This window comes from Hirundo rustica, chromosome 2, assembly GCF_015227805.2.
Source record: "Hirundo rustica isolate bHirRus1 chromosome 2, bHirRus1.pri.v3, whole genome shotgun sequence".
In the NCBI taxonomy this organism is placed as follows: domain Eukaryota; kingdom Metazoa; phylum Chordata; class Aves; order Passeriformes; family Hirundinidae; genus Hirundo; species Hirundo rustica.
The window spans coordinates 113,383,867-113,508,301 of record NC_053451.1 but is presented as its reverse complement, the minus strand read 5'-3'; the positions used below and the strand labels follow the sequence as shown (position 1 = coordinate 113,508,301).

Genomic DNA, 124,435 nt, shown 5'->3' with positions numbered 1-124,435 from the left:
TTAAGGAGCTGATCTTTGGTTATTTTCTCCAGGGTGATTCCAGTGGTGGCCAACATCTCTGCAGAAAGAGAGAAAGACAAGGGAAGAGAAGGGGATAAACTGGGACTATCCCAAAAGCTGAAAGAGAAGTTGCAGTGAAGATTGCGGCACCGAAATCACCAGTGTGATTTCCTGCTGCATATTTAAAAATAGTCACCTTCCTTGCTTGTTTTCCGTATTTTTCAGTCTGGGTGTCAGGCTGTGGAATGACTGCCCTCGGGCTTAGCTGAATTAATGGTGAAAATTCCGGTCTAGTGGAACGTGTCCCCTGCCCATGGCAGGGGTTTGGAACTGGATGATCTTTAAGGCTCTTTCTAACCCAAACCACTGTAAGATTTTATGATTCTGCATCAAATATGTCCACAGTAATTTCTTTCTGATGTTCTCTATGGGCTGTTTCTCCCACATCACATGAAACTAAAGGGAGTTGACAGAGGAAAACATAAACCAGTTAATCTGGCCTTAGAAAAACATGAACAAACCAACTCCTTGTTGTATTTTACCAGTGTTGCTGCCAGATATTAAAAAAAAAAAAAAAAAAAAAAAAAAATCTGCTTTTACAGCCATTCTTTGCCAATAATAATGTCCAAAGACCTCTTAAAACCTTCTTTAATGTAACATATTATCAGCCATATGCTCCTGCCATATGGAATATGTAGGTGTGGGCCACCAAGGCAAATGAGAGAAGTGGAGATTACTCCTTAAATGTGTGAATTGTTTTTGTGCTCCTTAGTTTTCAAAGTGATCCTTCTCATTCCCAATGAAACTCTGGAAGACACAAGAACTGAGTGCTCCTCACTTTCTGCACAGTGAGGGAACTTTCAAGGAGGACACTTCCTGTGTCACCACCCAGCCAAGGAAGGACAACTCAAGGTCTGCTGGTCACTCAAACCTTCACTTGCAGGAGGCTGGAATGGTGGTTTAGATAACCACTGGGAATGGCATGAAGTGCAGCTCTGGGAAAATATAATAAACAGGGACATTTAAACATCCCAAGTGCTGCTACAAACCTGAGTCATAAAAAAGGAGAGTTGTAAAAACAACATTTAGAGGTCACCCTGCCCTTCTGTAGTCACACAGCTCACACTTGCCAGTGGAGGTACTCACACAGCACAGAGCAGCACAGAGAGCTCACAGCAATAACTAAATTTAAAAACAGATGGATGATACAATAAGGAAATAAATGCTTTTTGCCAACAACAGCACAGTATGTGGTCTCAGGTAGAAAAAGTTTATGCCATGTGAAGCATTTTAAAAAACATGAAAACATCCGTCTTATTCGTGTCATGGCTTTACAAACCAATTTCAATGGGCTTAATTTAAAAATTAAATCTATTGACACCAATTTTTTCAGTAACTATTCACAGCAGCCATAAAAACTGACTTCTACAATTTTTTGGGCAAAGTTGGTAGAAATTAAATAGTATATAATCTACCTCATATGTTTATATTGGGCTTATTACTAAAACCTTTTAGTTCCATATGCAATACACTAGATGTGTCTGTTTTCTTGTGCAGTTATTACAGGGGTTTTACTTTCAAAATACACTCTGAGAATGAATACATTAGTCCATTTACATGATTGGACTTCTAATATTTTTAAGTTTATGGCCAAGAAATTATGATGCTGGTGGAATAAATGCCCAATACGATGTAAAGCAGTAGCTAGGAAGTTTCTCCTGCTGTTGGCACAAAACAAGCGCCAAACAAAGTGAGGAATCTTGACTCAGGTTTTTTGATCTGTCAGCGATGTCAGGTGGAAAAAATTGCACTGCTTCAGCTTTCTCCCCCTAAACCAGGAATGATTCTTTTCCAGCACTGTGCAGGGATAGTGTTGGGGAGCTCCCCAAATTTATAAAAATGCTTTGGGCTACCTACATCCAAAGGGCTTTGCATGGCTTATCCCTGGGAAGATGCTACCACTGAGATTTCTGCATTAGTGTTTGCTGGGTTTAAAGCAATTAGGAAGTTTGCCTCCCTTTGCCTGTACCGTAAAGGGATTCCTGTAAAAGACTGGTTTGGGGCTGAAATTACAAGGTTGCTTTAGCCATGCAGGTGTTACTGAAATGGATTTCCTTGTGTTTAAATTCCTCCTACTTTGTAGGAGGGTACTGTGAAAAAAGGCAGCAGAATTCCTCTCTTTATTCCAGCAATAAAAGTGCATCTGGGCTGGGAGCACAAGAAGGATCCTGTGCTACCACTCTGGATTCCTTAAATGCAATTTTAAGGCTATTTGCATATTTGATTTCGCAACTTACATAACCTATTTACGTAACAGTTTACATTAACCCTATTTACATTACATCTTCAGTCACCTAGCAGTACCTGTTGGGCAGGGATGCCAATGGAGCAGGGCAGGGGAAGAGCAGCATCCTCCAGGGTCCTGAGGGAATTACTTGGAGGAGGGCTGGAGGCTGGGGGAGGCTGCTGCAGGTGGCTCTTGCGGTTGCTTCTGTCCTTTAGCGCTGAGCACAGCCCTGGCAGGGCTCCTCTGGGTCCTGGCAGCTCAGTTCTTGCTACTGCCCTTGCGCCACTCGTGCCCTGGCTCAGTCTCTCTTTCCCATCTCTGGCCGAGAAGCCCAGCGCAGCAGTTTTTGGCAGGCAAGAAAGACTGGCATCAGTAAATGTAATCGTTTGGAAAATGCTGTGAACTTCCTTCTCCTTCTCCCCTTTGTCTTCATTTGTTTGCTCCAGATCCTCATTCTGAAAATCTTGCTCTTAAGGAAAGAGGAACTCTGCTTGGCATGTGTTCTTATGCCATACCCTCAGTGTATCGTGTGTAGTGATACATTTCTGATCTTTCTTCTCAAAGAAATAGAATTAAAAAAGAAAAAAGAAGAAAAAAGTAATTATAAACTAGGTGTGGGGATATTTTTGTTTTGGTTGGAGGTGTTTTTTTTTTTTTTTTTTTTTTTTTTTTTTTTTTTTTTTTCTGTTTCAGCTTCCTTTTTTCACTCTTGTCAAATGTCTTTCCATACTCAAAAAGTATGACAACACCTTTTTACCTCCATGTAAAAGTGGAGAAGAATGCTATTCTTAGTATGTAATTAGTATAGGCTAAATCAGCATCCATACAGTGCCTGTTGATGAAAGAGCTGTGTGAGTGATGTGGGGAGGGGAAAGGGAGGAACAGGGGGAGAAGGAGAGGATTTAGATGTCTTATGTACCTTGTAACTGGAAGGCACCTGGGATGAGATATAAACCCAAAATCTGGCCATAGTTTAGAAAAGAAAGGCTAAGAGAAAATGTTCAAGGAAAAGAAAAATGCTGAAGGGAAAGGAGAAAAGAATGGAAAGGAGAGGAGGATATTGTTAGAGGAAGAAGACAGCCAAGTCACATTTGCACCTCCAAAAAAATCCATCTGCATTGGTTAAAGATGTGACCTTGTCTTTTTTTATGTGGCCATCAGTGCTATGATTAAGGAATTTTATAATTCCAGTCTAGATTGTTGCTACATACAGCACTATGTGGGAATGCATTTAGCACAGCTAGAGCAAATCATTTCAGGATGTGCTGTTTCGACATCCCTTTGCCTTGCGGTACCCTTTACAAAGAGGAAAGTTTGATCCTAAGATGCGCTGGCTCCTGGTTTGTTTTCAAGTGTGACACAAAACATGGATTTTAGCTTATAAATTAGATATGTTTTGAAGTTCTTGCTCGTGACAGACTGGTTTTGTTTCCTGGCAGCCCTCTGGACAGGGGCACTGCTGGCAAGGGAATTTGTCTCTAGTCTCTCTCTGATCCATCAGAGCCTTGTCTGGACACGTGCGAGGGGCTGTGTCCTCACACACAGCTGGCACCAAAATGTTGAGATTCTTTAACTGAACTGCCACCCCTAGGGGGATTTAAAAGATGTGTAGATGCGGCTCTGAGGGTCATGGTTTAATGGTGGCTTTGGCAGTGCTGAATTAAGTGTTGGACTTGATGATCTTTTCCAGCCTCAACTGTTCTGGGATTCTACATTTCCTAAGAAATGCTGGGCTGCTTACGTGGCTATTAGATTTTAGAAGCTGTAGAGTTCTTGAGATGAGGTCAGGCAGTCAAGACTCCTAGGGCCAAGAGAACTTCACAGATGTTGCCTTTTAAACCTTCTGATGGCAGAGGGGCCTCTCTAATTGTAAGAACAACCAGAATACAAACAAAGAACTCTTACAGACCAAGAGATTGCTCTCTTCAGTGTTTTTGGTTTTATTTCAGTTTTGTTTTCTTAATCAATAATCAAATTGTGCCTTGAAAAATACACAAAATCCGAGACAAACGTTTGGAGGGTGGGACACAAAAAGACAGTCAGAGTATGTAAAATCCTTGTGGTCAAATCTCTCTGTGCAGTTGGACCCCAGCTGTTCCACTAAGCTGCTCTGTACTCAGGGTGGGCAAATACACACAGCTGAGCTTCACTGCAGCACCAGCACAGGCCGTGTGTGGGATTTTGTTTCTCTTCCCCACCACGGGGAAAGGACCTTTAGTTAAGAAATTCAAGGGTAACTGTCTCCTTTAAGTTCATTTTATGCTTCTCTGAAAAATCAATCTTGTCTCTCCACTAAAAAAAAAAAAAAAAAAAAAAAAAAAAAAAAAAAAAAAAAAAAAAAAAAAAAAAAAAAGGTGCAACTGTTTCAAATCAAAGTGACTTTGTGTGCATCCTCCTCTTGAGTCATTCCCCCTGCCCGAGGGCTCAGGAGGGATTTGTTCAGTCCCTGCTGATCACCAGTTCTGTTCTCTGGATGCTTTTTGGTTGTGAAACAGGGTAGTTGCTGTTCTGGCCTGAAAAACACTCCTGCACTTCCTCGACATTTTTTGTATGCAGGGTCCTTTTGACCTAAGTTTTGCACAGGACCTCTCCTGCTACCTGGATTGAACGCTTCTAGAAATAAACCCATTTACTTTGCATAGGTATCAGTTACAGTGATTCTGATGAGTTTTTAGAAATTTTTTTTTGCCCTCCAAAGGTACTGTTTTTAAAGAAGCAACATTCTCACAGTAATGATTTCTCATTGCATAGTTCCAAATTAAGAATCCAACTTTGCCGTATTTCATGACCAAAAAACGATAATACTGAATTCTGCCTTCTAGAATTTTTTTCTTATTTCGCAATGGGTTTTGTAGTAGTACATCACTTCCTTCCTCTATGTGGATATTTTATGAACTTCTATCCCCTTTCTCAGTCAGCTTCACCCTTCTGCTGAAAAAATGCTACATTTCTTATGGAAAAAAAGGGTTCTTATTCGTAGCTCATGACGCTTAGGAGTGAAAATAGAAGCTGAAGTTCCACAGAACAGTTTCACAAGGTTTCCATCCTTACATTTCACAAAATGAGAGTGTCTTCCTACTTCCACTTTTTGTTTGACACAGAGGGTAGTTACCCCCACTCCTCCTTTCAGTTGTCTTGAAGGACAGCAGACGAGAGGCAAAAGATCTCACCGGGATCAACTATAATCTGATCCTGGACTTCTGTGAGCCTTTTATCCTTTTATTATTGAAGCAAGCCCACACAATCCAAACTAAAATATATCCCGGCAGCGCTAAAACCGGACTCTGAGAAACAAATGCAGAAGCAGACTTGCCACCTCAGAGTTTTGCTGCCCTTGGTTTTGTGGAACACCAGGACGTGAGACGTAAACGCCTGGTGCTTGGTCTGTTCTCAGCTCTTGGCGCCTCTTTCCCCGCAGGAAAGCAGGTGTCACACTGACCCCACGGACCCGTTCTGCCCAGAAGGATCCTCTGGCGAGGAGAACTTCCCAAAGGCAAGGCTGGCTTCCCCCGTTACAAGTGCCAAAGGCCCAGGGGCACCAGGAGGAGGAAAGAGAGGGGAAGCACAGCCAGACATGGCACATCCACGCGGCTTCCGGAGGAAATCTGAATCTGCTCTGAAAAATTAAAAAAGAGTCCACGTGTAAGTGATGGCTTGACAAAAGAGCGTGTTAGAAGTTTGCATGACACATTTTACATGAATGCACTGATGGAGGATTGTTCTTAAAACAATGGATTTTGGCTCATTTTCAAAATTCTCCTTTTGTGTGTCTGTACAGAGTCCAGACAAAACGGTCTCAAGGTAGAGGGACAAATCACTTTTTCTTTTTCACAGAAAAGGGGCAGAAACTCAGCAACAATGAACAACTTTTCTGGATGACTGAGAATCCTTGTTTAAAGTCCTGACAGAAAAGCAACAACCAGCCAGCTGTTTAGTGGGAACGGGGTTATCTTTGAGATGCCCTCCAACCCAAACTATTCAATGCTTTTAGGATGAAAATACATTTTTATTCTTCCTACTCAGCACATGAGGCAGATGTTTGGATTAAGAGTCCATAAATAATGGTAATAACTACTAAAAAATCTAGGTCACACACACTTGAGGTGGTAGCAGCACTGTGTGCCACTCTTGGTACGAAACCCACAATGTGGACACAGGGCACAAATTACCCTTGGCACAAGTGGTACCTTCAACCTGTGCTGGATGTAGTACACAAGCAAAAAAAAGATTTTCAACTCCTGACTTAAAAAGAAGAGAATTTTTTCCTGTAAGTGTTCCAAGTCCTTCTCTGTGAAGAACAGGCTTTATATTGGTTTTTATATACCTGAGGGCTGTTCCCATTGCTGTGATATCAGCTGTCAGTATCTCACTGTAGGTAACTTATCTCTAGACAGGGTGTTCCCTGGAAGGAGTTTGTGATATCAATGTGTCGACAGCAAGTAAACATCAGATAGTCCCCAGTAATGCTTTGAAATAAATGTAAGGTTACAAAAACAAGCCTCCTGGCCTTTTGTGTCTTCTTCCAGGCTCAGGCCCTTCCATTTTTCATTCAGAAAAAGTGTTAAACTAGTTTTATTGACCCAGAAGAAGTCTTGCAAGACAGAGTGAAAGCAAAATGCGGCTTTTTAAAGTAGTTGGGAAAAAACATCCAGGCAGCAAACAAACAGATATGTAGCCATAGTGAAACAGATGAAAATTGTTACTGTTTTACGTAAAAAATAGTATTTGTTGGTCTGCTTGACTGTGAAATGTGAGAACTGTTTCTGTATATAATGCCTTTGTTCTCAGCAGGTCGTTTTTTTAATTTTCCCAAGTCCCTTCTGAAATAACAGCTAATTTAAAACAGATTCCCTTTCTCTCTTTCTTAAGAAATTGCTGAAAATAAAAAAAAAAAAAAAAAGGAGGTGGAGCTGTGGCAGATGATTTTCTTTAAAATAAGTTGACAACAGGAAATATATATATCCTTTTTGCAAAAAATTGCACTTAAAAAGTTGGGCTTTTGTTCCTTCCTCACCCCCCAAGTCCCTCAAAATCCTGCAGTACAAGAACCATCAGGTATCAAAGGTGTGTGATTTCATTTGTACTCCTTTACAAAAAAGTGAAACAATCCCCTTTGTCACAATAATTTATTTGGTTTTTTTCCTCAATGAAAATGCCTTTTCATTATAAGAAATAGTTTATATTCAGGGGTAGTTGTCAGAAAGGTTTTGCCTGAGTCTAACATATTTACAACTATCTCATTTAAATACAACCCACTTACATTTGGTTTTGAGAATCTTCCACTGCTTCTGCTCTAGGAAGTTTGACCTTCAATAATTTCTGATTTCTCGTGGAAGGTAACAGCTGGAGATATTCTAATTCCTGTTCTATTTGCTTTTACAAAGTAATGTGAAAGCACATAATACCATCTTGGTTTTAACTTCATCTTTTTAAAAGACCTTTAGGCCAGCTAGACTAGCTATCTTAGGCCTGAAAATGGATATTTCCTATATCTTTTCCAGTTGTTTTTTCTCATCAGGCACAAGAACTGTTGCTTGTTTTCTTTTTTTTTTTATTTTTTTTTTCTTCTGTGTGATCATGAGATAAAAACACTGGAACATTTCTCTTTCTTAGTTTCTTTTTGAAACTTTTTCTATTTCTATTTATTGCAGCCTAATCTGTCTGTAACCATAGTGTGGCTGAACTTCTAATGTTAAATGTAATATAATAATTGCTATGTAAAGGATCATATTTTCCAGCCCCACTGAGTAAAACAAAAATTGCAGCTGTTGACCTTATGTCACAAAAATGTTATAGGTTTAATGCCAATTTAAGATTTTGTGGGAGTAATAAGGATCATTTGGCTTGCAAGGGGGATTTTTAGGGAAGGAACTTACTGACTGTGGTATCTGGAAGCTGGGCATCCCTTCCACATTGAATTCACTCCAGAAGTGTTTACAAATGACCTTAGTGTAATTACTTCTCTGTAATGAATAAACCTAGATAATAACACCTGCGCTGTGTTGCAATATTGCCTTTGGATGAAATCTGCCAAAATTTCCTGGAAGAGCTTATGTGGGGCCATTAATCATAGTTTTGTTGGGGTTTTTTTTAATATTTATTAACAGAATGACCCCCCAGATCTCTTGACCTTGTTGTTTAACTTTAGAACTACCTGAGAGGAAGTTGTAGTTAGCTGGGGGTTGTTCTTTTCTGCCATATCTCAAATGAAAGGATGAGAGGAAATGACCTTAAATGATGTCAGAGGACATTCAGATAAGATATTAGGGAAAAAAAAAAAAAAAAAAAAAATCCCTGAAAGGGTGGTTATAGGCATTGGAATAAGTTGCCCAGGGGAGTGGTGGAATCACTTTCTCTGGAAGTGCTCAAGAGACACCTGGACCTGGCACCTGGGGGCATGGTGTAGGGTTGATGACAGTGGTGCTGTGCTGATGGTGGGGCTGGATGAGCTTGCAGGTGTCTCTCAGGCTTGATGATCCCGCGGTTTATTCATTCCAAGGTAATTTACAAAGGCCTCCGCTCCCAGAATCAAGCGGCTCCTGCGTTAGGTGTTTTTTAGTGATTTTTACCATGCCCGTACTGGCGGGCGTCTGTATGGACTCGAGACTCCTGGCACTTCAGCATTCTTCTCTCTGCACTCTAGGTCTGTCTCAGGGGTGGAGATTTTTTTCCCCTGTCTGGGAGAGCTGTGTTTTGCCAGGCTCAGTGAGAGAGAACAAGCGCGTCAAGCTTATTGGGTTTTGTCTATTCAGCGCATTTTGCCAATCTTGCAAATACAAAAGAAAGCACAAGATAATCACTCAGACACTTAGCAAGTTAAGGAGTGTTGCCTTACCAGAAGGGGAAGGTGGCTCCTCAATCCTAGGTAGAGCTGGGAAAAAAACCCACAATAATCAAAGTTAATTGTTTGAGCCTAGAACTTTTTTTGGTTTTATGATAATTGATCTAAGGTTTAATGTCAATTTTATTTTTTCTACACTTTTCAAACAAAATGAAAGTTTAAGTGTGATCACAGAATTATACCAAAGACACCCTAATGCTCCCAAAATTTAGATGATGGAAACATTTTTATGCTGCATTTTCAAAACTTTTTTTTTTTCATTTTGAAATCTGCATAACATTTATCTTTGAAATATTTTTAAACAAACGTTATTTCACTTTACATTTTGAAAACATTTTTCTCTCAAGAATTATGTGTATTAAAATAAAATGTTTATGTTATTTGAAAACATTTTTTTTTTTTTCTATTTTAAGCAGAAATAAATCTATGTGGTTGAGCATAATGGAAGTTTCCAGCTGATTCATTCAAGCAAGACACCTTAGAAATGTATGATTTGTTTTGATGTGTATCCCTTATTTTTTTGATTTTCTTTTTTCAGTTGCTCAGCTGGTCAAACTCAATACCTCATCCTTCTGGTGGCTATGCTTGTAGGTAGTTCAAGCATGTTATCTCAGATGTTTGGCATTACTCAAACATGTGTTATGGTCTCACTCATTTTCCTAAGGAGGAAAAATAATAATTCTTGTTGCATCTGTCCGGCCACGCCACCAGATCTACATCTTCCAGCTGCAAGGGAAAAGGGAATTAGCAACGGGCTGTCATTCCTCTGGAAGGGTCTGGGACCTGGACTTTGGATCCAATTGCCAGAGATTAAACTTCTGCTTCACAGACCCACATGCAAACAGTGAAATTAACTCTCCTGTTCCTCTGGGGCAAAGTGGATCAAGGACAGTACAAACCCATAAATAACCAAATGCTTAAATTTGGGGATATTATTCCTTAATGTTTCCTCTAAGGGAGGATGAGGAGGCAGGTGCCTTGCCTTTAAGAATCCTGAGATGCTGAAGCTTAACAAAGAGGATTTCTCTTCTCTTTCTCACATATTCTTCCAAAAAAAACAAGGAACAGAATGAAACTGAGTGAAAAATTGCTTTAAAAATTGGAGTAATCCCTCTCAATGGCTGCATATGGCTTATCAACAAAAAATGATGCCCTCGACTCGCTCCTCTGTACTAAAAATAATCTTACCTGACACATGGAGTTTAACTGTAGATTTCTCTGTTTGCTGTCTCTCAGTCTGTCTGTAAATGCAGGAATATTCAGCATTGTCCCGTAACTGGACATTTGAGATCTTTAAGGAAAGGTTGCCATACTTCATTAGGTCCAGAAAAAGACTGGTTCTGCCACGGAATTTTTCATCCTGGTCCTCCAGTGAATCCTGCCCATTCTTAAAGAAGTGCACGAGCTCCTTGGTGCCAATCTGCCAGTAGAGCATTGACTTGGAAAGGTTCAGCTCTTCGGGAGGGGCCGTGGTGCAAGGCAAAACCACAGTTTCTCCAACAAATGCGTGGCACGTGGTGTCCAGCTGACCTGGAATAAAACCCAGAACGTTCCATCAGCTTGCGTCAGAGATAGGGGCAGCAGATTTCCTACAATTTGGCTTCACCGCATCATTATTGCTACTCTCCCTCCCAAGCCCTCCTGCTCCCAGCCAGCTGTGCGCTCAGAGCCCAGCCAGCTGTGCAGCAGGACAGATGTTGATAAGTGCAAGTTGCCTCCACTTTGTAATTGTGGCTTTTGCTTGGGCTGGGTTCTGCTTGTCCCCTTAGCTGGTGGTTTTTCTTCCAGCTTTTGGGGGGGTCTCAGTCTTTGGGATTAGGTGTCTGATTTCACTTTAATTAATAGGTGAGTTCACAAGAGGAGAAGGGGATGCAGGGAAAAGGGGGAAGGGTGGGCAGATGTGATTAAACAAGTTCTGGTGTTGTAGGAAGTCTGGCTGAAAAAAAAAAGGGAGAAGTGTGAAAACACTGCTAGACCAGGAGAAAAATCCTAGATGAGTTTGGTCTCCCACAACTCCCATTATCTGGCTGGCAGGTCATGATTCCCAACTTGTAAACAACGTGGTGGGGGCTCCCATCCCCCTTCAACTGCAAAATCTTGCAGAGGGTCTGAGGGAAAAGGGCTTTTTTCTGCAGGTCTGGCTTGGTGCACTGTCCTGCAGTTGCTGATCCCTGTCTGGAGGTCTCTCATACTCTTTGCTGTTAATCTCCTGTGGCCAGAAAGAAGATTCTAAAGTGTCATTCCCACTTTAGATAAATGTTTTTTCCAAAATCTTGGGGAGGCTTGGTGGGTGTCCCTGACTTCAGGCAGAGGTGTTATCAACCTTCCCAACTTCCCCAACCAATTCTAGCACGTGCAAGAGCCAGGATGAAGGTATCCTGCAGGTGGGCAAACAGGGGCACAGGCAAGGTGGGCAGCCAGCTGCACCCCACTTACACGCACTGTTCATTTAATAACTTTGGTGCCAGTTATTTCTATAAATCCTTCCAAGTTAGCTTGGAAGGATTTATAGAAACCTGCGAAAATGGGTGAGTCTGCCACTATCATGTAGGACAATTCCTGTCAGATTGTAGTGCTACACTTTCTAGGAGGAAACTGGGTTATGGAAGAAGGGTTTTATGTATTCATAAAGCATGAACAACTAGGTATTTCCAGCACAGAAAGTGGGCTTAAATTAGCACTCTGACCAAACCTGTTACATAAAATAATACTATAAATTAAAATGCAGATTAATTAATTTGGAAGAAAAGGTTATTCCCAGCACAGCAGAACAAAAGCAGGGTGAGTTCTGTGACTGCACCAAAAAGAAAAGCTGAAATTCACTGTGAAACAACCTAATCTGCTTCCATGGCCAAAGTTCTGTGAGGCATAAGGGGCAAGTAATCAGACTCAGTATTGAAATAAATGTTCTTGGTTGCAGTGAGGTCATTCCTGTGTTCCTGGCTTGCATCAGCTCCCCACATATGTCAGGCTAAAGACCAAAGAGAGTTCCACTTTCCCCTCTAAGCCAGGGACATCAGCCATGGCTCAGACACTTGTCACACGCTCAGGCCTCTGTTTCCTTATCAGCCTTCTTTGATGTCACACTGTGTTTATCCAGACATGAAAGCAGAAGGAAAAACAGGATCCAGACAGCTGAATCTCAGAGCCAAGTAAATGTCTTCGGTTATAACTCTGTCACCTCACAACTGCTTTGCTCTGGTTTTCAGAGTTTTCAGCTCAAAATCCCAGTCCAATTTGCCCAACAATGTCAATTTTTATCTGAAAAAAGCCACATATCCCAAGAGTTTTTTTCTGGTTAGTGGTGGAAGGAGAATCCCCTTGTGTGGAGAGCTGAGCCATTCAGTTATTATGCTTTGGCCATGACAAAGAATTCTTCACAAGGTGATTAGACTTGGGAACAGGCTGCCCAGGGAGGTGGAATCACCACCCCGGAGGTGTTCAAGGAAAGACTGGGGGTAGCACTCAGTGCCATGATCTGGTTGAAATGGTGGTGCTTGGTCATAGGTTGGACTTGATGATCTGGACTTGATGGACTTGATTATGATCTTAGAGGTCTTTTCCAACCTAATTGATTCTGTGGTTCTGAAATTTCCAGAATGCATCAGCTGCTGACCAGGTTTTTCTTCTCAAAGGGCACTTGAGTTATACCAAAGCCCAGCCTCCACTGTACTGTGCCCTCACTGCCCCAGAATGTCTCACCCTACGACCCCGGGCCCTGCAGTTAGTGACACGCCCAGGCAGGGCCATCAGCCGTCCCAAGGAGCCACCACCGGATGAAGGAGGGGATGGAGCAGCCTGAGCCCCTTCCCTGAGCTGTCTGGGCCTGGGGAAAGGCTGTGCTCAGCAGTGTCCCTGAGGCAAGGGCACGTGTGAGAGCAGATTGTGGTTCTGGCTGACCGTGGTCAGGAAACCACAGTGGGAGGATGAGTGTGCCTGAGGCTGCTGCAGGGGAAGAAAGGAGCCTCCAGAAGATGAGGGAGTGAGACTTTTCTGCTGGGAAATGTCCTGTCTGCAGGGTGCTATTAGGAGAGAGAGTGCTTGCAATGCGTGGTCTTGCACTTGGATGAAGAGCAGACCATAAGCAGAACTTGTAGCTCTGTTCAGAAAAGTGGACAGGAAGGATTTTCTTGATGAGCAAAAGAGGGAGAAAGGGTCTGGGTCCTATCTCCTGACTGTGGACAACTGCACATTTGATACTGGTTTTGGAAGTGATTTGCTCTTGATTCTTCTTCTGAAGATGGAGAACACCAGTATTTATTATTTATATCTGAGGTGAGCCATGCCCATTCCCTCTCCTCCATGACATGCTGCACAAACCTTGTAACACTTGTGAGGACTCTTAAAAACACCCACAAGGGTTCAGCCCACCCTGCCCTCGCCTCTTCCAGCTGGTAAAACCAGGGCAGAAGGAGGCCAAAAAGGAGGCACTGCTGAAGCTGGTTGGGATAAGAGCAGGTGACTGAAATCTGCTGTAATGAGTTATTTAATCAGCCCACAGCTGCATGAGGTCTTTTGTAGATGGGGAGAACAGACTTCTGGGGGCAAGTCAAGTACACGTCCTTAGAAGAGGAGTAAAGTTGTGTTGAAGGCTGGTGATGCTGGTAAGCTTCCCACTGAGGCTGCTGAAGCAGGAGGTGTGGAAGCAGGGAGCTTCCTGGCCAGAAAACTGAAAGCAGCCTTGTGGTGGCAGCTGCTGCTGAGGTATATAAATCAGGATTAACAGCACTCATCTTACCTACCAAGCAAGCTTTGCCCATGGAAGGGGCAGTTCTCCATCTTAGAGAAGGTGAATGTTGCCACACAGTTTTCACTTGCAATTGTGAGGCTTGAATGGAAAGCGAGATTAGTTTATTTTGTGAATTAAAAAAAAATAAGTGTTTTAAATATTGTTGAAATGCTTAAGCCTGTTAAGATGAAGCTGAATGTGACAATTTAACCAATCTGTAAGATTCCTGTAATGAGAACACACTCCTGCTTCAGCAATCAAAGTGTGGTGCAGGGAAGCTCATGAAAATTGGGCTTTTTTTGTTCCCCCCTTGTTTTCTAGGTGAAGTGTAGCATCCTTAACCACCACAGTCTGGCTAATGTGAGGCACCTGTGGGCAAACAGAGGCATCCTGACCACACACAGTGGTCTTACTACTGCTGACTTTAAACATCACTAAGGAAACTGCACCTTGTGTAAAGTTCTCTCAACAATATGTACTAGTTTATCTTTTTCAAAGGGAAGATGTAATCTAATTCATATAATGCCAGAAGGTCAATTCTGCTAGAACTAAGCAGATGCAAGGTGTTTGGGGGTTGTAAAGGATGAGATTCCAAGCCATCTTTAATATAATGAAAATGGTGGGGTACTTTTAAGGATGTGCCAGGATATACTTTATAGGTAAAGGTTTATGGGTCTGAAATGCCTCAGATTTGAAAACCACTTCTTTTGGGTACAGAGGTGTGTCTGAGGGTTACGACCTCTGCGTGCAAACCTTGGACTGTGATGAAATATATGCAAAGCAATGCATTAATTTGTTCTGTTTTGCTCCAAGATTCTTCTTGCAGCTTGTGTGCTCGCATGTAAATGCCTCTGCAAGCTCCTAGGTGTGCACTATGGTATATTTACCTCTGGGCAGAGAGGCAAGCAGAAAGCAGGCAACCATCCAGAGAGCAGTCTCCCTAATGAGAAGGAGAGAGAGGAGAGAAAGGTCAAATGCTTTATTAGAATGCTAGAGCAGAGATCAAAGACCTTTTTTCTGGTGTAATTTATGCTGTTTTCCCCAGCTCCCTCATCTGTGAAGATAATTTGGATATGAAGCTGGATGGGTTAGAAAACCTGGCTTGTTTTGCCAACTGGTCTTGGCGTGGGTTTTATCTTCTGCCTGTAGAACTGAGGTTTCTCAGTGTTCATGATGAGACAACAATGTATGTTTGCCAACACCAGACCTCTGCTTCCCTCTCGCCTTCTCATATGGACAATGTTAATTGCATCTATGTACTCATTGTTTGATCTTGAGATTATTTTCTGTTGGCAATTAAAAGAAAATACTTCTGGTCCCAAACTTCAGCTCCTTCACAACCCAAGGAAAAGCTTAGCTTACCATTTCATTTTTGTGCCTCCCAGCCCTTGGGAATTCCTTCCCTGTCAGGAGCTCCACCAGGCACTTCAGCTGCTACTTGTGTCTCTGCAAAAGAGTGAAAGGCTCTTAATTTTTGTTTTTAGAAGTGTTCCTTATAAGAGAGAACAGGTTACTTACTGGTGCTTCAGTCGCTGTTTTCTTTCAATTTGTGTATGTAAAACACGGTGTGTTATTATGTAATTTCTGGGTATACATCATTCACACTCTGTGTATGCAGATTCACTGTGTGTTTGCATTCTGCATACAGTCTTCAATACAAATGATTTATTTTTTGTGTGCAGGGCTGACTAGCTCTCAGCTCAGTGAAGGGATTCTTGTTCTGCAGCCAGCTGAGAGCAAAGAAAGGGGAGAAACCTGATGGGTGTTGTGTTTATCAGGATGTGTAGGCACCATTCCACAAACAGCCAAATGACGCCAAAGCTGCACATCTACCAACAAAATAATAAACCTGTATGGAAAATTAAAGGAATTTCTTTGAGGAGGCTTTTAAATCAGGTACTTTCTCAGGAAAGTCTGAAGAAATTCTTCCCCATGTCCAGCCTGAACCTCCCCAGGTGCCATTTGAGGCTGTGTCCTCTCATCATGTGGCCAGCTAAGAGGCCTTTTTAAAGGTGCAGTGGCAGCAGACAGGAGTGACCCACAAGTCAGAGCTCCTGAAGGTTGTATTGTTCTTCTGGAGGATGAGTGATGATCTGACAGTTTTGATTCTGCCTCCAGGAAAACATGGGGGTGGTGGTTGTTCCAGCACAGCTGGTTTGTTTGTGTCCCTGCCTTGGGCTGGCCCACTCCCATGGAGTCCCTGTGGAGCTTGTGGTTCTCAGAAATGCCTCTTCAGACGTTTTGGACTGGGGAGCGTCTGAGATCAGAAATGAGACCCTGAATTGCATGAGAATGTTGGGCTCTTGCCATCCACATGCTGATGCTATTTCCCTAATGAAGTTAAGCTTGTGCATAAAAAGAGAGCAATGCAGGTCTTTTCTAAGGAAGCAGAATTGAAACACAGGAATGCTTCAGACGGGTCTAGCTGGAGCATCTGACCCTTACTTTAGCTCAATCCTGTGCTGTTTAGTTGAAATAACATTTCTGTTCCTGTCTGTTCAGCTGAGCTGGTGTAAGATCTTTCATGCACCATGTGGATAAGCACTTAAATCAGTTTCTATTTAATATTTCATTCTTCTTATTCTCCATTTCTGGTTTAAATGAAACAGAATTTTGGAAACTAACACTTCGTCTTTTTTTGTTCATATTTAAAATTTGACCCATTTATTGTTCATTTAAATCAGCTGGAGGAATTATTTAGGACTTCTTTTTTTTTTTTCCCCAGAGGTTAAAATAATTAACTGAATAATGAATGAATAAATAACCACTTCCTGAAGAATTCAAATGCTAATTAAAAACTCTTTAACACACTAACCTACCTGAAATAACCAAGGCATTGGGTGCAATTAAAATATATTATTAAACTGTAAAATGTATGATTAAATTGTACAGCACAGATTGTAAATTTATTATGTCATTGACAATCTTTGTCATCCAGCCTCTGCAGCACACGTTCAAGGCCATTCATGGAGCACGTTAACCCGGCCTGCAATAAAATGAGATTAATCAAGGAGTGAAGTAACCAGATGCTCCAGGTTAGAGTAGCAGGGCTTCGTGTCCCAAAGCAAATGGATTCCAGTTGTCCCTTTCCAGTGCAGGGGGGATGGGGTGAGAAAGGGTCTAAATGCTGCTGTCGGAGGCTTAATGCTCTTAAAACTCTCCCTGTGGGGTGACCACAGAGCGTGACACTGATGTCAAAGTTGTTGTCAGCCAAGTGGGCAGGGCAAACTGAAGGGACTGATTTGCTTTTTCAGCTCTTCCACTTCATCTGGCACCCTCCAGCACTGGGCACTGGATGAGTGGCCACACAAGGTGGAGCAGATGCCAGCTGGAGGAGGCAGCACTAATTCTGAAAGGATTAGCCAAAATCACCCAGCAGCTGAAGGAAGGCCAGTGCCAAGGGTGGAAGATTCTCACTGTGCACATGGCAAAGCTCGGTAGCTTAGTCATTGGTACATTTTTCAAGTATGTTTGTTTACTCTCCTTCCTTCCCTACACGCCTTTGGCTTTTGAAATCAGATTTATGCAAAGTTACTTTTTACTGGTGCTTGTAGGAGGGTGGGGGAGGCACCTTTCTCCATGACACTGTGAATTTCTGAGTGTACCCTGAGCTGAAAAATGCCACCTTGCTATTCCTTACCCACATCAAAGCAATCTTCTGTCATTTCTTTGAATGCTCTCCTCTCATGTAACCACAGTAACAGTCCTTTTACCTTTAGGTAAAAGCCATTAGTTAATAGAAAGCTAATGAGTGAGTTTGCAAGTGGAAATTACAGTCTGGTTTCTTAGAGAAAGTTTTATGATGCAACAGCCTGTACCGAAACTGGGTGATTACTTCTGGTCTTATCTGAAAGCAGCCTATAAACAACATGGGGCGTTGTGCACAGGCCTGTCCTACAGTTCAACGAGACATCAGGACATCCCGGAGAGGGATACATGTGGCTTCCTCTTCAAGGGTTCTAGGCTTTGAAATTACCCTGTTTTGAAAGCAATCTTCTGGAAGTTTGTGGGTGGTGGCAGTGTTCCTGTAGCCACCCTTGTGGCTCAAGGCAGTGGGAAGGAGTGTCCTCTGCTTCCTTGGGGGACTGCCTGGGGCTTCAGGCTGCAAAATGTGCCACAGCTGAATTTGGGATTGGGATCCTTATCTTCAGGTGCCCTGCTGTGGGTGGCTGGCCTGGTTTTCACGGTTGTTTGTTTTAGCAAACTTTATACGGTTGTAATTCTCCGAATTTGCCCTTATCTACCGTGCACTGGGGCTCTGTGTGCTCTGACCAGGCTCCCTCCCCGTGCTCCAGTCACACCAGCCCAGCTGAGGAGGTGGTGGGTGGGGTGCTGCCTTTGGGCTTTCCTGTGTTTCCCCATGCTGCTGGAATTCCCCATCGCCTGTTTAAGGCTTGTTGTGGCCCACAGACAGGCTCTGGGGACTGAAAGATTATCCAAGGCATTTCTGAAAATCTGAAAAGGTTTTCCTTCTTGGGGATAATGAATGAATGAGTGATGGTGCACAGTTTGCTCCTGGTGGAAAGCTGTAGAATCAAAGAATCATTGAAGCTGGAAAAGACCTTTAAGACCATGAAGTCCAGCTGTCAGTCCAGGACCACCACTGTGTTCACCACTAAACCATGTCCTCAAGTGCCACCTCTATGTGTTTTCTGAATGCTTCCATGGATAGTGACTCCATCATTCCCCTGGGCAACCTGTTCCAGAGCTTTACAACCCTTAAATTTTTTCCTGATATCTAATCTAAACCTCCCCTTGTGCAACTTGAGGCCACTTCTGGTCCCGTCACTTATTGTCTGGGAGAAGAGGCTGACCCCCACGTGGCTACAGCTTCCTGCAAATAATTGTAGAGAGTGATAAGGTTTTCCCTGAGCCTTCTTTTCTTCAGGCTGAACATCCTCAGCTGCTCCTCACCAGACTTGTGCTCCAGAGCCTTTCCCACCTGTGTCGCCCCTTGTTTGCTCCGCTGTACCACGTACAGATATTGCAGCAGGATCTTAGAGCCTCCCTGGCTTTTAAACAAATAGCTGTGATTAGGAGGAATTTATGTCTGTGTAGGGAAATAAAATGCGTAAGGAAAAACAGGAGTTTCAGTTCGTAATGGATCAGTTTCCAGATTTCGAATGTAAGCACCTTCCCAAGGGTTTGAAAGAAAATAGCAAAACTCCAGAGGTGTCTGGCCAAAAATGGACGGCGTGTGACCTCACACACTTAGCAGACTGGAAGCCTCAGGAAACTAGACAGTGTTTTTCATTTCAGAACAGCTATTCTAAATAGCTCTCAGACTAAACTGAAGCAGTCTGTGGCTTTGTGAAATGGGAAGGGTTTGGTGGCTCAGGGGACTGATGCTAAAAGTGGCACGTTTCGTTTCGTGTTTCAGGGGGAAGGAAGCACGCTCTTGGTATGCAAGCGAACAGAATTCAACCCGGAGCAAATGATGCTACAGTCTTGTGGGTATTCGGTGGTTTCATGTAAAGTCTGGTCTGACTGATTTCTCAGATGGTCAAGATCCATGGCATCTGTATTTCCAGCTGTTATTGCTGATAAATGCTGTGTCTGTCATCTGCTCGATTCCCTTATGTGAAGGCAAATCCAAGAAGGAGGATTTTTGTACTCAGATTCCAGATGGAAGTTATGTCCCTGCTGCCTGTGGGGTTAGGCCATTTGGCACGACACCTCTCTGTAATTTTCAGTAGTGGGCCCTCACCCCATTCCCTTAAAACCTGCTTTATTCTCTGTATGAGATGAGTGCCACATTGAGCATTTAGCTTTCCAAGAGAATGCTGCCGCTCTACGGCAGGGCAGTGCCTTGCATTTGCTTTCTTCCTGTTGGAAAGGCTCTTGGCATGGGGAGGAAATTCTCCCCTCTAAATCCCTCGCAGATGTTCGCAGCCCCACCTATCCCTGTCTTGCACGTCCTAAACCCTCCTGGGATTGAGTTCTGCCATCTCAGGGAGCACAGCCTAAGCAGCAGGAGGTGCCTCTCCTCCTGTGCCTGACCTTGTGCTCATGGCTGAGACTTACTCCTTGTGACTCGTGGTGTGTGGTGGTCTGGTGCCCTTTGATGAAGCTTCTGGAATGAGACCAAAAGGCCATTGTTCCTTTTTGTAAAGTCCTTCTGACAGCTCCCACAAAAGTTCTTCTTTTTCTCAATTCCTTTTTGCTTTTCTGAGAGTTTCCACTGCTCTTTATCTCCTAGTTCCAACAATTTGGGGTTTTTTCCCCTCTTTTGGTGAATAAATTATTCTTCTCAAAAATAAAGATCTCTTCTTTCAAGAGATCAGTTATGTGAAAAAGGCATAGGTGTGTGAGGCTTTACCTTTTAGGAAACTGTAGCCTTAAAAAAAAGTAGCTCCCAAGTGACAGTGCAGAAAGAGACAAGGATTCATTCAGCGGAATATATATGTATTTTTTTTCTGATTTTGGAAGCAGTCCCTGCCCGAACATCTGCTTCTAGTACTCTCTGTATGATGGTTTATTTTACTGTTGTTTAGCCTACAGAGGTATTGTAGGCTAGAATGTTAACATGGAAATAAGAATTTAACTTTTTTTTCTTCACTGGAGGCTTTTTTCCATCTGGCATCTGCTCAAACTAACCCTTAAATCAGTGGTATTGCCTGACTCTGGAGGACTCAACAACCAAGCAGCTGAGATGATCTTAGATTAAGTTATGCCAAAAGTCCTGGAGGCATTTTTAATTTAACTGATATCAGTGAAAATATTTTGATTAATACAACATTGACCAATACCAATACTTCTAAAGTGGATGATCTGGAGAAAAAAAGCAAACCTTATGAGACAAGAGAAATGTTTTAAAGGTTTTATTCTAATTCTTATTAATTTTTTTCTCTCTTGTCATTTTGTTAATAATCCTGTCTTGATACCCTTTTAAATTTTAATTCTGATTTTCTCCTAATCCTATCTCACAGCAAAAAAAAGAAATAGTAAATAATTCTAGTAGACACTCAAACCACTACACATAATTCAAGAAACAAAAATAAACAAGCATAAAACCGCTACACAAATTAGTGTTTCCACCCTGTTTCAACCCGAAACCATCACAAGATGTGAAAATGAGACCTGGTTTTGAGGAGTTATGATCCAGTTTGGGTTACTAGCAGCATCGTGGAGAAGAGAGCTCAACAATTGTGCCATGATCTCTGAAATTATTACTTAGCCTTCTTACTAATTGTGATGTGTGTGTGGTTCTTGCTAGGTAAAAACTGAGGAGAAACTTACTGGAGTGGGAGAGAAGGTGGGTGAAATAAAAGTACCTCGCTACCCTTCCTCTGGCCCTCTGCACATGGATTATGTGTGAATTATGTAAAGTGGTAGGAACTCCTGAATACAGCTCCTCACACGACAGATACAGGCAAGAAGGACCAAAATGGATTGAAATGCAAAGTTCTTGCATAGCATGGGTGTGGTTGCAGGTAATTCTCCTTGCTCTTTGTCTCCCTCCCATTGTAGGTATTACTTGCCTTAAAGGGCTTTGTGCCACCTGGATTAGAGACTCCCTGTGTGAAATAATTCTGTCTCATTAAGGATGAGGATGGAAGCCTAACCCTGTTGGTAGTCTGTTACTTGCAGAAACCTCTCTACACCAAAATGTCTCCGCCTAATTTAAATTTCTGCAAATAGTTTGCAGCTCCATCATTCAATGGGCTGAGCTCCTCTGCTTGCACTGGAAATATTGTGATTATTTGAGCCCTTCCTCAAGGAAGGTCAAGGTAAAGGAGTCCCTGGTTACATGCAAGCTACACATGTACAAGGATGGTTCAGGCTTCTTGGAAAAGCAGGGTAAAGAGGGTATTGCAGCCTGAAAGGATGGAAAGGGCAGAGCAGAGCTAGTGGCTGCCAGAGAGGTGACACAGGATGCTCCCTCTCGCTGAGAAGAAAGAGCATCAGAGGAGCAGCAGCTGCCTCTTTCTTCCCAAATCCAGGCAGGCTCCAGCCCTCTGGTTCAGCCAGGCTCTGTGATTTAATGGGGAGTATGTTTTGGCTGCATTATTTGCTGTAGCCTGGAAATGCTGAAAGGAGGCATGTTGGCTGACCTCAGCTCTTTGTCCCACATCTGGGATGCCTGAACAGCCTCAATTACTGCCTACAGCTGCTAAGTGTCTAAAAGCTCATAAATGTGATTCCTTTTACCTTTGCTCTCTGTCCTGACTGTCCAGTGTCTTGACAGAGTGCAGCTGAAGCACTGTAAAAGTGAGGATGTAACTTGACAATAATTGAGTTACTGAACACTAAGTAAGAACCCAAGGCCAGGATGGATGGGGCTCAGAGCAGCCCAACCTAGTGGAAGATGTTCCTGCCCATGGAGAGGGATTGGGATGAGATGATCTTTAAGATCCATTAAAACCCAGACCATCCTGTGAACACTACTGAGCTGTTAAGATTGTAAAGCTCCAAAAGGATCAATTTTAAAAGTGTGGTATTTATCTTGTCCAGTCTGCAGTTACCTTTCACACTGAGCCAGGATTATAAAACCCCCTTGATAAATGTTGTCAGCCCAAGGAAGGAAAGAGGAAAACTCCCTCCCTTGGAAGTTTTGTATTCAGGTAGCAGATATAACCTAATCACAAGGGAGAGGAGAAAGGGAAATTCTGGGGGGGAATTTCTTAGGAAGCAGAAGGGAAACTATTTCAGGCTCAAGAAACTGCTTTGAGCTGACAGAATAGTCAATAAAAATGCCTTTATTATTTTTGTTTAATGATTTTCAAAGAGAAAGTGTAACACACTAATGCCAGAGAGTTTCTAATCTCCAAAATTACTTTCCAGCCCAATACTGTGAGAGCAGGGAAAATCCTGAGCTGCAGATGTTTGTTTTTGCAAGCAACAAGCTCCAGGATTACCAGTTTCTTTTCCTTACTGTGACTCTTCTCTTTCCTTAGCTATTTTTATTTGCATAATGTCTCAAAAAGGGCTTCTTTCTACAAAATGTGATTGTTAGTGATATACATAACAATCCCACCAAGGCTCAACAGTCAGTTTATTTTTTCCTCTATCAGACCTCTTAGGACAATATATCTCATCCCTTAATTGTAATGTCAGAATCAGTAGGATTTATATTTCCTGCCAGGTGAGAAGAGGAAGAAAGTTGGATCAAGTTCATAAAATGCTTTTGTTCTATAGGAGGGAGTTAAGTGTTCATCAAATTGATGAGCCTGACAGGTAAATGAGGCTAATTAGCAGCCTATGCTGTTGAAGCTGCTGCACTGGATGTGGAAATGCTGTGAATTGTGGGTCTGAAAACGGAAGTTCAGGGTGCCAGGGTGAGAGGAAAGAAACTGAGATTAATCAAGGTTGGTGTAACTTTGCTTGGCTCTTCCCTGGAGAATAGCGTTCACTTGGGACTGATCTGACAGGGTCCCTCGCTGAAAGTTTGTACACCTGGAAAACAAACCCTGACAACAGCTCCTCTGAGCAGGAGAAACCACCTGAGTCACATCCAGTGTTCTTCTACTCAGCTACAAAATACAGTTGTTTGAACATGTCTATAAGCATCTGTTCATCATAAAGTTTTTATAGAACCTTGAACAGACCCTGGGGCCAATCAATGATATTAATTAGTTCACTGATGTCAGAGCTACTGAACCAAAAGCAGCTGGTCTCTGCCTGAGCTGGTCTCTCGAGGAGCATTGCTCTCTTAAAGCAAAAGTGAAGGTGTCTGGGTTTTATTTGAGGGTTGTTTTCTCACAGTTCTTGTAAACAGGCCTGCAACCGCAGTTTTTGAGAACTTTTCGAGGAGAGAGGAGCTGTTTATAGAATAATTTCGCCCAAGTAATTCATAGCATGTACCCAGTACCACTGGTATGCTGGTGAACTGTCTCTGATATTTCTACGGTTTCTGGTGGCACCTTTTTTTATGCAAGTTAAAAACAGGTGAGTAAATAATTAAGAAGTGGAAAAGTTGTTCCCTTCTTGGGAACTTCCCAACTTGGCTTTTTTCCATGGATGCCCATTGTAAAGCACATGGAATACTTTGTACTAGTAAAAAAATTGGATCCTAGTGGTTCAAGGACTCTTGACAAGTTCAGTGACAAAAAGAAGACTGAGAGTTGCCAGATGTTGCAGGCTTAAACCTGACCCCCTCTTCCCCATGGAATTGCTTTCCCAACCCTTGCTTTTTGAAAATATTTATGAAGCTGAAGCCTACACAGTCTTTTAAACCTAGCTGCTCTGGTGTTGGAGCAGAAAGCTTCCAGTTGTACGGCTGTGTTACAACCACAGGAGTATTAATGTCCAATTAACTTCTGTTTGTCTGAGACAGATATGAGCAGGATCCCAAGCACAGGCCCTTAAAAATGCCTGTAAACACTTTGTGCTTCTTTTGCTAATCTGTAAATAATTATTCCAAGTGCAGAGCAGTCATACAGAGATATTTTGCCCACGTGCCGAAGGACTGTAGACTTCTGGCTTCATAGTTGAGGTGGGTGCATTTTTTTGTCTGAAGAAATATCTGTAACAGTCAATTTGTGTAACTAGGAGAAGGAAAAGTGGGGATCATAAGCACTTCCTGCAGGCCCCATGCTCTGGAATGTTTCTCAATGTTCTTAAAGCTTTCAGATCTTTTTAATGCGTGGTTCAGATTTAGTTCAGCCAAATGATTTTCTATCTGGAGCACCCATCTCTCAAGCATTGTGTAAGCACGATCAGATCTTGTCTCATTCTTGTCCCACCAGCAAAAGAGCAATTTCTGTTACTAGTGCAATAGCACTAATAACATTTTTAATCCCTGCCTGTAATCAGAGCCACACAGGGAGGTGCTGGCTGCTTTTCAAAGTAAAAGGATTGGGGTTTGGAAACAAAGCAAGGAACTCCTCCTTTCTTTTGAACCTCACTGAAAGACCACATGTGTTTGCTTCCTACTTATGGGTTTCTGCTCAGAACCATGGCATGAGAAAGAGGTGGCATCTTCCCTCTACCCTTTTCTGACAACAGTGCCCCATTCTTCCTTTGGCTATGAGCATGTAAATGAATTTTCGTGTTGTCTGCTCTCTCCTTTAGGTAAATGTGGGGACCTACTGCAAGTTGTTTCATTATTATCTGTGCATGTGTCTTGGTGGGGAAGGGCTGTGTGTTACTTTTGCTGTTTCTGTGGTTCAGTGCTTCAGCTTTCCTGTTGGAGACTGTAGGACTTGAGCAGGATTTTTTTTCTGAATGATCTTTTAAATGAGAGCTGTACTTAGTTGAAGTGTTGCCCTTCTAGAATTGGAAGGTGACCAACAGCTCTGGTTTCAGGAAGTCCAAACCCAGATTCTCCCATTCCTGCTCTCCCCTTTCCCCAGTGGACAGTAAAAGGTCTCTTCTCCCAGGAGAAAGCAAAGGAACACTGTAAGATGGAAGCCACAATTTCTTATGCTGTTGCATTTCTTATTGCAGTATCTTTCTGTGACTTCCCTTTCCTATTGCAAATCAGCTCTGGCAGACTTGCAGGCCCTCATCTGGGATAACTAGGACAGAGAATAGAAAATCCAGCCACAGCAGCATTACAGACGGTTTTAGAAACGATTAATTTAGAACTGAGAGATAGCAGCAGTTGACATGGAAATGTTTTGCATTGGAGGTTGCACTTCCTAATAGACTGGCTGTGTCAAGGGAAGGCAAAATGTTGTTCCATAACTGCTGTGAGAAATGTGCAAAAAAGGGCAAATGAATTCTGGCACGGGTTCTCTGATGTCTTCTGATGTTAATCCTTTTGTCCTCTAACACAAATTCCCTGGACTCAAGAGCTAACTTTACAGGACTTGTCTTAGTTTTGTCTTTTCTCTTGCCTTGAGAAGAGAATCTCTTTGGAGCTTTTTTTTTATTTTCTTATTTTTGCAAGATTTGTCAAAGGGCTACAAGGGATGTTGGGGGGAAGAGGGAGGAATTAAGCAGGTGTTTGGCTTGACCCCACAAACCTTGTTTTTCTTAAGAAACCATGCTGTGAACTGTTAATTGCATCTTTGTGCAATTGGCTGGTTCTGATCTTTGAGTTGTGATATCATGGGAAAAGTTAAGCCAGTCCTTGAACTTAATAACTAAAGATGACAACCCAACACGTAAATTTATTACAGCTTCCAAGAACTAGGAGGGGATATACGTCCTAAAAGTTACTGACTTTTTTAATAGTCTTTTGTTTGCTCTTCTGTGGTGAAATGGTTCAGTGAGAAGGGAGCTCTGGTAATGAACTGTCTCATCACTTCAGAGGATGCTTATTTTGGTTGTCGCCACATAACCCTTTCACCAGTGAGTGTGTGTTCAATACCAGAGAGCACAATATGTTTCATCTGAAAGTGGGACACAGCTCTAAAGTAGGCTGGAGAATGAATAGCTGAAAGCAGCCAGATGGTATCAGGCCAATAAATTCTGCCCAGATGTCTTGTGTTGCAATAGCATCCGGCGGTCACTTGGTAGTGGATGACAGGGTCATCCTGAGGGACAATAGGGTCATCCTGTGGGCTGTGCTGGAGGTCCTTTGCGTATGGCCCTGGGTCCAACAAAAGTACCTCAGCAATGAGTCACTTGATCAACTGTGTGAGTTTCTTTTATGAAGGAAACTTGCCGGCTGTACAGGCAGCTGCATCTACAGCAGGGGAGCAGCGCATGGGTCGCTGCTCTCTTGTCTTTTTTGTAGTCTAGAGTGCACCAAACTAGATCTTTCTCTGTGTCAGAGATGCCAAACAGTATTTCTTTTGGATGCTTGTGCTGTTTGGAGCATGTTGGTAAGCAATGACTTGAAAAGAAAGAGCAGCAGTTTGCGCAGAACCGCAAGGTTTCATACTGCGAAAGATCAGCCCGACCTCTTTGTGGTTCTACACTTTCAATGTAGGAAATCCCCCTGTGAAAGTTTTAGGTGAACTTAGTTTTGCAACCTATTTTCCCTGAAGTGGAAGCTGAGGGTGTGAAATTCACAGATCAGATAAGGCTTGACAATTCAGCAGAGCATTGCACTGACCCACAGTCAAGCCTTTAGAACTTGCCTTCCTCCAAATGACTGAGCCCTTTCCTTTCCAAAACAGCAACATTTACCTTCACTGGTGCTGTTGAGAGGTCTTGACAGTGCTCTGGCTGACATCTCCCTGCTCCCAACACTCATTCTTACTTCCCTTGAACTCGTGCTCTTTCTTTTCCATTGATTAACACCCTGTGAAATGTCTTCTGATGCCATCTCACACTAGATATTTTTTTTCCCTAGGATGATGCAGTACCTACTTCTGCAAGGGCAGGAACAGGCTGCAGCTCCACTGTTGTGATCTGGCATCTCTGGGTAGCTGCAGGAGCTGTTTTGGTCTCTGCAGTGCCACAGACACAAGGCTCCTCTGCACAGTAGTAGCAAGTGCCTGTGGCACATCTGCTTTGGCACCGTCTGAGCTCTTGGCTGGAGTTGTGCACAAGTGAAGAGGTTTTGCATCATTACCTAGATAACAACTGTTTGGAAATCCAGGAGAAAGCAGGTTGGAGCACTACAGAGATTGTCTGTGCCAGGGATTTTGGAAACACTGTTAAGTATGTATTGTATGGCAGCTACTTGCTGGTTGCGTGCATGATGTGCCTTGGAGTGTAAAAGGCAGGAAGACGCACTGGTTCCAGCCATGTCAAAAATCAAGGGGGTGTGTGAGTGGAAATCTCTAATATCACCTAAGAACTCTGAGTCCTTGGATATCTTCTCCTGAGCTATCAGAGGACTAGTGTCATTTATGAGGCCACCCATAACTGAGCAGATGGTTATGGCTATGTAGTGCCAGGGCCAGCCTTCTCAAATGTTTCCCTGTTCACATTTCCTAGAGTCATAGATATTGAGCATCCAAGCTGTGGTAACTTTTTAAACTGGTTACTCTCAAGCTCCTCTGATAGTCTCTGCTTCAGTGATCTGTTAAGGTGCAAATAGACCTAAATCAGAGACAGGATCTGAGCTTTCTCTCATATCACACACATTGAGAACTGTAAACACTAGTGAACAGCCCTGTCTGAGAGCAAGATATGTAAACTATCAGCTGAGGAACTGTGTTTCTATATATGACAGGTCATCATTTATCTCTGGGTTTCTCTAGTTACGAATGCATGCTGCACTTTTCTTAGAAAAGGCTACCTTGCTTTATTCTGTCCTTGCACAAAATGTTTAACGTCATAGGCCAAATACATTATTATTTATCCATGTGCAGGGTAGAGGCAGGACCATATCTGGCTGGGCTCTTTTGGCATCTCATGTTATGCTGTAGTGTTTGGATGGAAGGGATGTCCTTTTGTGCCTCAAAGTACTTTTCACTGTGTTTCCGCTACAGTCAAACTCTCCTAAAACACAATATTATTCAATGCACAACTGCTGCTGCTAAAGTAAACAACTGATTTTTCTGCTTTGCCATCAGATTCCAGAGAAGTAGACACTTCCAGGGAGATGTCTAACAAAGCCGTGTCCAGGAGGATTTTTGTCATTGCAATGTGCTACTTTTACTCTAGACAGCGTATGTAGCGACTGAGTGGATCTTCCAATGTCTGGGAAGAGATGTTTTCCCTGAGCCAGCCCTGTTCCCACAGCTGGACTGTCTGAATTCACAGCCTCTCTTGCCACCAGCCCTTCATGAAAACCCATCTTTTCAATGTGCCCAAAGCTGGAGTTCTGAGTATTTGTGGCAAGAGATGGCCAAACTTGGGCCTCCAAAAATTACTAAACTTGGAGTGAAAACTGCACATACACTTTGATTTGGCAAGGCAGGTTTCCTTCTCCAAACTGTCTTTGTTTATTGGTAAAAAGAGCTGATGCATTCAATGGGAACTTGAGCTGATTGATCCTTGATGGGAATGTGACAATCACAAACTTCTTACCCAAACTGCATCTCGTAACCTCCTCTGCGGCAGTGGGGAGGAGGGTTGGGTGGAACTTCTGCGCAGCCTACTGCATCCCTAGCTCTCCAAGGAAAAGGGATGTGGTGTCCTCAGACGGGAAAGTACCAAGTGCTAATTGATTAGGCACGGCATTGTGCGTAATTTACAGGCGGCTGCCAAACATCTTGAGGCCTCATGATAATGCAGGCAAACAAAGTATTGTGTTTGGATCTTTAGAGCACTGTGGAAAGGCATTAAACATTACAGCTGCCCTTTCTGCAGACACAAATGTCCATTTGTGAAAATATGTTGTGGAAAAGGTTTGGTTTTTTTTCCCCTCTCGCCTTGCTGACACGTTTGTGGAAAGTTAACTAGTAGTTATTTGGTGTGATTTTTGCCCTGTGCTTTAACTGACAGCTGTTAAAGTAGTAGTTTCTGGGTTCAACCCAAGGGAGGAATTATTTGTAGGAAGCACTCAAAGTATGTGAAGTTTACATGACCTAGTTTTGAAGCATCTCCTCAGAGCACTCACGGAAATCTTCTCTAGATGTTGACATGCTGATCTCATATTCGTAGTTCGAAGCCCTTACATTCCTGTCCTGCTACCACATGGGATTTGAAGAGCCTTGTTAACCTTGTGTCCTTCAATGCCCCAGATTGTGAGGAACTCAAAGCTGACCTCGGTGCTTCTGGGACTGTTTATTTAGAGGACTGAACTAAGAGTGTGGCATGTTGGTCTTTTATAATCACTCAAGATGCAAACCATCATTTGAGAGATTGAATTGGCAGCCAAGGACAGTGAACACCTCAGAGCAGCTCCAAAACAGAACACAGTTTTCAGAAATTGAAACAATCCTATTTCTATGCAGTTGTTCAGGGATGGCAAGATGTCTGGGCCTTGCAGCCCCCGTTCTGGAGCCACCCAAGATGAAATACCTGTCCTGGGCTAACCAGAGCAAGACATGGGCTGTCTCTGATCCACACTTTGCTGGTGGGAAGCAGTGGTGGTTTTGCCACAATTTGTGTTACCTCCCTGAGCTCTGCTTCATCCCCAAATCCCTGCATTATGGCCTTCAAATGCAAGGTGCATTGGAGTTGAAGTTTCCATTTACACCCGCTGGAGATAACCCTTGACATGAGGATTATTCTCTGTGGGAACTTGTTCATGCATCGCTCAACACGGAAGAGTAAGAGAAAACAGGAACCAAGCTAATAGAAGTGTATTTTAACCAAGGATATCCTAAGTTAGATCCTTCTCTCCCTCCTGAGGAGTGGGACACCTCTGTAGCTGGGCTGAGGCAGCTCTTTCCCTGACTCAGATCAACTCATGCAGGTCACTCTGCATCCAAACTGAGTTGTTCAGCTTCAGTGAAAGCACTATTTGGAAAACACCTGCAATAAAATGGCTTTGTTCCTTGACCACTGTGAAAATTGTAGCCACAGCGAGGTTCTCAGAAGGTGAAATTAAGTGTGTGGAGGAGTATCTCTGAGGACAGAAGTTTCCCATGAGGAAATTCAAAGATCCCCTAGACAGAGCTACCGTGCAGCCCTGCTGGCTCTTTAATTAGGCATTTTGCTTTTTGGGTTGAGACTCTGAAGATTTCATCCAGGTTCTCATGCAGCTCTATCCTGGTGTTATAAAAGGAATTTGTGCTCAGCAAGGCACTGCTGCTTTCCTTGGCATTAATAGATCCCAAGTGTGGGCCCAAGCAATGTTTATGGAATTAGGCTTCCCCAGGGTACACTTATTGGATGGATGACAACACTCTAGTACAAATCAACACACACTTTTCTGCTTCATTCCTCTGTGGTGAGTGAAGAAATGGGGGAGGATGTACTAAAATATGTCACAGCACAGGGACTTAGATGAGTCTTAGGGCTGAAATGAAATTCTGACCCCTGACTCTCTATGCTGATCTCTCTCTATGTATATCTCTCATAGCTATCTTGTAGAGTGGACCTTTCCAGCTAAACCTTTTAGCCCTAAAGCTTTTAATTTCATGCCCCTGCTCCCTTTCCCAGCAGAGGATTTAACAAGTACAAGAGATACAACAAAACATGGGAACGCCAGGGAGTCCCATCCTCACGTATTGTTGCAAACTTTCTTGTCAAGAAAAAATCCTTCCTCATCTTAAACAAAGAAATCGTTCTGTGAAAGAATATTGATTTTGTTATAGGAGACAGTAGAAGCTCTGCTAGATTCTACTTTATACACCTTATCACTGTGGGCCTTTAGATTCATACAGGATCATGCTACCATGGTTTAGTTGAGGTGTTAGGGCTGGGTTGGGCTCAATGACCTTGAAGGTCTCATCCAACCTGGTGATTCTGTGATTCTATTCAAAGACCTCTGAGAAGTATAAGCACAGTGCTACCTATAGTCCTGCCAGCTTCCAGGAGAGCTTAGCCTGCAGCCTGAGTCTTCAGAAGCATTGCCATGAGGTGATGAGTGTATGGGAGTGAATTAACCATGGCATGGCCCTTGCTGGATCTGTGGCAGAGCTGGAAAAGCGGTGACACTCCTGTCTCCATTTCTTCTCACCTTGTGGGGTTCTCAAATGCTTCTGGGCATCTATTTTTTTTTTTTTCTCTCCATCATTGCTATTGTTATTTAAAGAAAATCTCATCCTCTGGGTAATAAGCTGCATTTGGGTAAGAAAACCAGCCAAGTTTAAGTCGGTCTGCCTCAGGGAGGCAGTATATGGAGTTCTGTATGCTCATCCCTTTCCTGATGTCAAAATAAATCAGTCCTTCTTGGAGATACAATGGCAAGGATCTGTTTGGCTCTGGCTCTGATCTCTCTCTGTGGTGACAGCAATCATTGGCCCGACAAGACTATTGGTAAAGGAGCTGAAAGCAATTTTTCTTTTACAAAAAACTCTGGTTCAGAATTTAAGCACATGCCAATGTAGAGCATGGGGTTCTCAGATCTTAGAAGAGAAGCCAGAATTGGAGATTACACTTAAATGCACTTAGCTGAGAAATGTGTTTGGACTGTACAACTAATTAACTATATTCAAAAACTGATTGGAGGCAAAAATATCAAGCAAACAGCAGTCTCCTTCATCTCATTTAGCCTGCTCTTTTCAGCAGCCTTGCTAGGAAATTGTAAGTGAAATAAAATAATATAGAAAATGCCATGGTAACATATGCATGAGGTGGTGTGAGAGGAAAATACATGCAAAACTAAGTTGTAGAAATAATTTTAAAAATTAAAACCCCATAGATTATAACAAATCATGATTATCTAGATGAATAATTTGCCTGTTTTCTCCATCCTTCCCATTCTGTAATAAAGTTGTATTCTTCAGCTACTCTGAGCAAAAGGTGGATTACAACACTCACTGGTGGGAGTGAAACTCTGGGTGTTGGAGTGGTGCAATTAATAACCCCTTTCAACATGGAATTCATACACTGGGACTTCTCCAGCTCCTGTTAGCACAGGCACCTCTGCACCACGCCTTGCTCTGGGCTTAGGATTTGCCTCAAGGTGTTGAGGTGCTGTTTGAAAAAGACATGAGCAGATGCAAACTGAAATTGATGGATGGAACTCTCTGAGGCTCAGGCTGCTTTGAAAAACAAGACTGCAGGTACATTCACAATGCATACATCCCCCAAATGCCCCTGAAAGTTGTCAGTGTTCGATGAGATATGCTCAGTGAAGTATGCTCACGTTCAGTGCGTGTGTGTTTATATTTAATGGACTGCAGCAGAAAAGTACCTCATTGCTCTGAGGACAGTTTATACACGTTTTCCTCTCCCTCCCCTTATTCCTCTCACCTGTTGAACCAAAGCTCAGTCATGGACATGTCCTGGCAACTTTGGCGGCTGTTTAGGGATGCTCAGCTTCCAGAGGAGGCAGTTGCTCTATGGGCTCTTTGTCCTGAGAGGGAGGGAAGGCTGTAACAGTTCAGAGGAGGAAAGTGAGAAGGGTGTGAAAGACAAACCAGCTAAACTCTTTCAAAAGATTCTTAAGTACTCATCATCGAAGCATAGAATGAGTTGGAAGTGTCCCTGAAAGATCATCTTGTTCCAACCCCCTCAGCCAGAGGCAAGGACATCTTCTACTCAACCAGATTGCTCAGAGACACATCCAACCTGGCCTGGATGCTTCCAAGGATGGGACATCCACAACTTCTCTGGGCAACCCATTTTAGTGCCTCACCACTCTCACAGTAAAGATTTTTTTTCCTGATGTGTGACCTACATCTACCCTTTTTCAGTTTAAAATTGTTGTCCTTTGTCCTGTCACTACAGGCCCTGGTAAAAAGTCTCTTTCTTACCACCCCTGAAGTCCCCTCTGAGATCTCCCTGGAGCCTTCTCCAGGCTGAACAACCTCAACTCTCTCAGCCAGTGTTCAGAGGAAAGGTGTTGCAGCACTGACCATTTTTGTGGACTGCTTCTGGATCTCTTCCAACAGGTGTCTGGTTTATGTTAGCAGAAAACTGTAGATTCTATTTACCATGAGAGGGTGGGAAAATCCAAGAAGAGCTGACTGCACCTGTGTCTGTGGTGGTGGTGTTGATTTGCTTTATATTTTTTTTCCCCCAAGGATATAGATGTTTTTTCTTTCATAGAATGAAATATTCTTCTCCCACCCATTCTCACACACCTCCAAACATTGAGTGGCTTCTCTGGAGAAAAAAAGTGTCCAGAACTGGTGACAGTTCTACCAAAAGATCAGTCCCCTGAATATAGTATACACCCATGCAATCTTTTTTTAGGACTTTCCCAACTGGGGAAAGTGTATCAGAGACTTTTTTTGTAATGCTTATCTTGGTAAATATTCTAATAACCTGATCTGTATTACAAGAAGAGCCCTTGGAGATGAAAATTTCTTACTACATCCTCTCCCTTTCCAGAAATAGATAATTTCTCCAGAATGAAAAATCTGAGCTGGTTTATCTTTGCACTACTCACACTTGTACTACCAAGATTAAAGTCCAAGTAATGACAAGCTTTATGATTTAATGAGAACTGAAATCTCTAGCTGTGTCATTTCACTTCTTCCTCAGGATTCACTTTTAGTCAAATGGTGAAACACTTCTATTTAGCTTTCAAAAAGCGCAAAATTATCTGGCATGAGCAGGTTTTTGAGGGGTCTGGGCCAGGTTCACAGGGAGGAAGTGTGAGAAATTGGATTTTGTGCTATCTATTGCTCTGTACTTTACCCAGGTGTTTCTTTCCTACCTTCCTCTGTCCCTGCATTAATTTGGTGGGTACAGTCCCCTCTCAAGGAGGTGACAAACAATCAAGAAGAAAATTAGGTTTTAAGATGAAAAGTTGTCTTAAATGCCCTGTTGTAGGGACTGGCATGTACATCTCTTGCTGTGTAGCTTTTGTGGTTTGTTTTTTATTAATTAATCTAATATAAATCTGTCAAAACCAAGGCACCAATGTTGTTTGAAGCCTACTTGTGCAACAGAAGTTGGTTCTCATTATTTATTTTTTTTCCCAAAGTCTGCCACCACTTGTAACAGAAACCGCAGCGACTCAGGTTGGGAAAACCCTCCTGTGCAGCTGTTTGCCCTCTCTTTCTTGTCTTGCCACTCTTACACTTGACTTCTTCACTGCATGTAGCCTGGATCTCAGGTCCTGTGGCTGTGTGTGTGCTGCTCAGCACCCTGGGACCTCTTGCCTTCCTTTTCAACCGCATTACTCTCTGCCAGTTTGTGAACAGCCACCATTCAGAACCTGAGAAGCCCCCCTGAGCTCCCTTTTTGGTGTGGCTAGGATGCTGAATGTGCTAGAAAGGCAAGAACCTTTGCTCTTGCTCAGGCAACGCTTTGAGGCAGCAAGTGTGATTTGATTGTTTTCAGCCTAGTGTTCATCTCCTGGATTTCACTAAACCGAGACTCCCTGTTCAGTCCCTTCTGCCACTTTAATGGCCTAGGAAAAGCAAAAAGACAAGCTCAGAAACAAAGGCAAAGCGGTGCTCAGTGGGAAAATCAGTTGGAAATGCCTTTTGTTTTAGTAGTGGTGTCACTTTCCATTTTGCAGCCTAAGCATGACCCAGCTGGGAGCCAGCACAGGGGAGAGCACTTACACAGCTGGGAACCCCCTCAATCTGTGGCTTTTCCTCTCAAGCTGTCACCTTTTCCTGACAAACTGTCGCTTATGACAAAGGAAAAAAAAAACAAAAAACAAAAAACAAACCAAACCCTAAGGCAAATCCACACCGTTTCTTTTTCATTTTTTTTCTCCCACGGCTACATCATCTGAAGCGAGTGTAAAAGACCTCAGCCAAAACCCATAGCCCCAGTACTGCGATTTTAGCACTTTCTCGCTCAAAGCAGAAAAGCTGATCTCTTGCTTACCTTTATGAAATCTCCCCGTGCTCCGCTGAGATCCAACTGTGCTGCTGCAAGGAGCTTCTCTCGTGAATGAGGAAGTGCTGGAGAAGGCAGGATGTGAGCTGTGACTCAGAAATCAGCCTTCAGCCAAGCTGAGGAATAAATGGAATTATTGTCAGCTCCCACTTAGTGCATTCAGCCAATGTATGTATGTTGCTTCACCAACAGAAAAAAAGCTTAGGACCATCCACCTTTGAGCTCTTCCCAGAATTTAGCTATTTATGATAATGCAGCCTTTAGGTATTGCAGTTCTTTCTAGCAGGACCGCCTACCTCTTGTCCAATAATTAAACATTTCTTTGCACGGATGTACTGTTTCAGAATGTTCAGAGCAAGGATTTTGCCAGTGTTTCTGAGACAGGCCCTGTCTCTCAGCGTAAGCAGGCACTAAAGACTTTGCTTAGTTCTTTCTATTGAGAAAAGAAAATAATTAAAAGACTCTTAGCTTACAATTAGTTTTGACTGATGTTCATGTATTTGGCTTCCTCTACAGCTGAGCACGGAGGCTACCCCTTGCAGTTTGTAAGCGTGTCTTTCCAAACTCTACAGTGCCAAAAAAAAGCTATTTCATTTATCTGCTCTGCAGTAAAGCACTGCTTTTTCCCTGGTTCTCTGCTTTTGATGTGCAGGTACTGAGCAATATTTAACTCTTATGTTTTCAGCAGCCATGGCAGAAGCCTTTCTTTTTATCCTTGAGAGCTCTTGCATCTCACTGAGCTGTGGGCTCAGCTGTGTGGCTGGCATAGCCTGTTGCATTTCATAAAGAAATTTATGTTTTTCTTTCAATGGGCATTTGCTGCCAAGGGCATTTCTTCACTAGGGTGAGGTTTTTTGCACATAGTTGTATAATTACTCAATTTAGCAATTGTGGAAAAATATATTTGGTACATTCTGTTCAGCACTTATTTCTGGGTAGTCTCACTTGCATTGAATTGAATCTTTCTGACATCTCCCTTTGTTTACTTTACAGATGAATACACACATTTCTTAATGCACTGTTAGTGTTGGACCTTGCATTATATGAACATGCCATAAAAGGCATACACATTAATTTGAGTTATTATTTAAAAAGTATTAAATAATAATTACTCTTAAAAATAAATTACAGTAATATAACCACTGTTCTCATTCATCTCAGCTCCTCCTCTGTTTGGATTAAGTAGAGAGCTTGCTATTTAATCATGTTGGATGAATTTAAATATGAACATGTAACACGCAAAAAAAATTACTTAAACTTTAGAATAAGCCTGTTTGGGTTTTTTGGTTTGGTTGGTTGGTTGGTTGGTTTTTTGGGGGGGTTTTGTTTGTTTGTTTGTTTTTGGATATCAACCTAGAAGTTAACTAATTGAAAAAAAAGTCTAAAGAATCATCTTTCATTGTACTAGAAAACAAACAAAGCCACCCACAGGTGGCTACTTAATTGTTTTTAAAGTAAGACTTGATAAATCAGTCAGCTTCATGGTAGTATTTCAGCAATAGGTAATTTCTCACTCAAATAGGGCTGTAATAGAGTTACTCATTCTCTCCTGTGGCAATGATAATCTAGAGTATTTCCTGAGGCACTTTACTTTTGGAAAGCTTTGAATGTCCCGTGTAATTTATATTCAGATGGGTGGAAGACAGGGCAGAGGAAAAACTTCTGAGTTTGTAGAAGTTACTTTCTCTCTAGCACTGAAACATGAAAGTGGAAGGCTTCCAAGGGTAGAATGAAATACCAAAACCATCTATGTCTGCTCTTATGTCCAGAAAAAGTTCACATTGGTGGTTTTTTCCCCCTCATGCTCTTCTGAGAGCTGCTCTTCTGGAAGATCCTAATCCTACTCTGAGAGCTCCTCTCACAACAGAAGTACTGTCCAAGTTAACTCAGTTGCTGGAATCTGACTCAGAGGCGCCGTGTTCTGCTCTAGATAAAAGAAAATCACTCCATAACAAAGTTTAAGGATGTGACAGTGTTTCATTAATGATTGATAGGCTAATTCCTTCTTTACCTGCTTTGAACAAGCCTAAATGTAAACCATTAGCTGAAGTAACTCCCCTGTGTGTCCACTCATTTCAATAGCCTTTTCCACTCCATCCCTTTAAAATCTTGTCTTTAAATACAAGTTTTTCTTGTGTTTTGCTTTCCAAGAGCCATGGCTTAGTGATTAAGTAACACCTAGCAAAAAAAAAAAAAAAAAAACCACCACAAAAAAATTCTCTAGGATGGAAAGACTACTTGTGTTCCACCTCTGTCTTCCATTCTTTTCCCATGTTATTGCTGCCCTTCCATCTTGCAGGAAGAGGTAGCAGATATGGATCACTGATGCATTCTTTCAAAACCTCTCAGTGTACAAAAATCCAGGAGCCACAGACACCTGAGGTCATTTAGTGGTCTGGAATGAGGGCTGTGAGTCTGGCAGGCATGGCCGAACAGTTTTTACTCAGTTTGATTTTCAGTGATGACAAAGTGATGACAAAGGAGTCATACTCATCTGTGGTGGCTGCTCACCAGGATAAACCTTTCCAGTGTGTGGTTGAGGTTTGGTTTGGAGTTGGTTTTTGTTGGGGATGATTTTTTTCCCAGACTCATCAATGGCTCATGTGACAGAAGTGAGGTGCTGTGGTTGCTCAGAGTTCCACTGTGCTACGCTGAGTATAATCAAACTTGAAAGAAAATTAAGACCTGGCAGCAGTGCAATACTGGCTTATAATTATTTATCTTGACAGAAAGAGAAGACTGAAAGAAATATCTTTTCTTCCCACCCTTCCTGCTCTTTCAACATCGTCCTGTTAAACTTAGCATGGGTTGAGTAACCTGAAAGAAAGTGCTGTTATGGCTACACATTTTCAAAGCCCAGTCATAACTTTTCCAGAGTCCCAAGTGGTAGAGCTTGGAAGGAACCTCTGGAAGCGACCTGGTTCTGTTCCCCTGCTCACGCCAGGTCACCTACTTCATCTTCAGACAGAGCCTCCTGTGTGTGCCCATTTCTTCTGGTCCTGCCACTGGGCACTACTGAAGAGAGCCTGGCCCTGAACTCTTTGCACCCCCCCTGGAATTATTTCCGTACACTGATGAAATCCCACCTGAGCCTTCTCTGCCCCAGGCAGGACAGCCCCAGCTCTCTCAGCCTTTCCTCACAGAAGACATATTCCAGCCTCTTCATCATCCTTGTGGCCCTTCACCCTCTCTTCTTTAGATTAATACATTTATTTTATGGGGAGCCCAGAACTCCAGAAGTGGCCTCATTGGTGCTGAGGAGAGGGAAGGGATCACCTCTCTCAACCTGCAGGCAATATTTTGCCCAGTGCAGCTCAGGACACCTTTACCCTTCTTTGCCACAAGGATACAATGCTGACTTGTGTTCAACATGGATCCTTTTTCTTTCTCTTCTTGAAGACGGGGGTGATGTTTGTTCTCTGCTTCTCTGGCACTGCTCACAATTGTCATCATCCATCAAGGATTATCAAGAGTGGCCTTGAAATGATATCTGCCAGCTCCCTCAGCACTCATTGGTGCATCCCATCAAAACCTTGAATTTGATCAGATTCCAGATGGATTTTGGCTTCCTTAACGTGCTTTTTGCATGCTCAGACAGTCTCTCTGTTCCTTTCATGTTACCCACCCCTGCTCCACCCTCTGCATATTTTCTTTTGTGCCTGAGTATTGCCAGGATCTCCTTCTTCATCCATGTGTTCATCCCATGTAGGCCTCTTGGTTGGTTGGTTGGTTGGTTGGTTGGTTGGGGTTTTGTGTGTGCTTTTTGGGGTTTTGTGTGTGTTTTTTGGGGTTTTGTGGTTTTGGTGTGTTTGTTGTTGTTGTTTTGGTTTGTTTGTTTGTTTGTTTGTTTTTTGCTTCCTACACATTGCAATGAAACAAGCACAGAACAAAACTTTGTTGAGACAAGCTACCAAGCCAACACAAATCCTTAAGCTGACTACAGGCCACTGCCTGACTGCTGGTTTTCAGACCCTGGAGCTCCTCCACCTCAGTGTTTGGAGATGTTCACATGATCAGTACTTTTGTCATGCTGCTTTTAGGGTGTATAAATGTGCTTTCTCCCTTCCATTTGCTATATCCTGCATATTTGCTGAAAGGATTCCAACTGAAGCAAAATACAGCCTGATTTTCCACAGAATTCAACTCTCTCACTTTGTTATCAAACAGTTGCCCACATCTGCTAATTCAACCACTGTGAATCAGATGTTTTCCAACATCAGAGCCAGACTGTTTTCATCACCCATAATTAAATTGATTGAAGAATAAATGGTTTATATATTTTAATTTCCTGTATCTGGGATATAAACTTGCATTCAGCTAAGTACTGGTATAGACTGGTCAAGGGACTTGTGTATTTTTATTTGGTACTATGATTGCATGTTGTAACTTTGCAATATTCCTTTTTCTAATTGTATATTTCCCCTCTGCTTGTGTTTGTTATCTGACTGTCTTCTAAGCCTGCTGGCAGAGTACTCCAAAAAAGTGATTTTTTTTTTTTTTTTTTGCTGTTTTTCATCACATATTGATGATCGTACCAATATTTTATTGGTATTACTTGTATATTTTACTAGTATTACTAATAAATGTGGGTTTTTCTCTTTGTCCTGCTCCTAATTTGTTATCAGATGAACAAAATAATACAGACAGTCTTAACCAAACTGTCCTCATAAAGAAAATGCAAACTCCATTTGTCATCCTGCGCAGAAGACAGCAAGGTTTTTGGGTAAGGCAGAGCAGACCAGCAGTAGCTCTATCTTGCCATTCTCATCTTCTCTGCTTCCTACTGCTAAACCTTAATCCTTCCCCAGTTCAGGTGGAAACAAAAAGGGTGTTTACATGAAGCTGGTGAGCACCTGAAGCTTTATTTGTCATTTTTGGCAGCAGAGTGTGGCTTTCTAACCCGTGCAAAGATCCTGGTTGTGGCTGGTTTACCTTGTTCCCATGTATTTAGCTAATACCTTATGTGGTTAGGACTCTTATCCCAGGATGAAGATGCAGAGATATGAAGAAATAATGAGTTTTCATGCTGGCTTTTGAACCACTTGAGCAACAGTGGGAGAGCTTTCATGGTGCAGCCATAGTAGTAAAAATTGAAGCAGTATGTTCAATTGCAAAGGAAGAGGTGACAGCCAGCAACATTGCTGTCCAAGAGATGTGCTAAGTCCTGGCAATAGGAGAGGCTTGGCAAGAAATACGTATCTGTTACTGAGGCCTAATGACCTGAACATGTAAGGAATGGGAACAAAAATTCAGCTTGATTGTGAGAAAGGAATGAATGTGAAGCTGATTTTTTTGCTACTGCTTTTGTCAGTCTGATCCCTTCAATGATGAAGTTTTTGTTTCTCTCTGAAGTCAATTCTCCCTGCAATGGGTGGCTGCCTAAGGACTCGGGATATCAGGCACTCAGGAGGGAGGATTTGTACTTTTTCTGTAAAGGTGTTGATAGCTGTATTTGCCGCAAGGCTTCTGGATTTTCCTAGGAAATAACAGCAAGAACTGGGATGTGCTGGAAGTGTAATTTACTCCATGTATGGTTGCTTTCCTCCTGGCATAAACAAGACATAAAATGGACGAATTTATGGAGGGACCTGCTTTGCCTAGAAACAGACTCTTGCTAATACTGCTTCCAGGCATCTGTTCCTGTTCGTAGAGAACACCCACCTCTTGAAAGGTATTTAACATTCCAGCCAGCTTATTTGCACTTATGATAGCATTTGGGAATGTAACTGGATTCTTCTCTGGGCCTGTGAATTGTGTAAGCCAGGCACTGAGCAGAGGTACAGCCCCAGCAATGCCATCTGCAGTCCTCCAGTGATGCAACTGCTCAGGCTAAGGCTAATTATAGGAGAGGTTCTTTACTTAGGCATGGCAGGGTGTAGTGGTTTCACGTTCACTAAATTTTGGTCTTGGTACTTACTCTTTCTGTGGGAGAGAGACTAGGGGAAAAACAAAGCAGGCTTAACCTTAAAATAAACAAATAGTTTTATTAACATACACTAAAAGAATAGAAAAAAAGAAAGTTGGAAAAAGGACCTAAAACAGAATGAAACTTCAAAAACACTCTTCCCTCCCCTTACAAACTGTTCACTTTTTTACAAAACAACATGAAGAGACAAAACTTGTAATTTTCGGTCTGTTTCACTATCTGACAATAGTCTTTCATCAATTCATTAGGGGAAGTGTATCTTTTAGAGTCATGGATCCCACTGACAACCAAGAGTTTGTTCTTGACAAACAAGAACAGTTCTCTTGTGGGTTTTAAACTGTCACAAAAAACAACCACCCGGAGAAACCTGCCTTTGTGACCCTCCCAGGAGCAGTTTCCCAAGCTGCTTATGGGTCATGGGTCTTAGACTTTTGCACACTGGGGTGTCACCTTTTAAAGATGAATAACTCCAAAGGCAAAGAGTTCTTCACCTCAAGGTACAGAGATACCTTCTCACTTCTTCACTAGCGCAGGGGGCTTCTCATCTTTATCTCTGTTCAAGCATCTGAAAGGATATTACTTAGTTCATCACAAACACTTTTGCTCAAATCCACACATAAATTAAAACAATCATCTCCCCAAATGCATATTTTCCCCATGATTTAAAGGAATGACTTAAATATAGAGTTCATTTCCATGGCTCAAATAAGAATAGAACAACCAACTCTTCAACCCTCTGTCCTAATAGTCTTTTCACTCTTGCTACTGACTTCATGCTGTTTCTTCTTTATGTTCACTCTGTCCTTTCTTACTCTCTCGGAGATCAGGGCCCAGCAGAGATCTCTCCCTGCTCCAGGGAAGTGTGAAGAAAGTAGCTGTTACAAAACAGCAACCTCTCCCTCCCACCCCCGTTCACCCGGGAGCCGATGGAATCCGGCCAGGCCTCAGGCCAGCTCCCCTCAAAAGGGGGGAGCAGCAGGCCCAGCTCGATGTTACCTGTCTCTCCCTGGCCAAAGACAAGAAGAAAAAGGACCCAGCTACAGGAAATCAAGGGGTTTTATATGGTACTTCCCAAAGTCGCAGCTAACAATTTCAGTGGTCAGAACAGACGCCAGTATTCCAACTAACTCTCTGTTAAGTCGCTGTCTCCTCCAAAGCAATTCCCAGGTCCTGACCTGGAGAATTATTCTACATTCTTCTATAACTAAAAAATCAAACTGTACTAACCCATGACACAGGGATACCCTGAAATCCAAGAGCAAAAACACCCTACAACTTGGTTTATGCCTCACCAAGTGTGCTCTGTGCCATCCTGTGTGTTTTGCCAAGCCTAGTGACTTCATTTCTGAACACAACTGCAGATCAGTCACTCTTGCTGTATTTTGTAGAGAGAGGTTTTTTTGTCTCTGTAGGGTTATGTGTTAATGTAAATGTTAGCAGAAATTAAAGGGCCCATTCTGCAGTAGTTGTCTGCAGTCCCTGGCCTATCAGAAGTTGGTCTAATGGTGGGGGAATTGTTTAGTTCAGCAATGCCTGCTGTGCTGTGAGTGTCCAAAGGCCCTTAAGGCAACACCTTCCCTGTGTCTGTGACCCACAGGGACAGCAAGTTGGGCAGGGATGGGTGAAGTATATACCAGCAACTCTTCAGATCTTGGACCTCACTTTAGCTAAAAATCAATGTTGTAATGCACCCCCCATCCCCGAGTGGGCATTTCTGTATAAGGAAAAGGCTTTCAGCTTACCTTAAACATATAAAGAACCAAACTAGAAAGTTCTGTGTCTTTCGCTTTGTGATTTGCTCAATGCCAAGAGAAAAGCACCTGTTGGACCTTGTCACTATCCTTCAAAGTCTGTACCTGTCCTTATTGGCAATTTACCAGTGGAACCCACCTAGACTATTACATACTAAAAGGACTACACAAAAGGACCACAAAGCTTTTGGGGACTTCCTTAACCTTAAGTGTCAGAATGCTCTCTACACTGTGTTCAACCTGCATTTCTTTCTCTGTGTCTGTTTATGTTTATAATTTTCTTTGCTTATTAAAACTTTTTATTTTACAAAGTGTGTCCGGGGAAGTTGTCTCGCTACGTGATTTAAGCCCTTTCTCTGAACAGGGCTGGAGGTATTGGAAACCCCAATAAATCAATATTTATTTCTAAATTACATGAGAGAAAGCACAATTTTTCCTAATGTAAAAGTTCAGGCAAGCACTAATAACTGTGTGTGTATTTAAGTTGCTGGTATTCTGTCAACCTGTGGGGAGCAGCACCTCAAGAGGGCAAAAAATAGTCTGAGCTATCTTGGCAGTGAACAGGGACACAAGATTTGACATATTGGGGTGCAGGGGAGATAGGAATATCATTCTTCCTCAAAAAATCAACAGTCTGAATGAAAGTGGTGATGTTCCAGTTGTGTTTGCATCTGGTCTGTGACTGTTCTGCCACCCAGACAAGGACATCATGGGAGCCGTTGTGCTTTCTCGCATACTTCCTTGCGAAGTTTAACCAGCATTTGGCACGCTGCTGAATTGCACTTAATCTCTGTCCAAATACACTTCTTTTGTGTGTGTCTGCTTTGTTCTCACCTCTGCAACTGTGCTGATCACTTGCATGGAGCTTCCAACTAAGATAGGATATATCAGAGATATGTTATACAAATATTTATTGCCAGGCTGGGTGCTCTATCCCATCACGTGGGAGTGCAGAGGTTAAGATTAGAGCTTGCTTTGTGTAGTGAGAGATTAATAAAATTGCTGGGCTGTGGAGCCAGGTGTGAGTAGGAGGGGTTTAGGATCCGTTGGCAGCTTCACAGCCAGCTTCTTATCTGGCTTCTGCCTCCGTGCAAAAGTTCAATGGTTCCCTCCTTGCTGTTTGCAGCAGCATTGCCTGGAGACTAAATCAAACAATTCCTTTCCTTGCCTGCTCTTCAACCGCACCCCAAATCTTCTGAAAAAAATGCAGGCAGCGACACACCTCTTGTGCCTGGGATCCCTCATGGCTGTGGGGTGCTCAAGCCTGAACACCTGTGACTTGGGAACACTAAAACCAGTTTTAATGCAAAAAATGGTGTAGTATAAAATACTAGTGGAGGTATTTGACACATGGGTTATCTCCTACTGTTTCCCAAGACTCGAAGGTCTATTGATGCAATAAATGCAGCCGCAGAATCTGGTGGGTTCCTTTGGCCAAGTTTCCTGTTTCTGAGCAACCATTGCTTGACTTCTTTTAGAAATAATTTTTGACCCTGATTATGTTGTGATACGGTAGGAATTGCTCAAAAATTAAGCTATGACACATTATATGAAGATGGCCAGCAGTTGCCACATTGCCAGAAATGCTGATGAAAGGCACTGGCTCGCTCTGTGCATGCCTGATGATTTTGTGGTTAATCACTCCAGCTGGCCAGAGGATATGTTTGTCAATGGGAGCTCTTCTTTAAGGGCCACTTTAGCTAAAAATAAATTAAAACCCAATCATTTCCCCTCACAAACCTTCATATCCTGAGGACTGGCAAATTGTTACTGGGCTGGACCAGATTAAAAGATTTTTTTTCCCCTCTTTCTTTCTTGTTCCTTCTCTCATCTGGGTCAAACTGTCCCATACAAAACAGCGTGGGAAGGCAGCTGTCTGCCTTATGGTAGCCATGAAAAATGCAACTACAAATAATAAACAGATAATCAGAATTTAAGCAGAACAGTTGCCCAAAGTTTGGGAGAAATTATTTATTTATTTATGTGTTTAATTATGTATTCTTTTAAATTTTCCTTCACAAAGGCACCTACCCCTCAGCACTGGGGTGTGCCCAGGACTCCTAATGGGATCCCCACCTGAAGAGACCTGGCACCAAGGCTCAGCCTGTCAGGGATCCCTGGAGAATTCCCTGTCTCCAAAGCCTCAGCTTCTCCAGTCCTTCAGTTTCTGGGCATGCTTTCTGTGTCAGTTGGTGCCAGGAGTGCAGGAGACCTTCCTGAGATGGTGTCCTCCTGCTTCACCCTGTGTGGAATCAGGCAGTGAATTCTCCTGGAAAGTATGGTCATTATCTGGCCAGCCCTCCTGCCTTGTTCAGTAGGTCAGGAACCAATACAGGGCTGGATTTTTCTCATGGTTTTGATTAGAGAATTCAATAACGTGTCTTGATTAAGATAGCAGCCCTCTGTGCTGCAGATACAGCCAGATAGAAATATGAACATGCCCAGACTTAGGTCATGGGAGCAGGGAAAACCAAACTAAAGGCTTTGAAGCAGAGTTTAGTCACACTGATCTGAGCTGGTTAATAAGACTTCCAATAAGGTGAGAAAGATACTTCATGTTTGCCTACTGTTATAAAATAAGATACAGGTCAAGCATTTTGCATCTTTATTCCTTGACCTATTTTTAGTTACGGTAACTGCGATAACTGTAGTGGTGATGCATTTTAGAAGTTAGATAACATCATAATGTTAAGTCTGACTGATAGAAAGATGAATTGAGAGGTGTAGAGTTGCTGTGGAAAAGTCATTTTTTCGAGCAAATCTGATCTTATTTCGAAAATGCAGTCTCAGCCCTGTAAGAGGCTTGACGTGACAGCACAGATCTGGCAGAAGAAATGAAGAAGAAAACATTTGCAGTCACTCCCTGTCCACATTATGGCTGTGTTACTGTTGCTTCTTACTGACAGATTCTTAAAATATTTCCAGTTGGAATGAGAGAGATCATTTTCCTCCTTCAAAAATTTTTTAGAGGTGACTTTTTTTGTGCATTGTAATCCCATTCAAGCTTAGCAAACAGCTTCTGTTGACTTATGATGTCTACTGGAGTGAATGCTGCAAAAAAGTAGACTTTCCAGTCCAGCAAGTGGAAAAAGGTCTCTGCAAGCTGGGGATATGAGTGTAAGCACCAAGACAGCTACAGGCAGCTTTGTGTGACTCTGAGCATGACTCCGTGTCCAAGTTTGTCAATTAAACAATCGTCCTAAGCAGCACTCCTTGGAATTACAGAAAAAAGCAAATTAGTAATTTATTAGTAAATTGTTGGGACCTGTTTTGGGGAAGTTCAAAGGATCATCCATCCATTGCTACACAGCAGTTTTCTGTGTAGAAGAGAAGCTCTTTCCTAACAATATGCGAAAAAAAGAGTTTGTGATTAATAGTGATGTCACATGTAGCTACCAAGGCCTTGTGTTTGCCAGCAGGGAGGATGGTTCACATACAGTAATTATCCTAATTGGTGCTGATAACACAGGAAATGTTTGAAAACATTTTTCCAGTGTTGGGAGGTGATTGCACAAACTGACATGTTGTCACAGAGGTGTGTCCTGAAAGAGGAATGGCATGGAAGCTACTGCTCTGCAATTCCCTGGGATGCCAGATGCAGAGGAGATCACCTCAAAGAACATGTGGGGTGCCTTTTATAAACACAGAATGGGTGAGTTGGGAAGGGACCACGGTTGGTCACCCAGTCCAACCTCCCTGCTCACACAGAGCTCCCTGGAATGGGTTACTCAGGATTGTGTCCAGACAGCTTTTGAGCATCTCCAGGGAAGATCTCCAGTCTCCTTGAGCATCCTGTTCCAGTGGTCAGCCACCCTCAACAAACAGTTCTTCCTCATTTCAGATGGAACTTTGTGTCCACCACTTCCTGCCCGTTCCTCTTGTCCCATTTCTCAGCACCATGGAGCAGAGCCTGCTCCATGCTCTGACCTCTCCCTGCAGACAATGACAGATGTGGCTGAAGTCCTCTCTCAGCTGTCTCTTCTTGAGGCTGAACAGGCCCACCTCCCTCAGCGAACTGGAGGTGCTCCAGTTCCCCAGCCACCTTGGTACCCTTGTGTTGAGTCCTGTTTTGAGGAGGCTGAAATCTGATCACCCCCTTTTGATCTAAAAACCTAAGACTCCTCCCCTAGAATGAATACCTGATAAAACCCACCAGCCTGCCCCTGCTCGCCCTCTTAGTCTTCACCCCTCTTCGCTCTCACCCCCTCCCCGGACCAGGGTAGTGGGGAATAAATGGATTCTCGTGTTTACAACAAAGACTTGTCTTGTCTGTTTCCCTGGCAGTGGTTATAACCTCCCTGGACACGATCACTGTTGCCACACGACGCAACAGCCTTGTTCCAGACTTGCTCCAGGAGCTCCACAATAATCCTCAGGTGGGGACCAGATTACGGTGATCCCATCCCATCCCATCCCATGAAGGTGGTGAGGGCCCTAATGCCCATCACATATCAAGAGGAAAAGTCCCAAGAGCCTGACAGCTGTGGAGTTGGGGGTGTGTTCTCCCTGTGGAGTTAGGCTGTACTCAATTGTTCTTTAGAGCAGTTTCTCTTCCCCTGGAAAAGAGAGATGTTAGAGAAATTACACTTGGGGATAATGTGACCTTTCGTGCATGTTTGCTGCGAATATGAGAAAGATTCACTTTGCAAGTTGGGAAAGCAACAAATAAGTTTTCTTTGGCATAGCACAACAGCTACTGAGAACAGACTTTGGAGTCAGGGTAGCTGGAAAAAAGGAATGTTTTTTTGAGCAAAAGAGCTATTTCAGCTCTCGCAGGTAAAAAAGGATTTAAACAGCGAATTTGACAACAGGACAGATGGATTCAGATCACTTAGTAGCAACACATGTTTTCTCTTGGGGCTTTCCATTTGTGGTTTACCAGCCAGGCCACAACAAAAGTCTTTTGCTTTTCTGTGAAAGTGAGTCCATTTATTAGTCTTCCTCCAAAGCTGCATCAACTGTTGCTTTCCTGTGCACGTGTTTAAGCGAGCTGCTGTCTTTAACGAAGGCAAACAGAGGGATGCTGGTGCTCGTGTGCAAGGCTGGTCTGGGTTTCAGTTCTGGAAGCAAGAGTGTGTGCTGCAACTTTGCTCTGCTTGGGGTTGTAAAGCTGGGTAAAAAATGGATGAATCAGCCCAGGCTTAGTGCAGCTTTCAGGCTACTGCCTGGCTTTCGTGGAGTGTCTTGTGTTATTTGTTGTGTGAGCCAAAATGAAGCAAAGGTGGTCAGCTTTGTGTTGTGTTTGTCTTCCCTTATCTGAGGGCTTTGAAAGGGAGCACTGAAGGATGTGGCTAAAAGTAAAACTGCCACTTTGGGTGGGGGCAATGGCTTGGATTCACTTGTTTCTGTGTGTTGATAGATTTAGTCAAACATCCAGAAGAATGAATAGATTTTATTTAAAATATAAACATGGCATGTGAAGATAAAAACATTGCAAAATCGCAAAATTCTTTGAATGGTAACTGTCATCTAGGATTTACTGACTTCCAAGAATAGCTGGAACCCTAAGCTAAATGAAAGCACAGATTTTGAAAGAAAAAGGTTTTGTGCTTAGGTGTGTCCATGAAGTAGCCCAGAAGTAAGAAAATCCAACCAGTCTAAATTTGTTTTAATAACATACTGCAGTGTGGCTGCTAGGTCACATTTCCCATCTCTGAACTGTTACAGCTGCAGGATACAAAAGTGGAAAACTACTTGTAAGAAAGGCTTCTGTCAGGTACAGCAGCACCAGAGGCTGCACAAAACTTCATGTGACAGATAAGGAGGAAATATCTGCAGGACTTTTTCCTGAACCACGAGAAAATGTTTACCCTGAACATCTGCACATTTTTGAGGTGTCTGCAAGCTTTCCTCAAGCAAGTTCCCTTTAGGGTGCACTGAAGACTAGGTTTGGACTCAGAAAATATCTAATATCTGGATTCATGGACATGAAAGAGGCACAGCTACTCGGCTGGGAGGCACCCTCGGGATATTGCTTTGACAAAAGATAACTGCTACACTATTGCCAAATGGTCCTGGTTCCATGTGATGTGAGTACAACAGAATTTTCATTTGGCTGGGAATTGAAAGCTGATCTTGATATGAAAAATTGGTGTCTGAGCTCAGAGTTGATACTGGAGTGCCTCACACACACAGCAACAATAAACAAGGCTATGAGTTATTCACAAAAATGATGCAATTTTAGTTTGGCACTGGTGCGGGAGAGGTCAAGTGTTTCCAGAGCTCAGTTTAAAACAATAATTTCCATCCTCCCGTGACAAGATGAGGAAACTGTCCCATCTGGGCAAAAAAGCTAGTAAAAATCCCTCCTCCACAATTTCAGATCATCAGCAAAGTTTACTGTTTTGCAATTTTCTGCCAGGCAGTTTGGCTGACTTGGGGCTGAAACAGCAAAGATACATGCACTGGCACAAGGAAAACTGAGTTCTTGGCTCTCTGGACATTCATGGACAACACACTGATAGAATCTGCTCTTTCTCTTTTGTTTTGTTGGGTGCATGTAACGATGAGACATAAGCACAAGTTAAGCTTAAAACCCCCAGTTTAAAATCCTCCCTGGAAGCCACGGGAAAATGTTTAAATAAAGATTCAGTTGAATCAAACAGAGCTCAGCCACAGTTTTTGTTCCATCCTGAGAAGGGTAAGTCCAGGTAGCATGACATTAACATAGCAGAGAACACTATTTTTAATTGCTCAGATTTCCACAGCCTGTTGGTGGGTTTTTTTGTTGTTTTCTCACAGCTAGCTCCCGTTGAAAGTGGAAGTCCCCTTTTTTGTGGAATATTTGGTAAAAACCAAAATGTTGCTATCAAGGCTTAAAGAAGGCACCTTCCCTTATGATTCAATATTTGACCCCATTGGAGCCACTCCTGTTTTTGGAGGACTGGGTCAAATTCTGCCTGGTTCTGTACACAGTAGCAGCTGGTGAAAACAGTGAAAGGATTGTACTCTAGAGAGATAAACATGGAAAAGGTCACAAATCTCACTCTGCAGAGTCCTTCAGTTTTCTTTCTTTTAGCTGCCTTTCTTCACATGCAGTAGCCACCCTCAGGGTAAGGTGGCAACAAGAACAACCCATGCTCCTGAAACGCGGCTGCTTCTGCTCCTGACAGTCCTCAAGGATGGTGATGAGAGCCTGGGCAGTCACCAGCTTTCAGTGGTCTGTCACAGAGCAGCTGAGTCCCAGGCTTTCTGCTTCCCCCAGTGCCCAAATCACTGACAAGCACAGAATACTGTCCAAAGCGCTGAGCTGGAGTGGTGACACAACAGTTCTGTGGACACAGTCAGCTGCTGGAATGAAAATCCAGCAGATTTTCCTCTCTCTTGTGCTCTAGAAGATTTTAGTTTTATTTTTTTGGGCCATTTTTCTTGGCAGAAATCTGTCTCTTATATCACAAGGAATGCTGCCACTGAGGGAGTGCTGCTTCTCTTGACACATCTCCAGCTGCCCAAATTGTTGGCAGACCTTCCATTTAGGCAGGTGCTGTAAAAACAAAATAACTTCTTTTTATAAAAAAACTAGACATAAACCTTCCCCAGAAATAATCAAGCCTAGCATGGCTTTTCCTAAGTAACCAGTGGAAAGAGATGCAAAGCTATGGAAAAGACATATTCATGCTGTTGAGAGAGAACTGACTGGGGAGAAGTCCTGCCTGGATACTCAAGATACTGGGGGCTTTCTGTCCTCATGCCACAGTCCAGAAGTGCCTCTGTGTGCAAATAGAAAAAGTGGCCTTCCTTGTGAAGGTGTATCAGTGTCATCTTGGGTTTGTTTAAAACTGTTTCAGAGAAATAGATGTACAAATCCTCTCTGTGGCTAAGAGAAAACAGCTTCCCCAGGCTCCTTTCAGGGAAATGAAGGAATTCCTACAGATAATAGTTCAGAATTGCTCCAGCTCTGAATTTCTCCTCACCAGAGCATCCTGCCCCACTGACTGTAATAGATGTCTGGAGAGACTAATCCCACCAGGCTGGAGTTACTCTTCTTACAATTTGCCTTCCTCACAGTTTCCAAACTCTTTTCTGCTCTTTGTAACAGCAAAGCTAGTTTCAGTAATCTCATTTTGGTTTGCAGTATTCAGGAGTCTCACTGCCATGAAACAACCTGACCTCCTTCATAAGGTGCCAGAAGCAGAAGTACATTTACAGCAGTATTGAAAAGCAAAATGCTGTGGCAGAGCATACCCCTGGATGCACCTCCCCAGGGCCTTACCCCCCCCATCTACCACACACAACAGGATTGAAAATACCAAATAATGATTAAATTAGCCTAGAATTTCTCCTATAGCCCGTCTTTTGTACTAAGGTAGTACCAGCTTTATTTCTAAACAATTTCTTGCATATACTGGTTTTCTCTTTCGTTCAGAAAACACAAAGCAACAAACCTGGACTGGTGGAGACTTGATAGTCTGGACAAACTCTGCCTCACTGCTCAACAACCCTTAGACAATTTCTTCTGACATCTATCTTAAATCTCCTTTGTTTAAGTCTGTTGTGCCTTAAGTGCAGTTTCAGCTGGTTTAGCACAATAAATAACTTGTCCCATCCTCTGGAAAGACACTCTGAAGAGGGTTGTTATTGTGTCCTAAATCAGCCAGACCTCCTCCAGCCTAAACAGACACAACCAGTCTCTCACCAGAGATCACATTCCCTGGACCATTTCCATTCCTCAATTCCTTGGTATTGATCCAAGTTGTCCTTAAATTGGGATGTCCAAAATATGGCTCACAGAGGGGAGACAGCTTCTGCCATCAGAGAGCCATCAAAATTGCTGTCCCACCTCCTCCTCCACAAGTGCAGTGGAGAAAAGACAAGGAAAAGACAGCATCTGGAAGGTGCCTTTGCTTTGTTCCTAATGAACAAATCATCCTACAGCAGCCTTCAATACAAGATAAATATTTACTTTTATTTATGTCACAGAGGTTGGTTGTTTTTTTGGTTTTTTGGTTTTTTTTTACTAATGGGCTAAGTCCAGGAATCTCACCAAGAAGGGCTTTGTATAAGTAAGTCTGGGGAAGAAAAAGTTAACCTTAAATGAACTGTTTGTTTTATGATAATGCAGTTCCCAGGAACAAAAGGAGAGAATGTCTCCTTATTTTGAGGAGAAAATCCATCCTCCTCCACAGATTATGCTCTGCAGGAGGGAGTGCAATGCCTGTTGATGTTTAGCAAACACAAATGTTGGAGATCAGGCTGCAGTCTGGAAAATAACTGACCATTAACCCAGTTTCCATGACTGCCAAACAAGTTCCACAAAAAGTTTTTTTTTTAATTTAAGGGTTATTTTGCTTCTGCTTGTTACAATGAGATGGGTACATTCACAGCATCTGCTACAGCAAACTATGCTTTAACTATTACAGCTTTAGTGAAACCACTGTATTTTCTGCCTGTTCTGCAGGGACATACAGGCAACAGTTGTTAGCTTCAGTAGAAACTACCAAATGAGATATCAAATAGGCAGAAATTTCACCCTGTACTCTTGCAAGTCCTCTGTTCAATTTTTTTTTTCCAGATCTGCCTTCATTTTTTTCACACAATTTTCATTTTTCCCCTACTATAAATAACAAATGAATTTGTAAACCAGCTGACCTGCAATATTGCATTCTTGCTTATAAAAACCTGAACATGGTAAAGGTCTGAAGAGCACGTCTTTTTTAGGAAAGGAGGAATTTTTTAATATTGGGTGTATATAGGCTCAGGTTCACAGACATGATGTAAATGATGTCCCTGTATCCCAGTTAAAGACCACCTAGGATGCAGTGCCTAAAAAAATGCATCATCCAGCCAGTCTAATCTAAAGGCTTGTGCTGAACTTGAGTTCTGAAGCTATGAAGTTAAGTCACCCAAGACAAACAAAATAATATATTTTTATTACTTACAGTTGAGTCCTCCTTGGTCTTCTCTTAGTTGGACATCTGTTGAGACAAGTGCATAGGTTTCAGCATGTACGGAAGATAACCAGTCTTTAGAAAAATGAGATTAATATTAAACAACATGACCAAAAGTGAGGGTTCAGCGTGCTAAATATTTTGTAAAATGCGTTTCAATATTCTATTTGCTTAGAACCCAGAAAGGAGAGATTTCGGGATTGAAGTAATGGCCCTGCTCCCCATCTTGGCTCAGAGTCCTGCCTCACTCTTGGGTTGTTTCTGAAGGAAGGATGTGACTTGTGCAAGAGCTGCTGCAGATCCTGCACAAGATCACTACCCTGCTTTCCCCAATCTTTTCTGAGGCACCCAGGCTTGCTATCACTGAGGAAGAGGGCATGGACTGAAAACACGGACTGTCCTTGTCCATGAAAAGTGTGGTTGTCCCTGCTCTGTTCCTTAGATGTTAGCTCCTGCATAGCTGCAAAGGGGCTTAGAGCAAGTGCTCAGCTACATTGGCAGCCTCAGTCTGGTCCACAAGAGGTTTTTTAGAGCTTTTTTAGAGTCATGCATGTGGGCAAATCCAGCTGCACAAGGGTACATGTGACAATGAGACCAGCTACATTTCTGCTTGATCCCAGCAGGATACTGACCCTTAATCATCCAGCCAGAGACTCTAAAGATCTCAGGATTGAATTATGCTCTGATTTCTGCTTCAAACTGTGCTGAGCTAGCTACTGACCCCAGTCCTGTTTCATGCCATCTGTCCAGAAAGAGCCTGCAGGGATCACAGCTGACAAACCATGGCCAGATACAAATCTGAGTTGCTCTCACATCCAGAAATTTCTTCCTGTGAGGCTCAGATACGGGAAGAGAAAACCATGAAGAATAACATATCCTGGGGCACTACATTTCCTCCCCAGGGCACCCCGAGTTTTTGATAATGGCATGATTTCCTGCTGCCATGTGCAGGTAGCTTAGTCGTACTTTCTCTCTTCCTGTTGGATAACATTAAGTATTTTGGCAAGCGAGAAAGAATTCTTATAATTTGGTTGTGCAAATGAAGTGTCTCATTACCTCTATAGGACACTAGATTGGAGGACCTCCTTCTCCACAGCCAGCAGATTAAACCAGTTAGAACACCTATCACAAAGACAATGCCAACGATGCCAGCCGCTTGAGCACCTCGGCCTTTTTTTTCTAGTTGTTTGTCGCTTTCTGTGCCAGAACCACTGGTTTTCTTCTGCTGTGTGTCTAGAATAAAATAGAAAAGGATGTCATAAGGTGTAAATGTTCACATTTCATACCAGAAAAATATTTCACCATGTTTTACATGCATAAAAAAATTCTGAAGGGCTAAAGATTCATGCTATTCACATCACTGTGATTTTGGTGATTCCTTCTGAGCAAGGCACATCTCTAATTAATTATGTCTAAATACCAGTTTACTCGTCCCTGTCACCATAGTACATCCATCCTTCTTTCTTCCTTTTTCTTCTTTCCCTACAGATTTGAGAGACTGTATGTTTGGACTTGTATCTAGATGCAATTGAAAATAAATTTATACAGAATCTATAATGTAAATCTGATTCAGAAAAATGGGTTAAAAACCTGTTCCCCTGAAGTTAGCCAAGAATCTTCACTCTGCTGCAAACTGAAGGTTTCAAATCACATCTCTTACTCTTTCAAGCGCAATTGTGAAACTTAAAAACAACAAAAAAAACCCAACCAAAAAATAGTGAGATGAAGGTCTTTTCCCTCAGAAGACAACATGAAAATGCCATTAGGAAACTAATGATGAGGGTACTTAGTTTTCCTTTAATTTGGGATGATGGCATGGTGTATTATCACATAAACACTCTACAATGCAACCTCTGCTCATGTGTTCAATTTTTGTTCCTGGAAATAGTTTATATCATTTTCCCGCATTCATGGGATCAGTGTTTGGGGTGTTCAGGTAAATTAGCTGTGGGTAGCCAGCTACAGTTAGGGAAACATTCCAACCTCATTGCACCAGGGTGCAGAGACCTGTGAGAGAAAAGTGTGGCTGGAGGCAGGACCAGGAACAGCAATGAGATCAAACAGCCATGGCCAGATCAGCCTTCCCACTCCAGACAGATTCTCTACACAGCCTTTTGGGAATAATGAACTGCAGCACTGGTACTGTAACTATAACTTCTTAATACCTTTTTTTTTTTTAAAGAGCTTTCTGGTTTTATGAAGAGTTGAGTGACTAAATACATGCTTTTGCTATTAATCATCATATCAGCAATAAAAAGCACATTATACTTGTGCTGTTAGGTACACTGCTCTATGGAGCTCATATTGCCCTTTTGCTGCAGACCTTATTTAAGTCTTGCACTGGATTAAATTGAGTTTTGGAGACTGAAAACCGAACTTTGGAACTAGGCAGAATTAAAGAGCAAATGTGAGTGTTGCAAGGCCATTGGGTAAGGGGTCAGAAATCATGGATCTGCTGTATGGTGGCCCCTAAAAACCAAGCTGACTCCCCAAACTATCATGTTCATGAAGAAATTAAAGGTTAAGCTCAGCAACTGCCTCAGATGCAAGAGCTTCACAGTGCTGTTTTCCTTACACACTTGGTGGGTTATTCACTTCAGTGTGGAGAAATTAAACATCAAGTCCATGGCTACGCATAACTGGAGCTTGAAATAAAGCCTGAGATCTTCTCAGAACATTTTGGAAGCACTGAATTAACGCACAGCCCTCGTTAGTGTGCATCTGCAGACAGAGACATGCTGGTAGATATTCCTGCTACCTAGAAAACCTGAGGCAGCATGAAGGAACTTACAGTTGGCTGATAGATTTTCCTGCAGCATCTCGTTCTCTATGGAGCACTCTATTTGCATGTTAGAAGTGGCTTTCACCTTCAGTGTGCTAAAAACGCTGAAAGTGCCATCGCTGTGGAGTATGATCTCTGTTTTTGATGGAGACAGGCGACTGTTGTTCACTTTATTGATCCAGTAAACGTTGGGCTTTGGGTATCCATTGCCAGACCTGCAGTTGAAGGTCACCTCCTCTCCAGTGCTGTTTCTTATTGGTCCACTGAGTATTGGTTGGCTGTAACTCGCTGGAGAGCAAGAAGAAAAAGAATAAGTTGTTGACATTTTGAAACATATAGGAAAGGCAAAATTTTGAGATGGATTCTGAAGCCAAACTGCTGGATTTCACACCACCTTAATGGCTTGAAAGAGAAATGCCTGCAGGTTTGGCCTGTAAGCCAGAGAGCTAAGAGAATCCCTGGGGAAGGCAGAAAGCTAAAGCCAAACCTAAAGGCAGAAAGGACCAACTTAAGTTGCTGAGAGCCAGTCACATGCAAGAACCCTGATATCCATGAAAAACAAGAAGAAAAGTAACACCCACTGGGCAAACAGTTTTTTACATGCATTCTCCAAGGTTTACATACCCTCTCTGTAGCATTTAAATTAAGCAGACAGAATTTCAGCAAAAGGGCAGAAGTCTGTTTCAAAAATTAAAGGTGGGCTTGAATATAATATTGAAATAGCACAAATTTGAAAAGCAGAAATGGGAATTTGGGGAAAGTGACACAAGTTCTTACCTGCTAAACTGAGAACCACTTCTGCCTGGTGAATCACTCTGGGAAGTTCAGTTTTCTCCTGCACTACACATTTGTATGTATGCTCATCACTCTGGCTGACATTTAGCAATAGCAGAGAAAAATCACCATTTTCCAACCTATCCTGGAATAATTGAGTCCTGTTTTTAAAGTGAATACACTGACTTCTGTTATCATCTTGGCCAGAGATCAGTGCATGTACAACTAAACACTTTTCTTGATAGGAATCATCAGCTATTTGCCAATATACACGTAGATTTTTCAATTGCAAGTTTTTTTTGTTATAAATGCAACTTAGTATGGCGTTGTCTCCAAGTTTACTGATGATGTTCTTCTCCTCTAGTGCAATAACTACAAGATGAAAAGAGAGAGAGAGAAAAAAGGGAAAAAAGTGAATTATTTTCAAGTACATTTTACCACATATAGACTCCAATATTAGTTTTATAGCAGGTGGGTGAGTGTGCTCACTTCATAGTCATTCCTACACCCCAAATTTCCAGTGACTAATTCTCCCCATGTTCATTTGTCTGTGCATTGTCCAAAGGGCCATTTTCTCCGAGAGCCAACCAGTCTTAATCATTCCTAGCCCCATGGATACCCACATTTCACTTTGTGCACTGACTGCAGACACATATTCAAGTCCTAATGCTTTAATAATCACTTATTTCGGTATTTTTTTAAAAAAATTAGGAAAAATGCCAAACAACTCCACTTGAATCACAAGAAGTGGAAACATTGATGAGAAAGAGTGCTGCCGTTATTTCGAGACCCAAAAATTTAAGAAGGGGAGTAAAAGCAGCATTTCTCAAAGCCGGTGTGACAAAGCAACCACATTTTACTGCTACTATCAGTGACACCCTCTCAACAAATACACTCAGCTGGCAAAGCAGCACACCCAGATACCTCCAGTGACACGTTCATTAAACATTTACATCTTGAGGGTCGCTTGAGGTAAAGTCAGGACCGTATCTGGCTTTCAGAACACTTTTCCTGCCTTCCAGACATGAGGAAAGGTGGCCTTGCTCCATGTGAGCAAGGCAAAGGCACGAGGTGGCCAACAGCTGATGCAGAAGGCACAGGTCAGTGAATCCCACAGGGCTGGGCAGCTCTGTCCACAGCCTCCCTGCTGGATCCATCACCTCCAGACCAGCAGCCAAAAGCAGCTGGTGCAACTGCTTGGTGGCACCAGAGCTGTGTTGGTGTTGTGTCAGGCGAGAGGGGATCAGGCACGGGGCTGGATGAGAGAGATTACAGCTGGAGGGAGGGATTACGTGGGTGGATGATTGAGGGAAAGGAAGATGACAGGAGTGGAGGCTTGGAAACGCAGAAACAGCACGCGGTGAGGTGGGAGGGAGGTGTCGATGTTAAAGGGGGATCTGTGTTTGTGAGGATGGACAGGACTCAGAAATAGCTCATCTACACATCTGAGTTGGGCACCTTGGTCTAAAAATGCCACTGAGGCAGACACGGTGCTGCAGGGAGAAAGGCAGGATGTTTACTACCAGGCACTTCCACTTCAGGGACCTGAAGTAACAGGTTTGAACTGCAACGCAATTCCTTGGCTCAGATTTTGGGAAACCCGTTGGAACAGTAGGAAAAGTAATGCCCTGGCAAGATGGGTGCAGCTCCATCACTGGCCAGAAACAGGCCAGCCAGCATCTACTGAGACTGAATCTGGTACAGTTTGTCCTGATCTTGGGGCCAGGGAGTTTCCTTGGTGCTTTTGTGGAGCTCCTTCTCAGTGACTGAGCAAGAACAGAGGAGAGAACTCTAAAAACATTTCAATATCACCAAGTGGTGCAATTTAATTCTACTTTTGTTTTGCAAGGGATATTTTGGAACCTCAGTAAATTTACTACTGATAAGTAATAAGTAACTACTCCTTATTAGTAGTAAATTTGCTCCTAATATTATTATTTTAGTAATTAATAGTAAGAGTACTATTAGTAAATCACTAATTACTAAATGCCTTAAAAAAGAAATATTTTCCATAATACTAAATATCTTATTAATAATACATAAAATTAAAAATATTATTTTATATGAAAATATAAATTTATCATAATTATTTTATTAGTAATTTACTACTAATAAGTAGTAGTTACAAATTACTACTATTGGCTACTTGACACCGTGATGTATAATTCTACTCATGAGCATACAGGCATGTTAGATCAGCTTATCAGCTGCTTTTATTACTCCTCTTCCAAGGCCTTTTGTTGACAGAAGCACACAGGGAGGTCTCTGAAGCAAGCAAAGCAATCTGAGCAAGAGCCTCCATAAAGCCCTTTGCTGTTCTCTGCAATGACACTGATAGGAATTGATTGTGTCTTCTTTCCCTGATGCATGCCAGAGAAACATTTCACATTGAGGAATCCTTCACTATCTTGTAGAAAACACAGAAATGTTCCTATTGTACATTTGACAACTACTTTGTGCATTTGGCCAAACATATTAAAAGGAGCCCAGTTAAATTTTTACTGAGTTTTTCTGAACTTACCGACTTTCAGGATATGAAGGAGCAGTAACAGAAACCCGTACCTGAAACAAAAAGCAAACGAGTGTTACAGCTGACTTTGTATCTCTGTTGTTTAAATAAGCAATAAACCAAATTTTCATTGTTTTAATATAGTGCCACAAGTAGGTAAATTAGGTACTGCTCCCATGTAATGCCCCATTAAGTATTTGCATTTTTGACAGCTGCAAAACTTCTGTTTATACAACTCAGCAGCGGTTTGGTGGTCAAGGCCATGAATAGCAGCAAAATGCACTAATATTGGAATCAGGGCAGAGGGCATGAAGCTGGTGTTGGGCCTGGCTCCTCTTCTGAAAGAATCACTTGGCTTGCTGGACAAACAGGCTCTGGAGGTGGCGTGGGTCAGTGGGAAGGACCATGGCTGCACAGGTCAAAAAACAGGTTTTCGCTGAAACTCAAGGAGTTATGGTTTTGTCTGGTTAAAGGACAAAAACATCAGCTGACCATGCTGCCTACCAGGTTGTACACTCAGTAAAAATTTGTAAATGGGAAACCTGGTGATAGTGGAGAGCTGTGCAAAGGTTTTCGCTGGGAAGAATTTGGTGTGTTTGATTACTCGGGAGGGGCAAATCTGTGCAGGAGCTTCCCCAAAGGAAAGGTGCCATAGGAAACCAAATTTAACCCATCTACATAGTCCAAGTGATTTAACTCTCATCCCACAGGAAGGAGGATGTTTAAGGAAGACAAATAGACAGCACCTCCCTTTGAGTTAATTTAAAATATCCTTTCACCTCTGCACCTAGTTACACATTGTGCTCTCCTTCCTCCAGACTGCCATAGGAAGGGAAAGAAAGATGATGGAAAAGTTTTGGAATGAGAACTGTGTGGCTGCCCGCCTTGATAGTTTAAAGCAGAGGACATTCTTGACACAAAATCTACCTCTACTTGAAGCCCCATTTCCAGAGACTGAGATGGAGAAACTTTATGGGAGAACCAGTCTGAACTGTATTATTCTTTTGTACAAAGAAAACAATTTATTTTCTTTTCCTGTGTCCTTGGAAATGATTTGATGGATGAGGCTTGAAAAGTTTAAGTGGATGCCCAGTGTGGAAAACTTCTGCTCTATTACTTCAGTAAATCTGCAATCAGTCTCAAAGGAAGTCTCCCAAGGAAGCACACCTAAACATTCTGTTCTGTCTCTGACAGTGGCTTTTACACGAGGATTTGTATTTTATTCCTGTTTTATTTTTTACACTGTGCAGGAGTCATCACTTTTGTGCCAGGCCTGTAGACATCTGTCTTGGCAAGCTCAGCTCATGTAGTCCTCAATCTTTCTTAATCCCATGCCTGTGTTTATTATTCCCCACCCAAGTCAGAAGATATGGATATAGCAACTCATTTGAATAGAATAATAACAGTAACTGACTGATCTTTTTGGGAGTCTCTAGGGAATTTCCCATGGTAGGCATTTGCTAATGCCAACAGACATTTAGATATTCAGCCAGAACTGATTCTCATATGTGTGTATACAAAGAGGATCTTGATTTCTTATTTTAATAAGTGATGCCACACTCAGGATTGGGCAGATCCAGAGATGCCTCATCCTCTTGCTTGGAGGAAGTTGCTGCTGTGGTTTGTGGGGGCAGTGTCAACCCACGATGTTCCCTTGGAATAGCTTTCATTCCACGCTTCAATTGGAAAAAGGGAGAAATGCTCTGCCTGCAGAGAAACCTCCCTTTTGCCCTCTACATTCACTCAGCTCCTGTGTCCATCACACCAGCATTGAGCTTAATTAAGTGCTGGCATAGCTGCACTACCTTCTTTGGCTCTTGCTCTCCTAATTTTAAAAAAATATTTTAATTTTTTGACTTTTTCAATTCTTTCCCACACCTTCCTCTTCTGAAAGATTTTTTAAAATGCCGTGTGAAACAGGAGAAAGTCGCACTTCCCCTTTCATAATTCTTGCTGGGTGAGATGATTCTTCCTACCAGCACCAACTTTTTCATCACTGCTCACCCTAAATCCACAGGATGTGGCACACTCTAGCCAGGCAAGAGATATCCCGATGCTTGCATTAACAGCTTCGGGGGCTTTGCTCCACTGCTGAGACCCACTTTGTCCCCTAACCTTGCGGCGGCACGGCTCTTCTCGGTCAGCAGGTGCCCTAAACGCGCCACCTTTCCTAACACCTGCTGTAAGGCAGCGCTACCCTGGGCAATAAACCCCGAGTGAGTCATGTCCCATGGCAACCCTTCGGCTGAAAATAGCCATAAAAGGCCCGGTAATTACCTGGAGCCCTCGGTGGCCGCGTACAGACGGGGGACCCTTGCCCGGGCTGAGCTCCGGCAGCACCCGGCTCCGCCAGCGCTGTCCGCGGGCGGGACCTGCCCCCGCAGCCTGTCCCGGGTCCAGGGCTCTCCCCTGACTCCAGTTAAGCAGCCCAACCCTCGCCAGCGCTTTCCCTGCCCAGTGCAGCAGCAAAACTCGCCGCTGTTTCCCCACGGGGGACGCGCATCCCTTCCCGGGAAGCGGCCGCCGCGTCCCCAGCGCGCACGGAGCGGCAGCAGCGACCCTTCCCCCGCGGCCACTACTCACCCTCGCGGCTCCATGGTGCCCGAGCCGTGCCGAACCAGCCGTGCTGAGCCGAGCCGAGCTCCAGCTGCCCGCTTCGGGCCGTTCTCTTTTCCCACCCACGCCTCCCCCGTCCGGGGATTTCCGCCTTGCGAGGGCGCGGTGCGCTGCGCGGAGCGCGGAGCCGGCACAGCCCGAACTGGCGGAGCGGCGGCCAAAGGCACCCTCCCGAGCCCTTTGCCCGTCGGGATGGGGGCTCCCCGCTCCAGCAAATCCTTCTTCCCCGCAAATCCGTGTCCCCTGCGGGGAGGACGGCGGTCCCCGGCAGGCTGCACGGCCCTCAGCGCTGCTGGGGAGCCGGGGCTGGGCAGGTTTTGTCACAGCACGGGGACAGCGGTGTCCCCTGGGCTCTGCCAGGCGCTGGAGATCGGTCCCCAAGCCCCGGGGGAGGGCAGGGACTGCACCCGGCGAGCTCCGGGATCTCGAAGAATCTTGCCTGGGAACCGGGAAAAGTTGTGTTTCGAAGTACATGAGGCGCATGTCTGCATAAGCAGCGTATTTATTCTATATTTATATTTTGTAAATAGCTGAATGGGACTTGATAGAGAACAGAACCGCACCTGGAGATGTCGTAGGTGTGTTGGTGAGAGGGTGTTTTAGCACCAGCCGGCTGTTTGAAAGCTGCGGTTCTCGGTCTCAGCAGTTTCATTTTTGGCTCCACATTCAGTGGCTGTGTTTGCCTTGTTTGCTGTCGGGAGCTCCAGCCCAGCTGGGACCTCTCTTTGCCAACGCGAGCGTTTGTGACACAGCACAAAAGCTGTCGCAGCGCCGATGGTTAACGTCTGTCTAACATTCGCGTTCTAGTCTTTCTTGGTGTTAGTCACCCTGGGAATGAGATTACGTGGTGCACGATGAACATGGAACTCTGGGGTTGTGCAAGACCCGCAGATCTCAACGCCATTTCCGCTGCCAGCCAGCAGCAAGAAGGGGGATTTCGGTTTTGGGTCTTAAAGCTGACACTACTTCAGCCTCTCTGCGTGTATCACTGATACCTGCAAATCAGTGATCCGTTTGGGAGGGTAGGCTTAAATTTGTGCAAAGTGTACCGGAAGATAAACATTCCCATGGAATTATGGCTGAATCAGAACATATTTGCATCGGCCACTTCATGTCTTTCACCGAAATATTTCCTAATGGGATATCTTCATTTGGGAACTATTCTTCTGCTATTTTTAGGTGTTGTTTTTAATAACAGGCATTTGGGGATTCACATGGAATCAGTTCTTTGTGGTTAAAATCTTCCTGATTTTAAAATTTTCTGAGTTATATAACTTTTTACAATTCCGGATATAATTTTTTTTTCCTAAGATGCGTAATTTGAAAGAGCTCTTCTGCTCTTCTTTGTAATGGTTTCTATCTTCATTTTTTCATATATATGGATGTGTTTTGGTGGAAAGAAATTTCCCAGTAAGCAAGAGAGGCAAATGTGTCTCCATAGCCAGGAATCTATTTAGAATTTGGAAAGGACATGTTGCAAACCTCTTTGCTGTCTGCATCAGACCTTGGAATATTGATTGCCTGATGAATTATTAATCTAGAAGGCAACCTTGTCTTCTGTTTCCCTTCTAAATGGTATTCATGAAGGCTTAGCCTTAGGTAGGTCCTAACTTGCCTCTACCTGCAGAATTCCTCAGAGGACATGAAATATAGGGATGTTCTTCTGCCAGTGACTCCATTTCTATAGCACACTGAACAAGTCTGTGGTTAATAAAAGCGGGTTTTCAGTGTCAAATCATTGACATTACACATAAGATATCTCTTACTGCACAAGCAAAAAAAGAGAAGCAGCTGCAGCTGATATGGTTCCTTGTATTTACACTGAATAGCATACAATAAAAATGTATTTTTATTCTTTTGAACACAGATTTATTAATATGGCATTTGCTAGCAATAAATCAGGGTATTTGACTCAAGGTCAAAAGAGAGACCTCGGTGACATGATCTTTGCCTTACAAGTATGCCATCAAAAATAAGATGAACAATAACAGGGGTGTTTGAAAAGCCTGTGTGAAGTTTTCGTCAAAGATGTGTCTCCTCATTCCTCCTGCCATACATTTATAGAAAAATTCAGGCAGAGACAGCTGAGTTCCTAGAGCGATTTAAAGAACATCCTGATTTTTGACAGCTAATCTGCCCTCTCTTTAGGGTGGACACATGACCTGACACAAAGCATCTCAGGCTGTCAGGAGAAGAAAGTAACTCCTATAGCTTGTGTATGGCAAATATGTTGCCCATGGACTCTGAAAACTGAAACTGGGAAGATTTGGGGGGAAAAAAGAGAAGAAAACAATATCCCAGTTTTTCTGGGCTCTTAGACAGAGAAGTGAGAGAGCTATTTGCTTTCCAGTGTGTGTCATGCAAAGAGAACTGCTGGATCTGTAAAACACCCCTCTCATTAATACAGTTAATGAGAATCCAGAGTGACTTGGTTTTGTGAAGCAGACACGTACCTCTCTCTACATATGTAGAAGAAAAGAAGATCTCAGACAGATTGGACACCTCTGGGGACAGGAAAAAGGGGTGACACAGCTGTGTGTGGTGTGGAGAACTTCAACTGTATTTGGAGTTGACAGACATTAAAGAAATGCTGTGCCGTCTGAAATAGATCACATCCTTACGGAATGGTGTCCACACATCTCTGGCTCTTGCATAGTGGAGGTTTCAGTGCATGACACTAAAGCTTTACTCAAGTAAAGTGTGACTTGCAACAGAGAAAAAAGTCAAGAGAGAAATCACAGTAGTTTTGGCCACTTTTTATGTAGGGGTAAAAAACAAAAGAAGGTACAAGGCATGAATGATTTCGCAACATTTTTCTAACACTTTTTCTCTGCCTACAGAGAAGCTAGTAGAATTAGCAAATGGAAGAGGAACATTTAATAGAGAATGAGGGGAGGACAGTGCACAACCACAAATTTTTTCCTTAATTAGTGGAGCCAGTGGAATAAGACAGCAAAGCTGACTGCTAAGAACAGTCTGGTGATGAGGGAAAAGATGCAATTGCAATTAAAGTATCTTGTGATTCTGAGATAATCATTTGTGAGAAGTGAATGAACAAAGAGGAAACAATTGTCTGTCTGTTTGCTCTCTAGTTTACATTTTGTTGTCACACCAGGCACTTTGGGAATTGGCCAAAAATATCACTTTTAACACCCAAATTCCAAGATTGTTCCATGCAAAAGAGGAAAGCTGTAGCTCCGTAAAACACGTTTGGGCAAAATGTGCTCTGTGTGTGTGGCAGCAATGGTAATCCATTTATTTATACCCAGAGAAGGAAGGTACTGTCTTATATTTAGTTATGTTATTAGAGCACTGGTATTCACAGTTCTTTATTAGTTGTGCATGCTGGGATAGTTGATTTCCTGTTGTTGCACAAATAGGAAGGGAATAATTCCCTTGGCAATATTTTTCCCAGCAAACTGTGTGTGGGCATGTTAAATAAAAATAAAAATTTTTTTTAAAAAAAAAATCCACAATGATATGTCATTGCTGAAAACCTCTCTGGAGCCTCTTGAATTCAGGCCATATTATCCTGTGTGGAATGATTCCAAAGAGAAGAGTGCTCTTGCTCTCTGAATTGCCCTCTGTTCCTTTGCTCAGTTTCATTTCTGCCAGATATCCTTTGCTCTGATCATCTGCTCAGGACACCAGGTAATGCATCAAAGAAGGGAATAGAGTTTGGGAATAGAGTTCACAGGTTTTAGAGTGTGAAATATCTTCTGGAGAAGGGTTACCTTCTTTTACCCAGGTTCAATACATTGACTATAAGAATGACGAGAGAGGGAGCACAGCTGAATAAATTCAACCTCAAGCCAGATGCAGATGCCTTTAGCTGAGGAGGAGAAGGACCAGATTGTCTGGAACCATCCAGCAGAAATTTTCCTTCTCCAACAGGAAGCTGTTAGTTTTTAGGAAAACTTTTTCAACATGGCATTTTCTGATCCCACATAACACACAGAGCATTGGAAACCCTCTGAGCAATTAAAAAACCCCATCACAGCTGAGCCTGGATGCCAGTGACTGGCAAACTCTCTACAGGGAGCATGAAGAGGGAGCCCATGGTGCACACATTGGCTGCTCTCGGGTTAAAACTAAAACATAAGGGCATTTAGAACCTACCAAAACTAATTTCAAACCTCAGCCTTCCCAAACTGCAGTAAGATTAAGTCCATAAAATGCCCTACAATTAAGGTCTCCTTTTGTTTGTGACCATGGTGATCTTCTGTGAGGAGAACTAATGAAATGTTCTAAGAAAATGCTTAAGATCCATTGTGGCAATATCTGAACAAATCCATTGTGGCAATATCTGAACAAGTGAAACATTTTTCAAATGCAAACACAATTACGTAAAGTCTCAAGACTAATACTTGCTCTAAGGAGATAAAATGCAGCACCGGTATTTGCTGTACAAATGAAAGATTTTGGTTCCATAACTTACTGAATATCAAGAATTTTTAACAAGCAGATGAAAAGAAAAATATTATCCATAATTTTAAGATATAATTGTAACTTGCTTGGGATTATAATTATGTCAACATAAGTGTTAAAATAAATGAGCTCTGATTTGAAATTATAAAACATATTAAGCACAGGTTTGAAAACTGATATTGTGTTCCAAGTCTAATGGACCTTATAGAAAGATAGATAAATCACCTTTAAGAACAGGTATAGTAAAAAAAGATCTTAACACTATGTTAGAAAGCAAATATGTATCTGTCCTGCTCTAAGCCATTGCCATGAAGTAAAGAATCTATCACATTTTGGAAACCAGTTTCTAATATGAAAATACTGTCTTGAAGACAATGCTGTATTCCTGGGTACATTAGTGTCAGAGAAAACAGTGTCCATTACATACCATAAGTAATGTTTTAATATTGTCTTTAGAAATTTAAAAAAAAAAAAAAAAAAAAGCTTCTCCTCATAGCACAGTCAAATAGGAAACCATGTAATGCAACAGGATATGAGAGGGGTGTCAATTAGTGAGAAACAGGAACTGAAATCTCTATGACTTAATGTCGTTTATTGAATTATTTGATAAAATATGGTATATTACTACTAAGATTTGATGAGAACTGTAGTTTAATTTTATTCTAAAAAGCTGGTTTAGCCCTTAAATAACTCAAAAAATCCCCTCTGATGCCGCTTGCAATAAAAAGTGTAGCTATAGTGTGGTGTGGCATTCTGGTTTTTGAAAATGTGCTTGAAGGACGGATGAGTGTTGGGCTGAATTCCCCTAAAAGCCCCACCTTTCAGGGGGTGTAGTGGTCAGAACTTTAGGCCTGATTCCATAATGGGTTAAAGGCAGGTCAGTAGCTGCCAGTGAGTACAGTGAGTACAGGTGGGGATCTACCTGTGGATGCTGTCTGTTTTTTCGTGTGTGCTTCCATGCCATGGAATGCAGCCATGGATGTGCTGCCTCTTCTATTCACAGCAGGACAGGGCTCACCCCAGAAAGTAAAAAAGGAGGAATATTGCATGGCTCATCAGCTGGTGATCAGCTGTCCAACATCTTCCTCCAGCCCCTGGTGCTCAACTTCTTGCATCATCGATTGCATATATGTAATATTTTGTAATATTTTAATTCTGACTTTTCTGACCTCTTTACTTCCTTTTTTTTTTGGACACTTGTCTCTTGTCTCCAGCTAATCCTGCAATATGCAATATGGCCTCCTTGTCCTTTCCTCATCACTGATGTTGGTGTGATGGAACGCAGGCAAGGTTTGGTGGAGCAGCATACAGTGCTGTACCAGTTACAGCTCAGAGAGAGGGCAGTGGGTCTTATTTCTCAGTTTTGTTTCTCAGATCGTTGATTACCACCTCATTCTGCAGAGGGGGAGAGAGAGAGAGAGAGAAAGAAAGAGAGAAAGAAAAGAAGAAAGGAAGAAAGGAAGAAAGGAAGAAAGGAAGAAAGGAAGAAAGGAAGAAAGAAAGAAAGAAAGAAAGAAAGAAAGAAAGAAAGAAAGAAAGAAAGAAAGAAAGAAAGAAAGAAAGAGAATCTACCTCACAGAGTTGTACGTGCTCTTGTGACAGGTGAAGGCAATAATGTGATCTTTGTCTAGACACATTCCAGAGATAATACACTCTGATTTTCATTTCTGAAGGGAAAATTTCAAAGACCCTGCTCTTTTGGATGAAAGAAAGTCATGATCTGTCCTAACTTGATGACATTTATAATGAGATTTTACCTTTAATGATGCAGAAATCATTTTTCCTGGGGTAAAGGAGGATGTGATCTGGCAGGGTGTCATCTGTTCAGTGAACACTGCCCATTCTGGTGTTACTTCCCTGAAATACTCCAGAAAGCAGAGACCAGGAGATGAACATTGCCGTTCATCCACACACACTTGGGTGGTCATGCTGCACAGCCAGCACTGTGAAGCAAACATTGAGCCCTGAGGGCATCTTGCTCCAGAGAATGCTGGACACTCCTGCTCTGCCATCTGGCTCCAGCCCTTCAGTTTCCCCAGGCACCAGCACTTCTGGGACCTGCTCCTGGGTTGGTTTCAGCAATAGCACTTCTTCTGCCACAAAGAACAAATTTAAAAAAAAACCCCTCACTGTGCTTTCTGAACATGCTGCACCAGAATGATAAGAAAGCTGTCTGGTCCCCAAGGCTGACAGACATCCCTGCCACCTCCACTCAGGCTCCTTTCAGACTTCATCATCCTGATCCCAAAGGCAGTAGCAGAGGAAAGAGCAGCCGGAGACTCTGACACCTCACTAACCTCCTATCTTGTTTGGGATCTGTGTTTGCTCTGGTGACTTGGCAGAGGCTGAAGAACTATTAAACATTTTATTTGGACTCCTCTAAGCCACCAGAGTCAAAGAGCCCTGAGCTCTTCAGCAAATCCTTGGCTACAACATTGCCTCCAGAAAGACCTCCAGGTTTAACCTACAGCCCCAACACAAACACATCCACAGGGATCTGTTATGTCAGCCAGTGGCTCATTTCCAGAGCTCACTGTTCTCTCTCTTAACTTATTCTTCACTCTCCCATGGCAATGGCCTGGATTTGCTTCCAGTCTTTGGTTTCCCTTCTCATTTCTGTGCTGGAGTGAAGTGCCTTGCTGGAGTGACTAGTTCCTCCCTCCTCTCCCTCAGCCAGCCATTTGATGGGCTTTGTGCCACAGCATTGCGCTGAAATACATTTCTGGTTTTCATGAACATTGGCCTTTCATTGCATTTTTCGCTTTTCTGCAGCTTGAGGAATTATTGACATGGCCTGCTGTTCTTCACCTGTACAGCAGTGCAGCTAAGGGTGGAATAAAACCCAAAGGCAGTTCAATGAATGAGTCAGTACAACAGGACTGATGTGCTTTAAAAGTGCAGAATCAGGTCCTTTGCCTCTATTCCATCAGAGGAACAACATATCAGACAAATTTAAAGTCCATAAACACTTGTTGTCGTGGGCTTTCCCTGACATTCAGGTGGTTTTAGAGTCTTTTTGCCCCCTGCAAAGCTCTGAGCCAACCGGAAGAAAGAGACGGAGTCTTCAGGTTCTGATTTTTCAAGGTTGCATGCTTCGTTTATTGTTCTTATCTTACAATTTTCTCAGTGCCCAACAAAGGTGTTTGCAGCTGCTCGGACATCTCACGACTCCCCCTGAACTGGGCTGTCATTATCTTTTATACTAATTGCTACGTATTCTTTATTTATCATTACTTGCCAATGCCTATTACTAATACTAAACAGGTCATCTCTACCTTGACCCAATCTTCTTAGACTACTTTGTGCCAACATCACTGCTGAAATGGAGTGAGGGAAGAAGAAAGAAGAAGCAGGAGACAACACCCCAAATTCTCCATCTTACCCCCATTCACATCAATGCTAGAAACCTAAATTTACTGGTTTTTTACCCTGTGATAAGCTAAACTACTATTTTTCACACTCTTGTGGCCTGTAATTCATCTCTCAGTGTTGGAAGCCTTTCCCATGGACTGAGATCAAAGCCAGTGTCCCTCTGAGCTCTGGGCTGGGGTCCCAAACCCCCCTGCCCAGGTCTCTGACCCTCCAGGGCAGCCAAAGGAGTGCCCTGGACTCCAACAACTTGTGTCTACTCTCAGCAGAGCACTGAAAGTGCTGTCTTCACTGCACTGTTAATAGACTGGCTCTTCCCAAAATGCTAAATGGAAAATGGAAAAAGAAGAGCAGAAAGGCAGGCAGACATACAAAATCCTGGTAAACTCACTTTTAAGACCAGATGACTTGCATAAATAAGCCCAAATTAAGCTCTGAGTTAAATGCTGTAGAAACTGATTTTGTGAGAAGGACAGGCCAGAGTTCAGCTTTTCCTCTATTGTCTTTATAATTTTGCTGTACCTCAGGAAAAACAGGTCCCCATTTTTTTTTATTTTAAAAATGCAAATAATTTGCTCTTGTGACCAGTAGACAATTTTTTAAGAGTCTTAAGTACATACATTCAAAATGTGCTTGGTTGTGCAGGAAGTTTTTTTGTTTGTTCGTTTTTGTGGGTTTTTTAAAGTGTGCTAGTTCATGTTCTAAGTGGGAACAAGGAAATATTGCCCTTGTAAAGATAAATATCTTTTTCACTATTGAAAGCACAGGGCAGCCGTTCAACCTTTGAGGTCTGAGATTGCTGAGAGGTGTTTTAAGACCTGTTCTAAATGTTTAAGAGATTACAGGCTTAGTTTTGTAGAGCACTTGATAAGTTTCTCTGCACTGTGAACGAGGAGTTGTAATCCCTTTCACTCTCCTCTTTGAGTGTGTTTATATTAGCAGGATCTGTCTAAATCTGCTATTCTGCAGCAGATGGGATTAACAGGCTGTCTGCCCCTGTCCCTCAGCTGGGGTGCAGAAATGGGCATTTCTCTTCCCCCCAGGAACAGGTTTGTGCGCGTTTGGCACACAGCAAGACCCCGAGAGGACTGCTGATGGATGTGCAGCTGTGTCCCTCCTCCATCCTCCCTCTCCAATCCTCAGGAGATTTTTTAGGAGCAAAGAAGCTGCTGAGCAATGTTTGGGCCTTCCCTGAGCGACTGTTTTAGGGACTGACTCATCTCAGCAGTGGTTGTTTCCCTTGTTCCGATCAGTTTTATTTTATTTCCCACAGTAGGCCACCTCAGAGTTTGTGCTATCACACATCTCCCTAATAAATTTGTTTGTTTAATGTCTGTTGTTAGGATTTAGTGTATTTTGGCTGTGGGAGAGGAAACAAGAGAGGATTATGGACTTTCAGGGAGGACTTTGCAAGGCAACTATGAATTAAAGAAAGTTTGGGATTAGTGATTTTCACGCCCACTCAGTGTATAATACATCAACCTTGATAGAACGGAGCATTGCCCTTACAGCTCATAGGACTGCTCTGGAGAAAGTATTTGGGTTTTAAAGCTTTGTGGGGTTTTTGTTTGTTTGTTTGTTTATTTTGTTGTTATGGACCAGATTGGGTATTCACTTGATATAAGGGAGGGAAGGAATCCCAGTTCTCTTGCATGCTACTCATAATCTACACAGCAGATGCAATCCATGCTCTGCTTTCAGAATATCAGGACCATGGCAAGGGAAATGCAGGTATGTATTCACATATGCATGGTTCCTCAAGAAATAAAAGATTAGAGTGTTAAAAAGCTCTATCTTTCCCTTGACCATTTAATTTTTGAGAACTTCCACCCATGAGCACAGGAGGTTAGAAAAGAAAGCAGTAGGAATGAAAACCACCTTGAATGAATACATTGGCAACACAAAAGACATTGCCGAGGTGACTCAAAATTCAGCAGGCATTTATCTTTTACTTTGTTCTCTGCACTCCACACAGAGACTTTTCACCCAATCTGCTGGAACAAAAAATGCAAGCGCATGTGAGGTAAGAGCGCTCAGTTTCCCTCTTCGTGCTAATTTCCCCACCCAAACACCTGTTTTTCCACACGGAGCCATGCAGGGTTTTCCTGGAATCACAGCTGGAAGGGTCTCAGTGGAGCATGCACGCGGAGCTGCTTCCTGCGCCTGCGGTCTCCTCGCTTGGGCTGCCCAGACCCGTCCACCCACACAGCCACAAAAGCAGAACAAGTGTGAAAACAGCCAGAAATGGTGAAGCAGCTACTCAGTGACACAATGGAAGATGTTGTTCGGAGTATGGCGCACTTCTAAATAAGCACAGCCAGGAGTTGCAGAGATGTGTGAAAGCGTGCGAGTGCCTGAATCATCCATGGTGAGACTGATGGAAGGCATCCCTTCCTAATGGGAATGTTGCTGGCAGTGGAAATCCTTTTAGAATATTTGAGATAATTCTGTCCCTGAAATTTGGGGGGATTTAACTTAAAACTGCTATTTGGACCCACAGTATCAGATATACATCTGATATAGATTACAAATGTTTTTACTATCTCCTTGGGATTAATCAGGTCTATTAATTTCTAAATAAGATTCCATGCCAGTAACTTTTTTTTTTTTTTTTTTTTTTTTTTTTTTTTTTTTTTTTTTTTTTTTTTTTTTTTTCCCAGCCAGTATCAGACTCCAGTAAGTTATTTGGACTGTTTGTGTCCTTATGGCTCCTAAATATAGTTGTTCCTGTATTACCCTCCAACAATGTGTTTTGTTTCTGGGAATCTTATCTTTTTGTTCATGACTATGGCTCTGTGTGGAGCCAGTCTGGTATGGTCTTGCCCAAGCAGAAGGCATCCATTCAGCATACTTCCAATTCCCACTGGAAGGACCAAAATATTTGGAAAGCCATTAAAAAGAAAACAAGTCCAGCAGGGGAGAACATCCCCTGCTTTAATACCACAGCCCTGAGCATTTTCTGAGTCATATTTTGTAGGAAATATTAACTTTCTGCTGACCACTGGCAGCCTAAGAGTGTCTAAAAAGCAAGTCCTGATGTTGCTGTAGTGGTTGGTGGTGTTTCACTGGGGTTGTGCTGAAGTCCAGCTGTTGAACACATGGCTGGGCCTGGCTGGGCTGCCCTTGATGCTGTGTTCAGAGACAGGAAGGGTTTTTATTCTGCTGAGGTGAGAGGTCTGTGGGCCTGTCACACTCACACCTCAGCAGCAGGCTTTGCCATGAGGTGATGGACTTTGAGCCAGGGACAAAGCCATGAGGTGAATCAGTCTGAGGCCACCAGCAAGAAGCAGCGGCAGGGCTCGGTCTCCTCCCAGCTGGCAGTGGTGCTTGCTTTGAGAGTGTTTTGTATGGCCTTTCCTCAAGTGCTGAAAGCAATTATCTTTAATAATTACCCAGTAAAAGAATAATGTAGCTGTAATTTAATGTGATTTCTTTGGTACTGTGTCTCCTTCTCATCTGTTGCCAGACTGGATGCGAATTGAGGTCGCCCAGAACAAAACAGTAACATACAGATGGAATTGTACCAGTAACATTGACTTTATTTTCTGTTTTCCTGTCAGTTCTCAGGAGATTCTATTTTCTTATTATTATCCTGTTTCTATTCAGATATGAAAATCCTTGTAATTACACCATTAGAAGCAAGATAAAACACTTTTCAGTATATTTACAGGATGATTTTTAAACTTGTGGACTGAGAAACCCTGTTCTTTTCTCAGATTCACAATCTTGTATGGTTTTCTCAAAATGAGACACATTTTACTATTCTAACCTATAAATAATCATTGTTTGGGTAAGCGTTTGAAAAAGTTAAAGAGAAAGAATATTTTTATATGTTAGTGTTTATGTAAAAGACCTGATGGAAACTGTTGGAGATTTCCACCCTCCAGGCAAGTAGGCTTTGTAACTGAGGACACACAGGGGTCAGTGGGATTGCCTCAATAAGGGATTTACAGAATCAAGACCTCAGTGTTCTACAAAGTCACCACAAAGGTCAGCATAGACTGTCTCTGAGTAGGTAATGAAATAACATTAAAACCAATCTCATCCTCATGTCAAACAAAGACAATAATGTGGTTGTAGAAGGGAGGAAAAAAAAAGTGGCTTTTTTACACACCGTGGAAGAAATATGAATAAGGAAATCTGCAGTCTAGATCTGAATCAAGATCATTAAGAGTTCACAAGACCTTATTTGCATAAGTGAAATCTAAACCAGGACTTAATAGGGAAATGATACAGAAATCTCATAAATTTTGGATAGCTCCTGACCTGAGACACAGCCTGTTTCAGTCAGTTTACATATCTACTATATATTTGCAAATGTTAATTGAGCAGTTCTTATTAGTCCAAGCCAGGGAAGATTTTGTTAGGTCCATATTTTAAGCATGCCAGCACACAGTATTATCAAAACCCTATTGTATTAAGAATGTTTACTATCCTTTTAAAAGCATTTTAAACAAATGTTTTCATAGTGACTCTGGTAGAAGTAGACACTGAAACTTAGTCACTGTTTTGCCCAAACAAACACTATCTGCTTGTGATTTAGCTAAATAAAAATGTGACCTTATTGTGTTAGGTCAGCTTTGAAGAATTAAAATAAACATATTTGATTAATCAAGGGAAGAGTTCAAAATGATTTAATAGGATTTTCATTGCCTACCAAGTTTAAGGCAGTAAAGATGAACTGCTTTGTAGTTTATGTGATAATTTAATTCATTATTAGATGTAGTTAGGGGAATAGACTTGCTTTCAAAAAAAACCCCATAAATTCTAGGAATGCAGGAAATGTAAGACAGTCTTGCCTAGAATATAATTAATATCTCTGCCATCTCGAGAAATTTCTTTCAGCCTGAGGACAATACTATGAAGTTGCAGGCAAGGTGAGGAAAATTTTAAAAGTCCCAAGCCAAGTCCACTTGTCATCCAGAGGTTCAGATCCTAATATGGTGCTAAAGTACATTCAGATAAGAAGGTAGGCTTTATTCTTCAATAGTGACCTAAGAGGATGATGGGAATAGCTGGCTGTTTCACCAGAAGAAGTAGGGCCAGAAATGAACCTACATAAACTTGAACCTACATGAATTCCCTGGCAGATTAACATTAACCTTTGAGCAGATGGTGTGTCATTTCCCGTGATTATCTAGTTCTGGATGTTCTCTGTGTGATGTCTCTGTATGGTCAAGACTTTTGTCTTTTGAAAGAGAAGAATGCACAGTTGTGTGCAACTCTTAGGCAGTGCCAGCCAGGTTTTAATATTGTGAGGGGCATTAGACATAATCTTAGTACTGTTGAGACATTAAATTTGAAGAATTAGGGATTTTAGGAAAGTTAAGATAATAGTTGCTGAATTATCTGAAGTAGGTAGATAAGGTTTGCTTGCAGTTAACAGAAGCCGGATCTTAGATAAGCTATCCCAGATTTAGTAACTCTTTGCTTGTCAACTTTATGTTTATGTAGCTGTGCTTGTGACAAAAAACCAAAATGTGGTAAATAAGATTTAACTACAGACCTCCTGCTTAAAGAACCCATTGAACACAGGAAACTGTAAGTTCTACCAAGGATTCATTTATCACGAATGCATTGAAAAGGTAGAAAAGTCAGGACGAGGAAGACTCATCTTACTTCCTCATTTTGGGTGACCCCTCCCCGGAATAGACCCCTGACTCATTTTAGGAAACAAACTACGCATGCTTAATAGCCTTTTTGCCAATTAGCATATGAAGCAAGGAATGGGAGGTGACAGGGGTATGAATATGTATTTGTATTTTGGGTATTCAACCCTTTTGTAAATAAAAGGCTTTGTAATTACCTGTGAATTTCGCAGCGCGTATTAGAGAGCTATCCTGTGTGCTTCCCAGCCGTAATTAGCATACACTTTCTAACTTTAAACTGTTAGAGAGTTTTTGTCTGTCACAGTTGGGTATCAGTACTAGATCAATACCCATATTTCTTTAATAAGTCACTGTGGGCTGGATAGGGCAGTTCCCTTCTCTGGTGAAGAGAGAAGGGAAGGAGAGAGGAAGAAGAGAGGAAGGCTGAGGCCAACACGGCCACGTGGCTCTCATGCTTTCTAAGAATCAGCATCCCAACTCTGTGGGGATAGGCTTCTCCAACAAATAATACTGTAAGACCAGAGATAAATCTTATAGTGCTTTAAATTGTGTGGATAGTTTATAGTTCTTTTAATGTCAGGTACGGAGCTGTTTCTGCTATTGAAGGACTATCACTAGTGTAATAAATACGATAGACCAAATTCAATAAATCAAATTTTAGAATTTATTTTGAGACAAAATAACAGTCTCTGATAGCCACAATTAAAAGGTCAGCGTCGAACCCCGGGGTTTCGGCACTGGGTGAACACGGTAACACACTCTGTCAGTATGTCACCCCCCAAGTTCACATTTTTGGTCTAAGGCGGTCCATTTTTATACACTGGTTCGCTGAGGAAAAATCGGGACTCCAAGACTCCCCCTTCTGAGGCAGCCTCATTAGATATTCATGGTCAGGTTCTGGTGGGGTTGAAAGGATCTTCTCAGGAGAACAATGTCGTGATTGCTGTGTCCGGATACAGTGTAGAGATGTTAATGTTGGGCAGGGACGGATAAGGTATCGATCTGATGTAATCATTCGGTTCTCTGGGTTCTCCATCTCCCTCTTCCGTAGTTTTGTTCTCCTCTAACGATTCCTGGCAGAAGTTTTCTCATGTCCCTTTTCATGTAATTCTTGGCATACTTTTCTCATGTCCCTCCCTTGCAATCTCTAGCAAAGGAATTCCTCGTGTCCCCCTTCGTGCTGTCTCAGTCCCAGTTAACCCATGGTATACACGATTAGAAATGAACTTACATCTTACAGAGAATGAATTACATATTATAACATTTAACACGAATTAACTTTAGGACATATATCACGCTAGGAACATGTATTTCTCATAAAAGCATTGAAATTCTTGAAGAAATAGGTGCTGGAAAGTGATAAACACACAGCATACTAAAATCTGAGTGTATTCACTTTATTAGTTCATATTAGTGCATCAAAACTGGAAACACAGTCAGATGCCTGTGGCATGCACATCTCTGTGGTTGTTTTTGTTCTGTTCTAAAGTCACTTAACATTAATCCGTAACAGATTTAGGTCAAGAACTTTGTCTATGACTTCCCACAGCCAAAGATGTTCAGATGTGAAACCCAGTGTAATATGAGATCAATTTGTGCAAGATGGATTCCGGGCTTCCAACATCAGCCATTTATTTTCTCTCTAATCCTTGTAGGTCCTTTGCTTCAAATTCTGGGTAAATACAAGCTGAGACCCTCCCTTCATTGTTAATCTGATGACTGATTGATGTTTTGGTTGAAGAGATGCTACAGAGGCTGCTGCCCCCATCTAGTCCAGGAGCTGAGAGGCTTAAAGAGCAGGAAAATAAACAAGGACAGTCCTTTAGAAAAAGAAAGCATTGTCACTCTGAAGGACAAAATGTACTTCAGTCAGGAAGGACTTACACTCCAAAGTATGAGCGTGAGTAATAAGGGAAAGCAGCGGCTTTTCTGAGAGCTTTCAAGGACTTTAAAGAGGCAAGAAACTGCTTGTTGTTGCCCATTAAAGCAAGATTATCCACAGAGAACCACAGGACTGAGCCCCCCCAACCCTGCCAGGAGCTGGTGGACACTCCAGGCCACGGGGAGGAGGAGGGAGAGGTGAGGACAGTGGGTGCACAAGGCCTCACCGGCCCAAACTCATGAAAAGAGGCCCCCAGATTATCTCTTCTAAGTAAGAAAGACATGGCAGTAGAAGTTGTTTGAGAGGGAATATGCTGCTTCTCACGTGTATAAAGATTTCCGTAGGTTCCGCTGAATGATGTGTGCTGGAGAGAGAACGCTGAGGGACGCTCAGGGTCAGCACAAGGCCACAGACAACGAGAGCAGCCACTTCCACCAGGTTTATGTCAGACCCTGGGTTGGATGAGATCCAGGAACAGGCTGAGAGGAATTTTGGGATGTGCTCCATACTTGTAAGTGACACAGGGTCCCTGAGGTGTGGCGCTGTGGCTGAGAGCACAGCTTCTCTTGAACGCTGGTGGTGCCTACAGGCCCACCAAAAAACCCCAAACTTATACAAACCCAAATATAAAACTAATGCACCACCTAAAATTGGTGTGGGGCTAATCAAATCTGTACAGAAGCCACTCCAGAGTCACACTGAAAATAAAGTAAGGCAGAGAGGGCACTGTGTGCAGTGGCTCTGGAGTTGTTCCTGAGAGGAATGAGATTTGTCTTTACAAACAAGCCCCGGGTCTGCTGGTAGATAAAACTAGCACTGAGAGATAAGAGAAACAACGGGAAGGACTCTACTGATTGATGAATGGAAAAGAAGGTACTTGCCTTTACAAACAAACCATAAGTTTGTTTGTAAATGAAATTGAATATTGAACGATGAAAGCAACAATGGGGAAAAACCCATAAATCCCATAAAAATTAAAAGCTAGCAGGGGTTATACATTAAAAGGGGAATCTTAGGCATTTCGGGAAGTCTATACCTCAGCCAATGGGGAAAGAGAGAGGGAAATGTGGCTGGGAAATTGGGATAAAAAGGAGGCTGCATCCTCTAAAAAACTGAGAGACCACAGGAGAAATGCCCCATGGCCTCTCCCTTTATTTGAATAAAGTAAAAGGACTCCTCTGTCTCCTTTTTTTGGACATAAACCTCTGCTGTTCGTGGATTAATTTTCCTAACATTCCCACAGTTGCCAACCCCAAACCAAATTTTCTGTGGCCGACTGCCACGTTCAGTCATTTCTTGAACATAAAACCACTTGTAAAACACTTGCAAAGCACTTATTCCTTTTATCTCAATCTAAATTTACCCTCTTGTAATTACAAAAAAAAAGGACGGGTAAAAGAACCATCAGAAAAAATTCCATTACCTAGAGCTCCAGATTTTGAATTGCTGTGCCACAGAAATGCACAGCTTTTATATATATAGGATTTATATATAGGATTTATATCACAAAGCTGTTATTGGCACTGGCAGGGAAATGAGCATGGGTACAGTCAGACACTGAATTTTTGCACAATGTTAACACAGCTTTCATCTAGATAAGGATTTTTCCGGCAGGAATAATTAAAAAATAATCCAAAAGAATAATTTATGTTGTATTGATTTGCATTAATGTGGGAGAAAATATTCAGCAGTTCCTGATGGGAAATGTAAGCTCCTAGAATGGAGAAAGTGGTGGTAAATCTTGTATGTAATTAAGTCATGTACACTCTTAGAAACTCTTTTATTCAAGCATTCAAACTTTTTCTTCTTCTATACTGGAGATATAAATCACAGTGCCAAATTTTATTTATTTATATACAAAAATTGGAATGCACAGAATCAGTTTACTGCTCCCTGAGGATGCATACTCAATAAAGAGGGTTCTTTTTTTTTTTTTCTAGGAGGAAACCCCAAAAACTCTAGGCCAACACTGCTATATACTGCTTGTGTACTTACTTTTCCCATAAGAACCAAAAGTCTGTGCATTATAAAAATGCACAGAAAGGCACAGCAGAGAACTAGGATGAAAAAAACATTCTCCATGTTTCTCAATTAAAAAAACCCAAAACAACTGATTTGCTTGGTTTTGGTCATTTTAAGGAAGCTTGAAAGTAAGATGATTTAAAAGTTATGGGCTAACACACCCTAATAAAAATACTATATTGCAGGAGAACGTGAGTATCTTTCACTAAATAGTTCTGGAAAAAATCTAATGCCTGTGCTGTTTCCTCATTAAAACCAGTGGGGCAGAATTTGTTTAGTTAATTCCTGGCTTCACAGCGTGTTTTTTTGCTGACCCTGAGGCTTGTCAGGTGTGCTTTCGAAAGGGAAAGAACACTGATTTAGGCCCTCAGGCAGACAGATATCTTACAGGATGATTCTGCTCCGAATTAAAAAATTGTTTTGCGTAATTTTCCAAGTCCTTGAAGTTATACACTGAGGCTAACAATATGTTCTTATTTGTCCCGAGCTTTTGGTTTTGATTTCCCAGGAGGACAAGTCTGGAACAGTGCTTGCTGTGGGTGTTGCATCACTGCTTGGCAGAGGGGCTGCTGCTCTTAATGCAGAAATTTCTCCCTGCCTGCATGCAGCGTGATCTCCTGGAAAGAAATGATCCACCCAACACAGGTATTCCTTTGTCACCCCAGCTCCTCACTGCCTGGAAGGCTCATAAAACAGTTCCCTGGGCTCTGTGTCATTGGAGCAGCTGAAACTGTAGGTGATGCCTGCAGAATTAATGGTTTTACGTGCTGCAGACACACACCCAGCCACCGCTTCACTGTGGTCACGGTGCTTCAGGGGAAGGTTTTGTTTTCTGAATCCCACACTTCATCCTGCACAGTGTGCTGCTCACACCTCACACCTGCCCACAGAACAAACCCTGCCCTGCAGGGTGGGCAGCCAGCACAGCCAAGGGGAGGATTTGGGCACCAAATTCAGTGCACAGGTGGTGGACAGATGACCCTGGGCATCTGGGGGTGCAGTGTGGAGCTACAGGAAGCTTGGAACCACCTGGGGACCAAAGTGTCTCCAATGGCATGAAAGTGTTGTGGCAATTGACTCACCCTCCTCATTTCCAGCAGTGAAAATGGCCTTCTGTGAAAGTAGCACATTCCTCCTCATCATGGAGAGGAACCCTCCAGACAGGCTGCTGGCCCTGGATAACAGAACAGTTGCATTCCATGTTAATTGAAACTGATGCTTGGGCTCTGTGTTAAAGCCCTGAGCAGCACACTTGTGTAGGTGAGAGGGGAACCAGGAAGGCTGGTTCATGTCAGCTGTTGGAGTCCAGGGCATTCCTTTGGTTGCCCTGGAGGGTCAGGGACCTGGGCAGGGGGGTCTGGGACCCCAGCCCAGAGCCCAGAGCTCAGAGAGACACTGGATTTGATTTCAGTCCATGGGAGAGGCTTCTTGCACTGCAGGAAGCATTGCAGGCCACAAGAGTGTAAAAATAGTAGTTTAGTATATCACAGGGTGAAAAAACAGTGGGTTTGGGATTCTTGGCATTGAAGTGAATGGGGCAAGATGGAGAATTTGGGGCGTTGTCCCTTTCTTCTTCCTTCTTGTTCCCTCACTCCATTTCTGCAGTGACGTTGGCACAAAGTAGTTAGTGAGGATTGGGTCAGAGTAAAGATGACCTTTTTAGTAATAGTGATAGACATTGGTAATAAATAGTAAATAAAGAATACGTAGCAATTAGTATAAAAGATAAGGACAGCCCAGAGACAGGAGGAGTCACCGGATGTCCGAGCCGCGACAAACATCTTTTGGACACTGAGAAAACTGTAAGATAAAAACTAATAAACGAAGCATGTAACCTTGAAGACTCCGTCTTTTCCTGTCTTTGGCACAGAGCTTTGCAGAGGGCCAGAACTCTAAAACCACCTGAATGCCGGGGAATTTAAGCTCCTAAAAAGGAGCCCCCGACAACTTGCGTCCCTGGGATGGGCAGAAACAACTGGCACCCACCCCAGATGGGACAGAAACAGTCAGCTTCATCATCCGATTGCTCAAGAGCAAAATAGTCTAAGAAAAAAAGAAAAGAAAAAAAAAAATCCTCTTTGACCCAAAACTTGAAGCATTCTCAGTGAGGATAGAAAGATTCTTGTCCACAGTGAGAGGAGACGCTTGGAGAATATTAACTTCATTCCTGGAAACAAGCATAAGAACAGTTGATATTCAGGAAAAAAAAAAAAAGAAAAGGAAAAAAAAAAAAGGAGAAAAAGAAAATTCTTCCCACACTTCCCTTTAATCCGCTGAAACTTCATTCTGCAACTGGTGGAGCTCGGCTTCCCCCTCCTGGGGACGCGATGGATGGGCAGGAGCAGGCAGAGGATTTTCCTTCTCTCGATGCTCCAGCGTGGAACTGTTTTTAAATAGCTGATTCTGGATCCCTCTGGCTTTGTGTTCTTAAGGAGCTTGTAAAGGGCAAGGTGATTTGGAAATGAAGCCTGTTGAGCAGGGTGAAATCTGCAACGGCAATGTTTTTATCTCTGCTAAAAGGATGTTTGATGTCTAGTCATCAACGCCCGCAGTTGCTATTTTGAAATGTTCAGCGGTGATAATCTGCATTGTTTTCATGCTGTAAATAGAAACCCTGTGTGCATCTAATACAGAAATTGAATTCTGAGTCACAAGAAAATACCTTTGCCTTCGTTAACTTGAAAAATCCTTTAAAAGTTTGCAAAACAGTGATTTAAAAGTTCAAGGATAATTGATGATGATCCCTTTTAAGACGAAAGAGCTCAGTATCTGTTTTGAAAACAAAGGCATGCATTATTATAACAATATGGACAAAGGCAAACAGTGTAGGATTGATCAGGTTCAGTAATAATGTCACCCCTTTCAATTTATCAATCAAAAGACAATGAGGATTTATACCTAAGCATAGCATCCCATTGGCTGTGCTGGTTATTTCTGATTTCTTTTTAGTAGCCTGTGTGTGCTCAAGCACAGATACATAAAACACAGCTGGTTACTCGTGGCTTTAACACACATGGAAGTGTCGAGGGCATCCAATCCCTTAAAGCAGGAGCCCCTGCTCATATGAAACAGCAAAGCTTCAGGTTTTGACGATGTACAGGTTCATTTACATGAAGGCCCAAGTTAATTTTTTATTCCTTCTCTTTTTAAAATCAAACCCAAAGGTATGACCTTTTTATCTTGGTTTTTCATTTTTTCAAAAGATGCTGGCAGATATCCCACCTTTGATAAATGGACACAAATCTGGGAAGACTGAAAAAGAAACTACTATTTATTTATGCAGAACTTGGTGTATGGTGGTCCTGGAGGCAGACGGAAATTTGAATTACATTAGTGGCAGCAATTCTACGTGTATCTATAAATCTTCTTATGTATTTTATTTTATTTTTTAAGACAGCTTCCAGAAAAATGAGATTATCACTTATTTGTGTAATTTGTGACACTTATTTGGGGAATCCCATTTTTTTACTGAGAAAGAGAATTGGGGTTTTAAAGTCACAGCTTCTTCCCTATTTCTTACATAACTGCTGTCCCACAGGTGATTTGTTTGAGTGTATTTAGTGAATAGCAAATACTTTAAAAAAAATCTATATTTCCACAAACCTGAATTAAAGGCTTAATAATAATAAAAAAAAAGAAATCAGAAAACTGACCATGTATTAAGTAGGTCATTGCTGCATGTTTCCACATAAAAGGTTTGTCTCTCACATCTGGATTTGTGTGGCTTTCTCATTCTGAGCTCTACACTTTGTTATGCTCTTGTGCCAAGAGATATGAAGAGTTACAAATATCTCTATCGTATGCTCTAGTGGAATTACCTCAGAATTATTTTTCCAGGCTTTTAAAATGTAAACTACTTGGCATTTTAAAATTTTCTCTGTAGACTCCTGAGTACCAGCAGAAAGTCTGATTGCTCCCTCGAGTCATCATGCCAGCCAAATCGTGGTACACAGAAAAAAAATATAAAGTATTTATTTAATAACAAATGCAGGATATGAGCCCGGAAATTGCCAGACTAGATGCAAGTTTCAATGAAAATACAAAGATATTATTTGTGTCTTATGTCTTTATCTAATCCAAAAGTAAAAATTTCCTCCTCTGGCCCCTTCCTATTTAGATATCCCATTCTTTAACACACTGACCAAAAAACTCATAGTTCCCCAATAAGTAACTCTCATTAATGCATATTCATCGGGTTTGCTAGAAAAGAAAATCCAAGTCAGGGATGTACTTGAATATGTTAGAAGATGTATTTCAAAAGATGTGAACTTGGCTGGAATATTACAAAGGTTCCAACAGTAGAAAATCTCAGTTCTATACAAAGATAATCTGGTGAAAAGCAATTGCTATTATTAAGCTGTGCTAATTTCTGTCTCATACAAACCAGCTTAAGTTGTCAGTTAAGGAAATATTTGCTTCAGTTGTGCCAACTTTAACTATGTTCCTAAGACTTTCATTTTCCAGTGTTACCTGCCATTGCCCAATCCAACAGCCAGTCTTCCATGATTTATTTTTAAGAGCAGGATCTTCAATTTGCTGCTTTGATTGAAAGAAAAAAAACCAAACCAAGCACCGCCCCCCCCCCTTGCTTGGCCTTAGCTACCTTCTGTGTCCCAGCACCATCAGTTTGGAGGACCAGACGTAAAATGCCCATGGATGCCCCTAAAAGGAGCCACAGGGAGCAGTGACAGATCACCCTGACCTCCATCGTCCTCCAGAGCTCCAGCTAAAACTTTGTTTTTCACAAAGGGTTGCAATTCTTCCTCAGGTGATGACAGTGGCATCTGAATATTTTCAACAAGAGTTCCAGATGATATAACTTCCAGATTTTATAAGCTTTGAGGAATTGACAGTATGGATCAGGTTTACAACTGATGAATTGAGTGTGAAAGTATCTAACCCTTATGACAGCTTCTTTCTCTTACTGTACTTTTCCCTCTCTTTAATAATCCCTTCTTTTTAGTTCCTTATTCAGGAGATGGAACTGAAATTAAGAGCAACACTAGTGGGAGCCCTCGACTGGCTGGATAACAGACACAGCCCAGTGTGTGGGGAATGGCCTCACACTGAAAAAGAGCAGGTTTAAATTAGATATTCGGAAGAAATTCTTCCCTGTGAGGGTGGTGAGGCCCTGGCACAGGGTGCCCAGAGAAGCTGTGGCTGCCCCTGGATCCCTGGAAGTGTCCCAGGCCAGGCTGGATGGAGCTTTGAGCAGCCTGGGATGATGGAAGTTGTCCCTGCCCGTGGCAGGGGGTTGGAACTGGAGGATCTTTATTTTCCCTTCCAAAGCCCCAGGGCATTCTATGATCCTATGATCTAATTTTCCCTACTTTCATCACCCCATTTTTTAACCCCTGCTGCAGTCTGCTCAGATTCACGGGTGTTTTCCCCCACAGCAAACAGGAAACTCTGTATTCCCACCACCAGAGTCCAACAGTTTGGATCCATTTGCAGGACATCTCACTCGACCTGTGCTTCCATTTCCAGGGCTGGTGACAAGAATCTCCCAGGACTATTCAGGCCACCAAGGCAGACCCAAGGCAGACCCAAGGCAGACCAGCTCTGCCTACACCACGCAGTAGGACCCGACCTATCCCTCTATTTTCACCCTCCCAAAGGCTCTCCTCCTTCCACCTCCCCCCAAAAATTTAAAATTATTATTTCATCAGATAATATGACCATAAGAATGTGGCTAATGTTCTTGAAATTTCTGTGTTTCCTAGGGTGTATACTATTTGATTTTTTAAGTGGTAAATGGAAGAGGATTTTTAGCTCCTAAAAGTGATGGATCTTTGGTGATCTGTGTAAAACCATACATTTCTTTAAGATAATTGAATTATCAAGAAATGCCTGTGCTAATTTTATTGTAAATTTTTGCCTTTATTTTGTCCATATTCATGTCAGGTTTTAATGCTGAAGATTTATTTTGATATCTTTTGCTCAGGAGAGCAAACAGTTACAGTTTCAATCATCTAGACTGCACTTGATTAAAACATCTGTGAACCGGAATGTGTTAATTAACTGTTTTCCTAGTTTAAGGATTTTTTTTTTTCTGTGTATAATTTCTGCCTGAATGGCAAGTCATCTTCCCATGCAACATCAGATAAAGTTGGTTCAATAATCCTGTCGCTTATTTTCCACATAATTGCTCTCTTCTGCTTTTGTGGTGTGTTTTGCTCCTCAGTGCCTTGATACAAATTTGTGACACTGCTGGTCGATATGAAATCAATTATGGTTTGACATAGTACGGTTGTGGGTTTTTTTAAAAAATTTTGTGGTGTGAAAAAGATTACCCAGGACTGTCTTCACAGCTTATTATAAAATTCTCCAGAAACACCACAAATTTCACATAATATATGAGAAATACAGTTTTCTGTCACTGTCGCGATTCCTTCTGCAAAAACCCAAACATTACCCTCGCTCATCAACTAAACCTTAATTAAATGAACCTCACAAAACCCTATCTCAGCAAGGCTCTTGTGAAATTTATTTTATGTTTTGAGGCCCTTAGCTGAAATGTGCTCTGCAGCTGCAAAATGCTCCTCTTGTCTATTGAACAAACTCTATATCCACTACTTGCTTCTCACACTTCAGGGTTTTTTCCCCTGACGTGGTAAAAAGTGAAATTAAACCCATCATATTCTGCATCATGTCCTGGGGAAAGTGCTGGCTTTTGTGCTGGAGGCATCTGTTGTACCAGTAGTTGATAGCAATGATATCAGGAAGGACTGAAAATAAAATAAGGCTAAAGGTAGAATGTGCCAGTGGAATGAAAGAATTATTTTCTGCTGTAGATGAAGAGCTGAAAGATTGTTTATGAGGGGAAAAGGTACATATTGGGACCCCAAGGCTGATCTGTGGCCCAAATGCATGCCTTTGTCCAAGAAACTGAGGCAGACAGAAAAGGTGAATTCCTTGCATCAGTTAAAGTTGAGAGAAAATCTAATATATGCAACACTACCACATGAACTGTTGTCTCTACAACTATCCCAAGAGAAAAAAATGTAGACAATGAACTCTAGTGGAGATGATGGAAATATTAATCCAGGAACAGTGTCAAATGACAGATCATCTGTTTTCTTGATCAAGGTAATGAAAGATTTAGGATTGACAAAGATATTAAGCAAGGGGAACTTTCCAATTGCATGCAAATGACTTGGTGGGAAAACAGTGCTTCAGTCGGAGGAAACAACCTCATGATAATTTTTGACCTTTCACTTTGAAACATATAGAAATATTTTACAGCCAATAGAATAAAAAATCTTAGGGGAAACAGATGTGGCTCAGAGTGCACAGTCCTTCACTAATTTAAGGTCCTACTAAAATCAGGCAGGGCATCAGAGAGAAGTTTAATGATAAGGGAGAGATCATAGGAACTAATGAGTACTAAATAAACACATGAATTGTTCTATTATACAGCAAATTAATGTATGCCCTGGTGAAGTGAGTGAGGTGTGTTCTCTGCTTCTCTTGTACTGATGACAAGTAAATAAAAAGAGAACTTACAACCCTTTACTGTGACCCAGTGTGGGAGGTGAGTGATGCACCCCCACCGAACGGTGCCCACTTTGCCACTGCTGCCCCCGCAGCTCTTTCTCTGCCTGCAGATAAATTCTGTGGTGAGAGAAGTTAGGTGTGAATATTCTCATTGTGAAACTGGTTGCCAAAGACAAACCTTGATGTAAAATAGCTGCATAGCAACTGACACGGAAATGTGCAGGGGGAAATCTGTCCTTGCAGGTGAACAGCTTTGTAAGGTATGTCCTCTAAGCTGGTCTAACCCGTGTTTCAAAATGGACAGGAAAATGATGGATTCTTCAATTAGAGAGGAAAAATATTGCCCACTCCCTCCCTACTTACACAGACCACCCTAAACGGACCTGGTTCTGAACTCTGTGGGTTGGCAGTCCTTGAGGCTGAAACCCCACTCCTGTGTGCAGGCAGTGGTGGCCTGAGCTTATCCAAACCAGCCAGAAGTGTCAGGCTCAGACTCTACACAGATTAAGTGTTTGGTATCTAAGATTTTCAATTAGGATTAGTGGTGTGGTGTAATGAATTACCTGGTCTAGTTGTTCCCAGGTTGCACCCATGCAGGATACTGCATTCCTCTTCTCTTTCCCACCCTCCTCCCCTTCCTCCACACCTCTTCCCAGCACCTCTGCCTTGGGTGTCAGCACCTCACACCTGCTCCACTGCTCTTTCACCTCACCCTTGTTTTTGTCCCTGCAAAGCTGCCTCTGCCCCTTCCAGGACTAGCTGCTGCCCTCCCTTGCCCTCTGCTGCTGATTTCTCTCCCTGCTGGCAGCAGGGGTATCATATCCTGGACCAAAAACCTGAGCTGGGCCAGGCAACCCAGGTCTTCTGAGTCCCCAGAGAGGAACCTAATGATTAATATTTAATTAAAGATGACATGATGCCTTGTTGAGGTTTAAGTCTCCTGTGGAATTTTTGCCCCCTCCCAAGTTGCTAAGAGACTAAGTGCTGAGTGCTTAACCTAGACAAAAGAACTGACAACTTAGTTTTGGGGGAGGGAAAAAAAAAAAAGCTCCCGGAGAGAGCTGAGGGTGGGGGGATCTCGCGGCTTTTTTCTTCTTCCGGGGGGAGCACGGATCGGGCCACGGCTGGCTGCTGGAGGCCACGGTTAACGAAGGAGTCTGGTCCTGGGAATTCTACCATCTGTTGGAGTATCCAGGAATTCGGAGTTTCTTCGTTGTCCTGCTGGATTTTGGGTGAGCCCGGGTCCCGCCGCTGCAGCTTCTCCGCACTGCCACCTCTGCCTGCCGAGGACACCCCGTGCCTGCGGAGGACAATCCACCACACCCGGCTTCCAGCCATCAGCGCCGGAGCCTCCACCGTGTGCCCTCGGGGCTCTTGGTTCTGTTCTACTATTGTTATAATTGCTGTTGGTTTTTGTCTGTCCTGTTATATTTACTAGTAAAGGACTGTGATTCCTTTTCCCCATAGCTCTGACTGAAAAGTTTTATTTTTTAATCTTCCAAATTATAATAACACGGAGGGAAGGATTCAAATTCCTCATTTCCTAGAGAGGCCTGCCTCTCCTTAGCAGACACCTGTCTTTTCAAAACCAAGACATGCCTAAACCAAAGAGAGAACCACATACCTCATACCTCATTTGACGTCATTAGGAAGATCTGGCTCCTGGTTTAGTGAACATAAAATAAACTTCTGCAAACAAATAAATGTAGAAACGTAGATCAGATATCTACATTTTAACTATACTCTTTTTTTTTTTTTTTTTTTTTCCTTCCTGCATTTGATCAGTAAATCTTACCCAGGCTGACTGGAGCACATTGGCTGGCCGTGGCACATTCCTGTTGCTCTGCAAGGTACAGCTCATGTGGTGGGGATCCCTTCCCTGCTCCCACTGAGGAGATTTGCCTGTCTGGGTACTTCAGGTCACAAATTTTCTGGTAATTTTTCATAGAATCACAGAACATGCTGAGCTGGGAGGGACCCATCAGGATCATGGAGGGCACCCCAAGAATCCCACCATGTGCCTGAGAGTGTTGTCCAAACACTTCTCAACCTCAGGCTTGGGTCCATGATCACTTTCTATAGCTGAAATTAAATATCTTGATTTGGTTTATCATCAATTTCTTCCTCTAGTGATCCCACTCTGGCTGTCCAATACTGAAGTCTGTTTTAGGTGGTGCTCCATCCTTCTGCAGCTGTGTGACTGCACCTGTATGTGCTGAAAGCCAGTCCTACTCTGGAAGCAGTTAAATAGAGAATAAATGGGAAAAAATTGAAGTGTGAGATCCATTCAATCAGTGCTATTTTATGCTGCCAAGCAAAAGGAAAAGAGAAGGCACTGGAATCATGTACTCAAATTTTTCACAATTTCTGACAACACTGAGAATGTCTTTGGTTTCATAAATGAATGACTAGAACTGTTCTTGCCTCCAAGGCAAATCTGTGCAGTATCAAGAAGGAATGATGCCTTGAAGATACTCTGATGGGTAAGGAGGAGATTGCTGCATGATGACTGGCACTGGTGCTCTGGAAACAAAGCAGTGCTATTATAATTAAAGCAGCATCACCTGAAAGCAGATGAGTTAGGGGGAAATTACTCTTTTACAGTGCTGTATTTTTCTCTGAAGGAAGGAATAATTTATTATATTACTGTGATATCTTTACTGAAGATATTTTCTCGTCGGCGCTTGTCAAATTTCAATTCATAAAAGCTGGTATTTCTAAGAAACCTGCCTGCTTTCATAGCACCATCTGCTGGTGCTTCCTGGGTCCTGGGGGCTGCTGCTGGAGGGCTGTGTTCCTCTGCATTCCCCAGAGGAGGGGAAGGGTCTGGTGGTGTTCACTGCAGCTTGGTTGTTTTGTGAACCATAACAGCATTTCTTTAGTTAAACTTCTGTTCAGTATCCATTCGTCCTGCCAGAGTCTGTCTTCTGAAGGTAATTCTCATTTACATTGTGAAAACATTACATTGTTCCCTTTAAAAGGAACAGGAATATTTGCATTATGGAGATAATGCTTGAGTGGTGGTTTGTGAGTTTGTCCCCTTAAGTTTTGTGTAAGCTCATCCACAGCTCTGTGGCTCTGCAGAGAAAGAGGCTTTCCTTTACCAAATGTGAGCAAATGTGTTTAACAGACTTTGTGTTGAACTTGTCAGATTTTCAACTATGTCTTTTGTTCAAAGATTTATTGCCTCTCATCCCTGCTGAAATACAATTTATTTCTTTCAGAAACACGAATGAATTTGCCACATTTGAGGGAAATCAGTGATGACTGATCAAATTTTAAGAATTTATGTGTGTGAGATAATTTTAGGTCTGAATTGCATTGAGGTTGTTGAAGAATATTCATGTGGATTCTAGCCTTGCACCTGTAGATGGGTTATGAAGGTCCAGTGACCTTTTCTCAGTCAAACTTATCTTTTAAACCATAGCCCAGTTTTGGATGTCCTGCGTCTCCAAAAAAACTGAAGAACTCTTCTATTTCTATCCCCAAACTTATCTAAATACTTTTAAGGATTGAATACTCTATTTTAATCATGTTGATGACTTAGTTGTTTCAGAAAGAAAACTCTAACTGAACTCTTTGGCACAAAGTCATCAAAATGTCTCCTAAAAACACCTACATAGCAGTTAATGTTCTTTCTAGCCCTTGAATGTGTCTGGAGATTTAATATTGCATTAGAGAAATGAAGTACTATTAGTGTGTAGGATTATGTGGAGATATGAAGTAAAAGAGGCTTCTGAAATAACCATTTTGCAAGCAAAATGTGAATTCTTTCTGGAAGAAGAGGGTGTCAATGGTGTCTGATCCAACAGTGTCTCTGAGCCAGTGGTGCATTGGAGCCCCCATGCCCTGATTCACTTTGTCCTTTGACTCCCTGCCCCAAGAGCCCCAAGAGGGACTGGTAAATCCTAAAGGTCCCATTTCCCATGGCACTCCTTCCTTAACTCAGCCTTGCAGCTGCTCCTGCACTGAGCTGCAAGAATGGACTTAAACTCATCGTCTTTGCTCTGGGGTTTGGGCCTGGTTGGTCTGGAGCTCCAGGGATATCCTGTAAGACTGGATTCTCACACTCCAGGAATCCTAAGAGAATTAAGCCTGGACGGCAAGATGTGGGATCTTGCACCTCCAGGAAGCTTTACCAACTGCAGACATTCAAAGTAAGAAAGTAGAAATCTGAAAGCTGAAACAATCTGTTGGGAGGATGACTATGGAAAGTCAGCTTGTGAATCCGTATAAAGAACTGTTATTGTGTCAGGTGCCACAGTTTTGGCAGCAGCATGTTAGATTTTGTATATTTATTTTACAACACCACTGTGAGGTTGTGTTTTCATTTTAAGGATGGGATCTCTCTGTTTCAAGGGTAGAGGTGCTTGTGCAATCAGGTAGGATATCTAAAATACAGAAGGGAATGGAATTGCTATCATCTACATCCCAGCTGCACAATAAATCCTTTGCTACAACCTCTTTCTCTCAGTACAGCGAGTTTGGTGTGCCACTTCAGCTGAGTGAAGTACAGCTGAGCTTCTCAAATACTTCATTGCACTGTAATTTACAGAAATCTGTTCCCAAATGTCAGTCCCAGCAGTGAATTCAGAGGGCTTGAGGTGGAACACAAGTACAGCACTTGTCTTTCATCCTCTGTCAAATTTTTTGTGTGTAGGTGGCAAGCTCAAGCAGCACCTGTCAACTATTTATTGGTTATTGGCTTGGGACAGAGCTGCTTACATTTGGTTCTGAGGCATCCATTTGTGTACTATTTTATATCTGTTTTCAGAATTGTACTAAAAATCGTGAAATTTTAGGTTTAACAAAGTACACAGTCTCAAATCAGGAGCTCTAATTTAAAGCCACTATATAATCAACAAAGAAAAATTGGTCTGAAATCAGTTACCAATGTACAGCTTGGTGGCAGGACTATATTTAAGATATGCAGTGTATCAGCACTGAGTGTACAGGAGATGCTATAGAGTTATATTAACATTTTTCAGACTGACTTTTAGAACAAGGGTTTAACAGCTTGGGTTGTACCTCCAAAGGAATTGATGAGACCTGAACTCTCATCAGAGTGTACAGCTCATTATGCTTCAAGGAGGAATGAGCACACAAGTGTACTCTAATAATGATAATCTATTTTCTGTGACATTTTTTAGAGAGTGTGTCTTAGCTGATAGGTGCAAAAATGAATCTGTTAGCTGGTAACACTTTCCTCATTCTTGCCACTTTTGGTATCACATGAAAAATTAGCTTATGATTCTCTTATAGTTTTATTTCTGTGTGTTCTGACCTCCCAGACTCTGGTGCTGATGTGCAGTTTTCAGTCATCTTCTGCACAGTCACTGTTGTCCCCAGCTTTGTTTTGAACATTGTGTTCATCCCTATCAAGATCCATCTTCCCTGTTCTTGTTGATATATCTGTCTAGAGGGTATTTGGTATGCCTTGGGTGGTTGGTGTTAATGTACATTCCACAAGTAATGCAACATTTCCTTGCTTACCTTCCCTGCCAAAAAAGAAGTTTTCTTTGTTTGCTCGCAGTCAAGGGGACGCCAGATTTGCTGCATCTTCCACTTGTGAATTTGCATGTTGAAAACCTCTTTACTCAACAATGGTCAAAACCGTCACAGAGTTTTTACATGGCGAACATTTTAAGGTGTTTTCTTTTCTAAATCGTGTGGTATCAGATTTGACAGTTATTGAAAAGACCTTATACCGCATTAAAGAGCCTTCTTTGGAAAGCTTCTTCCAAAAAAAAAGAGTGGCTTGCCACACAACTTGATTACCATGAATTTTCCTGAGGCTTAGGTTGACTTGAACCAGCTGAGTGGAAAACAGAAATCACCTCTAGAGCCATACCAGGTAGCTGTGAGGCTGGCCCATGATAAGATAATTTCTCTGTATTCATCTCCAAGTGTAATTCATTCTTTATACTTCTCATGTTGATGTATGACAGAAAAAATGAAGTTTTGTCTCCTATTTGAGACAAAAGGTGATTTTTCAACTGCCCCCTTCATAAAGGGTTGGTGACATCACCATGGAGGGGTGTAGGATCCCTTGGTGCCAGGTAGAGGAGATTTGAGAGGGAGGAGCTGCCAGCACCCTGCAGGGCCCTGCCCTGAGCTGCAGGCTGGGAGAAATGAAGAATCTCCCCATCCTTGTACCCAGGATCTTTCTGGCACAGGGGAATGCAGGCAGGACAAGATTTGAGACAAAAAATCCTGCTTGGAGCCAGGCAGATGCCATATGCCTTCCTTCCTTTCTGTGCTTCCACAAACTGTGCCCAAGGAGTTGGTTTGCCACAGGGAAGGCTCAGGTTCTGCCAGAGCAGCTCTGGATCAGGGAGGGAAGGTTGATGGCTTATCTCCTCTCTGATGCTCTCTTGCTGCCTGGTAACCTGTCTGCTCATTTCTGCACTGCCAGATACCTTCCTTTGGGAGAAGTCTTCTCATTTTTAAATCCGTGTGGGAAACAGCCCCGTCTGTGGCAGTTTTGAGGGAGCGTTGTCACATCATAAGGTGCAGTTCTGGCTTTTGAACCAAAGCCTAATGCTCCAAGCACGTACACACCATTTTACATGTCTGAACAGCACTGTGCTTGTTAAATATGAGTGTTTCCAGGCCTGCTGCCCAGTTCTGCAGATACAGCATTCTAAGATTATCCATTTGCTGTCTTTCCACCAACTGTGTTCATTGCAGCAATAGAGATTATCTATCTGCCAACCACAGGAACTCTGAAAGTCAAGCTGTGTTCTTTCTGGCTTGTGAATGACCTGTAACCTTGACTCAGCGATCACAGGGGAACACTTAGGCTATGGGTAACATATATTCTTCTGATCCACAAGATTCTCTGTGGTGCTGTGTAATTTATTATTTCTTTAATAATGCTTATGTAGAATCCTACCCGTAATCTTTCAGCTATGTTAGTTCCATGGAGCTAAGGGAATAAAATGGTGGGAAATTATTTTTAGTCCATTCAGAGAAGCAGATATGACATTAAATATGTTTTGAATGTATGTGTTTTTATATATATATATATATATATATATGTTTTGAAGAAATATAACTTTTCTGGCTATAGTTAACTGAAAATCAAAATAATGTATTTCTTTAAGGTGTCAGCTTTTAGTTCCTGTGAGATATGATGTTCTGGCTAGAGGAGGAAACATATATGAGTGTGAGCTGAGTGTGAGAAGAATACTCCAAGAGATGGTCTTCTTCATTATTAATATAGCTTTTTGGATATTCTGTGATTATTTATAACTATAAAAAGTGTGGTTTGCATCAAAGGCAATTATGCCAGTTAACAGCATGTTCAGGCTATGATAATTGACTGAACAATCTCTTAATACTTTGCCCCTTTCAAACCTGTTGCTTGGATACCACTTTCTTTGAACTATTATGTACCTTGCTGAAAATGAAATGGTAAAGAAAAGGTTTGAGCAGCTCTTTCCTTTGTCTTTTCCATAAACTCTATATTATAAAATGCTTTCAGAAGTGGAGACAAAAGATTGGGGCTTTCTGGCAGCAGAGTACTGAGAGAAACAGCTGGAAAATTTAACTCATGTACAATCTGAATGCAAACTTTTGTTTTCTAGATTTTTTTTTTCTTCCATGCAAGCTTTTCCTTCCTTTTCCAAGAGAATTTGAACTTGAGATGCAATGAAGCAATTCTCAAATTGCAGTCATCCAGAAGTAACTGGATAATGCATCCAGGTAAGAGTCTCTATAATGAGGAGGGTTTACTCCCTTCTCAGTTTTACTTACTCACTAAAATATGTGATCTAAAATTGTGGGGTAGCATTTGTGATTTGGAGTTTTTATATAATGAAAGATATTCTTGGTCTCCGTCTAAATGCCAGGTATTCTATTATATCCTGCCATGAACTGCTGTGATTGCTTTAAGCTGTGAGTTTCTGCTTTATCTATATGCAAAATCCTCTCAGAAACAACAGAGGCGTCTGTTGCAAGGGCTTAGATTTGCCTTCAGGACTCATTTCCTGGAAACCTCCATGTCTACCTAACCAGTTTCACTTCACTCTGATGCACATGAGAAGAAGGGTTTGGGGGTGAAAGATCTGGTTGGTTCAGCAGGCAACATCTTTAGAATCACCTTTTTCTGGGATAATTTCATTGAGCTTAAGCTGAACACTTAAGTTATGTGATATTGTTAGCAGAAAACATGCAAGCTTTCCAGTGAAGGTCCAACCTCTGATCAGGAAAGTCACTTGTTTAAAGGAAAGACGTTGACTCCAACCCAGGCATAATGTTTGGACCTAGATTAGCAGAAGAGATATTTGTTAGAGCTTTGTCCCAATGAGGATGGCTTTTTCTGCCCACTGGAATGCAAGGAAAATGTCCTGCCTGCTCCCTGTGACTCTGTGCCTGGGGAGGTTTGTCCTGCCCCAGGCAGGGATGACTGTCAAGGACTGTCATAGACTCAATTTTGGGAAGCAGCACCTACCACAGCAAGTGAAAAGTCAGGGCTTTGTTGCAGCTCATCGCTCCAGTGGGTGATGGGGCAGAGTTGCAAACACAGCTACAGTCCATCTGTCTCATGTTTCAGCTCCTCTCTGCTTCCTGTCATCACAAAAATGAGCAGAAGCAGAGGGGAAGTTCTTATCTGGATACAGGGTTGGACCACAGACATCTCCCAGTCTGCATTTGGGGATTTGCCTGTGATCTCTAATGCAAAGGGAATGTTTTGTCGCTTTATGTTCATAGCTGGGCCATTCAGCAGCGCTGTTGAAGTGACTCACAGCAGCGCTGAGATGGTGACTCACTGCTGCATCCTTTCTGGAAAGACACTAATCCTCCTTTCCTGCTGCTTGGGCTAGTTTGGGAACCACAACATTAAAGACTGAAAGGCACATTTATTAAATGACACATGCCAGGACTGGGGTTTTTTTTGTAACAGCGAGGAAGTACTTTGTGGCCGGTCTGCTGTCGACTAGATGCTGACACATCTGGCACCCAGGCACCAGAGGATGGAGGGATCTGGGCATTTGTTTCCCTGGTTAGATCTGGGTGTCAAGCCTATTTCAGTCAGTGAGTCTTTGGGCTCGATTCCAGAGTTTTTCTTAACTACCAGCATTTGTCAGATGTCAACTCCCTGAATCCACCCTTCCTAGTCATGCTATTTTAGGGCACTTGTATTTTAAATACTACTACTAATAATAAGACCCTTATAGATTTTTTTCTCTGAGTAATTTGTCCTCAAGGGACTTGGAAGTCCTCAGGTTTCTTCCTGACCAGTGACAGGATGTGGTTTATCCACTAGGAGTCATCCAACCTTTTGCCACACAGGCAGTCTGGCCAAAAGCTTCTGGGATTGCTTGTGGAGCAGCAGGAGCTGTGCCCTATGGATGTAGTAAGTGGTAACTCTGCTTCAGTTGATTATTGGTGCAGCTCTTGCCCTCAAGTGGGAGGTTTCTGTTCTAAACCAACTCTTGTTGTTGTTTGTGGTCTCTTGGAACCTCAGCTAGAGCTGGAGGGACCGTGCCTGTTCTTCATGTCTACAGATATTTGAAGAAGGTGTCTTTATCAGAACTAATCTCCCTGAGCTCTGCTTACAGTCAGTGGAGAGAACAGGCATTGCTGGGTGTGATTTACCTGACATGCTTTATCTTTCCTCCTTAGGATGAAGCAGTTGTGTCCTGGAGGTACCTGTTTGTCTCAGGAATTTGTAAAATAGCTCTTGGAAGAATCTGTACTGAGTCAGGTGACCAACACCCACATTTACTTAATAAATATGTTCTCAACTGAAATTTATCCGTGGAAATGCCAGTTAACTCTGTTACCACAGCTCTCTCCCAGGGCTTGGCCTTTGCATATTTTTTGTAACTAATTAGGAGTATGGTAATTTGGAGGTGGTTTTTTTAACCAGCAGAGTTATGCATGTGTGGTTTCTTCTTCCTTGAGGGAGGGAGGCAAATTTGTACCACTGTCCGCCGCTGGTGTGGCTGCACTGATTCACTCAATTGTGCCACTCTTTCTAATTATAGCTGTTAAAAAGTCTTAGGTGGTTTTCAAACAACTGATCTGTGCAAGTACCTACACACCCTAATCAATGCAGTCACCTCAGCTGGAGGAATGACCTCTGCCTTGAGACTCATTAGGGCTCCAGAATGTGCAAGTTTCAACAGCTTCTGTCCTTAAAATATGAAGGGATGTGAGGCAGGCTCCTTTCTAATGAGGAGAACTTGTTTGCAGTGTTTGCTTTGTATATTAAAAAGTTTAGAAGTGTTGAACGAAAAATTACAACGTATCAGATAGAATCTTTTCAAGGTGAAAGGGTTCTTCATTTTCTGCCTATTGCTGAAGTTTTTGAGTATTGTTTTCAGGGTGAACACTGATAAAATTAAAAACAGCCTATATTTTTTGTAACAGATATCTTTTATTAAAATGGTGGTAAAGAAAGCGGTGGTAAGGCAAAATCGGTCTCAGCAACAGTCTCATTTTTGAAGCTTTCTGCTGTTGCAGGAAAAAGTGTAAAATAGAAACCAGTATTAATGAAAAATATTTTCTCCCTAAAATATTAAATAATGATATAGTTTAAGAGCAGGAGAAGTGTAAGGTTGGTATTTTACTGAAGTGCTGCACAGCCCTGCTTCATGTGACAGGTGAAATTGGAGGCTGGGCATGTGCCAGGCAGAGATGGTCAGGGCGTCCTGTGAGTCTAAGAGGACTCACGAGGTCCTGCTTCCTACCAGGGATTCATATGGATTTTGTTCTCACATGAAACCGTGTGGAGGTGATGTAGCAGATGTTGGACTTCCAGCCATTAACAGTTTTCACCTTTGATGGCACAAGGCTGTTCCATCCCACAGAAACACAAGTTCACTTGAATTCCCACGCTGCCCATATGCCTAGACTTCAAAGTTTGCTACCTTATTAACTGGTGAAATATGTTCATTATAGTAGCAGCAATGAGAAGTATTTAAGTGCACCTCAAGCAGTCAAACCCCAAAGATTTAAATCTGCAAAACCCATCTGCTCCTAACTCGGGAACTCACATAAAATATGAAGGTGCAAAGGATTCCTATATTAAGTTTTGCAAGCACTTGCTTTCAGCCTTGGAGACATTGGAATTTCACTTGGAAGTGCAAAACAAGCCAACTTTTAATTTTTTTTGTCTTTAGTTTGACTGGGCATTATGAGTTCATGGGTACAGAGTGGTTTTGCTGAAACTGATAATTCAATTCTCAAAGCACTCTAGGTACTCTCTAAGTTCTAGAAATTTTAGGTTCAGTTCCTTTCTCTATCTCAGAATTTTTTGGTGGTGTCTATCTAATCTGCAGGTCCATTTTGTGACAAAGGTGGCCATAATAAGTAGTAACTTTAAAAATAAGGATTTGGGTCTGTGACTCCCGAAGTCTGGAGATGTTTCCTTGCAGATGAAAATAATGCATCATTCAAAACACAGGTCTTAATGACTAAGTATATTTGCTCTGCCTCAAATATGTGTAGGACTATCAATTTTAAAAGTAAGATTTTTTTTTTTTTTTGACTTTGGGGAAACTCCTTCTTCCCTTCAAGAGGCAACCTGTCCTCTACTGCAAGACATTTTTCTTTTAAACAGCAGATAATATTTATAATAAATGTCTGGGTTTGGAGAATGCCTTGGTTGCTTGGGGCTGCTACTTTTCTGAGCAGTGTGAATTCTGGACTTTTAGGTAAACTGAGAATTATTTTAAAAATAAGAATGTTTCCATTGTAATCAGCTGAATTTTCCTCCTTTCGAAATTCTATTTGTAATCAACAAATAAACAAAAAATCCTGTAAAAATCATAAATGTTAAGTTTCTGCTCTGATTTGTTTTTCATATGGGCTATTTCTCTTGTGCCTGTAACTGCCCTTTCTGTGCAGAAAGATTCCATGACCTGGTGGCTCAGGTGTTGTCTTGGAACCAAAAAAACCCGGGGTTCTCTTCCCACAGGTTTCCCAGCTATTGCATCCAAGAAATGGCAGCAATAAAACCAAAAAGGAATGACTCTCACTGCTGAAAAAAATCAGTATAGAAATTAATTTGCTCATCTTCGATACCAAGCTTTTCTTCAACACCTACCCTAAATGCCTTTGCTGCAAGGAGGGGTGGATGTGTCATGCTTGCTGCAAGGCTATGACAAGGCAGAGTTTATGGGGATTTTTTAAGAGCTGTTTTAATCTGTTCTGGAAGTCTGTTTCTTGCGACAGAAAATCTAATCACACTGTTCTCTGCTTGAGTGGTTTAGAGAATCCCTCTGTATCTTTCAATATGGAAATGCTGCTTGCACTTGGACTGCCTAGCAGCGGTGTAGTGCATGGTGGAAAACTCAGCAGGAGGAGCAGCCTCCTCATACCTGCCATCCTGGCCTGCTGAACTATGATTTTTTTTTCCCCCCTTTTCTGTGTTCAAATCTTGTTTTTTGGTGGTTTGCAGATACTTCTCTTGCTTCCCACATAAATTCCAACTGTATGACCAGACGTCTACTTCGTTTCTCAACACCCTTTACAGCCCTCACCCGAAATGTTAACACCAACCACAAAAGTATCATGCAAATTACCTCAAGCAGATAGCCAAAACATTATCTCATGCTGGCCTAGATGTTACAGTGCTTGCAGCTAAAATGCTCCCTCAGGATCCTGGGCAGATGTCTCTGGGTTTTTTGACTGTTCTCTGGGATGGGTTTTTTGACTGTTCTCTGGGATGGGCAAAGTCAAGCCTCAGCCATTTCCCCATGTTGGAACAGAAGCTACTAGAAGACCAAAAATATATTTCTTGGTTGCACCTTCACCCAGAGGGATGCAGATACCAGCCACAAAAGATGTCCCTAAAGAGGAAGACTTCATGTAAACGCCTTATAAGAGGGAGAAGGAGATCATGTCAGTATCAGTCCAGCTGACAAACTTGTTTGGAAATCCTGAGACCTTCAGGGGCTGTTCAGCCTGCTGGCAATGGGAGCAGAACAGTCCAGGGCTCACCAGCAACAACTGAGGAGCACAAGATTTATGCCCTAAGAACCTGAGAACCTTGATAAATTCTTGAAGGTTGGATGCTGCTCTGCGAAACGTGCTCTGCTCACCTGTCACGGACCTGCTCATCTTTGTATTTTTATTTTTTTTTAATTTTTATGTGTGTTTTTATATTTGTAAAACTTTGAACTTCATTAAACTTTCTGAGATTCGCGGTCAGAAAGTGCTGCTTAAAAATTGTGTTATTTTTCCTGCTACTTGATTTTTATTTTTATTTTTTTCCCCAAGGCCTGAGTGAGATTAGAAGTTTGAGTTTGCGCGCTGAAGTTGTATTATTGTTTTGTTTTGTTTTGTTTTCCTAACCACTTCCAGTTGCAATCAGGTTTTATTGTCAGCTGCTCTCTGTGGTTGGTCTCTGGGGAATGTAGTGTGTCGTCAAACTCATAACAGTTGGTTAGTTTAATTTTTTTCAAATGTTAATTTGTCAGGTTTGGATTTCCACGAGTTGTCTTTACCCAGCCAGAGGTGGGCAATGGAATAAGCAATGATGTGTAAGAAAGGCTCATCAGAACCTCAAATTCCTGTAGAGGGAGAAATGGGCAAGTTTATCACGGCTCTCGCATCCTTTCTGCATTAAAACTAAGTATCTTGGAATTTTTTTCACTTCCCACAGAGCAGGAACATGAAATTTCATTTAATTAATAAAAGAAAAATTTTTCTTTCACAATTTTAAACAGAAAAGGGCAGGGCTCCCTGTGATGATTGCAGCAGGGAGCCTGTGAGCCCAGACATGCTGCTCACCAGGGAGGCTCCCAGGGAGGCCAGGAGCTAGCAGGAAACCAGCCAGGTTTCCCTAGGAAGTGTGTTTGCTCGCTGTTAGAAGATTTCATTCAATCAATCTGTTCCTGCAGAATATATATGCATATTTTTCAGGAACTGGCATTTTCCTATGGAAAAAAAAAAGGAAAGGTTTTGCTGAGTTAAAATTGGAGATTAGCGAGCATGCTTTTCTAGCTGCATTGGTGAGAAAGCCACACATACTTTGTAAATGTATGTAAATATATGACAATCTAACACACAGTTAGGCAGCTGTACCAGGCCTCTAAAATGCAGCCTTGTGGATGACCTAAAATCATCCTTCAGGATTTTTGTCCTGTTATCTGTCCACCTATAGCCAGTACTGGAATTGAACAAACTATCGGGATATTTTTCTACCTTGCAGGGAAAGGCTGTGTGGAAATGAGACACCAGAGAAAGCAAAAGAAGAAGCCAAAAGCAGTTACAGTGAGAATACGTGTGCCCTCTTCAACTTTGCGTATTCAGTGTGATAGCTGCGAGTCCTGTGCATTTCCCTGTGGAGTTTGTTCTTTTAAACCAACCCTCTGATTGTGGGCTTGACCCCATGGTGCCAACAGCTGGAAGAAAACTTGAGGAATTGGGTGTCTGCTCTGGATTTACTCATCAGTTATTGGTACCAGCTGTCAGAGCGCTGAGCACTGGCTGCTCTTTCAGCAGCCTGAGGGCTGTGCTTTCCTCAGAGAGATGACAATGTTTTGGAGGCCACTGGCCAAGCTGCTGTGGGGCCAGCATGGGCACCACAGGAGTGAGAGTGGTGGTGAAAGGAAGGAGGGTTTGGTACTGAGTGGGGTAAAGTGGCCCGCGTTCAGCCCCTCCAGGAATTCCCACTGGATATTCCAGAGGATGGCGCATGGAAGGGCTTAAGTGAAATCATGACAGAAACAGAAATGCGTGGCCCCAGGCACCAGACAAGAGCTGAAGCAATTTGTCCTGGCAGGTGTAATGGGCAAAGGCCTGTGAGTCCCATGGAATATTCAGTGTCTAAGAATCACAGAATCACAGAATATTTAGGTTGGAAGAGACCTTCAAGATCAGAGAGTCCAACCCATGCCCTAACACCTCAACTAGACCATGACACCGAGTGCCACATCCAGTCTTTTTTTAAACACATCCAGGGATGGTGACTCCACCACCTCCCCAGACAGACAATTCCAGTACCTTATCACTCTTTCTGTGAAAATCTTTTTCCTAATATCCAACCTATATTTCCCTTGATGCAGCCTGAGACTGTGTCTTTTCCTTCTGTCAGTGCTGCCTGGAGAAAGAGACCAACCCCCAGCTGTCTACAACCACCCTTCAGGAAGCTGTAGAGAGTGATAAGGTCACCTCTGAGTCTCCTTTTCTCCAGGCTGAACAACCCCAGCTCACTCAGTCCTTCTTCATATGGCTTGTGTTCCAAGTCCTTCACCAGCCTTGTTGCCCTCCTCTGGACACGCCCAAAACACCAACACAAAAAAAGGTGGTGTTTTTGTTTGCTTGTTTGTTTGTTTGTTTGTTTTTTTCCACACAGGCTGTTAAACAGAGATGAACTCTTGCAAGGGTTTTCGTATGGGCACCTGTATTTGCTTAGAAGACTCTCTGTAGGAGCAAAAACCTGTGGTAAGGAAGGAAAGGGTTGAAGTCCTGAGTGAGCTTTGGCGATCCTGCACCATTTCCTACTGTTACCTCCTACTGTTACTAATCTTGCCCTTTTACTGTGGCTGTAGGCTTTTCTAGAGGAAAACTGGGTTTGCATAGGGCCACACATCCAGTGCTTCCAGGTCCATTTCACAGGGAGGGAAGAGGGGCTGTGGTGGTGGAGTATAAACCTGTGTATGGCTCTGTTTGGTAAGGCACATGTGGGTGGGACGAGTAAGACTAGAGCTCTAATTCTCTGTGTGTGTGGAAGTGATGAGGAGACTGATCCCCTGGCAAGACAGTGCAGTGTCACTGCCTGATGTGAAGGTTTTATTATTTAATAATTAGATGAAATCATCTAGTTTCTCAATGCAGGAAATAAAAGACTCTTTGACTTTCTGAATTTTCACCCTTGTAAAGCTGTTGCACTCATTGTCCTGGCTGAAGAGAGCTGTGTTTAGTCCTCAGCTGGAACTTGGTTTGTATTTTAGTGGAAACACTTCTCCTTTGGAAACACCTCGTCCCATAGCACTGAGCCCCACCAGTGACTCAGTGCTGACTCAGAAGAGAAGGCTCCACTCACTGCATCAGCCAGAGCTGTGGGACAAGGCGAGGTTCTCCTTGGCTCTGTCCATCCAAACAGTGATCAGACCTGCAGATCAGCTTGCTAGGTGGGATGAGGTCACAGCTTGAGAGGCTGAAGTCTCATCAGAACATCTCTGTAATGACAAAAAAAAAAAAAAAAAAACAAAAAAAAACAAAAAAAAACACAAAAAAAACACAAAAAAAACCAAAAAAAACCCCACACATTTTCACAGACTTGGTTGTTTGTCCAGGATGTAGGAGATGTGATGCAGGGCACTCAGATTTGAAGCTCTCTGGATGCTTCTTTTAGAATTTTCTAAAGGGAAATCATCATTCACACTTCAGAAATGAGAAGATACAAGTACTCTTTGGGGTATTTTAACTGAAATATTATGTTAATATTGTGTCTGATTCAGATTCTCTTTTCCCTGCATGAATCTCCTTTACAATGGCGGGGTTTGAATTTTTTGGACTTGTTTATTTTTTTAACTCACCATTATATCAGCCGCTGTGCTTCTCCTAGGGAGGATTAGAAGAAGATAAAAATTATTTTATGACTATGTAAGAACTGGTATATTACTCACCTTTCTAAAGTAAAAGTTGCATAATGAATTAAGTGGAATGATACTGAAAAGGGTAATTTGAAGTTGGAACTTCACAAAGAAATTTCGTCAGATCTGTTATTCTGCAAAATATTTCCCTGCAAAGGTGACTGAGAGAAGATCAGTATTTGACTACACCTGCATGGAGTGAGCTCCTTCAGCAAAAGAGCAAGTAATCCCATCCCTCTCACTCCTGCCATCTGTGACTGCAGCAAAAGGAGTTGAGTATTCGCTCCCTATGTATTTATTGCCATGATAAATTTTCACTGGGACACTGCTGACCCTGTCAGCCCTCTGTTTTTGGTGCTGGGCTGCCACACAGTGGCTTCCTTCAGAAACCTGGAGAATGGGAGGAGGAAAGGGGAATATCAAGTTGATAATGAGAATGAACAATTGCAAACGTCATGATTCAGTTTACAGTGTCTGTTAATTCCTTACTGGGTGGGGAAACAGAGTTTTATTTTGAAAGTCAAAGCAACAAGAAGAAACAAACCCGAGAACACAGAAAAGAAGAGGTAGGAAACCCCTGAGTTAACTAACAAAAAGTTCTTTCAAGAAATTTATAAAAGAGTTCATATGAAAGTAAAATAGTTTTCTCTGATTTACTAATACCTGATTTCTTTTCTTTGCTACTTCCTCTTTTCTCCCCAGATACAGACAAGTAAAATTTGAAGCTTTTTCCATTTCAACGAGCTCATGTTGGGAGGATGTTCAGGGTGGAGGTTTGGTTTTGTACTGCTGGTAGATTGAAGCACAGCCCCTCCTCGGGCAGTGGAGAGATCCTGTTTTGAGCCAGACCTGGAACCTGTGTGATTTTAAATTTCAGCTGAAGTGTTCCTTCGGGCAGGTTCTGCCTTTGTAAATTGTCATGGAATGGTTTGGGGGTGGAAGGGACATTAAAAACCATCTTGTTTCAAACTGCCTGTCATCAGCAGGGGTGCCACCCACTATCTCAGGTTGCTCAGGGCCCCATCCAGCCTGGCCTTGGACACTTCCAGGGATGGGGCTTCCACAGCTTCTCTGGGCAACCAGTTCCATCAGCAGGGAGGTGGGAATGGGGTCTACTCCATCCATTAGGATCCTTCCTGGATTATTTCTTTGTAACTGTGATAAAATGCACGAGATTTTGCTGCCCTATAGGTTGAGGTTTTGACACCTTTCACTCCCCTGTGTCTTCCTCATTCCTGTAAGAAGGTAATCCATGGCTGGTGGTCAGTCTTGGAGACTTCTAATGCAACCTGACCCTGACAGCCTTCTGTGACAAATAATCTGAGACAACAGAAAACCTGACAGTGTGAGACACTCTGATTTTCTGACATTCCAAACACGCACTTCAGGCCATCAGGAACCCTCAAATGAAAGACAGGATTTAGGAAGTTTGGACTTCAGAGATGCCGTGTGCCTGCAGTCAGACAAGGTGTGTTGGTTCACTACTATGAATTAATGCCAAGCAAGGAAGCAGAAAGGTAGGAAAATGAACTCTGTCTGTAAGAAAAGACTGTTTAAATCTTAAACATGTCAGGTTTAGATCTATTATTTTATGTAATCCTCTGTGATAGGAATGTTCTGTACCTGCTTGTTTTAAGAATAAGCATCTTGTGCCCTTTGATTTGTCATAGTGTGAAGAGTCTGATGGTGTTTACAGTAGGTGGATGTGAAGTATATTTCTGTTAAAGCTCTGGGATCTTCATGTTAACACCTGCACGTTAGAGCTATTAGAGTGGTTAGTGTTTCCTTGGTGAAATTATTGCTTTTTCATTGTTCTTATCAGACTGGTTTTATTTAGTCCTAAATTCCAGTGCAAGCAGAGAAGCACAAGTGACTGAGGCAGTTGTTGCAGGCAAAGCTGTCCTTACTTGAGGAATTTTTATTTAATCTAATTTACTGGCAATTAACACAAACTTCTGGTCTTCATGTTGAAAAAAAGAGGGATAAAGCTAATCAAATAAACACTTTGGTAGAAAACCTTCCTGCCCCTTCCCCAGGCTCAGCAGAAGTTTGATCAGCATTCACAGGAGCAAAAAGCCTGGAAGTAACAAATGAGAGCCGGAACTGAAACTGTCATAAAGGGACGTGGTGGGGCACCCACTTTCCTGGACGTGTATTTTGAATAAAAGCAACCACTTTCTGCAATCTAATAGATGTCTCTTAATGATCTGTTTCTCTGAGAAATGGAGAACGGGTTTGTTTTGAAAGGAAAAGTCCATACTGGGAAAGTATGTGCGCTCAAGATCCCAAAAGGAAGTATATAGAGGAAACCGAATTCTGTATTTGACTGAATGAGGTTTTTAGGGGCCCCCCACATGAAAATCCCAGTGCAATCAGCCAGAAAAGAGTTTGTCAGAAAAATCTGATGAATTTTTTATGTTGAAATGTGCCCATGTGGTAACTCTTTCAAGCAATTTCACAAAGAATTTGAAATATATATATATCTATATATCTATATCTATATATCTATAGATATATAGATATATATATCTCTCCATTTTGGAAAATGTTTCTAAAGAATAAGATTGTGCAAAAAGAAACTGCACATTTTGCTTGAAATTTGATTTCATCTTTTATATATGCTCTGTTAGTAAAAATGTGATGAAACTTTCAGCACAGAGAAAGAAGTTTTAAGCAGAAAGAAGAGCAAAGCCTTCAATGTGTATTGAATTGCTACTGTCACTAATGATTTTCAAAACTGAATAAAAAATTAATGTTTCACAAATTTATGGGAGTAGTTATATTTATTTCCTGAATAACCAATTTCTTATATTTCAATTTGTTAAATAATATAAGGACAGTACATATAAATGAAGCAGTAAAACATTTCTTTAAAATAGTTGAAAATTCCTAGTTATTATTTTTTAAAGAAACAAATTTCAGAGTTTTTATTCCATGGGAAATTTTGGAAATATTTTTTTTTCCTTTGAGAGTAAAACTTGATTGAAAAAGGTGGAATTTCCCACAAAATAAATGTTAGATTTTGAGAAACTTTAGCTCAGAGTTTGAAGAAGAGCCACAAAAATGTTTCGTTTCCTCAAATCCTTGGGCACTAATAAGAGAATTCTTGTCTGGCTGAAAAAGAAAAGAGAAATCCCATCACTGGGAATTGGAATGTCTTTGGAGGTATCACTCAATGTGCCCTCTGAAATGTTCATCCCACTGGCCATGTTTGGAGCCCAGAATTTTTGGTGGGGTGTGTTTGGGGCAGATGGAGGTTATGACTTCCACTTCAAAATCCTACTGGCTTGAGGAAGAGGATGTTTGTGTGCGAATCCTGCTTTCCCAGCTGATTTAGGGACCTCTCAGCTTCTTCTGCCATGGTATCTCCTTCATGGGAGTCTTAGAAGGTTTGGAAAACATCAGCCAGATGTGTTCTGAGCACAGAGGATGCCTGCTTGGTGAAGGGAGAGGACGTTAAATGAATTGTGAATATTCTGTTTTATTTCCCATCCCAGGTGTCACAGCAAGCAGGGGATTTGAGGCCTCTCACTGCTGTGCTCTTCTGTGGTGCCTGCAGCTGAGTTTGACTGGATGTGGGTTCTTTCCAGTGCTGTACTGCCAGGTTTTTGTTGGAAACATGATCTTTCAAACCATACCTTCATCAGTATTCAGTGGCATTGCTCCAGTCCTGGTCCTGCCCTCTCCCCCAGGAGTTTTCCCCTGGGATGCAGAGGTTTCTCCTGGATACCTGGTCTCTGGCAGCATCTGCTGTCAGAGGTTTCTGCTCTTCAGCAAAGTGCCTCCTGGAGCTGGGGTACCAGACTGACTAGAGCACAAACCACAGAAAAATAACCTGTGGGTTAATCCAAACAGAGCTGGAGTGGTGGTGGCTCTGAGTGGGCTGTAAAATCCATAGGGCAGGTTAGGAAAACAGGGAGAGCAGCTCCGTTTGGAACAGTGTCAGTGTGCCTGGGGTGGTGGAAGGAAGGTCGCTACTTACAGGCTCCTGGAGAGAGAATAGAGTTACACAGGAGCCCACATGGTTTTCCCCGTGTCTCCTGCAATTTAGGTAAATGCTGTTGGAGTCCTAGAAACTTAGAATTTGGCATTTTAGTGTACAATAATACATATGAGCCAAGATGGAGGATTTGGGGTGTTGTCTAAGTCCTTCTTATTCATCTTCTTCCTTCTTCATGGGTTTAGGTGGTTGTCTGTAATTGGGTGAAAAAGGTTCTCTTTGTGGGCTTTGGGTGGTCATTATTGGGTCAAACCCATAAACAATATAGGTGTCACCTTGGTATTGGGTAATTATCACTGAAGCACTCCATTTTACCTCGTTTCCCTAGCTTGCTAGTTAAGCTCACGGCTTGTGAGCCTGTAAATACTGTAAATAGATAAGATAAAATGAACATTCCAAGTCCAAACTCGACCCTAGGTTTCCCATGTCTTTCATCCTGACCTCGGCAGAGAAAAGAACCCAAAACCCTCACAAAACAACTGAAACTCTTTTGCAATTGGATGAACACTTTTATTCCTGGATGAAAAGACTGGGAAGCAGAGGCTCCCAGCTCCACTGGGATGTGCTCGTTGCAGTAGATTTTCAGTAGATCTCCGGGGTTTGGTGCTGATCTTCAGCAGATCTCCAGGGTTTGGTGCTGATCTTCAGTAGATCTCCAGGGTTTGGTGCTGATCTTCAGCAGATCTCCAGGGTATGGTGCTGATCTTCAGTAGATCTCCAGGGTTTGGTGCTGATCTTCAGTAGATCTCCAGGGTTTGGTGCTGATCTTCAGCAGATCTCCAGGGTTTGGTGCTGATCTTCAGTAGATCTCCAGGGTATGGTGCTGATCTTCAGCAGATCTCCAGGGTATGGTGCTGATCATCAGTAGATTCAGAAAACCCACACTTGAGCACAGCAAAGCAGGGACTGTCATGAAATCAGCTGCAGTAAAGGAATACTACAAATTCTGGCCCTGCAGAGCTGTACTTCCTCCCAATATGCTCTTCCAGTGCTTCTATTAAGCTCAGGTCTGAGGAGGTTCCTTGCTTTTCTAAGTAATATATCTTTCTTGCACTTCTTATCATTCTTAGAATGGATTTTTATAATACCCAGCTTCTTTCTTCAACTGGAAATAAGGCTGTTCTAAGCGTGATTTTGGGAACTGCAGCCTAAGACGTTTTAACTGACACCACAACACAGTATGCATTCAGTGTCAGCAGTATTTGGAGTGTCACAAGATATTCCTTTGCTGAATTTTACTCTCACTAATGTCTTTGTTGCTGTCCCAATCCCTTTGCCATCAGTCAGGCTCATTTAATCAATTTAGAAAGCAGGGGAGAACTGGAGGAGCAGTGTGTCACACCTAGCAAAAGCAGAAGTGGAGCTCCAAATCAAATGCAACATTATAAAGTTCTCCTGCAGCATAGATAATGGCTCTTCATGATTCTTGTGAATTCAGAGGCGTTGGCAGGTGAGTTTTAGTTTCTTCAAATTTAAGAAACTATGTCACACAATATATACAGCTTGAGAAATTTCTGAAAGAAAGAATGTAACTGTTATTAATGATCTTGGGTTGTTTCATTTATGTGAGGAGCGTGCTGCTGCAAAGGTGCTACCCTTTGTAATATTAGTTTTTATAAAAATACCAGTACTTCTTACAGTGCATTACTCCCATCTTCTTCTTTTTCAGCAAGAAGCCTGTGCTTGATGTAATGTAGAGGATGGCTCAGAGAAATGCAGTTCAGGGTTTCATAGCAGTGGTTTTTTTGCAGTGGTACGAAATGGACTTAAAGACAACATTTTATCTACAGATAAGTTTATGAGACCCATTTTAATTGACTGAATGTCATTTCGGGTACAAAATTCCAAAGAGTCACAAGTGAATTAAGTAAATCATCTCACCACATCTTTTGACTTTAAGCCTTAATGCTTATAATTTCTAGAATTTTTTCCCAATCCACCACCTCCTTTAAGGACTGCAGAAGAAAGATGACCCGGACAGCAGTGATGGCAATCCCTGGCTTTTCCTTGGACAGGTCTTCCAACCCTAGGGAATTACAGACAATTGGGAAAATGTGTAATGAAGAAGAAAGTCGTCAGTTTTTTTTTGCTAGAGAATGTATTAGTTTAAATTACTCAAATTTCTCTATTTTTCTCCTAATTATTATTGCCACATGTGTAAGTAGGAAATAGAAGGGTGATTTCAATACCATAATGAAACAAAACTCTTTTAAAGTGCCAATATGGGGAGTATTCCATTGGAACTTCTGCTGGACTCCCTGCAAAGATGGTCCAGCCCCAGGGAGAAAATGCAGCTGAATATGATTATGTAAAACAGTAAGTGATTTCCACCTTTGATCACTGGCTGATCATAAAATGATGAAAAAATTATCAAGAAGAATGGTAGCAGTGGTTTAAGGAGTGCAGTTTTACAACTGCACATTGCTTTGCCATCCTGGCCAAACATAATGCATCTTTATTTTTTTCTTTCATTAACCAAGGAACGCAGCATGTTTGACAGCTCAGAGCCTGAATGGCTTTGCCTCACACGAGGAAAAAAATAAAAATATGTGGGATGTGTAGGTGGCGTTTTTTCTGTTTAATTTACGGTGGGGTGGTGTTGTTTTTTACTTAATTTTTGGAAGGTTAAAAGAAGGTATTTAGGAACTTATTTGCTGTCACTTAAAAGGTGTTACAGGGAGGTCTTGAACAGGAAATTGTGAAAAAGAAGTTGTATGCCTTTGAATCAATCCTTCATAAATAGGTGCAGCCAGAGGGGTTGAATAAAGGCTAGGATTTATTTGCATAGGAAAGTAAATTATGCATGTTATATGCATAAAAGAAAAGGAGGAGAGCTGTGTGGCAGCGAAAATGTGAGCCGTTTCTGTAAAAAGCTATTTTTTTGCTTTATAAATATGGCACAGTGTTGACAGCATTCATGACATCATGTGATGTATATGATGTCAGCAAGTTGGTGTCGTGCAATTGCGTATTTTAACTCGCATTTCAACAAGAAAAAGACAAACACTTGGGCTTTCTTTAAAATGTGAAACGTAAGGGCTCCAAATTAAAATCTCCAAATAAAAATGGCCCCCACTCCCCACCAAAATGTCTTGCTTCAAGAAGTTTAGGGGAAGCAAGCTGGTCTCCATCACCCAGCACAGGGAGGAAGGTGTCGGTGCCAAGGTAGGGGTGCTCTTCTCTCTGCTTTGCTGAGACAATTTCTCAGGTTTTAATGACATTTCTCCTGACCAGTGAGATCAGAATCCAGCTGTAAAATGGCAACCTGCTGAGGAAGCTGCAGCCTGATTGCTTGTAGTTGATCCATAAAGTAATTCTGTTTCTTAGACATTTATCTCTTCTGCAGTACTGACTCGGGTGATAATGTGAGGGGGGAAAAAAAGCACCCCTCGGGTAAGAGAGTGAATTTTTGCATTTCACACTGCTTCTGAAGAGCTTCCTGGTGCTCTGCTGGCAACAGAATGATAATTTTCCACTCTGCTACTTCTCAGTGTAAGAAAAAAAAATTCTGTTAATGGTGAGCTGCTGTGTTAATTAGTTAATCATTTAGTTGTTTCTAATAGCTGTTTCTACTCGGGAAAGGTAAAGAGATATAAATCTAGCTATGCATATTTATTTATAAATGTGGAAGAGAGGAGGGTTTATACCTGGATGTATATTTCTGATTGGATGGATTTTCCAAGAACCTCAATTGCAGAAGAAAGATATTGACAACAGATTTTAAGCTTTTTCCTTTTAGGAACTCAAAATCACTAATTACTCTTAAATACTGCCTCTTGATTTCTTTATTTTTATTGGCTTTTTGGGGGGGGGGGGGGGGAAGAACATAACTGAAGTATGCCATGGTTTAGTGGTTTTAACTGATTATAGTTCTGCACTTAATTAATAAGAAATTATGGTAAATAACTCTTACTGAGGAGCATTCATTGAAAAAAAAAAAAAATCCTGGAAATAATGAAGGCCAGATGAGAGAGAGGGGGAGAGAGACAGAGAAGGAGAGAACTCAAACTCTGAAAAGTGGGCTGGTGGGGCAGCTGCTTTCCCAGAAGCCATGTTCTATAACCCCATATATGCTTCTTACAGTTAGTTATTTGGAAAGCAGAAAATTTTGACAGGAAAAGTCTTCACTGAAGAGGTTAAAGTCTGATCTTACACCCCTGTTGTGTGTGACAGCCCACCTTTTAGTCTCCAAAGTTTGGCTGATCTTTTGAGGTGTTTTGCAGATGGGTAGCATTAATTTGTGGTGTCTGGGGAATTCCTGTGGAGTCCAGGTGATCCCCATGGGTTGTGTGCTTCCTGATGAGGGGGTACAGGGTAGCTGCATCCTAAAGGAGCACAAAAATGTGGGTAATATAGCTAAGAATTTGTATAGATTGTAGGCAGAGGAGTAATGTTAAGTTTTTAAAAATCCTGAGTGTATCCCAAGTACCTCAGCTGCCACTTGGTGCTGAACAGTTCTGTCATCACAGGACACGATGCTCTTCAAGTGTTACAAGAAAAAGTAATATCACCAAAGCACACTCCACCTTCCTTTAGTGTTTTAAGTTTCAGCACTGTGTTTTGTCATGAGGTTCTATTGAATTGTGCTGTCTCTGTGAACAGCACGAGTAATTAAGCCATCCCTGAAGTGTATGCTGGCTCCAGAGGTATGCTACACTCATACAGTAAGTTCACAGTGCATTCTTGAAGTAAATGAAACAAGTTTCTGGAGCCTACCTGATGAAAAAAATGCATAATGTGCTGCCAGCTAGCTCTAGCAGCCAGATTTAAGCTGTTCATGTACTGCTTTGTTTGTCTTATTTGTGATTTTATCACTTTACAGTGAATTGCAGATTCACTGATGATCAAAAACCTCCCAAATGCCTGTTGAGAAAATTTAAGATAGAAACCAACACGAGTGGGTAGTTGAGGAGTTCACTCCTGTTATACCATTGAATAAAACCAATTTGATATCTTTAATGACATGAGACAGTCTGAAGGCAGAGAATAACTCATGTTTACACTGTGGGAGCATTGGAGAAACTGTCTGTTCCCAAATTCAGGGTACAAATTGTTTTGCAGCTAGGGGTCAAGAAGAAAATACCCTCTTTTTCCCCTCTCCATATCCTGCAGGATGCTATAGAACAATTAAGTTCATTGGGGCTGGGGGGCCAGGATTAATCCTCTTACGGAAACATCTGGAATTGGTAAATATCTGAGGTGGGAGACCCTCTTAGAACAGAATATGAAGGATTTCCACAATGGAACAAACCAGCTTTTATTCTTTCCTTTCTCCTGTTCTCAGCTCTTTGTTAAGTGACAGATTTTAAGACCTGAAAGGTTGAAAAAGTGTGTCTGTGCTTAAGGGGGAGATAGGAAGGAAGAACTTCAGCCAAAATGAACATTATAGACCAGACAGAGGATATGCTTATTCAGGATGGGATGGAAGAAGAAAATACTTCTCATGGCATGAGACCATTTGAACTTTCAGATACCTGGAAATAACACTGGTAATGGCAAAATAGAGTGCAAGTTTCTTCTAGAGAGTAGAAAAGCAGGAGAAGGATGGAAGGGGCTGGTTTGTCTCAGAAGGACATTTCCCCAAACACAAGTTAAAAATCATGAATAAATGGTAGACACTTGCTGCTGACTTGGAACTAACACTTCTTTTTGCCTTTGTTTCTCTGTCAAGGTTTTTAAAATGCATGTAACAGATATATATTCTAAGGTGTTATTTTTTTATAGACTCTCATATTTCCTGGCTGAAAAATTACTTCAGAGCAGAAAACCTGAAACTTCCTGAGCCTCAGGCAAAGTGGAGCCATGTATGATAAACTCTTCTGCAACTGTAATTTTACATGGCTTATTTGGCTTGTGCTTGTTATAATTTCTGCCTGATTTTCTGGTCGTCCAAACAGAAGATTCTGTGGTAATGTTCTCTTCCAGCAGAGAGCAATCAGCCTTTGTATAGATACACCAATATGATAACTTTTATGTAAGGAAAAGATTTGTCTTGATGCTTTTGCATCAAAGCTAAGTGGGAGGAAGCAAATGGAGTCTGTCTCAGCCGATGTTGTGAACTGACTGAGACCTTCCTACCAGACTTAGGGAATTTATTAAATGTGACTTGTGTGGTATATACTACACTATTAAACCTCCTGCCTATCCCCTGCCAAAAGCAATTTCAATCAGGTTCAATATTTCCAGGACCTCCCCCACCCCAACCTTCTCTTCAATGTTTCTGTATATGACAGTGGTATTATTTTATAAATAAATGCATGTGTTGAGCACAAACTAAACCAGAGCTGGCTGTGCTGGAGAAGTGAGAGTTCTCTTTAGGCATCTACTACAATCCCTTTTCTTCCCCCAAGAAGTTACGATTTTTTTTTTCTGCTGAAAACTTGCAGTATGTGGCATCAGTGATAAATTGACTTGGTTTACTCTAGATTTGTTAAATAACACTTTGTTTCTATTGAAATTGTAATGTTGGTGCAAACTGATTCTTTATAAATTACCGCCCATTCTCAAACTTCTATCAGCATGTTTAATATAAATTGCTATCATCAAATTAAGATGTTACAATTTAAGAGTGTCTAAAACTTTTTTTTTTTTTTTTCTGTCATATGTAAAATAAATATTGTGACAGCTGTCTCACTGCAGATGTCTTCATAATCCTCCTGGTAGGATTTCATATTAATGAGATTTTTTCTGCCTATAGGTTTGATTTCAGTGATGTAGGGCTGCTGCTGGGCCCCTGCATTCACCACTATTTGCTTGAGCACAACACCAGCCTATAAATGTGCTCCTCTGTCTGGAAGGTGACTCAGGCCAGGACTAGAGAGTTGTTGTGTGTCTTCAAAAGACTTGGAGGACATAACGAGCTTCCTCATGAGTGTCTGAACTGTTAGAGCATCTGAGGCTCTGTACAAGGCACAAAACACAACCCCAGCTGGCCCTTTGCACTGGCCCAGGGATTTCTGTTTGATTATTGACAGGGCTTTTGTGAGTCACTTCAGCCAAATTTCCAGCTCAGATGTTTGCCTGAGTGAGATGTGCATGTGAAGCTTCAAAGTCACCTAAGACTATGGTCTGTCTCCTTCCCCTGGAAGCTTTGCTTAAAACATTCCAGGAAAGAAAAATAATTCTCCAAAGGGTTTTCTGATCTTCCAGAGACTGATTGGTGAGACATCAAGAAAGAGCAGCTAGCTGTAGTTATTCCTTATAAATTCGGGAGAGGATGAAGTCAGTTCTCTGTTTAACAGTAATTTTATTGAATATTGCAGTAAAGTGTGCTCATTTTTGTGATGCCTGTAAAAAAGTGCTACAGAAATTGAAGAGTATTTTCTATTCTCAGAGGTACTGAAAGATGTACAGAAACAATTTGTCTGTTTCCAGGTTTCACATCCTGTTAAATGTGAGGGAGACTTAGGTACCCTATTTTAAAAAAAAACCTGGGCATTTCAAAAACACTGAAGGACCAGGAAAGGACTTCAGAATGGAGCGAACAAAAATGAAAGAACATGGCAGCTATTTCAAAACTGCAGACAAAAGTAAATTCCTGACAGGAGTATCCAGCCTAGTCAGCCTCAATCTGTGGGGCAAGGAAGGATGCTGAGAACTACAACCTACAGCAGCTGAAAACCAGGAGTAGCTAATAAAGCACAGTTATTAGCTGTGGTTTGCTATGATGCTTTAACCCCCCAAAAAAGGCTGACCCAACAAGCTAAAATTCCTTGAGACACCATCCACAATCTTTTTACATTACCACTAACACTTTAGCTAATAATTAGGAATTCTTCTGGTTTCCACTGTGACTGTATGAATCATTTAGTTTAAATGTGAGTACCTTAAGTGAGTCTGAATGATTCTGCTGGAATCAGCAAATTGAGTAGACCATTTAATCTTCTCAGCTGCATTTACCTGGCTAGAGGAAACGTGGCACAGACATTTTGAATGTTAATGAGAGACCTGTAAAAATGAAGGTTCCTCTTACTTTTGTAGAGGTCAGCAGGAATGAATGGCACAATTCACATCACCTGAAAAAATGAAAATATCTTGGAAAGTGTCAGAAGTGGAAAAAAACCAGTATTGAAATGAATAAATATGTGAAGGAATTAAGTGAAATGGGTACAGGATTTGCTGTGGGTCTAGGGAGGAGCAGCTAGTGGGATCTGTGGAAGGAAATAAACTGAAAACATGGAGATAAACCTAGATTGGGAAATCTAATTCTAAATAGACTATATTAGTCTGTAACATCTCCATTTTCCCCGCCCCTTTATGGAATACGTGGTCATTGATTAACCAGCATTTTAACGAGTATATATTACACACTTTAAGAATCAGTTTGAGGCACAAGTAAGAAAACCCTGTGAATGTGCTCTAATGGTAAAATATGTAATATTCATAACTACTAGATGTTGAAAAACCCTCCACTTTTCCATTAGTAATAAAATAGGTGAACTTGGAAACTACATAAATTAACTAAATGTGGGATGCATTGAGTTTCTGTTTTAGTATCTCCTTTGAAGTAGATACTATTCTTTCATTTAATTGGAAAAAGAAAAAAAGAACTTGATCTGCTTATTTTCTGAGAGTTCCCTTCAAGTGTTGCACTTCCCATTATGTTTGTGTTTTGATGGTTTTATTAAAAATTATTTTCTTGAATGGGTTGTTTCTGGTTTTTTCTTTTAGCTTTTCTTCCATGCAACAGTTTTAGTGCCATTTTCCTGCCTCCCTGGCCCCGGGCTCAGCAGCATCTGTAGGTCAGCTTAGTTTTGTGCAGACTGGTGAGGAATTGCTGTGGGCAGCAGAGTTTTGTGTGGAAGGAAATACTGCAACTGCTTTATGGGAGCAGATTACATTTCTCACCTGAGGGGCCACCTGTGGTTTAAATGGTTGTGTCGAGCTGTCTGTGGGTTCAGAGCCCTGAACTTATCCTAAGTGTCCTTAACCAAAACCAGCATTTAGCTTCCTTGTTGTAGGAAGACTTTGAGCCCACTTGCTCTAAATGAATCCTTAGGTATCATTATTAAAATATCAGCAAGGGATATTGCTCAAGACTGGAGAGCCCTTGCTCTGGTTTCTGTGAAAACACAGACAAGGAAATATTCCCTGCCCCAAAGAAATGAAATGGGTAAGACAAAGCAAACAGAAGCATCTGGAAGGGAATGAACTTGGTTGCAGTCACACAGTGAACAAATGCCTGGCAGACCCCAAGGTCTCTTGAATTTTTTGTGGTTGTTTTTTTATTATTATTATATATTTTTTGTAAATAAATGCAACAATGATTTGAAATTGTATCCAAAATGTCAGAAATCCCCTTTTTATCTCTTGTTATTGGTCCATAGCTGGAAATACCCTTTCTGTCATATGAAGTGCTCTTCCTGACCTGCTGCAGTCCATAATCCCTACCACCTGCCCCTCTTCCTTCACCCACCCTGCAATCTAGGAAAAGTGTGAAAGAATAGAGCATTTCTTATCTTGCATCAATTGCTGTTTATCAGAGGCAAATGAACTCCAGAGTGAGCAAAAAGGAAGATACTTTGCAGTAGCCTAATTTATAGAGGTGGTAACTTCTTTTGAAGACCAGGAATCTTGTCAATTGTTTTTAATAATGAACAGATGGAGCTATAAATCAGTTTACCTAATGTCGCATATTGGTGAGAGGAATAGAAACAGGGGAGACCACAGACATACTGGGTTTTTATATTGCTTTTTCATCTGGTTTCCAGTTACCTTTCCTGCATATCTGTTTCCTTACCATATTCCTGTCTCCCATGGTGGTATTTTGAAGTGCTACTGCAAACCTTAATGTAGGAGGTCTCCACCAAGGCTGCTGAGTGAAGCTGTAGAAGAAGTGACACCAGCTCTGCTTTCTGATGGGACACAAAGATCCCTCTGCTTTCAACCCAGCTGCCTTCCTCTCTCTTTCATACTTGGCACCTTATCTCCTACAATTCTGTAGTAAAAAAGAATAATTAGTACTGACAGAAATGCACACACGCACATACACATATATCTATATGAATATATATATAGACATATAAAGATTTGGGCCAAGATTTACACAAAGAGATTTTGAAAGAATTTTTCTTTATAGTGATTAGGTCCCTGTTCCAAAAGGCACTTTTGGGGACTCACTCACGCAGAAGGTCACGAGAAACCACCACAACATGAAATGACAGCAGTCACTGGCAAAGCTCAAGGCAGTGGTGTGGGTTCAGGGACTGAATTTGTGTCCACACACCATGAAACCAACCCTGCAGGGCGCAGTCACAATAGTCCCCGTGTTGGGGTGTTCTCTCACATCACCTGGCTGGTTCTGCCTGGTTTACAAAGCATGTTTCCTTGGTAAAATGGCCTACATTTTCTACATTAATGTGAAGCTCCCTCCGCAGCAGTGGATTCATTCAGGCATTGCAAAATGTGTAAGTGACCATTTTTAAATTTAGTAGCACCTTGAGGTATATGTTGGGGTTAAGGTCCCATTATACCCAGCACTGTAAAAACTCACAGGAACTTTTCCTTGACAGGAAATTTCTCTTATCTAAGTATTCAAGAATAGCCAAATTTAGGAGGTGAAGTAGTGATGCAGAGAAGAATGTAATCTGCCAACGTCGTGTTGCAAGACAATAGAAAAGATAAGAAATTAAACCATAGACCTGATTCAGTGTCTTATCCATAAACACTGTTGTGTTCCAAAATTAAACAGTAAGACTTACAATTACATTTAGTTGAAGACAAGGAATAAGGTAGAACTGTCCACCTTAAATCACTTTACTGCTTTTTGTGGTGCTCTGAATTTTTTTTCCTGCTTTCTGCCCAATATTTGGACACGGTGTTGAGGAACATGGACTTTCATTCTGCCCCAGTTATGTGCTTCTAAATCTTCCTATCCTTCCCAGCATGGAAACTTTTGATTGCTTATTTCATGCCTGACTCAGCCCCTTCTGACCAGGGGAGGTCATTTAGGCTCCCTGTCTCTGTTGTTCATGGGCAGGTTATTTTTCACCTTGCTTTTTGTACTGCCTTGTGTGGGTGGTGCTTTGTGCAGCAACACCTCCACTCTGAGCCAGCTGCTGGTCCTTCACCTTGTTCTGTGCAAGGGTCTGTGCTCAGAGCATGATTTTTTCTTTTTTTATTGCAAGTTTATCTCCTCTTGCTCTCTGCATGCCTTTTCCTGGGTTGGATCTTGCCTGTTTGCTTTACAAACCAGAACCTCTCCTGCTGGCTGGAGTAAGTGAGCCACAAATGTGCCTTTAATTAAGGAACTTTTAACAACTCCAAGTTATGTGTTGATGTGTGAGTTCTTGGGTCGATAACATGAGCATGCAGCTCATATTTTGCTGCTTAACTTCTAGTCCAAGACCTCTATTCTGTCACAGAAGTCACAGCAGTTCATGGCTGGCCTTGTGTTAACTCCTGGCAAGAGTGTGTGTCTTCTATGTCCTTTCTTCCCAACAAGACAGCAAAAGCTCCACCTTTCTTTTCCCTGCCCTGCTCCCTGTGAACAGGTTTGTTTATGGGCTTCATTGTTGTTACTCTTGCTCCAGTGCTTGACCACATTTGTAGACTCAGAAATATAAAAGTTGCTTTGTTTGGCTGTTCAATCATAAATTCTGTTCTGGTGTGTGTTCTGCCTGGCTGACTAGTGGTGTTGTGCTTCTCATACATTTATTAGGGGATATTAAAAGAGCCAGAGTCTCTGAAAATATATTCACTCCTTGCTAGGGACGTTATTTGCAGAGATGCTCCAAGTTCTGCTCCTCTCCATCTAACCACTCACACAAGCTGGTTTCTTGGCCTCTTCCAACAAACTGTTCCATTTAGGGCTTTTCAGTTTTACAGTATAGCAGGAAAAAATTAAAAAGTCCTGGTGAGTGGAGTCCTTCCTTTCTGTTTTCTGTAGCTCCTTCCTTGCTAAAACAGAAGAAGGGCTGGAGCAACTCAGGAATGAATAATTGCTGGGGGGATGGCAAAACCAGGAGCAGGACTATAAAGCAGTGAGTGCCATGCCATGCTGTGTGCAGAATTTCAGGGTAAGAGCATTGACGGTGCCTGAACTAGGAACTGGAAGATTTAGGAGGAGAAATGTTCTTGTGTAGAAGGTCAAGATTTCCCTGTGTATTCTGTTTCTTGTCCTGTGTTTAACATTGATAACACCAGAAGAAAATCCCTATTTTCTTCTTCATCTACAATTAGAATTAGACATGGTGTATTTCACTTACAAGTACCTTCCAAGCAGCTAAAGCAAAACAAACCACTCTGATAACTCCTCTCTTTAAATGCAGATTTTTTTTTTTATTTTTTTTTTTTCCCCCAGACAGAGTAGGGTGATGTCGATATCTCCATGAGCACTGTCATTACACATTGTGAATCCTGAGGGTTTTTTTGCAAGAAAGCAGCTCTGGAGAGAGATTTTCTCGTTTCCAGCTCATGAACTCAACTATGCTGATTTTTCCGCCGGTGGCATTTTAGATTCTTCTCCTGATACATATGTTTTGATATTTGCATGACATCTGCTAGTACAGAAAACCAGGTGTGGTGTGACGAAGACAAGGTCTACGTTACTTGGCAAGTTATATAATCTTAAAAATCTCTCATAGGAACATAAAGTATTGGCGTTTAAAGATGGAGTACTTGTAAGTCTAGAGTAGGTGTTTGCTTTTATTTAGAATAAATGCTTGGATGTTTTCACAAAATGACTGGAATTACAAGCATTCTGTTAAACCCTTCAGCTTTCCCGCTTGGTTGCTTCCTGAAATTACGCCGTTTTCCCATCACATAACATGGTGGGCTTTCCTATTGCAGGTCTCTTGTGCTACACTTTCCCCCAGACAAATGAAGTTTTTGGGAAGTGGTATCCAGCCAGGATGCAGGGAAGTAGGAGATTTCTGTAGATTCTCTTCCTGGTGTAAACCAAAGCCTAGGCTTCATTACTGCCCCTTTGAAGAAATGTAAGAGGAGCAGTTGCTAAAATTACCAAAGTGTCATGGCTGGGACGTTGGACTTTGTCAGCTGTGAAGACAAGCGTGTCCTGAGGCTGGATGTGTGCTCCTGCATGGATTGGGGAATAGGTACAAATACGGCATGGTTCCACAAACTTAGAGAAAATGGAGTTCTATAAAAAGCAGACAAGCCCAACCACCAGGGTGAAATCTGGGCTTTGAGGGGTAAGTCAGGTGAGGGGGCAGCTGAGGTTCTCAGCTTGCAGCACCAGGAGCAGTGGCACATTAACAAAACGTTTTGCTCGATGAGTCGTTCTGGCTGTGTCAGGCTCTGCAGCTCCTGCTGGTTCCCCAAAACAGCAGGGACAACTCCCTGGCACCAGCCAGGCTCCCAGCAGCACTGAGGGGCAAGAGCAAGGGTTGTCCAGGTGGCAGGCCAAGAGGATGCAGCTTTCCCAGTTCAGGGTACATATGATCTTAGAAGGAAATAGAAAAGCCTGCTTTGCTTACCGTTCTTTTTTTCCCTTTCCCTTCCTTTTTCACCCCTTTAGTATGTGCGATATACATCTCCTTTGGAATCTGTCCCAAATGATGGTGTTTAGCCTTCTCGTGTCATGCCCACCTGCTATTTTTCAGACATTTCAGAAAATTACTGGTTTCACAATAGGATTGCAACATATGTCAGGGATGGGGACATTAGGACAAAATTGAAGAGGGAGGAAAAGATAAATGCATCCAGAGTGGTTATTTCATGTTAATATGCAGATGTTTTTTATTGCATAAAGACATGGGGAACCATGTGGAACTTGCTCTCCTCACTCCTTTTGTCCCAGTTTCTGCATTATGCTTGATTGTTGCATTTCCTTGTAACCGAGAGCGTGTACTATCCTTGGGGCACCATCTGTTTGCTTTGTGCCTGTCTGAAACACCACCCTGGGGCCTGGCACACATGGCCCCCGAAGGCTCTGATGAGGCACATTAATACCCTGATGAACGAGCAGTTCTGCACTTCCTTGGTGCTCCTGGATTCAGAGCGTGATTTAAACAAGCTCCAGCCCAGGGAGCTCTGGAACGCCCCGCAGTCAATGGGAATCGGTGCTGGCTTGGAAATGGAGGTGAAGATTGCAACAAGGCATGTGTGTTGTTACAGAAGGTTTCTGTTAGGAGTAAATTTGGAAAGAGTGTCTTTTCTCTTGTAATGCATTGTGAAGACACAATTTCTATTGCTCATTTCGGCTGAGTTAGAATCTGACCCAGCTGTCGTTGAGCTGAAGCTGAATTAGCTCCTGAGTCAGTTATAATCCACTTGTGAAGTGTGACAGGAATCCCATTTTCCCTGACTCATTTTTAGCCCATTGTCAGTAATTCAACGTGATCTTCAATAAAGATATGACAAACTCAATTTTCCCCCATTACAGTTGCCTTTTTAAGCAATAACATTTTTCCCAGACTGTATTTTTCGGTTTGTTTTGCATAGCCCAAAAATCAAAGCCACAAAAGAATAATCAACAGCATTTTGGAGTCCACACTTTGTGTGGTTGTGTATGTCAACATCCTTCTCTACAATGCAGTTGAGCAGAGATGAAACATATCCAAAATAAGGCCAAAGATTTCTCTAATATTTAAAGGAAAAAAAAAAAAAACCAAAAAACATTTTAAACCACATGTTTTGTGGATCAAAGCTGAATTCTGTTTTCTCCAAGCTTCCCATTTTCTTTCAAAAAACCCCAGCTCTGAATTTAAGCCATAAAAAGGATGAAGCATCATTGTGAATGCCTACAGGAAGAAAAAATAGGACACCACTTGAGGGCAGCAAGTGCTCAGCTTCTCCCTGGCAATATAGCAAAGTATCATGAGGAGGCAGGAGACTGGACTTTTGTTTTCCCTTAATTTATCATATAATTTTTGACTCGTTTTACAAAGAGCATTGTTTCCAAATAATTGCACAGATAGAAAGAATTTTTTATTTTATTGTTACAAAAATAACAAAAGGGAAATTTTGTTCTGGGTTTTTATTTTTGCGTTGGAATTCAGCTAACATAGGGAGGTTCATGGAAGTTTTTTGGAGGTGGAAGAGAAAGGATCCAGCAGTAGAAGCTAATTTTCACCAAATATGTCCTAGGGATTTTACATGCCATTTGTGCAAAGTCTTCACAGTAGAAAATACAAAAAAAAACCCCATATGAACTTGGAAAGAAAAAATTCTGTATGAATGATAATGTGAGATCATGTAACTTCCAGATACCTAAAGAATGAAGACAGTGTCAAAATACACATTTGATATGTCAGATTAAATCTGCACAAGAACTTCTAATCCTAGCACAGACTAAATTCTTACAGAACTCGATTTCACAACCTTATCTTTTCCCAAAAAATGCTCAGTTTTAAAACGCAGCAAAATGATAAAACGCAATCCATCATCTGGAGCTAAATTTATGCCTTTGTGCTCCCTTAACAGTTTTAGAATTTCGATGCCAAGTAGAAATCTTTACCAATTAGGGTAACGGGCTGATCAGCCAGGAGGTTATTTGGGAACACGATGGAGAAGCCCATGGGGGTTTTTTTGTGATTCATGGTGATGATGGAGAAGCGCAGGTTTCACTTTAGTTTTTTTCTTTCTTCCCAGTGCCATCTTTCCTCAGCTGACTCATTTTGCACCTTTTCTTGTGCCGGTTGCTGCCTCCTCTGTACAGACCTTTTGTCCCCTTTGAAGGTTTCCATTCCTCTGCCCTGCAGTTTAAACTGCTCCCCCTCAGCCCCTCGCTTCCTCATCCTCTCCCAAGCTCCTTTTCCATGTCAGCTGGAGTTCTCCTCCTCCCCCTCGCTGGAGCACCAGGATGGGAGCAACCAGAGAGCATCAGAAATCACTTTCACCTCCTCTGCTCGGTGCTGCAGCATCCTCAGCTTGTTGGAAGATGTCAGGGCAGGGACGTCCTGCTCAGCCCCATCAGCTGTGACTGTGTGAGTATTTTGGGACCTCTGAGTCTTGTACAGCACAACCCAAGCAGATTTTCACAGAGGCTGCAAATGCACTGTTTTCATCCACATTTTTGCTAAACTTTATTTCAGGTCGAAAGCACGGCGTTGTTGGAGAGTTCTAGTTTCATGGTGGTATTTATTTTAATGTTAGAGGGAAAGTGAAGTCAATTTACCATTTTCAGAAACGAGTGAAGAGCATAAGCCACCTAAAAATATATCTACATACAGAAATAAAATTCAAATTCAACGCTTAATGCAATTCAGCACCATAATAGGCAATTTCAGTTCATGTGAACAAAGTTGATGGGGTTTGATTGAAGGCAGGCTTATGTAATTGAAAATGTAAAAGGTGTCTTACCTGTAGGTATCGACAATGGTGTTACCTCTGCTCTGTTGCTCTTGTCTGAGGCTATGTTTTCCTGTGGATGCACAGGAGTTTTGAAAGAGGGTAAATGTCTCTATTTCACAGATGTAAACCCACCACTCAGAAACACTGTTGGTCAGAGTTTTCAAGATTTGGCACCGCTTTTGCATTTTTAAATTTTCAGCTGTTTAAATCCAACCTGTGAGGAGGAAGCTGTCTTTTCCACAGTGCCTTTACATTGTCCCTCCCACTGAAATTAAACTGGGGCTTGCAGACCACTCTTCTAAAAACCAGGGTTTATCTGTTTCAGATGAAGTCTGTAGAAGCTGGCCATTACTGAAATTTTGCTTTTTTTCCCTATCTCGCACAGGAAATCTGTTTCGGAGCCAGAAATACAGATTGAATCTCAGGACTTCTACACCTTTGGTTCAGCAGCAAGACCATCTGTCACTTCTAATTCCTGCTATGAAAAAGATGATCTAGTTATCTTTGATGGAATAGTACTGAATTTGCAGGCTACATTCTTCTCCTTTTCCTCAATTAGATTTTCCTCCCCTCCTACATACTGGAATCTCTATTTGAAGGTTCAGCCTTGGATAAAGCTAACCCCCAAAAGAATGATGCCTTTTTAATCACTGGCTCCCCACTGGATATGATATAAACTTGCCAAACATGCTAGCTCCTCTCACCAAAGCAATCTTGACTTGCTTCCAAAGGGGAGAGAAAACAGGTGAATTCCTTGTCACCATAGATTTCACTAAGGATACGCAGAACTTTTACTCCATTTTAAGGTTGATATGTGTCTTGGGAGATAGAGGATTTATAAGGAGGGGCTGGATATTTTTGCAGGCATGTCTACATCTTAACCAACATCTGCATATCATTTCAAGGTTACTTTTAAATCTTCTGGATTCACACTCAGCTTTCTTTAACTCTCAAAGGCAAAGCACTCTTTCTCATAGGACATTTTTTTAAATCATGACAAGATTCTCTCTCATAAAGAGGAAAAAAATTCTTTTTTTTTCTTTGGAGAAAACCATTCTCATCTTTACCTGGTAAATGCTTCTTGAATCACAATGTCTTCAGTCTTTCAGAAAACATGTGTTCTCTTGGTGTAAGGTACAGATAAAAAGCACACGATATAATTTCATCCTTTTGCACTGTAGGTGAGGTCTCAGGCTGTTCCACCCCGCTATTGTTTTTTTCCCACCCATGTATACATAAACACATTCCTGAAGCTCAAGCTCAGCTGTGTTTCTGTAGTCCAGGGCATGTCTCTGCTGTTAAATTTTAATGAAAATAAGATTGAAATTTTAGGGATTAATGACCACTTGGCAAAAATTCAGCTGATATCTACTTTATTTGCATCACTTCTTCCAACCTCCCTTCTACAATGAATAACTGAAAAGGACCAAGGAACTGAAAGCTGTTTCTAGGATACAATGTGCAGCACTTCCTACTCTTGGCTCACTCCAACTTCAACCTCTCAGCTCTGTCATTTTGTTTCTGTCTATGAATTTAAAATAGCTTTTGCCACCAGATAGTGAAGTGGAAGCA

At 42.0% G+C, this 124,435-nt stretch overlaps 2 protein-coding genes across 3 annotated transcripts; both read right to left on the bottom strand.

Annotated features, from left to right (window-relative positions):
- Positions 1 to 4,650: 4,650 nt before the first annotated feature.
- Positions 4,651 to 35,031, bottom strand: LOC120748866 (V-set domain containing T-cell activation inhibitor 1-like). Of its 2 annotated transcripts, none has more exons than XM_040055753.1 (7): positions 34,990 to 35,031; positions 32,452 to 32,571; positions 15,220 to 15,303; positions 14,745 to 14,797; positions 10,317 to 10,658; positions 9,123 to 9,158; positions 4,651 to 5,903 (listed from the first exon to the last, which is right to left on the bottom strand). In XM_040055753.1, exons 3-7 carry the CDS (start codon positions 15,225 to 15,227, stop codon positions 5,800 to 5,802), a joined length of 543 nt encoding a protein of 180 aa, XP_039911687.1. In that variant the 5' UTR covers positions 15,228 to 15,303; positions 32,452 to 32,571; positions 34,990 to 35,031; the 3' UTR covers positions 4,651 to 5,799. The 2 variants fall into 2 exon arrangements, with proteins under 2 accessions (XP_039911687.1, XP_039911684.1); XM_040055750.1 differs by having other exon boundaries at positions 4,651 to 5,898.
- A 13,019-nt stretch (positions 35,032 to 48,050) lies between these two features.
- ICOSLG (inducible T cell costimulator ligand) lies at positions 48,051 to 61,361 on the bottom strand. Its single transcript, XM_040057326.2, has 7 exons — positions 61,214 to 61,361; positions 58,643 to 58,683; positions 56,125 to 56,493; positions 55,357 to 55,635; positions 53,622 to 53,798; positions 52,557 to 52,592; positions 48,051 to 50,161 (listed from the first exon to the last, which is right to left on the bottom strand). Exons 1-7 carry the CDS (start codon positions 61,225 to 61,227, stop codon positions 50,151 to 50,153), a joined length of 927 nt encoding a protein of 308 aa, XP_039913260.1. The 5' UTR covers positions 61,228 to 61,361; the 3' UTR covers positions 48,051 to 50,150.
- Between the last annotated feature and the right edge of the window lie 63,074 nt (positions 61,362 to 124,435).

Excerpts from the sequence above, each read along its gene's own strand:
- LOC120748866 (XM_040055750.1), bottom strand. Across the intron at positions 10,659-14,744 it reads GCTTGCCTCTCTGCCCAGAG|GTCAGCTGGACACCACGTGC; the intron begins GTAAATATACCA and ends GTTTTATTCCAG. Across the intron at positions 9,159-10,316 it reads AGTTAAACTCCATGTGTCAG|CTCTACCTAGGATTGAGGAG; the intron begins GTAAGATTATTT and ends TTTTTTTCCCAG.
- ICOSLG (XM_040057326.2), bottom strand. Across the intron at positions 56,494-58,642 it reads CCTTCATATCCTGAAAGTCG|TTATTGCACTAGAGGAGAAG; the intron begins GTAAGTTCAGAA and ends TTCATCTTGTAG. Across the intron at positions 53,799-55,356 it reads GGAAAATCTATCAGCCAACT|ACACACAGCAGAAGAAAACC; the intron begins GTAAGTTCCTTC and ends ATTTTATTCTAG.